Source organism: Camelus dromedarius, chromosome 3, assembly GCF_036321535.1.
Source record: "Camelus dromedarius isolate mCamDro1 chromosome 3, mCamDro1.pat, whole genome shotgun sequence".
NCBI lineage: Eukaryota > Metazoa > Chordata > Mammalia > Artiodactyla > Camelidae > Camelus > Camelus dromedarius.
In genome coordinates this window covers 113,162,778-113,306,956 of record NC_087438.1, presented here as the reverse complement: position 1 = coordinate 113,306,956, position 144,179 = coordinate 113,162,778, and the positions used below count along the sequence as shown (strand labels likewise).

The window sequence follows — 144,179 nt, the reverse complement described above, 5'->3', positions numbered from 1 at the left end:
ATTACATTATTAAGTAGGGGAGGGGATAGATTGGGAATTAGTAGTTGGGCTTGGCTGCAAAGAGATGGGCAGGGAGAAGCAATGATAAGGATCTGAGCTAGGACAGGGATTGTGGTGTAGGGAAGAAGGAACAGGGGAACAGAATAAAGAAAGACTTTAAGTGCATGAGATGCCTAAAGGGCAGGGTGGGAATCAATGAAATAATTGAGATTTCTGGGCTTGATAATGCTTTTAATTGAGATAGAGAATGCAAGAGGAGGACTGTGATTTCAAGAAGGAGCTAGTGTGGTTTAAGGCATGTGAGGTTAAGATTTTAATGGGACACCCAAGTGGAGATGTCCAGTTAATTGTTAGGTATACCAATTTAGGGCTTGAAAAGCAAGATTAAATTGGCAGTAGATGTTTGGGAGTCAGGTTAAATGAAATGAAACCATGAGAGTGGGTAAGTTCACATAGAATGTAAAAACTGCTGAAATGTAACCCTGGGAACACCAACATTTGTGGTCTAGATTAAAGCAAAAGATGCATGAACTCCTTCAACTTGAACTCTCACAGAGATAGAAAAAGAGTAGTTGCAGAGGTAGGAAGAGAAATATAATTGTGTCCTGAGATTACAGAAGATTCCAAGAAAGAAGGAGGGGAAAGTTGCTGGAGTTGTCGGTTTTAGCAATACAAATACAGGATACCCAGTTAAATCTATGTTTCAGATAAATTATATATATGCCCAAATAATGCATATAACTGGGAATTTTGTATTTTATCTGCCAACCCTACAAGTTGACCAAAAGACGGCAAGAAATCCTTGGCTTTGACAATCAGGAAGCTGTTGATGTGCTATGTCTGGGCAGTTTCACCACAGAAGTGTAGGCAGAATCTGAAAAGTGGTGAGCTGATGACAAGGAAACAAAGTTGGTCAGGAAATGAGGGTGGTGAGGAAGTAAGACCAGTGAGGGGGTCAATTCTGTGGAGGATTTTGGTGTCCAAGGAAGGTGAGAAATAGAGAAGTTGAGAAATAGAGAAGAAGTTGAGAAGAAGAGAAGGTCAGGGAAGATGTTTTTTGTTTTGTTTTAGAAAAAAGAGAAAAGCTTCCATGTTTATAGGCTGACAGGAAAAAAAAATGTTAGAGAGGGGAATAAATGAAAGAAACAAGAAAGAGGAGATAATTCGTAAGGAGGATTAGAGAGGTCAGCTTCGAACAGGGGATGGAACAGCTTTTCCATGAGAAAAAAAAGGCCGAGAGGCAAGGAGGAAGGATGAACCATGGTATAAATAAACCTGGGGATGTAGGAGAGAAGTTGAGGGAGTTCATGCATGATCATCTCTCTTTTTCTTCATGATCCAGAAAGGTTTATCACTTGATGAGAGCTGGTGGAAGGGCTTCTGTGAGAGCAGGATTTTGAACCTAAGGAAAATAGTAAAAGGAAATGTCTTGAGTGCTGGAAAGGGTAAGGCTTAAAGGCATGGGTTTGAAAAATCAGTATCTGCTAGTGAGGGAAACAGACTGGAGTGGATAGACGGGGATGTGTGATGGATAAAAGGGCATCAATTTTGGAGGGAGGTAGGCCTGGGTATGGGTCCTGGCTCTCTCTGTATTTGGTAGCTTTCACTAGGTCATGGTGTGTAACATATGAGCCCCGAGGTCTCAATGGCTTACAAAAACATTCCCTTCTTTCTCACGTTACGTGGTAGTCGCTGTAGGTCAGTTGTTATAGCCCTTTCTCTGGACCAGGGTAGGGTTCAAAGCCGTTTTGTATTCCAGGAATTGTATTAGCAGAAAAGCAGCTGTTGAGGCATGACCGCTCACGGCAGAGAACACAGGAGCAAGAAGCCATATTCAACCAAGCAAGCACTTTTAAATTTTTTTCTCAGATGATTGATGTCATGTTCCTTCATGTTCCATTGGCCAAAGCAAGTCAAATGGCCAAGCCCAACACATGTGGTACAGAGAAATATACTTCACTATGGGGAGACGGAATTAATATTTACAAATAGTAACACAATTACTGCATCATCTAAAGATTTTGTAACTCTGGTCAAGTTACTTCAGTTTTCTGGGCTTCAGTTTCCCCGTGTATAATACAGTTATATTAGCATCTGTTTCCTATGACTGTTGGGAGGATGAAATAAGATTAACCTGTGTGTTCAGCCTACTACAGTGCCAGTACATAACAGATCCTTTATACGTATGAGAGTGCCTTGCCTCGGTGCTGAAATCTCACAGCTCCATGATCATAGGAAATTAAATTAAACTTTCTGCCCTACATTTTCCTTCTCCAGACTCACTAGGTGAACTGTAAGACCCTTTCTGGCTCTAAAATCCTCTGTTCCTAAAATCTTATCCTAACTAATCAAACAGTCCCTTAACTCCAAAGAACCCTCTGACTTAAGAGGAAACTACAAATTTATGAGTGATTTCATTTGGTTTATATCTCCTAGGCTCAGCCAACTATCAAGGGCAGGGGAAAGACTTGTTCAAATAAACCTAAGAAATCTACAGGAATCAAGTGTATGGTGGACCATCTCATTATCCACTAGGGACACTGTTTAGGCTTACGGAAAGGGTGATGCTTCGTAGAGAAAGGTTAAGATGTTCTCCCTTCGCCTCGAGGAGTTTAGCCACCTTGAATAATAAGGTCTGCTGGTGAGATGTGAAGTCTGACAGCAAGTGAGGAAACAGTTGAAGAGGCAGCACTGGAAATGCCTCGAGTCTTCCCAGGCGTCACCTTCTGCCTTGGAAATGTGTGAAAGCCTTGAAACTGTCTGGCAGAACCTTGGAAACTGCTCACCATATGTCACTGACTGTTTCACAGAGTGGAAGCAGGTGGAAGCATGTCTGAACAATGTTCTGATGGCCAGTTATATCAACTAGGATCGTGGGCAGCTACATGGTGCAGAGACCACACCACCATGGTTTATGTAAAACAGAGGTTTATTTCCCCGGGTAGCCAACCTTTGGAAGTAGATAGGCCACTGTTTCACCACAGTGTCAATGCCATGGGAATTTCTGATGTGCATCATTCTCAAAGAAGATCAGCATGGAAAATGTTATTAACTGGCAGATTGAAATTTAAGCCTAAACCCAAGGATTTCACAAGTGCATTTCAACTTTAATGCACAGCTTAAGGTGCTTGACCAGATGCCCGATTTAAATATCTAGCTTTAAAACCAAGCAGAGTTAATTGATCAAATATCTAAGTACCTACCACAGGTTCTATTCTGGTTTGGGTTTGTAAATAATAGAACAAAACTTTAGATTCAGTCCAAGTTTAAAAGAAAATAAACTTAACATACAGAGGAAAGAGATTATTACATGCAGAGAAAATCTAGCAAAAAAAAAAAAAAAAAATTCATGGCAATCTTTCTCCGATCTTTGTCCAAATCTCTATCATTTCTAGTGGAAAAGCCCTCACATTCTCCTGTCTCTCCAGTTAACTTAGTTTGGACACATCAGTCAATGTTTATCTTGAATAAATATGCATCAGATATCACTTCTAGACATAAATCCCTCCAGTACCTCAGTTGCATCTAGAGAAAAACCCAAACTCCTCGTCTGGCACAGCTGGTAGGCCAGCCCCTCCTCTCCAGCCCTACCCTGTACCACTGAACTCTGCTCTAGCCACACTGCTCCCAAGCCTATTTTCTGCCTCAGGGCCTTTGCATTTGTGATGTCCTTCACCCAGGCTACTTTCCTCAGAGGTGGGAGTTGGATCTTTTCAACGCAAATGTCACCTTCCTAGAGATCTTTTCCCTCAACACCTTATTGAAGCAGCCTTCCCGATCCTCCTGCCTGTTTACTTTATATTAAAAGTTATTATTATTACTGCCTGACTGTATCTTATTTATTTGTTCGTGGCTTCACTATCCTCAGTAGACTATAAGCTCTCTGAGTGCAGAGCCCGGCACATGTTTACACTCAGCAAGTATGTGCTAATTATTTCCATAATCAAGTATTTCAGGCTCTAAACATTCAGAAAAGAGGGACACTGTCATGAACCCTAAGTCAGGGAACTTTTCATGAAGGAGAAGGGAATGGGTTGGACTTAGAAGAAAGAGAAGGATCTGCATTGGGGGTACCCAGGTGAAGCCACAGGTATGGTTTGCAGGGAGCGAAGGCATGGCCTTAGTCTGTGGCAATTCCATTTCTGAACTGACAGCAAATGGCGTGCGTGTCTCTGCCCCTGGCAGATCAGAGAGGCCAACCTTTCTTATGGAAATACCACCAAGGCCATGCAAGCAAAATACTTTGATGACTTCATCAAAAGAAAACATGTGACTCTTGCAAAATAAATTCCTAGACCGAGGGGGTGTGGCGGAGGGACAGTTCTTGAGCTGAAGAGAAAATTCAGGACCTTCCAAGGCATTCTGTAAAAAATGCTCTTTGGATAAAACTGCAACTTAAAAATAACCTCTGTTGGGTGTGGAGAGAACAACTCAAATATTGGGGCCAGAAACCCAGAGTGAGGGCCAAATTTGGGCTAAGAAAATGCTAGATTCTTGAGATCTTTGGAAAGCAATTCCCTTCCCCACATTTATTTACAACGAAAAGAAGTTTCTTAGAAACAAAATGAGGAAACTGACAATTTGTGATTTTTAAAGTGTCAAACCAGTGTGCTAATAAATAAATCATCTTCCAATGTGATGAAGCAAGAAAAAAATCTGAGAAAGATAGGTTTATGATCCAAGATAAACAAATATGCCACCATTGGAGAAAAAGATGGCATCAGAATAAGGCCATGTGGAGTGGTTTTGACCTTGGGAGCAAGGGGTGTCAGGTAGCCAGAATCAGAGGAAAGTGAAAACTGTCACAAGAAGCAGGCTCACCTGGGGGAGAATTCAACTCTGCCACTCTTTTCTGTGAGACCTTATGTAACTTACTTCACTTCTCTTGCCTTAGTTTATTCACCTGTATAATGGAAAAGTGTCTATCTACCTGCCAAGGATATTGTGGAGATTAAGTGAAGTACTTCATAAAAATTGCCTCACAGAATACCTGAATGTAAGAAGGCTTTAAAAATCTTCTAATTTTATTTCTGTTCTTTCTCTTGAGAGAGTGAGCAAGTCAGAGAGCTTCAGAATTACGCAGGATAAGATATAAGACAAGATTTTTGCTTTCCTAGTTAGGGAACAGAGCACTCATCTTTTGGCATAATAATGATGTGTAACAGACCAATAGAAAATTCAGCGACTTAAAACAGTGAGCATTTATTTAGCTCACAAATCTGCAAGTGGACAGTTTAGACTGGACCCAGTGGGGCCTTTCTTCTGGTTTAGGCATTGACTGACTACTGGCTGGTCTAGGGTGGCCTCTCCAGAGGGTGACTGACTGGCCGACTTGGCTCTCCTCCAGCAGGCTAGCCCGGGCATGCTCTCGTGGTGAAGGCAGAGGAGCAAAAGTGAGCAAGCCCAGTTGTGCAAGTGCTTTTCAAGGCTCCGTTTATGTCACATTTGCTAACATCCTATTGGCCAAAGCAAGTAACACAGTCAAATCCAGAGTCAGAGCTGGAGGGCACTACAAGCTTGCATGATATGAGATGCAGATATGGGAGGGAGAAAGAAAGGAGGCCGTCAGTGCAATTAACCTACCGCAGGGAGACTGGACAGATGCACATATAGATAATTAAATTTCATATAAACACATAACAAAATACATATGTAATTAACAGAAGATGAAAGATAATGATTTGTAATCCCAGAGAGTTCCACTGATTCTGAAGAAATTTTCCTCAAGATCTCCTGGCTTAGCTACCCACTGTGATTAGGGAGCAGCCATCACTGTCCCCATCTTACAGATAGTAAGGTGGGAAGCGTGGACCTGAGCTTCTGATGACGAACCTCCCCTTCACCCACAGCTTTCCAAACCAAGAGCAAAATAAATGGAACACACACAAAAGGGGCAGGGATCTCCATGAACTCTGGGAGCCAAGAAGCCTTTGAAGAGACAAAATTCACTTGGGATGTGGATATATGCACAATAACGAGTTTTCAACCTTTTTTTTCTTTTAATGGAGGTACTGGGGATTGAACCCAGGACCTGGTGCATGCTAAGCATGCACTCTACCATTGAGCTTATAACCCTCTCCTATCAACATTTTTTTGCAGAAAATCTACTCTTTTTGGATAAATTTTTATGTAGAAATTGCCAATTGTATAAACTAATAAAAGAGCTATTTCATTGGCATACATTTACTTTTAGGTTCAAATATATAACATTTACTTATTTTCAAATTAATATATAAGAATAATGAGGTCATTTGGGGACACTCAGGGGTTTGAAATCAGGGACTGGTATCAAAGGGAGGCAGTGCAGTCTTGGGGGAGTTTGCTCAGGCTGCCCAGCAGAGTGGAGTTCTGTTGTTTTGCTACCCAGTCCCTATTCCCCATTTCCCATCTCCCACTTCTGGTCCAGTGGCTCTCAAGTGGCTGGTCCCACTTCTGGCTATAAAATGGGTCTTGGAGGCAGGGTCAGAGAGTGCTGGAAATGGAAGTTCTTCCTGGACACTGGAAAAGTGTCAGCCTGGAGTGACCAGGGACCATTGCACACAGACGACCCTGTCAAAGAAACTAACCCGGGGGAAGCTCTGCCAAGAGAAGGAGGATGTGGTACCACCATCGATGTGTCTGGATACAACTGGAACTTAATCCAGTCTGATCTCTGCGCTTTTCTGTTACATGTGTCAGTAATATCCTTTACTCTTTCAGGCCAGCTTGACTTGGATTTCTGTCTCTTGCAACCAAAACATTTCTGACTATTACCCAGTATTAAGGAAATCTGATTCAAACAGATAAGTAGTTGCAAGTAATAACAGTTTTGAAAACACTTCATCTTGTGATGTTAGGAAATTCTTTCTTAAAATAAATAGAAGCTTTATTCCAAATCTTTGCCCATTCACACATGAATGTTTAATTTGACAGCACAACTCAAAGGGCTAAAATTTAGTATATAGCACATGTGAGGTGATGTTTGTTTACTGCAGATTTTAAAGTTGATTTTATATATATTTGAAAATGAAATTTAATGAAAATTCTTTTAGGACTCTCAAGATGTCCTTTAGACCCCTTCAGTTCCCAGAGTATGGCAGAAAAACTATTGATAGAGCAGAAGAGAGCATATTCTAGGCCTCTGACATTTGCCTTTTAGCACCATAATGAAACTAACAATGCCACATAGGAAACATTAATTCACTGACAAGCCCCATCACGTTGTTCTGTTTGAAGCCAGAGCAGCTCTGTAACCATCCTGTGGACGGGAGGAGGGGCGACGCGGGGCATAACCACGGAACGTGCCCGCATCTTTTTCTCATTTCATTCACTCTCATATCCTGTCCTAGGATGGTACACTCTTTCCTCTCCTAGAGGAACCTTTCTAGCAGCAAGAGCAAGAGACTAACCAGTGTGCCCCTGGCTTAAACACTGTGAATTATCAAATACGGGGTAAAAAGGGCTGAATCTCCAGGGGTGGGAGCAACCTCATGACCTGTGCGATTGTTCAGAAGTGTCCAGTAGGAACTGGGTTTAGGAAACTGGAAGAGAAAGCACCGTGCTATTCTCAGCTTTGGTATGTGATTAAATTCCATCCTACAAAACCTGGAGGCAGGTAGTGAGTCCTCCTCTTCTTCCCAAGGGAAGTCTAGAGCCTGCCCTTCTCTTTCTTTGCCTCTGCTGATCTCTCCACACTCTCCCATGGACACGTTCTGGCTTCTCTGTTCCTCCTGATCAGTGCTCCTCCTCATACCACTTTCCTGCTACTCAGTGTCCTTACCCTGCCCAGATCCGCCTGCCATCCCGACCCCCGATCCTTGCTTACTGCTTTTTCTTCACCAAACTTACCTCCCCTCCATCCTATGCCCTCCAGGTCTTACTAGATGAGGGAACCTAGTTCACAGTGCTTTCATTTACATCATGACATTTAATCAGTACCTCAATCCTAAGGGCAGGTAAGACAGTTATAAAGGTTTTTCACCCTGTCCCACAGGTGAGGAAATACAAATTTAGACTTAAAAGCCACAGAGCAAGGAAGTGACAGAGATGACGCAAATCCCCAGTGTTATGACCTTTCCCTACCATTAGTACAGATAACAAGACACTCAGTACAAATAACTTGTTAATAACCTATGCTTTCAGGATAGCTTTATAGTGAAAATGTGGTATGTTGCATAGTTGGTAGTCAATAAATATTTCTTGACTGATTCTAAAGATCAGCCACACCCTTAACTCATTAATTCAGTCACCTAGCAAACTTTTATGGAACATTTATAATATCCTAGGTATTATAATAAGCACTGGGGAACCCGAAACCTGACCCATCTTCACCAGCTTTAAGGAGGCACTAATCTGGTTGGGGGATAGATGGGAGTGAGCCCCTTAAAAAAGGAGGAAGTATGGAGCTTCCAGGAGAGAGGAATAAATCCACCTCATTCCCCTACCTCTAGGGATGGCACTGGAGACAAGGACCCAGGGGAAGAGTTCATGGAAAAGGTAACTTGTGAGTTATGATTGGAAGGATTTTCTGGAAGCAGAAAGGAAAATTCCTGCCAGAGGGCACAACTTGAAAAAGGCACGGAGGTGTGAAAGCACACGTATGCTTTTGTTGCAGAAAAACGTGTTACAGCTCAATGTTACAGCTCAGTTGTGACAGCAACCCAGATTCGGGCGAGAAACCAAGCAGCATTTGGAGAGTTGGAGAACTCAGGTTTATTACGCCAGCGGGCCCAGATGAGTTAGCACTCCAAGCTCTGGACCCAGTCCGTAGGTTTACACAGGCTGCCAGTTTACACTTTGCAACATCATATGAAAATAAGGTATAACAAAAGTTAACTAATTAGGAACAAGCTTTGTAGAAATGGACCAATCAGGAGAGAGAGAAATGAACAATCAGGAGTGAGCTCCATGCAAATAAAGTACTACAAATGGACCAATCAGAAGTTAGGGAAATGGACCAATCAGGAGTGAAGGAAATGACCAATCAAGATTGAGCTCAGGGAACCAATAGAATTTTAGGGGTAAGTTCCACTTTTCTGGAAGTAATCAGTTTCAGAGGCAAAAAGTGAGACAGAGCCACTGGGCCAGGGAACTGGATGGTGCTGGCAGGAGAATAGTGGCCCTGCCTGGGGGTTCTGCTGGTCTTTTTTAATGGGGCTTCCCACCTCACTTTAGGGAGGCAAGCAGCTCAAGAATGGCTACAGCACAGTGTATATAGAGATGGAGGGTGTGGGAGTGGCAGGAAAGGAAGCTGAACATGTAAAGGGGGCCTGAATAAGAGGATATTTGAATATCATGCTGATGATAAGAGACATGACCTCTTAGGCAATGAGACCATTAGTTTGCTCATGGTCTGCTTTTTAGAAAAACATGGACATGGTTCTATCTGCCCTTCAAAAGACAAAAATTGTTCAGGCAGCAATCCGAAGGCTATATGAAATACATGGTGAGTGGGAAGGAGGCACGTGCAGGGAGAGAGAAACAGTATGTCCCAAGTCATGTATGCAGTTACTTTCTTTGTCCACCAACCAGACAGCAAAGTAACTGAGGCTGTAAGTAACTGTGGTTAGAGGTGCTGTTAGCATCAGACCAGAGGCTCAGCAATGCCGCTCCTCCTACACGCATGGGTCTAGATTAAATGGGAAACTCATGTACTATTTGGTCCCTGACAGCCCTGTGGACACTTTTTGACAAACTGGACTGGAACATTGAACTTAAGCTCAAGACTAAAGCTTTCCAGCACACACACAAAGACTTTGTCTACTGTTATTGAGACCCAGTTAGCATCCTCAAGGAGGGATCCATCAAATAACTCTTTTCTCCTGGAAAAAGGTAGACAGGGAGGTGCTGGGAGAGAAAGGCTAAGACTTTCTCCTTCCCTTCTCCCCTGACTCCAGTAACACCACTGTTCTAAAAAGGTTTGATGTTTTATTTTTGCAAAATAAAACTGGAAGAGGTGTCTGGAATAGAAACAAAACCACTTTGTTGTACAAGCTTTTCTTTCTCTTTTTAAAATAGAGATACACAAGCTTCTCTCCATTAATGTGAACATCCAAAAAAATGAGAAATTGCCTCCTTGAGGCAGATATTATTTGGGGGTTCCTAAAGAATATGAAATAAAATAAATATCAAATCATGACAACCCATGCTGTTGACTCAGACTACGAGTTCATGGAAAGAAGGAACAATGCTTTCCACCTTGGATGGTGTCTAATGCAGTCAAGCAAAAAAATGGAACTTCTTTTATAAAAGCATTTGCATGCCTATAATTATAAAAATGTGAGTAGAGGATTCCAGTTTTGTTCTGGTGACCTCTGGATATCTCAAATTCAAAGGCATGGAGGTCCAAACGCCATGGATGCTTACTGCTATCTCAAGATAAGATTAATTAAAAGAAGCTGGGAGTGCTTGGGGAGTTCTTCCTGAACTGTCAGATCTCAAGACCCTAGAAATGGAAGGGATTTTAAATCTGTAGTCCAACTTCCTCCCACTGCAGGGTTCTTTGACTTTGTCTCAGCTCTGTTCATTGCTAAGTGTTTTAAAATGATTTCTTATGTTGAGGTAAACCCTGTTGTGAAGAAATACAGGCTTGTCTTGCCAGAACATGCAGACTATTTCCCTGCTAGAGACAGAAAGTGGGGTTGGGTGGATCATGAGACAGGCATTTGTGGGATATATTTGGTGATCTTCCATGCACAAGGGAGAAGCCAGTTCTGGACAGCGTCCTATGGTCAAAGGAGGACTCAAGAGTTAGGGGATTTTGGAAGATAAGAGTGGACAGAATCATTTTGAATTTACCCCAGTCTCCACACAAAAATAAACAGAGCAAATGCATAACAAAATCAGATGGTATCCCCATGAATACCCAAATATAACTATATATAGTTGGTGGGCTTCTGGGATCTGGTGGTTTTCTCTACCTGTGTTTTATTTTACCATAAACAAGTAATAAAAGGAGAGAAGGATCAAGGGGACCTCAGGTCCCAACTAATTCTGTATACTCATACTGAAGCTGATAAAATTCTATCTCACGTCTATTGACTATGTGTCCTATGCAAGGTGCTGTGCTAAGTACTTCACCACAGTGCTTATGTGTGCTGAGTCTAGAATCAAGTAGCCTGGTTAGTTTCCTTTACTAGCTGTGTGACTTTGGGCAAGTACCTAATTCTCTTTGAACCTCTGTATCCTCATCTGTAAAATGGGATAACAGTAGTTCATCTCTCATAAGGCTGTTGGGATGAGTGAGTTTTGCTAGTAAAGCCCTTAACACGGTGCCTAACTCACAGAACATGCTCAGCCAGTCGTAACCATTGCTCCATTCCAGTGAGGTTGCTGTTATTACTCTCATGTTATGGGTGAAAAAAAGTTAAAGCTCAGAGAGGTTAATCATAGAATTATTCAGCGTTAAAGCTAGGCTCTCAGCATTTTCCTTCTGCTTTCCCAACTCATTAACTCCCTTCAAAATAAAGATTGTGAAATGGCAAATGACAGTGACCTGGCCTGGTTCCACAGCTTTGTTTTGAAGGATATCTGGGGTCTCGTTCCCTCCCCTGCCCTAACACATGATGTTGCAATTTCATTACAAGACAGAGAATCCAGCAGTGCGGTCTGAAGCACGTCTTTCTGAAGCAATCCTGGAAGAGGGAGGAAGGGTAAGAAGGCAGCATGACTGTGCGTCCTCTTCAGCAGAGGCATAAACAAGCCCCCATGCCCAGAGGGGGCCAGGAACCCAGCGAGGCAGCTGGCTGGATGCGTCACACACAGCGTGCTGAGAGAGAAAGTGTAAGTGGCATTCCTCTGTGCTGAAGTTTCAGCGTAAACAAGGAGCAAGTAGTTTTCATGATAATTACCAAATATTTGAAATGTATTGTTCCTTCCCCACTCCCAAGACACTTCTCGAAGCTCCAGCTGTGCTAATAATGTCACGTGCACCACTTCCAGGGCCACAAGTATCGTTCCAAGACAAAGGATCCTCATCTGTGTTTGTTCTTGTTTTCCATCAACACTTGAAGCCTAGTTCACCTAGACTTTCTTGGGGCTCTGTGTTTTGTTTGGGGGGGGGGGAAAAAACAAGCCTTTGGAGTTAAGATCTTAATTTAGAGGTAAGGTCTCAATTTCTCTGATGCCCACCCATCAGAAGAGGAAGTAATACTTGTGCCATGATAGAGCTGACGTGAAGGTGACTAAGGAAACAGAAGTAAAGAGCCCGGTATAGAGCTTGCACACAGTAGGCCCCATAAATGGAGGTGCGCCCCCAACTCCCATGCCAGCACACTTGAAAGTGAGAGCCAGTATGGCAGATAGGTAGCACATGGCTTCTTTCCCCTACGGTACCGACGGCAGACATCATTAATTGATCGCAATATTTTTCCCTGCTTGGATGAGTTTGCTATTGCTGTGGTAACAAATTACCACACACTTGATGGATTAAAACAGCACAACTTTATTATCTTACAGTTCTGTAGGTCTCAAGTCCAGCAGTTCTCACTGGACTCAACTCATTTTGGCAGGGTTGCTTTCCTTTTTTGGAAACTCAAGGGGAGAATTACTCATTTCCTTGCCTTTTCCAGCTTCTAGAGGCCTCTCTCCGGTTCATGAACATAGCCTCTACATATCAGAACCAGCAGCAGGGCATCAAATCCGTTTCATGTTGCTATTAGTTTCTGACCATAGTCAGGAAATGGTCTCCAGTTGTAAGGACCCATGTGATTAGATTGGGCCCACCAGATTATCCAGGGTTACCACCCCATCTCAAGATCCACAACCTCCATCAGTCTGCAAAGTCCCTTTTGCATATTCACATGTTCCTGGGATGAGGATGTGGACATCTTTGGGGGCTGTTGTTCTACCCACCACACTTCTCAACGCAGTGCAGCCACTACCTGTGGATTAGACTTGGACCAGTGAGGTCAAATTTATTTGGCCTGGAAGACCAAAGCTGCCCCTACTTTGGAGATTCATTAGGACAGAAGTCAAAAAGAAAAAAAAAAAAAAAAAGCAAGGAAGAAGGGTATATCTCAAGTGGTAGCACTGCATGCTTAGCATGTGTGAGGTCCTGGATTCAATCCCCAGTACCTCCTCTAAAAAAAAAAAATAAACAAACCTAATTACCTCCCCCTACCAAAATAAAATAAATAATACAATTAAAAAAAAAAGCAAGCTAGTCAGGGGATAATTAGAATCAAAAGAAAGTAATAACTACCATGTGCTAAACTCTTTTTTTTTTTTTTTTTTTTTAAATCTGTCTGCCAGGATTCTCTTACTGCCACAGTCAGGAGCAGAAGCAGTCCGGTCCTCAGTAGCTGTAGAAGGGGGGACATCCTTTCTACCAGTGGGTCCCAGAGTCCCACCTCCAGGCCTCTCAACTTGGGGCCCCTTCACCTGGAAAAACACCTGGTCCCACGTCAGCCTATACACTTTTAAAAAAACAGTTTCACTGAGGTATAATTGACTAGCAACAATCTGTACACGTTGAAAGTGTGCAACATAATATTATCACACTCAAGATCACAAACACAGCCATCCTCACCAAAAGTCTACTTGTTCCCCTTGGTAATCCCTCCCTATTCTCCCACCGTTTGCTGATAACCTCTAATCTACAATTGTCACTGTAGTTTCCATTTTCTAACATTTTATATAAATTATGCACTAAGTACCCCTTGTTTTGGTTTCTTTCCATTGGCGTAATGATTTTGACATTCATCCGTGTTGTGTGTATCGATAGTTCATTGTTTTTCCTGCTGAGTATCATTTCAACATAAACCACAATTTTGTTTATCTTTTCAGTGGCTGACAGAAATTCTCAGTTTTGGGCTATTACAAATAAACTCTTATGAATATTCATGTACAAGTCTTTGTATGGGCACATGCTTTCATTTTTCTTGGGTAAATGTCTAGGAGTCTGACGGCTGGGCCATATACTAGGTGTATGTTTAACTTTTTAAGAAACTGCCAAACTGTTTTCCAAAGTGGTTGCACCATTTCACATCCTCATCAGCAGTGTATGAGAACTTCAGTACCTCCATGTTCTTGGCAATACTGAGTATGGTTAGTCTTTAATTTTGGCCATTCTAACAGGTATATGGTAGTATCTCACTGTTTCATCTGCATTTACTTAACGATAATAATGTTGAGTATCTTTGTAATTTGCTTATTTGCCATGCATGTTCTCTTCCCTGGTGAAGTGTAAGTTCAAATCTTCCATCCATGTTTTAAATTAAGTTGTTTTCTTATTGGGTTTTAAAGTTCTTTATATATTCTGAATACAGTTCTCTTGACAGATACATGATTTGCAAATATTTTCTCTCATTTTGTGGTTTGTCTTTCCATTCCCTTAACAGTGCAATGAGAAAGCAGAAGTTCTTAATTTTGATATAGTACAAGATACTGATTTTTCTTTCATGAATTGTGCTTTTGTGCTATGCTTAAGAAATGTGTTATATTTAAGAAATCTTTTCCCAAACTAGGATCATAAAAATTTTCTTCTATGTTTTCTTCTAGGAATTTTACAGTTTCAGGTTTTACATTTAGATCTATGATCCATTTTGAGTTAATTTTTGTATATGATATGAGGTATGAATTAATGTTCTGTCTCCCAAGAAAACATCTGCAAATGATGTGACTGACAAAGGCTTAATTTCCAAAATATACAAACAGCTCATACAGCTCCATAACAAAGAAATAAACAACCCAATCCAAAAATGGGCAGAAGACCTAAACAAACATTTCTCCAGTGAAGACATACGAATGGCCAATAGACATATGAAAAAAGGTCAATATCACTAATTATGAGAGAAATGCAAATCAAAACTGCAATGAGGTATCACCTCATACCAGTCAGAATGGCCATCATTAAAAAGTCCACAAACGATAAATGCTGGAGAGGCTGTGGAGAAAAGGGAACCCTCTTACACTGCTGGTGGGAATGTAGTAGTTTGGTGCAGCCACTCCAGAAAACAGTATGGAGATTCCTCAAAAACTAAAAATAGACTTACAATACGATGCAGCAATCCCATTTCTGGGCATATATCCAGAGGGAACCTTAATTCAAAATGACACATGCCCCTCAATGTGCATAGCAGCCCTATTTACAATAGTCAAGACATGGAAACACCTAAATGTCCATGGGCAGATGACTGGATAAAGAAGATGTAGTGTATACACACACACACACACACACATATATGTACACACACACACACATATACATACAATGGAATACTACTCAGCCATAAAAAGAATAAAATAATGCAATTTGCAGCAACATGGATGAGTCACCTTATGTGAAGTAAGCCAAAAAGAGAAAGAAAAATACCAAATGGTATTATTTATATGTGGAATCCAAAAAAATGATACAAATGAACTTATTTACAAAACAAAAACAGACTCATAGACATAGAAAAACTTAATGGTTACCAAGAGGGAAAGGTGGGGAGGGTGGAGGGATAAATTGGGAGTGTCGGATTTGCAGATAGGAAAAGGAATATATATATATATATATGTGTGTGTGTGTAACTGTATCACTATGCTGTACACCAGAAATTAATAAAATATTGTAAACTGACTATAATGAAAAAAAAACCAGCAAAAAAAGAAAATCTGAAAAATAATAAAGTTCTGTTTCCCCAGTCCCTATACAGACATCCAACTGTTTAGTACTGTTTGTTGAAATGACTTTCTTTTCTCCACTGAACTATGAAAAACAGTTATCCATATGTCTGTGGATCTATTTCTGGACTCTCTATGCTGATTTATTTATTTATCTATCACACTGATGATTACTGTATCTTTATGATAAGTCTTGAAATCAGGCAGTGAATCATCTGTAATGATGGGCTCACAGAATGAATTGGTAAGTATTCCTTCATCTTCAAATTCTTCAGCGTTTGTGTAGTATTTCTTTCTGAAGTAGTTGACAGAATTCCCCAATGAAACTGCCTAGTCCTTGAGTTTCATCTTGTTTTTTCTGAAAAAATTTGTCAACTACAAATCCAGGTTATTTCTTCTTGAATGAACTATGGTAGATTATGTCTTTCAAGGAATTTGTCCATTTAAGTTGTCAAATTTATAGGCACTTATTATTTTATGGGCATAGAATTGTTCATAATATCCTCTTACTATTGCTTTAATACTCAGAGTCCATAGAGTTGTCACTTTTCTCGTTCCAGATATTTAGCAATGCAGGTCTTCTCTCTTTTATCCTATTCGGTTTGGTTAGAGGTTTATGAATTTAACTGATCTCAAAGAATCAGCTTTGATTTCAATGCTTTTCTCCATTTTTTTTCTATTTCCAATTTCATTGACATGTTCATTGATTTTTACTTATTATTTCCTTTTTTCTGTTTACCTTGGCTTTAATTTACTCTTCTTTTTCTAGTTTCTTAAGATGGGAGCTCTTGTCATTGACTTGAGACCTTTCTTCTTTTTCAGCATAGGCATTTTACTGTTATAATTCCCCCCCCCCCCCCCGGCATTGCTTTAGCTGCTTCCTGTAAGTTCTGATATGTATGTGTTTATTTTCATTCAGAAAAAGTTAAAAATAATTTATTTCCCTTTTGATTTCTTCTTTAACCCAAGGGTTATGAAGAAGTGTTTTATATAATTTCCAAATATCTGGGGATTTTATAGTAATTGTCTGCTATTGAGCTCTAATTTAATTCCATTTCGTTCAGAAAATATATTTTTTATGACTTGAATCTTTTTAAATGTATTAAGATTTGTTTTATGTCCCAGAACATGGTCTATCTTGGTGAATGTTCCAATAATATTAAGCACTTAATTTTTTTCATATTTAATCTTCACAACGGTGTGCACTGTTATATCTCCATTTTAATAAAGAGGAAATAGGTGATACTGGATCGCCATTTTAAAGAGAAAAAGCTGAGGGTCAATCCATTTAAATAATGATTCAGTGCCAGGCAGCTATTAAGTAGCAGAACTAAGATATGGTCCCAGGTGTGACATCAAAGCCAAGCTATTAACCACTCTTCCACAGTTCCTCCGTATCCATCCCTCATCCTGATAAGCAGGGAGGACCACTGGCACTCAAGGGGCTGAGTTTAGAGGTTAATTTCCTCTTTCTGAAAGTGCTGGGATCTATCTCCCAAATTGCTCCTTCCTAGCATAAACACAATCGCTTCAACTGTTGATGCAAACGTGAAGGTGAGGTATGCCTGATGGTAAGAGACGCCACAACCCAGGTGCTAATCTGAGTCAGAACCTTGCTACTGAGCCCCGCTGCTGACCGAGACTCAGTCACTAGGTCATTCTGATAACACTCCAAAGCAAAGACTGACATCAGGCCTTTTTGCCTCTTCCTAGCAGGTAGCAGGGGACAGCTAAGTGCCCTTCAGAGCCCAGCGATACTTAGGAAGCCTCTGGACTAGCAGACTCTGTTTATGTGATCCTTGAATTTAAATAATAGCCTTCAAGTCAGCCTGGATGGAAATGACTATTTCCTTACTAATTTCTTGAATTTAACTGTCAGTTATTAAAGGCACGATCTTATTGCTAGTAAATGTGGTTATAGTTCTTACTCACTGGGACTGATGCCCATTTGGGACCTATTCAGTTCAACAAAAGTTTTTGATCATCTGCCTCTCCAATTATCTAAGTGATCCAGTCTCTGTCTTACTCCTGTCACCACAGTCATTTGACTAGCCTGTTAATGATCTTTCTGGCTGCATCCATGGCCCTGCACAATGGGGTTCTTTGAATGGTCTTCCAGGAGCATGCTCCTCTTATATACAAAGTCAATTTAACTTCTTCAGTTATTTGCAGGATCCCAAATTGGCCATAATTGACTGCTTCCTAATGCCACTTAGCCTAAAAATCTGAAAGGAAACGAGTGTGCTACCTGAATGAGCTATTCATTCCTAGAGCCATCTCTTCACCACTTGAAATGCTAAATAGTCAGTTGCTGAAAGAAAGAAAAGAACTCCTGGGGATCTTCTTTGAGCACCTAATCATCTAATCTTTTACTGAAGTAGACTGGCTTCTACACGCTAATTATTAACCTGCAGATTACTAAGGAGTTAAAACTCTTTGCTAAGAGTATGCAGTTCCCAGAAGTTAATCTGTGAAATGTAGTATCCAGATTTTTAAATTTCTTCTGAGGAATGATGTAAAGGACGTAGAATGAAGAAGCTCTGCAGCAACCTCAAGGCCTAGAGTAGCCACTATTCCAGTTGACACATAAGTGCTTCAGTCCACTTTCTCCTAAATGTGTGAAAGAAATCTTTCCTTAAAGTTCTGCAAACTTTTGACAAACTGCTAGTGAGAAATGGCCAATCAGTTTCAGCTTATGTGTCAATTGACTGGCTGGCATTAGATACTGGGATTCTGTGGTGAGAATGATTCTGAGACCACACTCTTGTTAAAATTGAAATATAGTTGATTTACACTATTCTATTAGTTTCAGGTGTATAGCATAGTGATTCAGTATTTTTATAGATGATACTCCATTAAAATAATGGCTATAGTTCCCCGTGCTATACAATATATTCTTGTTGCTTATCTATTTTATACGTAGTAGTTTGTATCTCTTAATCCTATACCTGTATCATGTTCCTCCCCCATCCCTTTCCCCACGGATAACCTCTAGTGTTTTCTGTGTCTGTGAGTCTGTTTCTGTTTTGCTATATGCATTTGTTTGTTTTATTTTGTAGATTCCACATATAAGTGATTTCATACAGTATTTGTCTTTCTCTAATTTCACTATGCGTAATATTCTCTAGGTCCATCCATGTTGCTGCAAATGGCAGAATTTCATTCTTTTTATAGCTCTGTAATATTCCATTGATACATACACCACATTTTCTTTATCCATTTGTCTGTTGATGGACACTTGGGTTGCTTTCATAGTTTGTCTATTGTAAATAGCGCTGCTATGAACACTCCTCTTCCAATATGGATGCCTTTTATTTCTTTTTCTTGTCTGACGGCTGTGGCTACGGCTTCCAATACTATGTTAAATAGAAGCAGCAAAACTGGGCATCCTTGTATTATTCTTGAATTTAGAGGAAAGGTTTTCAGCTTTCCACTGTTGAGTATGATGTTAGCTGTGGGTTTGTCACAAACGGCCTCTATTATGTTGAGATATGTATACCAACTTTACTGAGAGTTTTTATTGTGAATGGATGCTGAATTATGTCAAATGCTTTTTTGGGGTCTGTTTAGATGATCATGTGGTTTTTATCCTTCCTTTTATTAATTTTGTATACTACATGGATTGATTTGTGAATATTGAACCACCCTTGTGTCCTTGAAATAAATCCCACTTGATCATTGTGTATGATCCTTTTTATATATTGTTGGATTTGGCTTGCTAATATTTTGTTAAGGATTTTTACATCCATATTTATCAGAGATACTGGCTTGTAATTTTCTTTTTTTGTAGTGTCCTTGTCTGGTTTTGGTATCAGGGTGATGGCCTTGCAGAGTGAATTTGGGAGTGCTTCGTCCTCTTTAATTTTTTGGGAATAGTTTGAGGAGGATAGGTATTAGCTCTTCTTTTTTTGTTCGGTACAATTTCCCCTGAGAAGCTGTCCAGTCCTGGACTTTTGTTTGTTGGGAGTTTTTAAATTACAAATTCAATTTCACTACTAGTGATCCATCTGTTCAAATTGTTTCTTCTCGATTCAGTCTTGGCAAGTTCTATGTTTCTAAAATGTTTTCCATTTCTTCTGGGTTGTCCAATTTGTTGGCATGTAATTGTTCATAGTATTCTCTTACGAATTTTTGTATCTTGGTATTGGTTGTTATTTCTCCTCTTTCATTTCTTACTTTGCTTATTTGGGTCCTCTCTCCTTCTTGGTGAGCTTGGCTAAAGGTTTATCAATTTTGTTTATGTTTTCAAAAAAACAGCTCCTGATTTTATTGATCTTTTCTACTGTTTTTTTTTTTTTTTTTGGTCTTTATTTTATTTATTTCCTCTCTGACCTTTATAATTTCCTTCTTTCTGCTAACTTTTGGGCTTTGTTTTTTCTTCTTTTTCTAATTCCTTTAGGTGGTAGTTTAGGTTGTTTATTCTGAGACTATAATCTTGATCAACAGAAAAAGTAAGGTGATTGATTAGTGATGCCTGTCAAAAACACAGTAATAAGCAATTGTGGCACACCCGGAGTGCCAGACACTATTCCAGGCACTGGGAATACACTAATGAACAGGACAGTTTCAGCTGATGAACTCACAAAGCTTACAGGTGGGAGTGATTAATAAAGTCACTTTTTATTTTGTTATTCTAAAATTTGATGGTTCTTGTTCTGCCCATAACTCTATTAATGGATTATTTTACATAGCCACGATGTTTTTTCTTTAGCTTCTTCTTTTATTTTTTATTTTTTAATATATATGTTTTTATTGACGTATAGTCAGTTTACAATGTTGTGTCAATTTCTGGTGTACAGCACAATACTTCAGTCATATAGGGATATACTCATTTTCATATTCTTTTTCATCACAAGTTACTACAAGATATTGATATAGTTCCCTGTGTGATACAGTATAAACTTGTTGTTTATTATATATATATTAGTATCTGCAAATCTCGAACTCCCAATTTATTCCTTCCCACCCCCTTTCCCCACTAGTAACCATAAATTTGTTGTCTATGTCTTTGAGTCTGTTTCTGTTTTGTAAATCTGTTTTTTTTTTTAAGATTCCATATATAAGTGATACCATATAGCTGGCTTACAATGCATCAATTTCTGGTGTACAGCATAATGTTTCAGTCATCCATATCACAATGTTAATTAAGACCTCTAGCAGGAAAACCCAACAAGAGGAAAGGTGTTTATCACAGTGAGTAAGATGTATCTTTCAGTTGTATTTTCTTTCTCTTCAAGAGCACATGGCCAAGAAGACCTTCACCTTGATGAAGATGCTCCTTGCCAAAACAGTGTATTTCGCCATGATGACAGGTAGCTGCAATCCTGGCCAGGGTTACTCTTGTTTATGGGAAATAGAAAACAATGGACAAGATCAAGCATGGGGGGTGGATTGGTGGATTACTGTCTTTTCTGGGGCCACAGGAGAAGGTAATTCCAGAGACAGAGCCATCAGACTGGGACAAAGAGCACTAACTTTCTTGCTAACTGCCATCAGCTGCTATTCCCAAATGTTCCCCATGCTGGTTATGTACATTGTGTTTACTCACATGCAAAGTTCCTCTCCCCACAGTCAGCAGATGCCATCAATGGCTTTTCAGTCTGGTGGGGACAGGATCTCTTTGTGAGGGCCTTATAAGTGCAAATCTGAAATGCCAGCACCAAAGTCAGAGTCCGGAGTTTGCTGCAAAAGGCCCCTCTCCATCCACAGATGATGCAACGGATTGGTATCCTTTTCACCATGGCGACAGCAGTTGACATGGAAACAGCTGTTCCTGCTTCTACACATAATCATTGTCCCTTACTCAGGCTTGCCAAATGTCAAAAAATATTTGCCTGCCCAGTACCCATTTCTTCTATCTCTGGGAACTACATCAAGATTATCTTTTGGGAAATCACCCTTTTTGAACATCCAAACCAGTAGTGTTGGATAATACCTGTCTGCCAAGTTCAGCAGGTAACAGACACCTGATCAAGCTGAGTCACAGGAATTGGTTTAGGTATAGACAAGTGGCCCACTCTGAGTCCATGAGTGTCAGGTCCAGATTCTGTTAAAATGATTGGGAAAGTGACAGGGTTTTGCCTGCTCTTGTCAAGTTGATGGAATATAAGCCTGAAGCTGTTGGCGGATCTTTGGCACCAGCTGTGTGGAACATGCTTGAAAATTTAGAGGAAAAACAGTTGAGGGTCTGAGAGAGACACATTCCTGCTGATAAAATTTGAGCACCTGGATCCAGACTTACCTGAACCTAAGTACACCTTTGGACTTTTCAGTTATATAAATCAATTTTTGCTTAAGGAAGTTTGAGTTAGGTTTCTGCCACTTACTCCCACAAAAGTCTTGATGAATATATAGGTTTTCTCCATTCTTAGAGATTTTCATAGAGACATACCTCTTAAATCTCCAGCATTTGAACAACCTATATCTTTCTATAAGCATTGCTGATGGAATCCAGAAGCTGTTAAGCCTGGTATCAGTTCATCAGCATACAACTAGTTAACAACAGCCACATGCCAACCACTACTTTGGCTGTCATGGTAGGGAGGGAAAAAGCCACCCAGGGTCCTTGTCTTTAGGGAGATTATATTCTAGCCAGGAAGGTAGAACTCACAGAGCAGAAGTTCTCACCTTCAGGGCCACAGTGCACTGATGAGTCACCATATATTATGAGGTCTGCCACAAGGAATGTGTGACTCACGAAGCTAAAGTACCAATGTTGGCAGATGATTAAAAAATAAACATGAATTAGAGTGGATTCAAGGTTATCGCAATAATAATGTCACATTCGTTCACTTGGTTCTCCCGCATGTTTTCCTGAGGGGGAGAGAAAGGTTTGGCGTAACAGCTAACGCCCACGTACCCACATCCCCAGCCACGTGTTGTTCCCAAGGATGCCGTCCACTGTGTGACCCCAAGCAACACAGTAATGTCGATGTGAAGGAGGAGCAGCAGCCGCAGGAGAGCTGCCTACACTTGCTGTGCACTGATTGGGCACCAGGTACGGTACCCAGAGCATTGTAAGTGCTGTTTCATTTACTCTGCATGAGAAATCTCCAAATAGCCACCCTTCCTGTCTGGTAGATTAAAGAACAGCTCCAAGGTTAAACAGTTTGAGTCTGTCTTAAGCACAACTAGAGTTCGGACAAGGAACTCATCAGCACAGGCTGGAGTTGCTGGGAAAAGGTTCCAAGCAGGGTGTGAGCTTGAACAGGGCTGTGGAGGACAAACAGACTCTGCACAGGCAGGGGAGGAGGGAGGGCATGCAGGCTCTGGGCACCTCTGGAGTGGGGACCAGGACGGTGCAAGACAAGCGCAACTGTCCAGTGCCCGCTTGGCCGTTTCACGCATTGCATACACCTCCAGGCTCTTGTCTGTGTTGTTTGCTCCACTCTTGCCCTCTCTGGTTAAGTAGCACCCAAGAGGTATTCTGGATGTTCTGAGATCCTCTCTAACATCTCTTGAAAAGAGAAGCTGCTTCTCTGGGTCAACTAACGCAAACTGTCCCTCCCTTGGCTGCCCACAGAGCTTCCCTTCAGGCTCCCCACTGCAGTACTGCCCATGGGCCCAACCCCAGCTGCAGACTTGTCCCCATCCTTCCCCTCAGCTTGCCCCAAATTCTGGACCAGCCCCTCCTAAAGCCAAAATGCAGCTGCCCTGCCCTCCACTCCTCCAGTTTCCCTCACTCGACCAAGCAGCTTGTCTGGGTAGCCACGAGCTGGCATCCTGAAAAAAACCAACCAAGCAACCAACCACACCTCAGTCTAGTAACTCCCCTTGCCAAAACCTTTACGGTGAATAACGAGCATTTAATAACTGCTTAGTGTTTGTCTGGCACAGTTCTAAGCAGTTGCATACATTACTTTATGGAATCTCCATAAGGAGGCTGTGAAATAGGACTAGTGCCACGTACATTTTATAGACCAGGAGATGTGGTTCTGAGAAGCAACTTCTGTGATGCTCAGAGCAAGGGCAGCAGCATGATGCCAGGCAGACCACTGCTCCCCTGCACCAGCTGTGGCCATCGGGATCAACCCCCTCAGCCTCAGCCTCAGCCTGGCAGTCCAGGCCCTCCACCACCAAGACTGGGTTCAGTTTTCTAGTCTTAATTTCCCACCTGGCCTCACGGCACATTCCGAGCACCAGACCAGATTCCATGCAGCTGCTGGGCGTACTCTGCCCTCCTCCATTGCCATGCCTCTGCTTAGGCTGGGTCCTCTACCTGGAATGCCATCCCTCGCCACCTCTGTTTTTTGATTCACCCTTTAAAATCTGCCTGTTCCTTGAGGTTTTCCAATTTATCCTCTCATCTCACTGGCATCAGAATTAATCTCTGCCTTTCCCATGTACCTTCTTTGTATCTCCTTCATAACGCATCTCCCTTTATGTTGTTGGTGTGCAGTTACTTTATCATGAATCCCGAAGAGGCAGGGATTTCTCTTAGTGAGTTCCACTTGGGCGTTTAGATCAATGCCCTGCGTGTGGGAGCTGCTTAAGAATTGCTAGAAGGGTTAAACTGAATGGCCACAAATTCTACCTTTTTCCAAATACCTTCCCCCAACAGCCCACCAAAGTGCCTAGAAGTTTCACCATTAGAGTCAATGCCTTGATTCAAACCTGGTCTCCAGCAGGTCTCTGCTGAAATGTGTATATAGCTAGAAGTGTAACGGATTGACTCATGAATGCTTCGGGTTACTAGTTACACAACCCTTGGAGTTAAATCACCACTGGTCTGGAAAGGATGGGCTCATTCTCCAAGGTGAGTGACGCCTCATTTCCTGGTGGTGGACACACATGAGCAAAGGCTCAAACCTGCCTCCTTCATCAGCGAAATGATCCCCAAGTAGTTGTAGGCTTCTAGCCCATTCCCTGTGATGATTCAGTCGCTCTTTACAGAGAAACAGCATGATTTTTCTGGTTCTGGAAGTGACACAGGTCAAACAGGGGGTCCACAATACTCCCCAGGTCCTGACCATGGAGACTGCTGTATCCCACTCAAAAGTCTTGCTCAGAAACCCTGCAATGGGTGAGATGGGTTAGAAAGAAACTGTAGTGAGTTGAATAGTGTCTCCTTGCCACTCAAATTCAAGTCCACCTCAATCTCAGAATATGACCTTATTTGAAAATAGGGTCCTAGCCAACATAATTAAGATAAGATGAGCCCATACTGGATCAGGGTGGGATCTAAATCCAGTGACTGATGTCCTTATAAGAAGAGGAGAGGACACGCAGACCCATGGAGCAGAACAGGTGAAACCGGGGGCAGAGACTGGAGGGGTGCAACCAGAAGCCAAAGAACGCCAAGGATTGCCTACAACTAGCTCTGGTCAGAAGCTAGAGCCAGAGGCAGGGAACAGATTCTCCCTCTGAGCCTCCAGAAGGAACCAGTTCTACCAATGCCTTGATTTTGGCCTTCCAGCCTTCAGAACGGTGAGAGAACACATTTCTGCTGTCCTAAGCCACCAAGTTTGCTGTGGCAGGAAACTAATACAGTAACCAACATGCAGAGACAGCCTAACACGTACCAGGCACTTTACTTCTTGTACCAGGCACAACCCTCAAGGAGGGAACCGTTACCTAATTTTACAGATGAAGAAGGCTGACACTCAGGTTAAGAACTTGTCCAATGTCACAAAGCTGGGAAAATGGCAAATCTGGGTTTTGAGTCTATGAAACTGTATTAGATTGTAAGTGGTCTTCTTCTGCCTTCTACACCCTTAATTTCTTTCCCCGAGTACCAGGATCTGCTCCAAAAGGTCTACATGTTGGCTCCTAGGGCAGGCATCTCTGCCTATTTTGCTCCCAGACATATCCCAAGTGCACTGGGTGGCTCCTGGCATATAACAGTTGCTTAATAAGCCTTCACTGAATACATGAAGCCTCTCCTAAGTCTCACGGGATTTAATTATTATACTCCTTTTGATGAAGATGAAAATAAGGCAAAGAGGGAGTCAGGGACTTGCCCAGAGTCCTGATTCTAGGTAGTAGATCACATGGTCCAATTCATTCCCTCACCCATATGCAAAGTGCCACTGACGTTTGTAAACCCAGTTCCTCAGAATGAACTGCACTTCATCATCTTCACTGTATTATCTATGGAGCATTGCTCAGTTCCAGCACTGAACTAGGTGTTTTGCAAACAGTCTCACCTTTAACCCTTATTATACTCCTATGGGCTGGCATCCTGCTTAACCCGCTTGGATCTGAGGCAGAGAGAAATGAAGTAATGTTTTTGGTGTCCCACAATGGGTAAGTGAGAGGATCAGGGTTCAAGGTCAAGTCTCTTTGGTTCCAAAGGCGGTACTCATAGCCACTAAGTAGACTGCCTCTCTTAGCGGGAGCCCCACCCAATATGAACAAGGTCGAAAGAATGGAAGCTGATGGCTGGTGATAATCTGCTGCCCTACCCTCCTGGCCTCTTCTAGGCTCCCTCCTCCAGGCCTGTGGACCTCCGTCTCTATGCAACTTGAAATTGTCTGTGCTCATTCAACTTATCTTGGGTTGGTTCTGTTCACCCTCTTCCAGAAAGCATAAGGCTCTTCCCAGGACCTCTCTCCACCTTCCCTCATCCAAAACTGAGGGTTGTTCATTCACTTGTCCGTCAAATAGAGATGGACTTTAAGATAGAAAAGGGCCGTGGATATACCAGGAATGCAGCAATGAAAAGACAAATGCTGTTTTTCCTCCCAAGAGACTTCATTTGATGTTTTCTCCCTGCTAGTTCCCAAAAGTCCTATCTTATTTATTTCCCTTGGCAACTGCTGGCTTCACACCCTAGTGAAAGTTTTTAATGCAATTCCAAGATGCATTTCCTTTCAGAGCTAAGGATACTTGAAGCTAAGATTCTGTAATAATACTGCATTTTAACAGGAGTTCATTCTTCCCAAATGATTATAATTTGGGAGAGTTTCTATCATCAGAAAGGTGGAAGGGCTTCCCACTCCTGGAATTACACCATGGATGTGTGGGTGCACCCTGCTTGTGAGGAAGCCTGGCTTTGCCCAGAATGACCCTACATCCCCTTCCATCTGTCTTGAGTGTCTAAGAAGACCCTCTGAATATGCTAGTGAGAACGGTAGGGAAATCCAGAGAACACCCTGACCAGCCTTCCCAGTTCACTCATGGAGAAAACGGGACTCCCCGAAGGGAAGTCACTTTCCCAGCTGACAAGCACCAACTGGCCTGAATCCCAGCATCTTCCCATATACACCACTGGGCCACCACATCACTGGTCTTTCTGGATGTCCTTGAAATGCCCCAGAGTAGGAGGAAAGGGTTTGTCCTGTCAGAAAGGAAGGGAAGCAGATTCATCCATGGTCTTTCTTGGAATTTAACATTCATAACCATGTCCAGGTGACCTATCACGGACTTGGCCCTGGAGCCCAGGAATAGGGATGTGAGGAGGAAGGAGAGTCTGGGAGGGGGCTCAGGCAAAGGCAGTAAACGTGGTGTTGAGTGACACAAGGGCTTGAGAATTTACCGTTCATCACAGACAGACAACACACTGAGCAGAGGGCCTCAGCAGTCCTGCAAAACGTGGGGGCCCTCAGGGGGAGCTCTTTCTACTGAACTGTGCATGCTCTGGAAAGAACCACCCAGCTTAAGAACAAGGCCAAGCAGTGTGCCTAGTTTAGGCCCATGTGGTAGGAGGAGGTGGCCCTCCCCCTCTGCCTGTCATGACCCCACTTTGGACTGAGTCCTGGAAATTCTAGGACCCCCTACATGCCCCCCACCGCATCTAGGGTGCAACAGTGGATGTTCAATCAGTATTTATTGAGTGAATGAGCCCCCTGGGAAGGTAATATATTAACATATTATCTGCTGCTAATAGCTTTGTGCAAATTAGTTTAAAATTAAAATGAACACTTCTTTGGTACTTTGCATCTTATTAATGTAGCACATGCAGAATCCCGTTTAGTTTTTACAGTATTCTTGGGAAAGGTGTATTTGTGACCTTGGGTAAATTATTTAACCTTTAAAATGGAATTAATAGTACCTACCTCACAGAGGTAAACTTAATAGATAATACATGTAAAGCATTAGAGTCTTCCCACAGAGACTGTTACCTCTAGAAATTGTGGCCTGTTTCTCCACCCCTGGGATACAGACTATTAAATGGCACCTTGGGATGTGGGGGCAGAGCCCTGCCTGATGTCAAGTCCTTCTCAAGGTCACTGTCTTGGACCCTGGCCGCTGGCAGTTCCCCCCCCCCAAGACAGAACGTTGGCTGGTGTCCACTCTGGCCTCACAACCTTAGCCCAGAATTTTGCTTTGGAAGGCATCAGACATTCTCTCTTTGGTTGTTTACTTATTGTTCTCAGATCATGTGGAAAGCCCGCTGGAAACTTCAGACACTGTTATCATGAGACTAGAGAACTGGTGAGGGAGAAGCCGAAAGGAAGATAAGAGAAAAGCAGAGTCTGCTGGGGCTCTTGCCTTGGCGTTTGTTCTCCACATTTTTCTAAGTGGATCCTCATAAGCACCCAGGGGCTGGGGCCAAGTCACGGGCTGCGGCCAAGTCAGGAGCCGTGACTCCACTCTGTGCCCTTTTGCCACAGGTCCCCAGCCTGTGCCTGGTAAATGAGTCCCCATTCTTCCTGGCCCCACCTTTCTTCTCTCTGCTAACTCTGCCTTGCGAGGGAACACGACCCTATAAACACCAGAGCACAGAGAGAGCGAGAGAGGGAGAAAATATACTTTTTTATAAAGAAAGGAGTCCACGCTGGGCAGTGGGGGGAGGGTGCGAAGAAGGGAGGGGGAGAACATGACAGGAAGATGAGGTCCCAGGAGGTGGAGTGGGTTCAGCCACGGATAGGGGCTCTGAGCCAAAGACATTTAACATCAGGTTTGCAAATAGCCACCCTATGGGCTAAATCCAGCCAAACACTAATTTGGGGGCCCATACACGGTTTTAAAATTTGGAAATTTTCCCCTAAAAATGCAAATATCCAGCTTGAAAATACGGTCATGCTGGCTTCATACTTAATGGCAACAATGAATTGGAGCTGTGTAGCACCTGCCTCCTCTAGATGGGGCACAGGCCATTCTCATTTGCCATAGTCCCCACCACTCTGTATTGTGTGTCCCTCAGCCTGGTTCACTTACTTGAATTACTGAAGTCCCTGGCCATACCTGAGTTTGGGAGCCTTAGTTTACATGTATCATTTTTAGCATCAGTTAGTGAAACCACCTTCTTTTCTAGCTACTCAAAGATACAGATCTGAGAGCAAAGGCAGTAACTGAGAGATGGTTTTGAGAGGATGAGTAGAGAAAGATGGAGGTGGGGAGTAGAGGTGAAAGGGAGAGAATATCTGCAAGTGAGAAAGGAAAAAGTCCAGGGCAAGGGAGAGGGAGGTGTGACAAGCAGGGAGAGAGGGAGGGGTCAGTATCTTCCTTTCCCATCTGTCCGCACTGGCTCCCTGAATTTCCTTAAACAAGGCATGTAATCTTTGTTGGTCAGTAACTTTCCTCATTAGTACAAAGTTGCATCAATGTGTTCATCACCAAATAATGAAATTTCCATGGGGCTCCTCTGAGAGGAAATCAGAAGGAGATTTTTAAATAAATTAATCAATGACAATGCACTGTTTATATTGGCTTCTCTGGGTGACTGATTTCATATTTATCAAGCCAAGAATTTGTGCAACCATACGAATGACACCATTACTACCTTTTTCCAGCTTGTATTAATTTCACAAAACAAGACATTTGGTCTCAAGCATTTCTAGGTTAAGCTTCCAAAAAAGGGTGCTAGAGTTTCGTGGGCAGAGTAAGGAGAGAGAGAGAAAGGTGAGGTTTACTGTAGGTTGTTTCATTAAAAAATCAGTCAATCTTAACCACCCTTTAAACAGCTCTCATCTCCCTGACTACTGGTGTTTGCCAATATTTGCAGCTGATTTGCTGTACAAATGTTGAAACTGTATGCTACTCCTGAAAGAGCGAGCTCTCATGCTAAAGAGACTTATGGACCTTCTGTTTATTTGTTTGCACCTATCAGGATTAACTCTTTGATGGGCTTTTCCTAACCTAGTCACTGCCCATTTCTTTCATTCAGTGAATAATTCCTGAGCACCTACTACATACCAGGCTCTGTTCCAGGCACTGGGACGAAACAAGAGAGGTTTCTCCTCTAGTGAAGACCCAGCCTGGAGGGTGGAGACAGGCCTTAAATAAACCTGCATGGATGCAGATTAATTCCCACTGGAGGCTGGGAATGAAGTAATTTAAACCAAGCCGAAGTGAGGTCATGTGAGGGGGAGAGGGCTCTCTGCAAGGTGTGTAACAAGAAGCAAATGTGCCCTGGCTCCTGAGTGATCAGAAGGAAACTTCTCTGCGAGGATCTAGGGGAGGGTGCTCCCGGCAGAGGCAGCAGCAAGTGCAAAGGTTTGAAGGCTCAGAGGAGCGTGCTCTGTGCAAAGAGGTGGCAGCTTCGAAGCTGGAGACAGGGGCTCGCTGGAGCTAGTGAGAAGATCAATTACGATAAATTTTAAAGGACGTGCAGTTTTGTTACTTTTCAGCACCAGTGCTAATTGGAAGCAGGCTAATACATAACTGTACTGTGAAACCCCTTAGGGAACCTACTTTAATGAATAGAGAAGAAGTATTCGTAATTATCATAACAGGATTGTCTGTAAATAAATGCTTCTAAAAATGCCTAATTTGACACTTTTAAAACAATTTGTCCTTTTAAGCTGTTTAAACACACTGTCTTCCAAGTGTTGTTCCGACCTTCCATTTGCATTCTAAATTTTTCGTCTCTTCTTCCCCTCAGATAGGTTCTGAGCAGCTCTTAAGAACTCAGAGTTCTTCAAATATTCTGAAAAGGCCAACACCAGCCAAGTTCTTACCTGAATTACCACAAATTTTTAATTAATAAAGTCTAGGTTTTTTTGAGACATTCCTAAAGTAATAATAGTTGATAGTTATTATGCTAGTTATGTTGATTTACGATGTGGATACATTATTATCCCCATTTTACAAATGAGGAAAATGAGGTTTAAAGAAGTCATGTAACTTGGTCAAGCTTACATGACAAGGAAACGAAGGAGTCAAGATGAAAACCTAGCTCCTCTGAACTATCTATTTGTGCATGAAGTAAGTATGCTGTACTAGAAGTCAAGTGGCCCAGTTTCTAGTGTCTGCTCTGGCGTTAACTAGCTTATGACCTTGGATAAGGTGCTAAACCTCCCTAAGGGCTTAGTTTCCTCACTGGGGAAAATGCTCCTGCTGACACCTGCTGAGTCTAACAGACCGCGTTCATTTCAGGGGTGTCTCCTACGTGCTCTGGAGTGTGCTGGGGGGCTGCAGATACCAGGGAAACAGGATGCGGAAGCTGGCTTCATGGAGGTCACCATCACGTAAAAGGAATAGATATTATTCAAATGATCCCACAATTAAGAATAGAATTACAGTCAAAGCAGGTGGTCTAAGTCCTCACACAGCTGGGACGTGCCTGGCCCAAAAGTCCCGGCAAGGCAACCTGAGCCTGTGGCTTTGGAACTAAGGGCTGAGTGTTGAGTGAAATTAGCTAGATGAAGAGGAGGAGGTAGCGGTGATGCCATGAGGGATGTTCCAGGAGCGAGGACAGCCCATGCAGTAGGCCCTGTGGAGGGAGGGAACTTGGTCCTGAAATAAGGCCAGTGTGTCCAGGGCACAGGGTGTGAGAGGGTGTGAAGGGAGAGGAAGATGAAGAATTAGAGGTCAACCATGCAGGGCCTTGAAGGCCATGTCAGTGTCCTGAGGGGTCTAACACTTCCCAGATTTTATGACTTCTTTATGGTGACTTCTGCCTTTCTCCTATCCCAAGACCCTTTTCCCCTAACCCTGCTATCCTCGTTTCTTTCAAAAGAACAGGAAGACCTGGCTAAGGGAGTACCATGCTGAGGGCCTTAGCATTGCCCCTGGCCGGTATTCACTGCAGTTAGCAAATAAGGCGCCGACCTGACGTCTGGGATCCCAGGAACCTGCTGCAGGCCAGTGAGACAGCACATTCTCTTCTAAGACAAGAAAGACCCTGACATTTTTTCTTTGACATAAAAAAGAAAAAAAAAAAAAAAAAAAGCCAGACCTGCCAGGAAGGCCCCGTGGCTGGAGCTTCAAATGCTGGAAAGGAAATTAGTTTCTGCAAAAACACAAGGCTGAACATTAGGCCCTTCCACTCCCTGCCTCAGATGCTAATCTGGTTGTCAACAGTGGTCTACAGGAGACAGAAGGTCGCGTAGGGACTCTGTACTTATGCCCCTCCCCCCAACACTTTCAAAATTTCAGATGGTGTGATGAAGGATTCGGGCTGCTGGGCACCTGCCTTAATCAGATTCATTCCACTCTGTCAGGGAGGGCTGTTCTCTGGTGTCTCTGAGGAAATAAAGATGATAAATAGAAAGTCTCGTACTTTATTAGCATGGATGGGCGGACGGATCCCAGCAGTAATTAATCCCAGGATGTTTACACATTTTTTCTTCTTTGTCAACCAAGAGGGGTGGTTTGCAGTTGTTGCCATAAAGGAAGAATGGAAGCTGAACAACTATGCCCCCCTCATGCAGGTGGAAAGAGAGACGGCGGAATGCTGGTTAATCATCCCACGATGCTTAACAAACAGCAATGTCCAAAAAGTCAAGACTCTAGGTCCCTAAGGGAAAAACAAGTTGCAGGCATGCAGGACCCTCTTAGAACAGCTTAGAAAATCCTGTGGCTTAAGCCTGAATTAGTACAGATCTTTTTTTTTTCTCTTTTTTTTTTCCTTGGATAGGGAAAAAGGGGATATGGAGAATGTAAGCCTCCTCCCCCCAAAAAACAATACAAAACGGCTATGAATGCTTATGAAAACTGCATTGTTTCAGAACTATTTTGAGTAATTAAGGGTCAGCAGAAAATCCTTTTGTTCCAATCCTAGGATTGTTCCACATCTTTCCAGAACATCCACATTCTCCCTTGCCTAGTAAGGACTGCAGAATGGCTGAAGGTTCGTCATTCCAGGACAGATATTCTGGGATGATTTGGGTTGCTGTGAGGCCTTGGGGACACTATTATGAGCATCAATCCTTTTTATGCTGTCACCCGAGAACAGGAAATTCAGGCTTGGGTTCTGGCTCCACAAAATATGAATCATGTGACCTTGGGTAAATCACTTTGCCTCTCTGAACCTCAGTTCACTCATCTGCAAAATCAAGGGATTATGGCCCTGGATAGCTTGAAATTTCTGTGTTCCTGGATTTAAAAGGCTGCATTGGCAGCAATTTTAGGATATTGGGCTGAGTATGTAATCAAACGAGGGTAGACACTTCCTACACTTTTTAGATACATTTTAGGTGTGAGAGGTCTATTTGTGGAGCGGTGGTGGTGGGAGGCGATTTATCTATTTCTTCTTTTAAGATTTTTGGGAAACATTAAAAATAAACAACTAAGAGCTATTTGCAATTTGCACGCTGAATATATAGGTGTTTCTAAAGAGTTCTACAGTGTTTAAAATAGTTTGTCCTCTCGGACACTTTGATTTTACTTCTCAAAGATTTTTTGTTGTTGTTTTTTGGGTTTCTTTCTGCACACATTCTCACTGTTTTCAGACATTTTATTCTTAAAACATGGAAAGATCAACCTCAGCCAACAGACTGAAAATATGTACTATCTGAATTAAGGAAAGCTTCTTACGCTTTCTGGAGCTCTGAGCATCTCATCTTCAATCTTTTGAGTTCTGGGAAACTCCAAATCTATTTGCTGAGGCAAGAAGGGAAAAAAAAATTCTTGGAGGGTATCCAGAATAGAATTAGACTGTGTTTCCAAGGTCTTCTGTTCAACCCTAGCCTCTTTGACTTGCCATAGGTCCTGCCCATCACACTCTATTCATGAGAAAATAGCCATGAAACACCCACATGTTTTAAGCAAACAAACTCTACTTCACTGGAGATGTGTTATTACGCATTAGCCCACTGGTCAAAGCTAATATTGCCAAATAATAAATAAGGAAAGGGAAACACAAGGTTTGTTTTAAGATGCAAAGTAAGAAAGAACATCATTTTCTCTCCCTTGGTACTCAACCTACTGTGAACCAAAAGCCAGAGTTCACCACCCTAATATCCTAAACCTATTGAACCAGATCAAAATCTCTGTATCTAAACATGCTGCCAGCTGAAACTGAACAGAGCCAGTATTTCGTATGGTTCGAATTTGTGTCCTTTTTTCTGCTCACAGAATTCCCTAAGTGATTTTAGTAGCCAGCATTTCTCCCTTGAAGAGAAATGGTACGTGTGTGCATGTGTGTATGTGATGTGGCGGTGGTGATCAAGATTAGTGCTTTATTATTTCTTTTTTACGTGAAATATCTATTTCCAAAGCTGTAGTCCAGGTTCCTCATATCTTTGGTATTTGGTAGAACAAAATTTTGTGGATTTGACAGTTTTCTTTCACTTTTTTTCTTTTTCTCTCTTTTCCTTTTTTGTTACAAAACCAGCACAGCTTCGAGGACTTTCACATACAACAAGCCGAGATAGTTCCTGTTTGCCCAGTTCCCAGATGAAAGAAAAACAAAGCGAGTGTGGGGTGGTTCATCATTTTTTGAAACAAGATACATGTTTCCCATGTTCAGATCTGAAAATACGCAACTGTAATTTAATCTACCTTTATTAGATTACAGAGTTATGTCCACAAAATTGTGGAAGCCATCCTAAATTAGTAAGGCCAGGGAAGAAGCAGGCTGGGTGTGAGAATTTCCGCTGCTCTTGCCTGCCATGTCTTCTGAACAGAGAGACAAGCTGTGGGTGAAGCACTCGGTTCACTAGGGACAGGGGAGCTTAGCACCCCTGCAGGGTCCTCAGCGTGAAATCCACCCTCTACTTCTTCCACAGTGACTTCAGAGTAACCCCAGTGCTCAAGGAGTATGTTGGTACAAGCTGTACAACAGGCCAGAAATGGCCAGGTCACCCAAAAGTTATCCTTTACTGGTCCAAATATGCTTGATGCTTACAGAGCCCTCCATAGTGTTGTCTGATAAAATATAGGACACCCAATTAAATTTGTATTTCAGATAAATAAAGAATAATTTTTAAACTCAAAGTGGATTAAAGACCTAAATGTAAGACCAGATACTATAAAACTCCTAGTGGAAAACATAGGCAGAACACTCATGGACATAAATCACAGCAATATATTTTTTGAACCAGCTCCTGGAGTAATGGAAATAAAAGCAAAAATAAACAAATGGGATCTAACTAAACTTAAAAGCTTTTGCACAACAACAACAATGAAAAGACAACCTACAGAACGGAAGAAAATATTTGCAAATGATGTGACTGACAAGGGACTAATTTCCAAAATATACAAACGGCTCATACACCTTAACATCAAAGAAACAAGCAACCCAATCCCAAAATGGGCAGGAGACCTAAACAAGCAATTCTCCAATGAAGACATACAAATGGCCAATAGGACACATGAAAAAACGCTCAGCATCGCTAATTGTCAGAGCAATGCAGATCAAAACTACAATGAGATATCACCTCACACCAGCCAGAATGGCCATCATTGAAAAGTCTACAAGTGATAGATGCTGGAGAGGGTGTGCAGAAAAGGGAACCCTCCCACACTGTTGGTGGGAGTGTAGATTGGTGCAGCCACTATGGAGGACACTATGGAGGTTCCTTAAAAAACTAAAAATAGACTTATGTGATCCAGCAATCCCACTCGAGGGCATATATCCAGAGGGAATCTTAATTCAAAAAGACACATGCACCCCAGTGTTCATAGCAGCCCTATTTACAATAGCCAAGACATGGGAACAACCCAAATGTCCATCAACAGATGACTGGATAAAGAAGATATGGTACATATATACAATGGAACACTACTCAGCCATAAAAAAGAATAAAATAATGCCATTTGCAACAATATGGGTGGACCTGAAGATTGTCATTCTAAGTGAAGTGGGCCAGAAAGAGAAAGAAAAATGCCATATGACATCATTTATATGAGGAATTTTAAAAATAATAACAATAATAATGAGGACACGAATGAACTACTTATTATTTATAACTAAGATGATTGATTTCTTAAATATGTGTAAGCACATTTGACTGTCCTTTATGATTGGATTACTGCATCCTGCTGATTCTTATTTTGTAGTTGGCTTTATTCCTTTGATAACTATGTAAGTTTACAAAGCTAAAGCTCTAATCTGTTCTTAGAAACAATGACCAGTACATATATATAAACTAAAAATATGTGCAGTATACTGTATATGTGCATTTACATGCAATACAATGTGTATGTGCAGTCGAACTGTAATAATTCTACCTAATAAAACTGAAAAAGGAAAAAAAAAGAATAATTTTTAAAGTATGTCCCAAATATTGCCTAGGATATACTAATACAAAAAAATGTTATCTGTTGTTCATCTGAAGTACAAATTTAATTGTGTCTATATTTTGATTTGCTAAATCTGGAAACAAACTTCAAATCACCCCAAAAGTTCACAACATCATTTACAATACCAGAAATGAAATAACCCATGTGGGAGGTATGAATCTAAGGCTGTAAATACAGATGTACAAATTATATCACTTTTTTCATTTTTTGAAGAATAACTTCATCTTCTGAGTGCCCAAGATAGCAGGAAATTCAGCCTCAGTCATCATGGGACACTGCACCTTCCTGGGGCCCTGTTTCAATCAGAATTTTAGGGGTGGAGTTCCAAACTCCAAGCTATCATGGTGGCCAGTGGTACCTTCATGGCTTGGGGCTCAGTGGTCATGTTAGATATGGGGGCTTTATTTTGAGTTCCCGGTGGGGCCAGGGGAACTTTTTCTTTTGGATACACATCAGCTCTATATTTAGAAGCCATGTTTTAGCCAATGAGCTCTCCATCCTCACTGACATCTTTTTAAATTCTGTGAACTTTCTTCCTGTTTCTTCTGGTTAACTTCAAAGGCATTCTCTCACTTCTGGTTGACCTCAAACATACAGTTGCTTCAGAGATTTTTAGGCTTTTATGACAAACATAAAAAGTTTCTGTACTCAAGTGTTTCTAACCTTCCACTGCCTCTCATACACAAAATAATCCCTGCGGAAGTAATTCCTTATGGGTCTGAATACCTGCTTGGAATGGAAGAAGGTAAAAATATGGAGATTGCAGAAGATGAGTTATTTCTGAATGAGTATTCTCTTCCCCTACCCCTTCCAGCTCCATGAGAGGGGCCTTCTTCCTTCCCTTACCTATTGATGTTGGGATTTGTCATGTGATGGCTTTGTCCAGGGGGATGTTAATGGACATGACCAAGCTAGGGCTTGAAATGTGCTTGTACGATTAGGTGTGCCCTTCTGTACTCTGCCACTATCACTGCCACGTGCCAGGAGGATAAGACACATGTAGAGCAGACCCGGAACAACTCATAGCTTAGAGCCAAACCCAGCCACGTCCAACCCAGATCAGCTGCACCCCAGCCAATCTTCAGACACATGAACAAGAAAACAATATTGATTACTGTATGTTACTGAGTTTTGGAGTAGTTTGTTATACAGAATAAACAGATACAGATACAAATGAAAAATTCATATTTCAGTAGATTAGTAAATTGTATAGATGCTTACTGCTCAACTGTGATATTAAAATATTTATTGCATCCAAAAGTCACAGGTAAAAACCTATGATCCTATGGCTTGCTTCCTCTCCCTCTCCGAATATCTGACAGCATTCTCTAAGTTATTTATTCCTTCTAATAGCTAATATTCATGTAATGCCTTGCAGTTTACAAAGTGCCCTCACATCCATTATCCTATTAGATCTTTTGAACAATCCAATCATGAGATGAGGTCAATATTACTAGCCCCATCTGAGAGACAAGGAGATTGATTCAGAATGAGGTCAAGGGTTTGGACATGGGAACAAAGCCAGTTCTGAGTTCCAGATCAGAGCTGAGGCTCCAACCAGGTCTCCTCGCTCCCCCTACGGGGCTCTTCCCACCGTACTGTGGCCGCCCCTAGAACACCTAGCGCAGGGCTGGGCACATTACTGTTATCAGTAAACACCCAAGAAGTGATGGAGAGACCAGATCTCTTTACCAGAGAGGTGTGAGTGTAAATCAAAGCTCCAGGGAAACACGTCACTAGCAGTTCTCTCCCCATCGCCCCAAATAGGTGTGAATAGGTGTTTCGGGGGTGGGTAGAGGGATGGAAGTGGAGAAGATTAGATGTCATTTAACATGTTTTAGAAATTCTAGTTTAGCAAATTAAATGTCTTTACCATAGGTAAAGGGAGTCTGAAGGGCTTATTTTCAGGACTTTCTGTGTGAGGGATAGAGAATACTGCATTACTCTCACTTATTTGACCATGGAATCTTTTTGATCAGAAATCATCTTGCTGGATTAGTGTTCCATGGAACGCACTTTGGGAAACACCAGCTTACAGCCTTGGCCTGCCCTGGTTCTATACTTTGTCATCTTCATTCTGCATCATCCAGCGGGCACGCTTCAGGCCCTTCGAGCTTTTGTTAATGATTCAGTTCTAATTCCAAGAAGCTTTTAACTTAATGGGATGATAACTTGGTGGATTAATGAAAGTTTTTTTAGTTACAAACACAAAAAGCAACCCTGTCTAACTTCCTTGACGATATCAGGGAGATTCACAGCATCATGAGTTGCCAAATAATTAGGACTTGGAAAGAGCAGGAACCAGGGCAAAGGTAGGGATTTCAGCTCAGGGAGTCACTGGAGCTGCCACTCTGATAACTCTGTCTGCATCTCTTCACTCAGTTCAGGTTTCTGGGATGGAGAATCTGATTGCCCTGGCTTAGGTCGTGGCTCTGTGCCAGGATCTTTCAACCAGGCAAGACAAGACAGTAGGTGCTTTTGAGGAAAGTGGGCAGCCACCCTGATTCATGTCTCCCGCACCTGGCTTGCAGCAGAGTCCCATCTTTTGTGGGGGTTGGTTTGAAGTTGATGCATAAAGCTGTAACTACCCTTCAAAGTCCATTATGGTTCTCTCTAGGGGTAGATGACATTTGCCTTTTCTTCCCTTGATCACCAAATAAAGAAGTTTTAAGGCCATGCTATAAAAAATTTGAGTTTTCAGCACTAAACTCACACTTGGCTGGAGAAGCACTTCTGTAATTAGTGCATCCCCTGAAACTAACAAACATTTCCTCCGGGGCAAGTGGAACGGTGGGTGGACTAGCCCACACTTTTCAAATCCTCCTTACCTCTCTCCTTTCTATCAAATGCAGGCAGTTGAATTCACAGAGCTTAATATGTATATAATGCAGCTCCACTATACACAGAGATGGATTAATACAATGCCCTAAACAATACAGTAGCCCTGAACAAACATTACAAGTAAGAGGTTAGTCTCCTCCTGTTTGCTACTAAAAATAGTGACATAATCATCAAGAATGGAGTACTGGAGGAGAGCTTTGAGGAGGCAATTTTTGGTCGTGATTCAGAAGCAATCTAAACTAATTTTTAAACAAGTCAAAACTAAGGTGTTCTTCTGCCTTCTGAAATTTCAAATTCAGAAGCAAATGAGGCATTTGAAAAAAAAAATTAAGCCTCCAAGGACTTCACCACCCACTACTATGCTACACTGTGGGACTTTATTTTGCTTTCATTGCTTTGTTCTTTTTCCTCTCTGTGATTTGCAGAGGAGTGTGGGAAAATGGTTAACACAGAATGAAAGTTAAAATTAAAACCATTTTTTCCACTATGGTGCTGTCTCCTTCCCACCCCCCTCATCCCTGGGGGCCTATCAACTGAGTTAAGTAGCATTACAAAGGCTACTGAGTTCCAGAACTATAGCCATAATCTACCTAAAATGGACTGATTTCCTAGCTCCAGGACAAGATAAATGATTAGTTGACTGTGCTTGATAATATGGAGAGAATTGACAGATAATGAAACAAGCTCATTTTAAGATGCCTGTGGAAGTGTGGAAATTTGTGGCATTTATTAAACAATTCAGGTTGCTCAAATAACTTAATGTTTTGGGCTCGAAGAGCTTCCAAGGAGAGCTACTGTTCGCAGCCCTCTGACATCAGACTTGCTAGATTGAACAGGAAAAGCTTGTTTCTCTCTGCCAACCTGAGGAATAACACCTAAATCTTTTCACCCTGAGGAGAAGGACCTGTCAGAGAGACATACTCCATCCCAACCAGTGACCCAGCCCAGGCTCTGACAATACCCAAGTCTCTGTCGAACACTTACGTGCCAAGCACACGTGGTGACCACTTTAACATCCACTTTTTGGTTTAACACACACAGGGTTTTACAGAACATGTTAAAACCCCATTTTACATATGAGACTATCGAGACTCACAATGATTAAGAATCTTTCCTTGGTGAGACAGGTCTACTCCCTATAATAATAGTAATCCAAGTAGATAGAAAAGAGAACATGCTCAGAACATGGGGTAAATGTGGAAGACTGAATTGGGGTCCACATGATGAGTTAAATACAATAGAAACAGTGTGTCTGAGGCATGGTGCTAAGTGTCTTTCGGCACTATCTTTAGCCTAATCATCACGTCAAGGATATGAAGTAGGTAGTAAAATAGACCCTATTTTAGAGGTGGGAAAATGGAGCTCTGAGGGAGGTTAGGAAAACTGCCAGTAATTGAGCATTGCATGGGAACTCCTACAGTCACGGCTTGTACAATAAAAGAGATGTTGGTGCAAAGGATGCTGAGATAAGTCAGGGCAGCTTCAGACTGCACACAATGACAATGAGGACTCCAAGTGGGACAAAAGACCTTCCACTTAAGCAAGTATATAGGCTGTAACACAACGCAACCCAAGTGCTTGGGAACGTGAGTAGATCGTTATCTCTGAGCCACAGCTTGGTAGGAAGTCAAAAAGGAGAGGCTGACTGGTTGCCTAGGTCAGGAAGCTCCTGTAAGTGGAATGACGTACCCCCTTCTCTGCTCTGCGGCACTGGGGCACTCAGCTAGGGCTTCTAGTGCCAACCACACTGCAGTGTTTTCGTGGGGAAGTCAGGCTCCAAGGAGGGTCTGAGGATGAATAAGTCACCATTATACCTGATCTTGCTCTCCACCACTACCAACCAGCAAGCAAAGGATTCTATTTTTAAGTCACACTGTGCACTGGGTAACTCTGCAGAACACACGTTGTGTGGAATTATTAAAGGGATCAAAGCCTTACAATAAAGGAATGAACTTTAATGAGTCAGTTAGCAGAGTGCAGAGTGGCAGGGATCAGAGAAAGGGACGGTGAGATCTGGACAACAGTGTCTCCCCACGGTGCTAGAAAATACTGAACAGACAGGTAAAATGATTAGACACCCAGGATTTGCTGCAAAACATTATTGGAGGTAGGGGAAGGTGATGAATGAGAATTGTTGGGAGTACAGATAAAATTAGATAGTCCATAGGCTGATAAATGTTGAATCTCTGTGATGAGTATGTTAGGGTTCATTATGCTCTATTAGTTTATGTATGTTTGAAATTTTCTACAATAATTTAAAAAAATAGCATAGATATGGTCTAGTCTATTAGATAGAAAATTGTATCCCACTGAGAACGTAAGTGTGACCAGGGGGATGGCCTGGATTCTCTGCACAAAGCTGTGAGTTTCCCCTACATCCAAACAACCTCCAAGTCCAGTACCTTCAAACTCCAAAATTTATCTCAAATCCATCCACTTTTCTCCATTTTCACTGCCTCTACCCTAGTCCTGGCACCATCAGCGCCAGCATCGCTTGTCTAGACAGCAGCTGAGCCCCCCTAATTGGCCTCCCTATTTCCAGTAGGACTGTCTCTTTCCAATCTCTTCTTCCTACAAAAGATGGGAGTGATCTTTTCAAAATGCTGATCTGATATTCTCGTGAGGAAAAAAGCAAGATGCAGAATAGTATACATAACTTTGTGTAAGAAAGGGGAGACCACATGCATACACATGCACACTCACGTGTATATATTATTTGCTTACAATTGCAAAAGAAACTCCAGAAAGATAAACCAAAAACTTATGTAATTAAAAGAGGAGGGAGTGTACAATTGAGGATACAGATGTCAGCCAAACTTCTCTCAATGTGTCCTCTTATAAATCTTGACTTTGGAGCCATGCAAATATTTATATATTCAAAAAATAACACTAAGGAAAAGTGAAAATAAAACTAAGGTATTTCTAAAAATTGAAACCAAACTGAAATGAAAAAGGAAGCAGAGAGCCTTGTAGAAATGGCAGGAAATAGAAAAGTTGAGTTGGGAATATGTTATTGTGTAAGGAAGAAAGGACACTATCAAAGATGAATGAGGTCCGGTTAAAAAAAACAAAGATCTGACATAAGGGACTTCCCATTGGCGAAACACAGGACAATTTATGCATCAATAGAATAATGACTAAAATTGTTAAAAACACATTGAATATATAGAAACCATTAAGTTCATAATGACACCAAAAAAGAGAAAGTGGAAAAAAAAGGGAAGGAGAAAATTACATCTTCGGACACTATTAGAAGTAACTAGCCCACCAACAGCTTGCTCTGCAAACTTGCCATCAAAGGAAAAGAATAAAATACACAGTGCCTTTCCTGGGTCAGCTATATTCCAGAGTCGCACACCAGCCCAAACTGATGAGGGAAATTTTTATCTTTTACAGAGGGATTCTAAGTCATAAATGCAGCAGGAAGGATGGCATTCGAAACTCATCATCCTGCGATTCTTAATGGAATAGCTGATTCAGATAATGATCGTCAGTGGATGGAGTCATTAGATGAGAGACTTGCTGGGGAGTTTGCAGTGGGGGAGTTAGGCTTTCATCCCCTGAATGTTAAGCCCATTTTGCTTCCCTGGGGTAATTCTCACTTGATTATCTGATCTAATCTTTTTATGACAGTGGATCTAGTTCGCTGATACTTTGTTGAGGATTTTTATGTATTTATTGGGGATATTGGTCTGTATTTGTCGTTTGTGTTATATCTTTGGCTTCGGTTTCATTAATACTGGTCTCATGAAATGAGTTGGAAGCATTCCTTCCTCCTGTATGTTCTGGGAGAATTTGTGAAGAATTGCTATTACATCTTTAAACATTTGAGAGAATTCACCAGTGAAGCCGTCGAGGCTTAGCATATTTTTGTGGGAAGATTTTTAATTAGTGATCTATTCAGATTTTCTATTTCCTCTTGGGTCAGTTTTGATAATTTGATAATTGCTAGGAATTTTAAAGATTTTCATCTAAGTTGTCTATTTGTTGGTATAAATGTATTTGTGGTTTTCCCGTATCTTTTTAATTTCTGTAGAGTTATTCCTGATTTTATTTTTATTCCTGATTTTGATGATAGATGTCTTTTATTTACTTAGTCTAGCTAAGGGTTTGTCCATTTTGCTGATCTTTTCAATCATTCAACTTATGATTTCATTGATTTAAAAAATTTTTTGTTATATATTTCATTGATTTTCACTCTAAGCTTTATTATTTCCTTTCTTCTCCTTACCTTGTGTTTACGTTGCTCTTCACCTTCTAGATTCTTCAGGTCGAAGATCTGGTTATTGATTTGAGATTTTTTTGTTTAACACAGGCATTTAAGGCTATATATTTCCCTCTTAGCACTGCTTTACGTACATCCCATACATTTTGACATGTTTTCATTATAATTCCGCTCAAATTTCTCTTGTGGTTTTTTTCTTTGACCCATGAGTTATTTACACATGTGCTGCTTAATTATCAAGTACTTGTGATTTCTCGAATTTCTTTCTACTGTTGATTTCCAATTTAATTCTGTTGTGGTTGGAGAACATACTTTGTGTTATTTCAATTCTTTTAAATTTACTGAGAATGATTTTATAGCCTAGTTACATGATCTGTCCTGGAGAATGTTTCATGTGTGCTTGCGATGGGTGAATATACCAACCAATCTTAGCGTTACTGCAAGTGGAACAGCTAGACATTATGCGCCTTGTGATCTGATGTAATAGGTGAGTCACAGTATCACATATATTAGTCAAAATGGACAAGATTATGCTGCATTAAAAAAATACCTAAATTCCAGTGGCTACTTACCTACTAAGGGGCCAGGCTGATAGAAGTGCATCTCAACGTGCCCTCCATGATCACACTGAAAGGAAAAGGAGACAAGGCAAATCATGCACTGGGTCGTAGAGCTACTACCAAAAACTGACTCATTTTGCTCTCACTCTTATGTAACTAACCAAAGCAAGTCACTTAATCACAGTTAATTTTACAGGGGCAGGGAAGTGCTATTCCACCATACACCTGGAAGAGACCTGAAAATTCTTAGTGAAAAGCACTTAATAATTGACATACTACTGTGAAATAGTCTCGCCAAAATTTGATGAACTCAAATCTAATCAAAATTTTAGGGTTAACTTCCAGTTTATAGGAACACTGTGGTATTGAAGAACAAGTTAAGTGATACCATAAATAAGCAAGAAGACAAATCTAATTCTTTAAAAAAAAAAAAAACCAACCTGTGGTATGAAAAAAAAGGGGGGTTAAAAAGACCAAGAGTCTTAACAATTGAATGTAAGATATAGGCACTGTTTAATAGACCCTGAGTTCAACCAGCTAATGAAGACATTTGAGACAACTACAGAAATTTGAATATAGAGTGAGTATTAGATAACACCAAGGAATTAGTAATGTTAAAAATGATAATGGCATGGTAGTCTTGTAAGAAAATATCTATTTTTACAAGATGCATTCATAGGTAGGTAAGGATGACAGTATGTCTGTGGGTTGCTTTATAATACTTTAAAATTCTTTAGCAGAGGACAAATTGATAGATGAAGCAAATGTGATAAAGTCTAGGTAACTGTGGAATCTGACTGGTGTGCTTATGAGAGTGTATTAGAGTATGCTCTCTGTGTTTGTGTATATTCAAATTTTATTTAATAAAGACATTTAAACAATTGAATCTGATCCTGTCACTTCTTCGATCAAAACCTTTTACCGACTGCAGTGGCTGAAGAGGAAGTCCAAATTCATTACACGGCTCCTCAGGTTCAGCGTCTGCTTGTCGTCATCTTCCTCACTGGTCACACTTTGATTGAGCACTTACCATGTGCCCAGGACTAAACTGAGCCCTCCATATAAAATTATTTATTTCAGATCTACTAGCAAGGAGAGAGAGACTGAGATTATTGATCTAGTTTCCAGGACAAATAAAAGCACCTTAAGCCTGAAACAAGACAAGAAAATACAGTTTCTTGCCAAGGAAGGTGCTAGCTATGACTGCGTAACAGATGACAGCCCTGTGGGCTTTCTTTGACACTGACAGTCAAGCTTCACTTTAGCTTAATCTGATGGTTACGACTCCAGAGAACTCGTCTAGAAGTTGGGGAGGGTCAACGAACCATCCTCATGGCCCCTACAGTTGTGTGGATACAGTCCAGGTTGCCTGAAATCTAACACATCGCGAAGAAGCCAAAGTTTTGAGGCAGCTGTGTCACATGAGTGCTCCCATTTTCCAAAAGGGGGTGAGAACACCTAGAAGCCCCCAAACACAGAACGCTGGAGCGGCAGGGACTAGGCAATCCTCTGTTTACAAATCAAAGCCCCAAAGTCAGGAACTTGCCCAAGGTCCCCTATCTAGTTAAACTTTTAAACATCTTTCAGTATTTTTTTCTGCTGGAATCAGGAGGAAATTTGAGCCCAGGATGGCAAATAGATCTCAGCTGACATTCCAACTCCAAATAGTTGTTGGTGTTTGGAGCCACACTGTAGTGTGAAAGAGTCCCAGTCTGGCTTTAGAAGAAAATAGTGCTGTAATCAATTAGCAATGTCTGCCATGGACAACAGTCAGGAGAAGAAGGCATCTCTTCTACAAGTTTGCTGACCTTGAAGATTGGGCCAGCAAGGTTGTTGCAGCAGGGGTGAGGGTGGGACGGTCCAACGTTAAGTGGCCTGTTGTACACTCCCTCCTTCTTCCTAGACAGGCCCTGTATTACTATTTATCTCATCATGTATTTGATTTTGCATATGGTCAGAATGCCTATGAATCATTGCTCCGGGTTACTCCCCATCCTACTTGAGATGAGAAGATAAGTTGCAAAGTCAGGTCCTGGGCCAGCCTGATAACAGCATTTTGTTTGTTCTTCCTCTTACAGAAGGGTGATCCCCTAGCCAGCGGAGATCTCCTGAGTGCACAGACCAGCCTGCTGCAGAAGCCTGTTGTTGCCTTTTCTTTGACTTCTTTGAGATAAAGATATAGACTCTGGAACATAGGAGAGGCTTCTGGGATCATCTAGTGACATCTGATTTTACAGATGAGGAAATTGAGGCCCAAAGGAGGGAACTAGCTTGTCTAAAGTTACAGAGGGAAACGTAGGCTGCCAGTCTTCCCACATGCCATATTTATTTGCTTTATTCTTCCTCCAACTTTATCTCCCCAACTGTGGCCATTGAACTTCCCACATGAGAATCTTTTGAAAAAGAACAAATAAATTAATGGCATGTGTCATAATGCAACCTTAGCAGAGAAGCAGCAACATAAACACGAAGTGACAATGACTAGCTTATATCTCGAAAGCAAGTAACAGAAAGTGACAGAATACTTGAAATGGTGGTGATATTATTATTCTACTAAAGAGTGTGTCTCATTTCCTAAGTCACACTAGGAGTCACATCAGAAATTTTTTCCCAATACCCAGAACGTAACACATTTCTTTATTTGTAATATCTGCTGAAGACAACAGATGAATACATTGATTGGGCATTTTGATAATTTTGAAAGTTTTGATAGTTTTGCAGTGGAACAAAAATGTATTGAGCCTCTACCTCTATTCTGGGCCAGAAATGTTGCTAGGTGTTAGTAAGACAGAGATGAATAAAACATAGTCCCAGATTTGCAAAGCTCACAGTTTGGATGGGAAGACAGGTGGGAAGGAAAAAACTGCAGTGCAATATAAATGAAATTATAAATGTGTATGGAAGGTACAATACTGGCACAGAGGAGGGACAGATTGACTTTGGAAGGCAGCAGGATGTTTTTACAGAAACAACATCTGAGCTACGCTTTGAAGGATAAACAGGAGTTCTCTAATGCACTGATCCACTCAACAAACTTCACAGTACACCCGAGGCATGCCAATTCCTGGGTTAGGTACTGGAAGCTGAGATACATTAAGATAGAGTCCCTGGCCTCTTAGAACTCATAGACTAGATACGAGACAAATATATAAACAAAGAATTATAATATGTTGAGAGTAACAGCCAGTGAGAGAACCCGGGGCAATCATAAGGAAAGGCTGTGTTGAGGGAAGGACCTGGTTGGGCGTTTTCCCTCTGTGTTTACATGGCGCATTTTCAGCAATTACTTATGGGTCTTTATGACAGCACTAGAATATCAACAGGAAAATGACTCTTTACAAGAGAATTAGTGATAAGATAAGAAACTGTGAAAAAGTGATGGAAATCTATCAATATCCATTTAACAAAAAATTTTAAGCCCCTATCATGGCACTCTACTATTTTGTGGACAGATAAATATCAAGTGGCCATAAAATCAAGGGGTTAATGACATGGGTTGGTGGAGTCAGCCTGCCTAGGTTCAAATCCCAGTTTCCCAGCCCACTAGCTATGAGATGTTGAACTAATTGTTCAACCTCTCCGTACTTTAGTTTCCTAAGTGGACGGCAAAACAACTTTGGTTATTGTCATCTTCGAAAAGAACGTTGTTCATATGTCGCTAGTAAGAATAAGCTTTCAGTAGGGGTTTTGGCAGGCATCTTTTATTTGGTTAAGGAAATTCCTCCCTTCTATCTCTTCTATGCTAAAAGTTTTTATTATGAATGGGGTCATTTTTCTCCTGAAAGATATCAGAATTTCTATGATGAGGATGTGTTGGAGGTGAACTCCCCCAGTTTATCTGTAAGTACTTTTTATTTTGCCCTCAGTCTTCAAAGACAGTGCTTACTACTAGCACATGACTTCAGTTTGACAGTATTTCCTTTGAGCACTTTGAAGATGGTTTTCCTCTGTCACTTGATACCCACTGTTACTACTGAGACATCAACAACAATCTTTATGGGGGGGGCATGTATTTTCTCTCTGGCTACTTTTAAGGTTTTTTTCTTTGTCTTTGCTGTTTCTTCAGCTTCCTCACTGTAGTGTGTGTAGACATGGGCTTCTTTTTATTTATCCTACTTATTATACATTTGTGCTCCTGTATGTATAGATTCAGGTTGGTTATCAGTTCTGGGAAGTTCTCAGCCCTATCTCTATGAACTCCTCTTCCATTCTCTTCTACAGGGTCTCTATTAGACAATGGAAGCAATGATACTTCCTCATTCTATTCTCTATGTCTTTTTTAAAATTATTTTTTAATGTTTTATTTATATTTTGGGGGGAAGGTAATTAGGTCTATTTATTTTTAGAGGACGTGCTGGGGATTGAACCCAGGACCTTGTGCATGCTATGCATGCGCTCTACCACTTGAGCTATCCTCTCCCTGCCTCTCTATGTCTTTTAATCACTCATATTTTCCATCTCCTTGTCTCTCTGTGGTGTATTCTAGGTTATTTCTTCAGCCTCATCCTCCAGTTTACTTATTGTCTTTCAAGCTATACTTACTATGATATTTAGCCCTAACATTAGCTTAATAGCAATAATTATAATTTCTAAGATACTTACTTTTTTCACATTGGCTGCATCATGTTGATAGCTAACTCATTAAATAAAAATATTTCATTTAAAATATACTTTATACCTAGTTGTTTTATATCCTACGTATAGTAATTTCAAAATCTGAAGTCCTTGGGGATTTAACTAAAATTAAATTTGATGATATTTACTATTTTTTACTCATGGTGGCTTATTTCTTGTGTTTTTGGTGATTTTTTAAAATTGTGAGCTCATACTTAGTTCAATTTAATGAGACACTTGATGGAGTATACAGAGATTGCTTTCCTCCAGAAAGGCTTGTATCTTGCTTCTTCAGGGATCCAGGAGGCACGCCTGACTTGGGACCACTTGGGTTCCCTCTGAAGGGCCCAGCTTAAAGAAAATGTCGCAGGTTCAGCTCCCCAACCTCGTAGGCTCAAAGCTCACAAATGGACTCCAACAGTTCCTCCCAACCACATACATGCAGGCTGCTTGTTCCATTAAGAGGTGGACTGTCTTTCTGCTTCCCTTAGATCTGGACTGACCTGTGATTTGCTTTAGCCAATGGAATACTCAGAACTGACACTGTCAGCTCGAGGCCTGATCTCTAAGAGGGCTGAAGCTTCTGCTTTTGATCTCTTGGAAGCCCAGACCCATCATCTAAGAAATTCAGACTAAACTGCTGGAGGGGCCACACAGTCAAAGAAAGAGGCCACTGCAGAAGTCTCAGATCCAGCTGAGCTTCCAGCTAAATGCAGCTATTTGAGTTGCCATGTAGCTCAGAACTTCGCAGCTGAACCCAGCCAACCCACAGAATTATGACAAATAATAAATCACTGTTGTTTAAAGCTGCAAATCTTGGAGTGGGATATTATGAAACAATAGGTTACTGAGACAGGGGCCCTTCAGAGTATATTGTCCAAAATATTGCTGGAAGCAAAAGTCCTACCTGTAGTTTCATTCCATTTATCTGCCTAAACTTCTGTCCTTCAGGGCAGAATTGCATGGTGGTAAAGAGCATGGATGGGGTTCCTCTCTTAGATTGACATTCACAAGTTGTATGACTTTACTTACACTCCTTAATTTCTCTGGGCTTCAAAATTCCATCTATAAAATGTGGATATTAGCAGTATTTGCATCATAAGGTTGTTAGGTGGGTTTTATAACAATATATTTAAAGCAGTTATCCAGAGCCCAGCCCATAGTTACACTACTAAAGTCTAAAAGTTTGTGTCCCCTCCCTCCCAGATTCATATACTAAAGCCCCATCCCCGATGTGACGGCATCTAGAAGTGGGACCTTTAGAAGGTAATGAGGTTTAGATGAGGGATGGTAAGGGTGGGGCCCCCATGATGGGATTAGTAAAACGAGAAAGAGATACAAGATCTCCTATAAAAAGAGGGGGGAGACACAAGATCTTTCTCTGAGTGCACGCACCAAGGAAAGGCCAGGTGAGGACACACGAGGAAGAGAGCCTTCACCATGAACCTCGTCACGCTGGTGCCCTCATCTCAGACCAAAACCAGGAGAAGCAAATGCTGTCTAAGCCACTCACTTTATGGTATTCCATCACAGCAGCCCAAACTGACCAAGACACACGTGCTCAGAATGTGTTTTCTGTTGTTCTTATCATCTATCTTGTTACTTTAAGTAATGTCAGACCTACTAGGTGCTAAATAATCATTTTAAAAAAATCAATCAATGAAAGACTTTGTAGATGGAACTCTGAGTCCTCCTTGCCTGGTTCTGCTTCAGCAATGATTAACTGTTACCTCCTCCTGCTCTGGGCCTTGCCTCTTCCCAGTCAAGCTCCAGCATTCGGGATCAAGCCATCATTCATCTCTTTTCACTGATCTCTGCTAATTTCAGAGTTGAACATATTTTAATCAGGGATCAGATCAGCTCCTAGGATCAATTCCTATCCTCTTCTTTCAACTGTACGGCAAGGGCAGAGTTCACAAGAAGACCCAGGCCAGAAACGTTCCTCTGGCTGCCTCCCAGGTCAGGAAGCTCATTCTGGGAAGAATCTCTCATAAATTTGAAACCTGATGCTACTTGTCAAAAACTGGCATTTGAATCTAGTGCTGTTTTAGCATGAGGCCTGCTGAACTGCTGATTATGTTGGCTGCCTGAATACGAGCTTTTACAGCAGAGTCAGGGAAGAACCAGCAAGAGAGAATGTTCTCACGGGTGATGTTAACGGGGCCCAGCTACTTTGAGGGTGTCTAGCAGTGGTGGTGGTGGTCCTCCTGCAGCTTTGAATGGGTGTGCTCCAGCACTGTCCTGAAAGAAGGAAGCAAGACACTAGGGCCAAACTGCTTTCCTGTGGTGGATACCAAACAGATGCTTTCTTAGGACAGCCAGCAAGGGGCAGACGAATCAATGAGATGTTGGCATTTCGTTTTCATCCTAGAAGCTCCAGCTGTGATATTTCCTTGGAGTCCTCAGACAGATTCCTCTTTATCCTCAACCCAACCCTATGTTAACAGAACTCTGACCTGATTGTACCAAGCAGTGAGAACTTGCTTCTTCCTAGCTTTGTTTTCTTGCCCGGCAAGCAATTTGCAGGATGTGGCTAAGGTTCCCGGTGTGCCCTCTGGAGTCTGAGCTCCAGAGTTCACGGGCTCAGTGGTGCTGAGTCTCTGTTCATTTCAAGCATCTCGGGTGAGGGGAAATGAGAGGGATGTGTGTCCAGCTGGGAATGACATCTCATCACCTGGGAAAGAGGGAGGAGGATGAAGGAAGGAGCCAACAGAGACAGAAAAGTACGTAAAAGCCCCAGGGCCATGGTGGGGCTGGGAAAGAGGATTGTGGTGAAGGTGAGCTAAACCTCACTCGGATCCCAGCATTGCTGCTTGTAGCCTGTGAGACTTGGAGGGAGCAGTGTAACATCTCTGAGCCTCAACTTCCTCGTCTATGAAATAATATAAAATATCATTCTGTTGCAAGAAAAGGGCAGCGCGTACCACACAGCAATCTCTCAGTAAATGATCGTCTGCTGCTGTTATGATTATCCCCTCCTCTTGATTGCATCTTCCTGTTTTTCTAAGACTGAGTGCTGGCCACTCATCAGAGACAGCACTATTGCTATAGGTGGTAATCTGGTATAGTTTGAGGAACCAGAAAGACCATCACCCCAACCAAATAGCCCCCTGACCAGCCAGGTGAAGAGGGTCCGAAATTCCCATTGTTGGAGTTAATCCAATGGGCAGGAAGCTTCCTCCCGTACCTGATCCTCATTTGGTGTAAATATATTATCCAAGAATCCTCCGGCCAAGAATCTCAGGTCCTGCATCACACAGTCATGTTTTATTCTCCCAATTTCTTTTTCTTTTGTTGGGGAAGGGGTGATTTTCTGGTTACTCTTAGACAACACTCGGGGCTCTGATCACTTTAACTTCTGAAGAGCAGTCTCACTTGGTCCTAAGGTTAAAAGGTAAAAGCTTCAATCTTCACTCGTATTTGTCACTGACCTCAACTAGGTAGGGGGTGTGGGAAGGGCACCAGTGTCTTTCTTTCTCCATCCTCCCCCACTGACCACCTGCTTTTTCTCACTTATGACCGATGTCTGGTCCACAGGGATTCCTGGCTCTGGAAAATTCTGGGAGTTCTGGCTGATCCCAGCAAAGCCACCTCTCCTCAGCCAGCCCATGGCTCTAACCACTCCTCCTCTCACCCCTCTGATTCAGTCCCTGTGTGCCGTCAAGCCCCCTGGCTACCTGTAAAGCTCCAGGTAGAGGCCCCAGGTTAGAGGGAAGTGGAGTAAAGAGGAGGGTTAGACTCACAGCACAGCTTTCTCCAAAAAGATGCTCACCACAGATCCTCTCTCCCAATACTCTCATACCCTCATTGCGGGATTTAAGAGTCACCTAATCAAATCTCAAAGAAAATTTCTGCATCGGGGTCTATCTCAACTGACTTTCACGACTGAGACCTCAGTTAAAACTTCTCGTTTAACACACTGTTACATAAACCTGTTCCCAAGGACACCGTGGTAAACGTGGAGCATCTTCATGGAGCAGGAACGTAAGTCACAGATTCGTGGTGGGAAGGGTGGGCACTGGGGCAGGGACAGGCCAGGGGTTTGACTACATTATCTGGTAAGAAATACAAATTAAAAATTAAACCAGATTATACTGTAGAGTAGAAAGCAAAACTGAATGCATGTTAAATTATAACATGAGACTTCAGAGAAATGTCTTCCTTGTGGTGGCTTTTGCAAGCAAAGCCTCTGGTCCACACCCACTCTTCACCACCTCCAGGAGTGAATGTTCACACTTCTCTCCCATTAGGAGGGTGCTGGGTGTGGACAGGAGCAGGCACTCCTTGCAGCTCTGCATGAAGACATTATCAGCTATTTATTAATTGCAGTAGAGAGAGTAATCAAGTCACCCAGGAGCTGCACTGACCTACCGACATTCATTGTCACATTTTTTGCAGACTTGTATATTAAATTATCAGGGACGAGGAAATTGAACAATACTGCATTGCTCTGTGGGTTTTGGCAGAAGGTGGGGAATAGGTGCAAAGTAGAAAGACCCTCTTAGAACTGTGTGGTAGTTTGTAGCCACATGAGCCCATGCAACATGGCCAGTCCAACTGAGATGTGTGGGCATGTACAAGGCAGCCTAGATTTGGAAGACCTAGTATAAAAAAAGAGGGGAAACTATCTCATGGATAAATTTCCACATTGATTACATGTTGAAATGGTCATGTGGACATATTGAGTTTAATAAAATCTTTTTATTGTATTGATATTAATTTTATTTCTTAAAAAAACTTCAAAAAACAGTGACTGACAGAAAATAAAAAATCATATCTGACTCACAGTTGCAGCTTGCACTCTAGTGCTGTTGCATAGCTCTGTCTTTTGATCATCAAATCCAATGGTCAACAAACTATGGCCCATGGGCCAAATCCAGCCCACTGTCTGCTTTTGTCAATGAAATTACACTGCAACACAGTCACACCCATTTCTTTGCGTTATGTGTTTTCACACTATAATGTCAGCTTTGAGTTGTTGCAGAAGAGACCGCATGAGTTGCAAAGCCTAGAATATCTACTATCCGGACTTCTATAGGAAAAGTTCGCAGAATCCAGATAATCCAATTCTCTATGTTTTCCAAGTGAGAAAGCAAAGCCCAGAGAGCAAATGACTTATCCAAGGGCATGTGAACATGTGAGGCAGAGGCAGGGCTGCCCCATCCCTTCATGTTTTACACTGTGCCTCAGTTCACTTGACGGGGCTGAGGTGGAGGAAGTTATTCCACGTAGGAGGGCAGACTCAGCCTCCACCGCGTAGTGAGAGCCTCAGATCCATCGTAGGGCACAGGAGGGCCCTGAACAGACAGCAAGGCACAGGTAAAAGGCTCACAGAGAAGGCTGAAGCCCGCCTTGGGGTTGGGGTGGGTGGGTGGCAGGAGTTTCAGGGCTAACCTCCTACCATACTACTTTGCTTCGTATTATTCCAGAAATATCTTCCCTGGGCCATGATTTAATGCTATTTCCACTACATCTTAGAGAGTTAACACAGAAAGCTACATTTAAAAAATATTGCTGAACCATTTGCAAAACTCTTATCAAAGCTCTGGCCATTATGCTAATCAATGGTCCTCAGTAAGAATAAGCCACATGACCTATTTCTCCTAGGATGTAGTGACAGGAAAAATGTCCCTCCACATGGACTTGCATAGGTTTTTAAATTACAGAATAAGAACCCTATAACCCAACATGTTGCTCATTTTGTGTTGGCTGCCAGGATGACTGGAGTTAAAATCTGCTTAATTTCATTTACTAGCTCATTCAAGGGGTCTTCTGATGGTTAATTTTATGTGTCAAATTGACAGGGTCACAGAGTGTCTAGATATTTGACTAAACATAATTTCTGATTTGTCTGTGAGTGTTTCCAGATGAGATCAGCATTTGAACTGGCAGAGTGAGTAAAGCGGACTGCCCTCCCCTAATGTGGGCAGGTGTCATCCAGTCTACTGAGAGTAACAGGTGGAGGAAAGAGGAATGGAGAGTTTGTTCCTTCTCCGCTGTAACGTGGGTCTCCTGCCCTCGGACTGAGACTCACACCATCAGCTTCCCCAATTCTCAGGCGTTCAGACTTGGCCTGAACTATACCAGTGGCTTTCCTGAGTCTCCAGCTTAAAGACAGCAGATCTTGGGGCTTCTCAGCTTCCATAATTGTATGAGTCAATTCTTCATGATAAACAGAAACAATAGGATAAATAGAGATAAATTAAATATATATACTTATACTATTATATATATATATATATAGTATACTATTATACTTTTATATATAAAGACACTATTATACTTTCATATATAAATACGTATATATGTATATTTAATCTCTCTCTATATATCCTATTGCTTCTGTTTTCCTGGAGAACCCTGACTACTACAAGTCTGTTACATTATTACCCTTCCTTCAGTCTCACCCAGCTTCAAACTTTTATTTTGTAGCACACTTCTTTCCATGTTTCCTGTTACCTCCTTTGTGCTTTTTAAAAAATAAATATTTAGGGAAGACTAAGAGACATACCCTTGAGATACAAAAAGAAATAGTTTCTATTCTCAAGGAATTTGCAATATAAATGCTAAAATGAAGAAAAACACTTACCCACTGGATATATAACCTAGAGCGGCAGCAAACCTTTTGAGTGGAATAGGTGAGACTCTTTACAACGTGATTTCATGAACCCTGAAGAGGTCTCCCTGCTACACCAGATAATACTGCTCTCTCCTACAAGATATAACCAGGATCGTAGATACATGATTTATATATGACTACTCCCAATTTCTGTGCCCATGGTAGATATCACAATGTCTCACAGCATTATTTTTCACAAACCTATTGTATATAGGCTGTAACAATTAATTAGGAAAAAATATATGCCATCTGCTAAAATCCACAAATAGAGGATCAGTCATTGTGATACAATTTCAGCATCTCATTAAAGAGTGAATAATTGTAGGAGGAGTAAAGCTAGATGGAAGTGATATCAGTCATTAACAATTTAGTATAAGTACCTCTCTCTCTCTCTTTGTTTTTTTTCCCTGACAGCATGTTCACAGTAGTTTGACCTTAAAGATACTGGCTTCCAGGGGTTGGTAAAGAGGAAAAAGTTAGAGACTTGAGAAGGGCTAGGAATAAATACTGCTTACTCCATCGTTTTGCAAATTAATGATATTCTATCTGAATAATAAAGGATCCTCAAACTTTCTCCCTGGGTCTCAAGGGCAGGATTTTTGCCTTGAATCTCTACCTTGTTATTTCCTCTTTGCTTTCTGTCTGTTTTCTCATGATACACTCTTCCTAACTGTAAAATTCCTGAACACATGTGTATTTAAAGGAGATTAATCATTCAAATACCATAATTAGTTCAAGAATTGTGTCTTTTTGAGATGGAATGAGCTAATTAATTTTTTTTTCCTCCCAGGGAATCTGCTCTCAGATGTGAGCTAATTAGTGAGCTGCACATCAAAAGAAGTGAAGTGTTTCTTGTAAATAGGATTTCATTTAAAACAGATCAAAGGAAGATTTACCCAAATCACTCCCCCATCCTCTGATTTCTGCAAGCATCAGGCAGGCAGCAAAGAGAACAAGTCATCTCATGATAAACGTAACTCCGAAAGAACAACTGTGATGCCCAAGTCAAATATTAACGAGAAGGGAGAACCAAGTATGTCTGGGGATGGAATTTCACTTCTTGGAACTTTTACAGTTGGGTTTCTGATGTAGACCAGCAGAGCAGCAATCCACCCATGTTTGCGATTCAGCCTACATGTAAAACTAGAGGGTTGGAAATATGGTCTCCAGACTTGGTACTCTCTGACTGGAAGGCTGTGTGACCTTGGGCAAGTTGCTTAGCCTCTCTGGGATTCACTTTCCTCATCTGTAATGTATGAATCCCAATCCCTTCTCTACCTACCTCTCAAGAGACTTGTGAAGATCAAATGAGATGATTAATATGACAAGGGTTTGGAAAACATCTAAAATGGCTTTACAAATGTGAAGCATTTTTGGCATGGCTAACAAGGTCTCCACAGGCAGAGTAAATCAGAAGAAGAGGAAACTTTCCCAGATGATTTTGGCCAAAATTACAGCTCCTGAGGAAAACAGCATCCCAGTGGGCTGCCTCTGCAGATCAGATGCACAGCATAATTGCTCAGACCTCCTTTCTCCTGTGATTACACTTAGAAATTAGCTTCCAAACAAGAAACAACTCCAACTAAGGAAGGGGATGAAAAGATCTTTTTGTTTCCCTTTGACCTTCCAGATTTCTGAACATGACAGATTTCGCAAGAACAGGCTTACTTGTCCATCTAAATGTATAGTCACGTGTCCGTTGGCGTGGAAGGGTAAACAAAACGGAAGCAGTTGGTGATTGACTGCGGAAAGAGCCCTTTGCCTTGAATTTAAAATGCAAACTGATGTAAAGGAAATCAATAACTAGATTCTTCACTACACAAACAGCTTCATGTCACTTTTTGGTGGCTGTTGTTGAACACTGAGTTTCAAGGTGGATGACAAAGTGGGTAAGATGTTCCCTAAAGAAAAGTCTTTTTCCCAGAGAAACGGGGCCAATGTATTCCTGCAAACAAAAGCATGAACACAGGTGGAGTGCTACACTTTGATCTGGTGATGGGTGGTGACTCAGGAGCAGGTGATGAGGAAGGAGGTAGCTCTGGGTGGTTCTGGGCAACACTGTGAAGGTCTCTGGTCCCTTTGTGTATATGCAGTAAAACTGGTAACAGTATAAACCCAGAGCTGCTAACTAGGTCTGTGGATGACCTCACGACAAAGACATGAGAGGGTTTACTTTCTTTCCTCAGCCTCACCAACCTGGGAAGGCACATCTCTTCTCACAGGGAAGAGAAAATAAAAGAGAAGGTCTGGAAGCCATCTTCTCAATGCTGTAGACGAAGCAGAAGGTCCTGTAAGGGATTCAGGTGGGAAAAGGGGCTGGGAGGGAGATGGTGGTAGAGGGTGGTTAGTCCTGCTCTGTGCAATAGCACTGAGGCACTGTGGTACCTGGCAGAGACAATATATATATGTATGAGTATGTATATGTATATATGTTTCTTCATTTTTTTCCTTTATTATTTTTATGAAGTGGAGGTAATTAGGTTTCTTCATTGATTTCCGCTTGGAAGGGGTACTGGGGATTGAACTCCTGACCTCTTGTGTGTGGAGCATGTGCTCTTTCCACTTGAGCTATACCCTTCCTCCTCTTCTTTATTATTTTTATAGAGGTGAAATTCATCATTTTAAGTGGCATTTAGTACATTTTCCATGTTGCATAATCATCAGCTTGATCTAGTTCCAAACGATTCTATCACCCCAAAGGAGACTCTGCACCCCTTAAATAGTCACTTCCCTTTCCACCCTCCCCAGAGGCAACACTTTTAATACAGGCCTTCTGTTGAATACCCACCCTCCCTTCCCAAATAATACTCAGGGCTCACTGACATCGTCTTCAAGCCTAGTTGCAAACCCTCAACCATGTGCCTGTGTAGACACAGTCCTTGCACCTCTGGACGTGGCTCAGGCAACCAGAGGCACCCCCAAGGCCCTGCACCTAGTGCTGTCACTGTGCCTTTGGCTGAAGGATCACATCTCCAACAGAAACACATCAGGCCTTTGGAGAGGACTTTGTAGGTTCTGTGATGACCAGCTTTCATAGCTCCTCTAAGGTCAGCCCTGCATCCAGCTCAGGAGTGGGAGCGTTGCTTTCGACCATGAACAAATCACCAGTTGGCTATGAGCCCCTTGCTCTGGATCAGTGCTTGAGGTGATGATAAGCAGCTTCTTGAGGGACTCGACAGAGTCGCATCTCTCGTGATGTCCCCACAAGGCCAGCAGGATGCAGCAAGAGCTCAGTCAGCAGGAGCTCAGCCAGTTACCCACCAGGAGGAAAGCGGGACGAGTGCTTGGGTACCACTTATCTTGGTGGTAAGGCCTGGCTCAGGCTCTTGCTTCTGCTCCCGTGCACCCATCGCTTGGTATTTTTGAGCTTCAATGTCCTTGTTCACAAAATAAGTTTATGATACTGCTTCTTTCTTAGGGCCCGAGTATTACATAAGCTATAATAGGTGTAAAGTGCTTAATACAGCTTCTCCGATATTGGAGGCCTCTGCACATTACAGGAAAGAATGGTTTCAGTGGTACAAGTGAGGGAGAGCACTAGAAAGTACGTGACATTGTTGGAAAGGTAAGGAAGGGTCTTAGCCTAAGAAACAAGACTACTATAGGATCTAGTTGACTACAGCTGGAAGATATAGGGATGGTTTCAGGCCAACTAACACAAAGTGATGTCACTTCTGCTTTTGGCTTCCCGAGTCCCAGGAATGATACTCTGAGAGACCTCTTCAAGCAGCTGGGGGCCAAAGAAAAAGGCTGATGGTGTCTGTGCAAAAAACCAGCCCATCCCTTGGTCCCATGTGTTCTTGCACTACCGAAACACACCACACACACACACACGCAATGACCTTTCTTGGTTAACCTTCTGCACTAGGAATCAAATGTCCCATGGAGGCCTTGTCCCTTGGCATCCCAAATGACAGATGAAACTTCCAGGCTGGGGTGTGAGAAAACAGTCAATGTCAAGCAGCAAGAGGCAGATTCCCAAATACCAGGAGGAGTTTGTATTCTGATATGGGGTTCTATTCCCACCCCGCATATCTGGACTCCCATGGGAGGCACAGCTCTCCCACTCCGTGTGTGCCCCTAAATTCTTCCTACACCAAGCTAAACAAACTGCTGACATGAGCCAAACTGTTTCTGCTTCACCCAAGCACATTGTCTTCTAGGGCCATGGTGCTTCCTGCAACTTGCCATGTTGGGAAAAGAAAAACATTTTTATTTTGGAGCTATGATGGGTTTATTTAAGACAGATCAAAATTCTTTCTCTTCTTCGTTAGAGAATTGCCTTTTGTCCTCATTGAACCCTGACTGATCAATTTAGGTATGATCGATTTATTTTACTAAGTCAAGCAAAAACAGAAAGAAAAATATATATGTGTGTGTGACTGTATTGCACTCCATGTTTTCTCATTCTAGACTAACAACCAATTTTGTTGTTCATAATCTAACTGTAATTAACTAGAAAGTGATGTTTCGGGATGTATGAGGAACTCAGTTCTTGGCCCTTATGGATGGCATGAAGCTTGAAGTATAACAGAAACCTGAATGAGAGACAAGGACTGAAGAAGATTCCAAAAGACCAGGATAATAGGCAAAATGTGGCAAGATAAAATGTAGTCAGTAAAAATATCATGTTCTGAAGTCAACTAGAATGCATGAGGAAGTAATAACATGGTTCAGCAGTTCACCTGCAAAGGACCTAGAGAGAGAAAATAGTTTCATCTTTCATGGAAACTGCTGTCAATTTGTGCAAGTGTCCAGGAGCACTGTGTTCAGTAGGATTCTGAGGTATATTCTGAGCTCAGTGGACAAGAGGGCTATGACTGATTACCATTGTTGGCTGTGGGCCAAGGATGAGAGGGCACTGATACAGATTGCTGTTTCAAAATAGATGTGTACCCATATGTGTAAAGTTACCTGCTGTTTCTCCTTGCCTAATATCCATTCACCCTCCTTCCAATATGTGAAGCCTGTGTTTGTCTGGGTGCACACCCCTCCACCACCCTCAGAGCAAATGATTCCAGTGTTGCTGTTTCTACTCCCAGTTCTTGTGTAGAGAGTACCAGGCTTGCCCATCAGTGTGTCACATCCCCACGGCCACAATGACTATTTCCAGGATAATCATACGTCCCAGCAGAATGAACGAAAGGCAATTCTGAGATTTTTATTAAAAATGTTGGGCAAAAAGAAGTCTCTCTGCTCAACATGGTTACTGAGAGAATAAGAAGTGACCCCGAAGCTGTTTGGCAGTCTTTTCATCACCATGAGGGGGAAGGAAGCCTGATAATAGAACCAAAAAAGAAGAAAATAAAGAAAGCTGATAGGGAGCTCTGGTGATACTATTTAAGCACCTGGATTCAACTGTGCCTGAAGCCTACTATCCCTGAACTTTCAGTCATATGAGCTGGCTTTTTGTTTCTTTTTGCCTTAAGACATTTTGAGTTCCTGACACTTTTAACAAAAGAATCCCTAATATTGTGATTTTCTAGATATAAATACACCACATTCAAAAAGATGATGGTCCCACTGTTTTCTGTGCTAGTCACAAAGGCTAAGAAAGGGGTTCCTGGTTGTGGGAAGAGATGAGCTTTATATTAGGAGCCAGTATTTACTGACTGCTTCCTGTATGCCAGGTACCATCTTTATTAGATCTTCATTACAACTCTAGGTAGAAATAGGAATTATTATTTCTTGTACGACAGATTAGGAAACTGAGGCTTAGGGATGCTAAGAAATTTCCTTTAAGTCACACAGTTGGTAAGTGAAGGAGACAAATTTACATCCATGACTGTCTGGCTGCAGAATGTCCCATGATCTTGACTTCGAAGCTGAACACCTTGTTCCTCTCAAGACTTTTCTACTGTAAAATTCAGAGATAGAACCACACTATCAATAAATTTGTATTTAAAAAAATACTTTTTTTCTTTTACTGCCTCCATTCATACACACACCCTTCTGAGGAAGATGGGATCTGATCATATGAGATCCATTTATTAGCTGAGGCCAGTAGTGGATTTGATGTGAACATTTTAGAGAATAACAGTGTATGCCACGGTGGAATTGCTCTTCCTGGTAAAAAGATTGGGGGATTTAGAAGCCAGGGAATGATCTGGAAGGAAACAGAAGCCAGGGAGACCGAGTGCTGCGAATAAGAAATGGAAAGAAAAAGGATCCCTTCCACTTCTCTGATTTCCCCTTGTTCCCCAGTCCCCACTTGGGAAGAACACAGACGGAAGGACCTCAGAGATGAAGACTATCTAAGTAGCAGTGACGATCATTGCTGCGGTCCACCAAACATCTCTGGCTCTCCTCCCAGCCACGTGCAGTGTTACATTTCCCTGCCACCTTTAAAGTTAGGTGTGACATGTGACTGACTTCAGCCAACAGAATGTGAACAGACGTGAGGAGACGAGACACCAGTAACTTGGGGGCATTGTTTTCCTCCCCTTGCTGGAGTGATTATGGAAGCACATATCGAGTTGGAGTCTCTATCAGACTCTTTCCCGGAGTAAGCACATGGAGCAGAATCTTCCTGTTGACCCATGTTGGGCATTTAGTGTGAGCGAGAAATAAACAGTGGCTGTGCTAAGACCTGAGATGCGGGGATGGTTTGTTACTGCAACATCACCTAAACACTGCTGCCTGGTGTGGAATATGTCATGGTGCTTACTGTGATAAACTCTCATCTCTCCTGGGAGACCCTCGGTTAATCCAACATTGTTCACTGATCCTTTGTTGTGAGGGGATTCCTTTGGGGAAGCCCTAGAAAGATGAAGGGACTGTTTCTGTCTGGGTTTCTACTCATCTACTTTTGCCTGTAATTTCAGTTTGACACTTTTTCTTTTCTACCTACTGTAACTTAGTGTAACTAGTGTAACTTACCCAGTGTAATGTATTGAACATTTTGTTCAATAGGCTCTCTAAATATCTGAGGACCCTGAGGGATATTGTATTACTTCTGAAGAAAAGCTGCCATTGAATGTAAAATGTTTTGTAGAAAAGAGAAAAAAAAAAAAAAAAAGCCAAACAAGAAAATCCAACAATTTACCATAAATACCAAAGAGAATTACTTAAAGGAGATTTACTATCATGTTTGAAGGACTTCAGTTCCACAATTTACAGAATTATTTCCTAATTTCCTTTCAATTAACATTTCAACTGTTTCCCCCTTGCTCGTTTAATAATACCATTTTACATAAGTTCCTTCACATTTATCATTCTATTTGCTCTTGTAGATAATTCCTTTTTGAGGTCACTTGGTTTGACCATATGACAACTTTGTTGCATGTGACAATATTTGTTGCAGCAAAGTGGTGGAGAAAGGACTAAAAACTAAATCTCCTGCCTCAGAAAATTAATAGAAAAAACAAGAAGAGCAAGATTACCATTTTTTAAAATTACCCGACATTTGGGAAAAGACTGGAAAGGAAAGTGAAAAATGAAATGAGTTGGGTAAAAGGGCTGTGATTATGGGTAAGTGCTTATAGTTCAAAACATTTTCTTTAATGTTTTTATAATGGTAGTTTAAATATAAGTGAATAAAAATTGGAAAAAGGAAATAGTAAACTTGCTGAAGTTGAATGTAAAGTGGTCTTGTCTTCTGTGTTCCTGAGAGAGAGGGAACCAATTTCCACTCAAGTATTTCTGGAGTTCAAGACACAGCCCCTGGTTAATTTTATACTGATAAATCTGTCAATTCTGAAAAAAAAAATGAGTAACTAATATTTACCAATCACCTACTGTGAACTAGGCACTGGCCTAGGTGCTTTACATGGTATATTTTATTGTGTCTTCTGCAAAAATCTGATGAGTTAGATACTGAGGCTCAGCGAGGCTAAGTAACTTGCTCACAACCACATGGCTGGAAGACTGTAAAACTGGGACTGCAACCCAGCCAGCTTGACAACCAGGGTTCACGTTCATAATCATGGTGCTGTGTAGTCTCTAAGCTGTTCTATCTGTCATTGCTGGGGAAGTGTGAAGACATAAAGTTCACAACATTTCCTTGGAATATAGATTCGTCCTTTCCTCCTTATGTCTAGTTATATTACTCCTTTCTCACATCTGTTCAGTTTTTTTCATGCTCAGGATGAAAAGTAAGTGTCATCTCTAATGCCACCTCCTATCGATTAGCAGTGTCTGTCTGGAGTGTGGTATTGACAAGGATTCTAAGGCTACAAGAAAAACTGCCATGATTGATTTGCAATGTCTGCAGTGGGCACAGGAGGGGGATGCGCTGGGCAAGTGCAAGCAATTTGCCTGCCAGCATCTGAAGGTGGTGAAAGGAAGCCTTTGGATGGTGGGCTCAGGACCACTGCTTCTGATGCCCCATAAGTCATTCAAGGGCAGTAGAACTGATTTTGACTCCAAGCCACTTTAAAGTGCATAAGGAAAACCATGATTTCCAGGTGAAGTGACAGGAGCCTGGCCCAGAGCAGGACTTCAGTGCTCTTGCCTCTGACTAGTGGCAGAATACTGCTCTTTTTCCCTCTTGTGTTCACCCATTTAGTTGGCAAATATCGAGGGTATACCACACGCCAAATATTATTCTACCTACTAAGGAAAGAGCAGAGAACAAGATGGACACAATCTCTGCTCTCCTGAAGCTTACGTTCTAGTGGGAAGAAAGGCAATAAGCTGGTAAAGAAGCAAACAATTTCATATAATATTTCAGTCTTCAGTGCTGTGAAAAAGTCAGGCATATAAGGGGATCTAGTAACAGGGCTGGGATGGAGGGTGAGAAGTGAAGACTTAGATGGGGCATGGGTTTGGGGAGGGCCTGGCTGTGCAGATGTCAGCTTCACAATGGCACTGATACATTTGCACCCTCAGGCACTCAGCTGCAATAAATTGTATGTCAACATGCACAGCTTAGTACAAGAGATGCCTTGGTTCCCAAATCCTCTCCCTTGTGCTGTGTGGTCTTTGAATCACCTGCCCTAGCCATACTCCTCACGTCATTTAGAAAATTTTATTTTCTATGTGGATTTGTGTGTGTATGTATGTATTTTTCATATTTCTGCAATCTTTTAATGTATATGTTTTATTATTGTCTTTGCCTGTGCTGTTTCCCCCAACCTGGAGTATGTGCCCTCTTCTCTATCTCATGAACATGACTCATTCTTCAAGACCCAGGTTGACTTATCCCAAATCCACCCAAGAGGAGTTAGGTATCTCTTCCTGAGGTCTCCATGACCCTCTGGACATTGTTTTTTGGGTGTTCCAGTGACAGCCTCTGAGACCACCAGCCTTCTGACTCCAAGGCTTCTAATCAATTCTAGCTTCACCTACCCCAGGAACCAGTGTTGTAGGGCCATGTTGAAGGTTCCTTTGTAGCCCCAGTGCCTAATCCGAAGCTTGATACATGGTAGGAACTCGGGAGCTACAATGTGGAGGAGAGGATGGCTGGATTGGTGAGTCTGGGTCTGACACATGCTCTCTGCTTGACCTTATTCCACCGGTCACTTAAGCTCTCTTAGCTGGCCTTCTCATCAATTTGAGGTAAAGATAAAAGCCCATTTCAAAGGATGGTCTTGAGGACTAAATGAGATGTTTCATGTACAACACTTTGTACAATACTTAACATAAAGTTAGCCCTCACTAAATGATAGCAATTAGCAGTAAGTCCAAAATTGAGTAATTGGTAGTTGTGAGAGCAGTAGCGTAGCTGATGGACACAATGAAAGCGGATGAATGGAGGGGTGAGAGGACGCTTTTGCTTTTGTGATTATACTTGACTCGGAATGACTGCCCTGTCCTGAAATCCTCCGGCTTCACGTTCTCCTTGGCTGCAGACTACCTAGCACCCCTTCTGTCTCTAGTCTTTGCCTTCAGTACCTTTTTTAGGGGCTTAAAGCCTATCTTCTTAGTCCACCATTGCTCCTGGCTTGGGGTCACATCCAGAGGTTTATCAAATAGGAGATGAACATCTGCTTTCTACATAGTTGCACTGTTTTACTCCTTCATTCACCTTCTCTTTTTCTCATCTTCACATCAATAACTCATCATTTACATGGCATTTAATGCTTCATAAATGTTATGAGCCTTTATACAGCCCTAATTGGGAAGGATATGGTGAAAAGAGTTTATCCGGTATTTTAAATCTAGCATCTCAACGTTATCCTTGTGTTTCCCCCCTGGTGAACTGCATCTTTAGGTCCAGCACCTGGGGCTTTGCCAAGCAAATTGCTATTGATGTGTGGAGTTAAAAAGGCAGGAACGAGAGGTTTCTTACTGTGCTAACTGGTAACTCTGCATGCGTTAGAATAAATCAAGCCTGGAACTGCTGAGTTATCCCAGCTTCTGCCTGCTGATCTGTGAAGAGGCTTGGACATTTTCCTGAGGGTGTCTTATTCCCAGCCTGCTGACTGCAGAGCTCTCCTGGCTCGTGGGCAGAAGGACGGGCAGCAGCAAGATGGCCTCTGCTTCCAACATCTCTGACATGGTCTCCTTCCTGGCTGGGAGGCCAAGGTGTAGCAGGGGCTGGTGTTGGGTGTCGGGCTGGTGACCAGAGCCTGGAGCTCTGAGACACAGGCCAAGGAATACAGGCCGGAGTCAAACCTGAGCCCACAGCCCTTGGTCTCCTTCCTGGTTCCAGAGCAGAAGGTTAAATCAGGAAAGAGGTCAAGCACTAGGAGGCACAAAGAAGTCAGCAGAAAGACATACTCCTGCACACAGGCGCGTTTTGCCACCGTTAAGATTATTGTTTCAAAAATATATAATGTGGGGTAATGCATGTGATGAGGTATTAAGAGAAAAAGGAAAGATAAAAAACATATACACAACCTTTTATGTGTGTGTGTGTGTATATATATATATAATGTATATGTAAATGATTAGAAAAAAAGACTGGAAGAAAACAAAAATGATAATGATCTTGAATTGGTTATGTCACACACAAATTTTACAACATCTTTATTTAAGATATCTTCATGATATCTTTTTGTATCCTCTAAATTTTTACCATGTTCTAATTTTTTTTTTTAAGTTCTTATTGTTTAAAGCAAGCAATATCCTCTGTCTCAGGACAAGAGACAGGCAGAATGAGGAACGATGGGAGGCAGAGTATTTCAGGCAAGCTGCAAGGGATAGAAACCTAATGCAAACTGGCTTAAGTTAAAGAAGAAAAGGTATTGGGTTACCACTAGGAATCCAGGAGCCCTGGGTTCAGGATCCAAGGACTTAAGCAATGTCCTAGGGGCCCTTGAGTCTTCCCTCCACCTTCCTCCTCCTCCTACTCCTCCCCCTCCCCCTTTTCCTCCTCTTCAGTTAATGCTGCTAAAGGCAGCAGAGTAAAATGGTTGAGAGCACAGGAACAAATTTTTTAACCTGGAGTTATTTAATCCCTAAATGTCACAGTTTTCTCACCTGACAGCAATAATAATTATAATAATGATAATAATAATCATAAGAATAAGGTCTATAAAGATTAAATGAGTTAATACACGTAAAGCACTTAGAACAGTTCTTGACCTACTGGGGATACTCAGTAAACGTCACCACCACCACCATCAGCATCACTCTGATGGACAAGTGCCTGTATTCTTCCCAGGTGTTTGAAGGGCCACGTGCCCATCTACCTACTGGTTAACTACATTTTGCAGATAAGATCATATCAGTGGCAAAATGGCTACCAGCAACTATTTCCCTACACCCTTCAAGCTTAGCATCCTCAAAGGAAAGAGGATTTCTCTTTGTCTGAATTATCAATCTCAGGAGACTCTAAATGGCCCGGCCTGGTTCCATGCCCAGATATGAGCCAGTCACTGTGGCCCAGGAGATCGGGGAAATGTAGATTGGCCAATCTGGGTCACAGGTATGTCCTATGGTAGGATTGAGACACTGTAACTGACAGCCTCACCAGGGCCTCAGAGAATGAAAGAAGAGTCCCCTGGAGGAAAGAAAAAGACTGGGAATAGGCAATTAAAAAATTATTGCTATCAGAGAGGGACTTTCAAATTGAGCCCCCTAAACCTCTTGCTGTTCAATCAGAAACCAGTGACTGAATCATTAGGGTATGTCCTCAACTTCCACAGGCCTATAGCTTGTAGCAGAGGAGAGGACTCTATCCCAGATGGATTGTAAAATGCAGGCTAGGGTGAAATGGACGAATACGGGAAATACTACCCATTCCATTCTATGCCCAGTAGGTAGATGGGCACATGGCCCCTTAAACACCTGGAAAGAATATAGGCCCTTGTCCATCAGAGTTAAGGTGTTGCAGCTTGGAGAGGGGGAGACCAGTCAGGAAGCCACTGCAGTCATCCAGACAAGAGATTTTGGTGTTCTGAACCAAAGGAAGTTGACAGATATGAGAAGACAGGGAGTAAGCTCAATAGGACTTAGGAGTCGGTAATGAGGAGACAGAGGAGTCCAGATGGTGTCCATGATTTCCTTTCTGGTTGAGCAGGTGAATGAGCATCATTTAATGAGATGGAAATACATGGGGAAGAATAGGTTGAGGACAGTGGGTGATGGAGGAGAGAAGACGACACCAAGGCCATTCACCACCAGGTGGTATGACCGTCCTTTTCCCAGCAGACCCTGATGGCCGCACCACTCACAAAACGTTAAGTGAACGCTGGTAATTCCTACGTCTTGACATGGAAGACTGAAGACAACTGTTCTGCAAGCACAACACACTTGCTCTGGCTTTAAGGCCACCAGGCATTTCTTAAGGTTCATTTGCATGCTGGTGCATAACAAAGGCCCCAGGCTCACACTGCATTTGCAACATTTCCAAACTCAGGAGAAAATCTGCAGTGTTTTAGTGATCAACATGATCAGCTCAAACAACCAATTTGTCACGAAGTAATCTGTGTAAATTACCATAGCAAGAATATTTTCTATCATCTGCATGGTTTCATAGAAAGCATTTTCTGCTGTTATTTAATCCCTTGGGCTTCAGAGAATTGTTTTACAGTGATCTAATACAGCAGAAGCCGGCCTTATTTATAGGACTTGTAAAGAAATGATTCTGCCTTCTCTCTCCTTGGCCTTGAGGCAAAAATAATGGGTGAATAGAGCAAGTCTGGAGACTCTTGAGAAGACTGAAGGACAAGGGAGTCAACATATAAGATAGAAATCATTCACATTCTGAAAGTCGTTCAAGATTTATGTGCTAATTTTAAAGAAGGGCATTAAAAAAGAAAGGCACAAAAACATTCTCTACGTTGGTGGGTCTTAACTCTCGTGGGTCTCAGGCAACTTTGAGAATCTTATAAAACTGTGTACCCAATGCTCAGAAGAATCGACATGCATGTACACACATGTCATATACAATATAACAAGGACTTGTGGACTGCCTTAAGCCCATTGGTGGACTCTAGGTTAGGGACACCTACTACTATCCATGAATTTTCATGGCCTCTCATCTGCAGTGTTAATTTTCAGTATGAAGATGATGAAAAGCACGTTATGTGTACATAATACACACTTTTTGATTGTCCAAAGATTAATATGTGGCAGACTAAATTACCAGAGCACAACTGGGAACCCAGAAGGAAGTAAGATACAAGACTACAGGAAGACCATGCACTAAATCTGTTAACTCTCGTTTTTCACAAAATTCTAATAAGCTCAGCTACCTGCTCTATTAGTCACAAGCAAATCAGAAGATGGAAGATGGGCTGCTACAGACAGACACACCGATTACCTCAAGAACTCAGCTTATAAGAACCTGACAGCAAGGAAAGAGGAAAGAAAAATTCTCAATGCGTTACTAACAGCCCACTTTAAGTCTAGCTTTGCTATGGATAGAAAGATGAATAATTTTAGTTCAGTGAAGGAACTGGGGATGGGTGAGAAAGAAAGAATCAATGCAACATGATAAATATTTCAGCAAATATATGTACAAATTGCTGCTCTGGGAACAAAAGAGAAAATGCCAGGCTCTGCCTTTGGAGCCTAGGAAGACTTTAAAGTGAAGGTAATATCAGAGTTGGATCTGCAAGAACGAGTAAGAGCTGACCAGGTAGTTACAGGAATGAATGAATTTCAGATCAAGACAAGACAAGAGTTGTGCTTGGACAGATGTGCATGAGCAGGTGTGGAGAGGCAGGTGAAGAGGGGCAGAGGTGGCTGAGCAGACGTGAGGGGCAGATGCACACAGGCAGGTATAGATGGTAACTGTGATGGGCAGGAGTGAATTGGTTTCAGGAATGGAGAAAGACTTGATGACAAAGGATATCAGTGTCATTCTGTAGCAGTCACTGAACACTATGCCAAGGCGTCTGGACTTTCCCCAGTAGGCAATGAGGAGCCGATGGAGGGTTTTCTCACAGGGTAGGACCTGGAATCAGATTTATGAATGATAACTCCAGCAGCAATTAGGAGAATGAACTAGAGCTGGTGTTGACTGGACTCGCAAAAACAAGCAGTTAGGAAATTATTACAACAGCCTGATTGCAAGATGATGAGGACCTGAACAAAGGCAGTGTTGGCAAAGATAGAGAGGAGTGTGTGTGCACATGGGTGTGCATATGCACAACAGGAAGAGAGAAGGAAAGAGGAGGAGACATATTATGTGTGTGAGTGCTGGATACATGTGTGTTGGTGAAAATATTTTTATGAACTAAGATCTTCAGGCCTTGGTAAGGTGTTGAAACAGGAAGGAAGAGGAAGGAACTCAATAATTCCATTGTATGTATATGCACAATATTTATACCTTAACCTCACAGATTCAGATCCTTGTCAGTTTAGAATACGGTTATTTGGGTGGCACAATCTCAAGTATGCCTTTGAAATATCCATGAAAACCGTGGTTATCAAATGCCAAACCTTGGGTTTGCATATCAGAATCTCCTGGGGTCTTCATTAAAAACAGATTCCTGAGAACTTGCCACTGACCTACTAAATCACTCTGGGTGGAGACCCAGGGGCTTCATATTTTTAACCAGCTGGCCAGATGATTCTGCTGGGAAGCTGTGACAGGGAACGACCACGTTAAACGACTGTAGTAAGTCAGCATAAAGAAGAGCAAATCACCCATGCTCTGTTCAAGAACGCATACGCTACCAATATTTTCATTATATAAACAGACACGAGGTCCTCCATTTGATACCACTTTGTGTGTGTGTAGGGGGGGTCATCATAGAGTAATTGCATAAACTTTGGAATAATTCATTGCATTTCTTTCAGCATATTCCTTAATTAAGTCTCTTCAGTAATTTACCCTGAGCCTAATGCTTTGATAAATATCAGTGAGTAACAGGCCAAGCTGAAGCTAAGCAGGCTGCAGAAAATCACCAGCCATAGGTCCTATTTCTTTTTCTCTTTACCTCCCACCCTAGGTGAGCTCATCCAGTCCTGTTGCTTAAATAACGTCTATGTGCCGATGACTCACACATTTTAATTTTCATCCTGAGCCTCTCATCTGCACTTTAGGGTCATATATCCAGCTGTCTCCTTGTCATCTGTAGCTGATGTCTCATACGAATCTCAATTTTAAGAAAGCTGGAAAGTACTAAACTCTTAAATCATTCCACCTAATCTTTTCCTCCCCAACCCCAGTCTTCTCAACCTCAGCAAGTGGTACCACCATTCACCCAGTCATTCCAGCCAGAATCCTAGGGGAGATCAGTCTTGATCCCTCCCTCTTCCTAACCACCTCCTTCCATATTTAATTTATTTTTAAATCTTGGCAATTTTACCCCCCAAATATATTCCACATCTGCCCATGACTCTTCACCTCTACTGCTATGACCTTGATTCAACTCACTACCATCTTTTGCTTTACCTGATAGGAGCTGGGACTGTTTCTTCTCCAAGCCACTGACCACTGGGGCTAGAGGGTTCTTTAGAAATTACAGCACCTCACGCCCCTGCTTAGAACCCCAGTGGTGTTCCACTGCACCCAGAGTCATATCCAAATCCCTTCCCAGGGTTTCCTTTCTCTTCTGTCTCATCCAGGCCCTGTGTCTTTCCGTCACTACCCTCCAATCAAACAGACACTTCCTCCAGGTCCTTGAACACACTCAACTCCTCCCCACTGCAGGGCCATCACTCCTGTTCCTCCCAGCGTTTGCAGCTCCTCACCAGCCTAAATTCTTCTCCTCTAGTCTCAGCTACGTCTCTTTTCCAAGAAGTTTGCCCTGCTCATCTAAGCTAAGATTCAGCACAAATTTTCTGTAAGGAGCCATAGCAAATATCTTAGGCCCCTTGGGCCATGAGATCTCTTGTCAGGACTACTCAATGCTACTTTTGTAGCCAAAGCATCCACAGACTGTATGCAAAGGATATGTGTGACTGTGTTTCAGTAAAACTTCATTTACAAAAACAGGCAACAGGCAGATTGGCCCTCTCCACCGTGGCTTGCTAACTCCTGACCTAAACCAAAGTGTGACTCCTCTATCACTCCTTCTCAGAGCTGCTCCTAAGTTCTAAACATGTGCCCACTCTCTGTTTCTCCCACTAGTCTGTTAGCTTCATGACTGCAGAGAGCTCAGACTCTTATGCATTCCCCATTAAATAAACAGTTCCTGGTAGAGTGCTTTCTGCAGCGAGGTCTTGGCTGGCACTGGTTGGATAAAGGAAGAAAAGCAGAGATGAGGAAGGAAGGGAGAACTTCACTTTGGAGCCCAGGCACTTTTTGTAAAAAGGCAGCAGCGATGGCTGACCCATACGTGGTAACTCCTCTTTCTCATCAGCGTTCCAGGGTGACTCACTTATTCATTTATTGCTTTGTTCATTCCTTCAGCAATACAGTGTCTATTAACATCCAAACCGACAAACTGAGCGCTCCTCTCATATCTCTGCTCCTAGAAGCCTTCTTTCTGGTTTTCCTTCTGGGAGGCCAAGATTCAAGTTTTGTGAAGTGAAATTGAGAGGTAGGAAGCCATTAGTTTAAAAAAAAAAAAAAAAAAAAAAGGCCAGCAGAGACACCTCTCAGCTGGCAGGGAGTTCTGCCCTCTTTGCCCTGACTCATTACCCTAGACATCCCTCAACGTCACTCTTCACCATTTCTCCTCTTTGACATGAAAAATGAGTAATTGGGTACCCTGAAAGATTAGCGCCAGCGCCACTTTGAAAGAGGCATCTCCAGTCGGTTGCATCTCCCACTCCTCCCTCCCTGCCCCCAGTCCACACGCCCTTCCCCATCTTCCGCATCCTCCTCCAGACTGACTGGAACACCAGCGAGGAAGGGGAGAGCTGGGCAGTCATTAAAGATCATCAACTGAAGAGCTCTTCGCCAGGCGGGATTATGTGTAATAGACAGCAAGAGTGTCCCTGCCGGCTCCCGTTGAGTTTCATCAAAACCGTGCCTAATTAAAATCTTCAACTTAATTATGCTCTTCTGCATGACAATTTTTATCAAATTGATTTAATTTGGTGCAAGGAGAGATGTCCCTTCACATGCAAAATGAACCCATCCTGAGGCTATGTTCTGTGTCCAGAAGCTCCCTGGGACCCTCTCGTACAATCTGGATTGCCCCCACCCCTCTCCCACCCTGGGACCTGGTGAATCGTCTGCAGCTCAGGGAAGCTGGCACATCTGCACGAGCTGTCCTGAAGCCACACTGATGCTGACAGCTGTCTTCCCCCACCCGCCTCCCCCCTCCCAGCCTCCCTTTCCTCCTCTACTTTTGAAACATGTCCATCTCAGGAAAAATCGCACCCAATCTGTCAGTGAAATATGCTGTGAGATGGAAGTTCTGGCAATCTGCTTCCATTCCAGAGAGAAATCTCAGCTTGTTAGTGGCCCTACAGAGAACTTTATAGAGAGTCCTTGGTTCACAGAGCCCCAAAGAGAACAGTGCCCTGACCACCCAGCCCAAGGCATTCCCCTCTCCTTCCACACATGGTCAACAGCACTGCCAAGACTCGGCTTCCCAATCCTTCTTTCTCCCTTCCAGAGTCCTTCACTCCATCCCATAAGGCCCTAAGACTTGAAACCACCCAGGCAAACCCTCCACCATATACCTACTCAGCAACCAGACTCTTCCTGATGGTCTCGTCCTCATCAAAACTTCCCTGTCTGGGGTCCCCTTCAATCCCTAGGTCTCCTCCTGTTAAATGGCTAGCTAATCTGATGACCAAATTTCCACCAAAACAACAGCAACAACAACAAATTAAAACAAACAAACAAACAAAAAATGCTCCTTACTGCTTAAGCTGAAGTGTGAGCTCCCTTCCATGTGAGCGTGCCCAGGATAATTTGTCCTCTGTGAAGCCACAGGCCAAATGCTCCCTGTCATCCTGCAGAGTCCGTTTTACTCAGAAATAACCTTAAGTCTTATTTGTATATTGCAGAGTAAACTGGAAAATTCACATGCTGTTTTAAGACAGAAGAGGAGACTTGAAAGGTAAGCCCGCTGGGGGCTGCAGCCTCACGCCCCTGGAGTCTCAGTCAGTTTGCTCCATCCTGAACAAAGAAGTCCACATAGCCCAGCGAATGAATATGTGCCCCTTCACTGGGACTTCTGACACCAGAAGACTTTCATCTAAAATGTGACCATCCTCCCCGGAAAGGATGCCTAAATCCACTTCTGCCTCGTCCTCTCCCTTCAAGTCCATTCCCAAACTGTCAACTGCTTGACTGGACATTTTCACTTGCATGGCTTACCATGGCCTTGAAATTAACTTGTCTACAACTCTAAACCTACCACTTCCCACCAGTACCATCAACCCTGCTCTCCCTTGCCATTCCCCAGCTTCTCCTAATGGTGCCCCAATTTTCTCGGGCACTGGGTTGGAAAACAGCAGACATCCCCATCCTTATCTATCAAATAAGTAAATAAATAAATAAGAGTTGCTTTTAGTGTTGTTATTTCAAAACCATCACATGACAAATCCTCACTTATTCTTCAATGGGTAAACCGACTAGCTCTTAGTGGGTTTTTTTTTAAACAAACATGCTTTTGGTTACTGATTCTATTTGAGCATGCACTCCATAATGGTTTGGGACTAGATGTTTCAATTTAACTTAATAATCCTCTATGCCCGAAGTAAGGCCATTGCCAAGTCAGCACATAGTATGGGCTCAACAAATGTTAGATGCTAATAGAAATCATAATAAATAAAAACATATCATAACACGGTAAAAGCTATCAGTGGATGATAGGCAATTAGAAGCCAAGTGAGCGAGGACAGAAGGCTAAGAAAGCAGAGACAGAGCTGAGATCAGGAGAGAGTGGTCCTGCTCACCCCAACACTGTGGTAAGACATTCCATCCAGGGAGATTTAGGAAGATGCCCGGGAGACTTTTGAGGCTTGCTTGTGAGACAGACAGACCAGCTTCCCCAGAACTTGTGGTTTATGCTTCCCTGGCAAGGCGATGCTAACTTGAGAGCAGAATCCAACAGAAGGAGAGGAGTCAGGCGCTGCGGTGATGGCTGGTGTGGCAGGAAGCCAGAGGCCTGAAATGAAAAGCACAAAAGGCATGACAGAGGAAGCACTCAAGTATTTGTGCACGGAATTAATTATAACAATGTCTTAATGGCTGAAACATTTATTGAGAGAGCAGCATGCTAAGTGCTGCACAGGCATTCCCTGTTTAATCCTCCACGGTCCTGAAAGGGACCTTTTGTTGTTCCAATTTGATAGATGTAAACTGAACCTCAGAAAGGTTAAGTAACCTGTGCAAGGTTGCACAGCTAGAAAGTGCTGGAGTTAGGGTCTGAATCCAGAGCTTGAGTGTTTCATCCTCAAATTTTTCCTCCTTCTACTTAAATGTCTGAATTTTTATTTAAATTTTCTTTCTTCGTCTGAGAGTATTTCAACTCTATACTCAGCAAACTCTTTGAAAGTAGAAGCAGGGTCTCGGAATTCTTCAAACTCTTATCAAGGCCTTCCTTAGTAAATACTGATTTATTGACAGAAATATTTGTTATGGCTCGATGTTGAAAAAAAAACAGATGCTGTACAAACATGGGAGCATCTTTCAGAAAGGATGGCTCAATGCTTGTCTGGTGAAGCCAGTATGCTATCAATAGGCTGTATGTCTCTCCTGGCCCACACAGCAGTGCTGGTTCTTTGTCTGGGACCCTCTTGTCTCACCTCCTCCTCTTCCTGGTTTATTCCCTCCTGTGCCACAGGCTTTGGCATAGATACTGCTTCCTCCATGAAGCCGTCCCTGATTCCCCCTAAATTTGGATTAGAAGTTCCCACAGAATCCTGTACTTCTCCCATCACATTGCTTATCCCACTGCACTGTGATGATCGGTTCGTTCTGCAGCCTTTCCCAAGTAGATTGTAAGCTTGTTAAGATGAAGGGTTGTTCTCAGCACCCAGCACATGGTATGTATTTTTGAATATCTATACACACACACTTACACACCGAATGTATAATATACTTGTTGAGTATGTATTTGTTGAAAGAGATGCTATGAGAGCTCTCCTACCTCACCCCAAATCAATGTCAAAATGCCCCAAATCTCCAAGGCACAGAGGAGGAGCAGTGAACACGAATTCCCCTACTTCACAGTTTTGCCTAAACCAGGACTGCTGTTCTCTCAGGACACACCAAGGAGGACAAGAGCCAGAGGGAAGCTGGAAAAGGTCAATGAGGTTTCTGCCTTCATCTACAAGACAGCCCCAGTTACCCAGGTTTTGTGACTTTGCCAAGTTCCACATCCTCTCAAAGTATAGGTGAGGAAGTGGCAAACCATTCCACCTCCCTCCGGGGATTGCTGTAAAGATTCGCTAAGCTGTGAAACAGTCAGCTTAAGGGAGAGGGTATAGCTTGGTGGTGGAGTGCATGCCGAGCACGCACGAGGTCCTGGGTTCAATCCCCAGGGTCTCCACTTAAATAAATAACCAAATTACCTCCCCCCAACAAAAAATAAAATAAAATTTTAAAAAGACAGAATTTAAAAATAAACAAACAAACAAAAAAAAACAGTCAGCTTAGTGCCTGGCACATAGAGGCTGCCTGGTAAGTGTCAGATGCCATCATTTTATTAGTAACGGCTGGCATTTGGAGTATGAGATTTTCCATTTCTACTTGTACGGAGTAACTCTGCCTGAACACTTTAATGTTGTTGGTACATTATTATGCAATTAATATAGAGAAGCAATATTGCCAGTAATAGCAATTCATTAAATGAGATTACAGAGATACTGATGTCTTGGAAGCACAGTCAGATCAGCTGGCCAACCCCAGCTGGTCTAACTGACCACAAGTGCGGCATGAAGCAGCCAGGCTTTGGCCGGACCAGGGGATCCATCTAAAGCCTCAGATCTCTGGCTCAGCAACAGTTCTCCCTCCTCAGCACCTTTCCAATTCAGTTCACACAGTCGAAAATTAAAACAAGTTAACAAGAACCATAAAATTTCAATACCAACAAAATGTTCTTAAATTGTACTCAGCCATAAAGCTGTTTACGACAGGAGGGCAGAAAGTTTCCCTCTAATTTTTTAAGCTGTGAGCAACAACATGCACAAACAATGCAAGCTGTACGTTCAAGAACAAAGTTTGGAATTGTGATAAAAAAAAAAACAATGACAAAGTGAACCTGACATATTTAATGATATATCTTTTTTATTGTGCTGTGTGGTAACTGGACAAAATGAGACGTTCACATAATGGCTGTAATCATTTAGTCATATTACCTTCATGCTGTCAAACCAAACTTTCATGGATTTTCTCTTTCTATTTTGTTTGTTCTTCTGAATTTATAAAAACCCTCCATGTTGACTATTTTCCCTGACACTGCTGAAGATTTCAGCGGACTCCCCATTGCACAAAGGCATAATTAACCACAAGCACATACACATATGTAGGAAGACAGAGATCTGAGACACGAGTCTCTTGTGTCCTGAGCTCCTGCATCTGTTGATGCTCCTTCTCTGGCTCAGGGAAATAGCTCCTAGGACCACCTGCTTTCCCACCTGTGAGGTCTAAACCTTCCCCTGTTCTTCCCATTCTCTCCTGAGATAAGAGGTTCCGGATAAGACTGACACAGTCCCTTTTCCATAGAAGGATCGTTAACCTCATTTGGTGATGTTGGCTGGTCTAACAAGTAGATCCCCAATTCTACAAAGGCTCGAACATGAGAGAAGTGCATTTCTGCTCCCCTAGCAACCCCAGGCAGGTGTCCCTGGCTGGCATGAGACTCTGTTCCATCCAGTGATTGGAGGACCCAAGGCTCCTGTCATGTGGTGTCACTGTTTCCTAGAGCTTTGCCTTCACTCTCTGTACTCAGCTGGCAGAAGGGAAGAGCATGGACGAGATTTCCCTACTCCTTAAAAACCTTGGCCCTGACACTGCACCATCACTGTCATTAGAACTTGGTCACAGAATCATACACCCAACCTCATGGCAGGGCTCAGAAATCAGGTCAAGCTGTTTACTCAGGAAAAGAAACAGGCTTTGATGTACAGTTTACCCTTCCTGAAATCAGTGTGGAAATGGGGAGGTAGAGTCAGCAAACCAGATGCAGAATGCAGGGATGGGGTTGGGGGAACGAGATGGCACAGGAAGGGAAACCAAACAAAACAAGAAGCTAGAAGGCTCATACTGGGACAACTGGGAAAATTGGAATTTTGTCTGTATAATAGTATTGTATTAATGCTAAATTTCCCAACGGTGACACTTACGTTGTGATTATGGAGGAGAATGACCTTATTCTTAGGTGACAGCTGCCGAAATACTCAGGGGTGAAGTACCATTGATGGCTTCAACTTATTCTCAGATGCTCCTTCAAGTGCACATAGACATACAGGGAGAGAGAAAGAGAGAGAGAAAAGAGAGGAAATGTGCTTAAATGTTAACGATCCATGAATCCTGATGAAGCCTATTCAAGGAGCAAAGGCCCGTAGGTATGACGTAGCCCAGGTAGGACACAGAATGCTGAAAACAGGACGCGTTGCTGGAGTATAAACTGCCCAGCAGCGAGGGCAGGAGATGAGCCCAGAGATAGGTCAAGATCATGACAGGGCCTGTATGGAGTGAGTCTTGACTCTATCCTGCAGCCAATAAGGACCCATTTAAGGGCAAGCACGGATAGATCTGGTGGGTCTTTTAGGTAGAATGTGCTCAAGGAAGATTTAAGGGGAACAATTCTGGATGAAAAGAGATGCAACTTCATTCACTTAACAATTTTAGGTGCCAGCCCTGTGTTAGAGGTTATAGATATGCAGCACTGGGGTACACTGGATACGTGGAACGGCAAAATCAGACTTGGTTCCTGCCTTCTTGGAGGGTAGGGTCTAGTGAGTGGAGATATACGTCACGTAATTACAAGAACAAATGTAACATTACAGCTGTGACAGGAGTTAGGAAGAAGACACTCGAGATCCCCAAGGGATTTGTGATGGCTGCATTTGCTTTGGTCAGGGACGGCAGCATCTCTGAGAAAGTGGTGTTCAAGCTAAGACTCATAGGATGAAAGGGAGTTATTTAGGGAAGACCATATCTAGCAGAGGAAATAGCATGAATAAAGGCTTTTTGGTCAAAAGGAGCATGACATAGTTGACTAAAAGAAGACCAGCATGGCCAGGAGGCAGTGCGTGAAAAAACTATGCATGATGAGGTTGGATGGACAAACAGGGACCAGTCACTGCAGTGCCTTCTAAGCTGTGTTAATGGACTGTGGCCTTTATCCCATGTGCACTAGGAAGCCATTCAGAGCACAGAAGTGTGTGTGCTCGGGGCAGGGGGAGTGACATGATCCCTGAAGCTGCACAGTGGAGAATGGGTTATGCTATAAACTTCAGGAGGCCAGTTAGGAGACTGCTGCCCCATCCCAAGAAAGATGATAAGAGATGGAGAAGGAATGAGGTCAAGAAATCCTTAGATCACAAAATGGGTATAATTTGGTGTCTGGTGTTTGGTGTTTGATTTGCAGTGCCAAGGTCATGAGGATGAAGTTGACAAGAACTGGCCAGGTGATGGTGTCATCAAGGGAGAGAGGAAACCGAAGAGGAAGCAGTTCATGAGGACCACAGGGCATTCAGACAGGTTGAGTTTGGGGTGCCAGGGGGAGCTGTCTAGCAGAGGATTAGATAAATGAGTCTGGAATTTACGAAGCAGTGACTTGTGAGCATTCAACACTTAGATTTAGATTGAGGAGATGTCAGAGCTAAAAACACATTATCACTTAAGGTTTGAGGAAATGGAGCCCATTTCAGAGACAGGGAAGCAAAGATCAGAGAGAGGCAAAAATAACCAGGAGATTATGGTGTAACAAGAAGCCGAGGGGTAGGAAGGTTCTGAAATTGTCAGATGTCCAGCGGGTACCTGGAAAGCAGGAACTGGAGAACACCCAGGACTGTGGTAGTTAAGAATATCACTGGGCACCTCACCCTCAATGACAACAGCTTCAACAGAGTGATGGGGCTGAAGACAGAAACCAGCAACATGAGGGAACCGGAAAGAGACAGTGGACATAAATCACAGACAGAGAGCTACGGAGATTTGACAGTGGCCCTGGGAATTTGGGGTCTTGACTGGGGGCACTTCATTTTATTACTCATCCATCATACTTATGTTGAATGCATTTGACGTGTCAATCATGAATTAGATACACAAAAAACTAAGGCAGTACCCTGCCCTCAAGAAGCATGTATACTGAGTGATTTTCCAACTCTTCCACAGAACTCTGGGTTTTGAGGACACCAGCGGTGGAGGGCACCAGAGAAAAGGCTGAGCTGGTGGACTCCGTGACTCTCATCCCTCCCCATATCACCCGGTATCTTTTTCATGGGAACCTACATTTAAACCATTCTTTATAAAAATGTGCTCTTTTGCTAAGGGGAAAAGTTTATAAAGCTGTGCCCTAGGGGATACAGCATTCCAGACCAGGGGTTAGCAAACATTCTCTGCTGGTGCAGAGTGAAAACAGCTATAGACAGTAGGAATGGGCATGGCTCTGTTCCAATAAAACTTTATTTACAAAACAGCAGGCACATGGCAGTTTGTTGATCCCTGTTCAAGATGTTGATGAAATGCAGCAGTACTTTTTTGCCTATAAGACATAGGCTGTCATAAAAGGGTGACTATGTTCTGGCTTCTCTCAGTTTTGCTAGTTTCTGGCATTCTCTGACTTTGCTGTTTGACCAACTGGAGGTCATCCCCCCACTGAAGACTGCTAAAATTAGTCTTTTTCGCAAAGCTGCACCCCCTGCCCCATATTTATCTTCTTGATCCACTGTCCATTTTATTTTTCCTCTCAATTTAAAAGAAGGAAGTCAAAAAATATATGTATCATCCCTCAAACCAAGCAAAAACAATCTTTAAAAATGTTGGCTGAAGACACACTGCCCCCATCAAAACACAATACTCATGGAATGAGTTTTCATTAATGGTACTTTGGGGAAACATCAGCCTTGAGAATTCTGATACGATCAGCCCCACATCACACAAGAAATCAGTAAACAGCAAAACAGGGCTCGGCGGGCCGGGCCCTGCCTGGAAGAGAGGCTGCCAGCTGCCTGGAAAAGGAGTTGGCGGCATTTAGGAAATCTCAGATCAGAGCCCAGTTGGATGCTCTCTGGAACCCAGTAATCAAATGACAAAAGGCCAGGGAAAGGGGACCTTCCACATGCAGGGCGGAAACACTCTGTTGCCTTGACCGGGAAAGTAGAAGAAGGGAGAGCACAGGGGAGAGATGGAAACCAGGAATGAGGCTGACCAGCATGAAGGCCTGCCGGCCTGGCTTAGACAGCTGCACAGGCTGGGGGACGGGGACCCTTGTCCCCCGCATCATCCTGGCTGACCTGGTGTTGATGACTCATATTCCTCAGGCGGAATTTCTCTAGGAATGCCTTGACAGAATGCTTTGATAAAGTGATAAATGCAAACAAACAAACAAACAAAAAACAATCCAATCTGTTTAAAAACAAAAGCTGAGTGATGAGAGTGCCAGACGTGTACCACACACGGTCACGGTCACGGGGACTGCACTGGGGGCAGGTAGCTTGAGAACTGGCAGGAGGGGAGGGAGTATTGATACAGGGAGATAATCTTGGAGCAGAGGTCAAAGGCTGCAGTAGTGTGTAGCTGGACCAGCCAGGGGACAGGTAAACAGTGGACGGGATGGAGGAGAAGGATGGGCGACAGAAGAGATGATCGGGCGCAGAGACACTTTTTGTTCCCTCTGGGCCACAGAGAGCAGGGAAGAGGCCTGCGAAGTCACACTCAACTCAGGCCCCATTACCACCATGCCCAGTGACTCCCCTACTTTCAATACGACACGAACTATCTCCGGTATTATTAAAATGGCAGATTCCCACCCACACTCCCAGAGGCTGATTCAGGATGGAGCCCCAGAATCTTCCCTCTTTACGCATACCACTGGCGATTCTGGAAAACCACTGCCTTTCAGAGTGTGACAACAGTGTTCGGCATCAGTCCTTACATCACATGAGATTTTCTTTGGTTCACTGAGCAAAGGTGCTCGGGTCTGGGGGTGCGGCATGTGAGGATGCCATCGTTAGACTGAAGGGGGAAAACACTGCCTCTGTACAAAAATCTTGTGACTTCTAACACGTAATGTTTATTATAAAGTTATTTCTCATTTGATCCTCCTGATCCAATGAGGTAAGCAGGGCATGAATCATGGGCCCCATTCTACAGACAAGGCACTGAACCTCCCAGTGACATTTGCCCAAGGTCACATGGCTAATAAATGACAGGGCAAGGACGGGAAACTGAACCTTCTGATCCCTTATGTTATCTTTTCTCTCCACCCCACTACTTCTCACTGCCCCACCCAGCATCCTCATGATTGGCAGGTAGAGGCCACAGTTAGCTGACTCGGGTTGCAATAGGTCCCATGACTTATAAACTTACTAATACCATATTTTAATGCAGCAGTAGGAGATTAGAATCACCAAGGCTTCTTGTTCAAAATAATGATGCCCTGGCTCCAGTCTAAATATGCTCAATCAGGACCTCTTGAGGGGCCTGGGAATCTGCAGTCTTACAAAAAGCACCCACCCCAGGTGATTCTGATGCTGAAATGTCTGTGACCCAACGCACTGAACTAAGCAAAGCAAGTTCAGAATCAACTCTCAACTGGGCTCACTACTTAGGGAATAGATTCCTCGGCATTTAGATTCTGCCCCTGCTTCCACCCCCATCCTCAGTTCACATTTTCCCATTGTTTTGTTCATTAGCAGCATCTCTTAAGGGAAGAGAGAGGTAACATAATTTGAGTTCGTCTTTCCATTTGGAAGTGCCTCTGACGGTTTTTATACAAGAAGATCGAAATTCTCTCCCCCACTCCCCGAATCATGGACAGTCTGTCAGAAACCTTAGAGGGTTAAGGATATGGTTTTGAAGGCCGATTAAAAAAAAAAAAAAAAAAAACACCTTGGCTCTGACAAACTGCAGTAGATGCTTCACATACACACCTGGCGTGATTGCTCATTCTGTGAGTGTTCTGCATGGAAAAGATCAACCCGCTCTCAAAATAGAACCGAGTGATACAAAGGAATCTGCAATAGCCTCACGTATTTGTACACAATGCAGTGTAGCTTCTGGTATTTTTATTACCAATCAAAAGAAGCTTGTCACAGTCAGCCATCTGCTTGAGTCACTGCCCGGCTGCACTGGCCGTGGCTTTGCAGAAGGAACACTGAAATCAAAGCCCAGACTCGTGGAAGAGTCACAGAGCAGGCAGCCAACAGGGCTCCGCAAGTGACACTCTTTGGTGTCCTGAAGGACCCAGACGCATTCTACGTCAGGAAAACTCACCTACACGCTTGGATTCTTACAGAGAACAAGCGGTTATGACATCAGGTGGAAGCCATTATATTTGTTCTCATGGAAATGCTCAATATTTCCAAGTGGTCTCTGCCATCCCATTAAAATTAAAAACCTTTCTCCCTAATACCAGCTTCCGAAAGAGAAAACCTGAGTGAGCTGGCATGGCATTTTTCTCCAGAGAGCCCAAGAAATACTGACTCTGATTACTGGCCTTACATCCAAGAAATCACCTTATTTTTTTTTCCTTTTTTTTTTTTTTAAATCAAGGTACAAAATCTTTTTATGCCAACAGAAAATTTTCTGAGTCTGAGATTATTGTTGGACTACAAGGTTAATAAAATGTTTCAAACTCTTTGTGCCACACCTGACCCTGACCCTGGAGGTTTAGGGAACAGAAAGCAAAGACTTGCCAAGCCAAGGGCTCGCCTCTTACACTCTGCACCAATGGAAGATCTACAGCCTAAAATAAAGGCTGTAAGAAAACAGGATATTTTAAAAATTGTAATTCAACTAGCAACAAGGCTAAAGGTATTTGGAGTTGGGGATACTTGGAGAAAATAGATTAGGAAAAATTATTTTGATACCTAGCAACAAAGATGAGTGGGTACCCCCCTGACCCCCACCAGTGCCCCAGTCTGTAAGGGGTGTGGTTTTGATGGGTAAAGAGAAAGAATAAATGGCTGACTGGGGATAAGAATGTAGTCAAGCTTTTGCAAAATACCCAGTCTGCCACGGAGTACAGTGATGATCTCAGAGTGTCCTTAATCCATCCTGTAAATGTTACGTGGCATTCGTGCTAGGTAAATCAAGGGCAAAATAGGTGGGGAGTGGGGGGTGTAACAGCTACTTCTCTAGAAAACGATCCCAGATTTGTGGGAGGAGGTCAAGGACTAAGCAGAGGGTCGGCCTACATCAGGGAAGTGGCCAGCCCTGCGTGTGAAAACACACCACTCTGACAGAACCTATTTCCGATCTAACCTGGAGCCGGCCACAGAGCACAAACTGGTGGCCAGGCCAAGACCAGCAACGGTAGCTGCTGCTTCCTGTGCATCTCTGGACACCACAGCTGGGAGTGCTTCACGTCTGTGTGGCCGTGTCCCTGAAACCTTCGTACAGCCAGAGAAGTTTCCTATTTGTCTCTTTTCCTTTTGCAAAAGGACTCCAAAGTCTGCTTCAAGCTAACAGCCAGATTTAATCATTTATTATTATCATCAGCACGATGATGATTTCTTTGCGGTAATCATCAAGATGCAAAAGGTGAGAAGTGCAGAACATCAATTGTGTAATTTTAATTGTTTTCAAAGGACAAGGAAATAAATGTCAGGTCCAGCAAGGTCATGTGTTCCTGCAGCAAACAGTTGTCTCCACAAGCCTCCTTTGATGTACTGAAACTGAAGTAGCTTGTTAAGGCCTTTCATTTACAGAAGGGAACTCAGCATTAGATAGTTTAGAGTCTAAAGCAAGCCCCCTAGGCATTAGTCACTCTTCCTGGGTAATCATCTAAAAATGGGGATGGCCTTTCCAGCTACTCTTTGTAGTTGAAAATGTGATGAGAGAGGTGCCTCCTAATGTTCATTTCATAGGCTTTCTCTGGCACTATTTCTTTTCTCCTCCGAACTCTCCTGTTTTGACGGAATCGTATTAAAGGTTAAGAAAATTGGACTATGTAATCTGACTTGCAGCTTAGTCAAGATTTTCAGGTACTGTGTAAACAGAAGACAAAAATAAAGACTCAGACAAACATAAAAGAGGGAGTTTATTATAGACGTACAGGGATGAAACCTCAAGAAAGAAAAGTGCAAAAGGAATGCTTATGGGCTTAAGCGGAACCAGCGAGTGGAAAGCCATTAGACACGAGGGTTACTGTCTCTGGAATGTCACATTCTCTGATGTCTGTACCCATCTGCAATGGATTCTTCCTTTTCCCTTGATCAGATTGTTTTCCACAGGCCGTAGCCGAGATGGCTGCTCCATAGCCCTCTAGTTTAAGGAGCCAGCAGAGACTGACTAGTGCCTCTCAGGACCAATTCCCCAGAGAGGAAATGCGATGGGCTGGGGTGGAGGCTCACAACACCCCGCCTGTTTCAATAACTAGGACAAAGGAGCAGAGTCGTGGAGTACAAACATGGCCTTCCAGAACCAACAAATTAATACATAGCAATGCTTAAGAATGCAGGGCCACGTGCTACATAGGTACCCCCAAATGAACCTACTACAATCTATCTGTAACTTCTTTCTTTCAGTAGTTGATGTTGAGACCTGCCTGTGACCCATACATTCGGAGAAGTCCTGATTTCTAGTCAGATGGTTGACAGCTGAATGAGGGACCCAGCCTTTTCCCCAGCTTCACTTGTACCTAGGGGTGGCTGTCAGACCCAGTTTTGTCCAATAATATATATGTGGAAGTCTGCTGGGAAACTTTGGGAAAGAATTTGGTTTCCATAGAAGATACATGAAGAGAGTTTGCTGGTACTAACCCTTCTTTTTTCCTGCCTTGAGCACAGATGTGATGTCTAGAGTTATAGCTGCCATTTTGTGACAGTGAGGCAACAGGCCTGAGGACACAATGCTAATGGTTAAGGATAATGAAATAAACAGAAAGAGTCTAAATCTTCAAGGATACTACTGAGCCGGTAAACTAGCTGAGGGACCATCTACCAGTGGGCTGCTAGTTAGGTGAGGCAATAAATGTTTGTTTTGCCTCAGCCACTGTTGATCTTGTGTTCTGTTACCTATGGACGAAAGCATCCTACCTGATACAACACCAAAGTGAGAGCTAATTATTATCACTTTGCTCTAGGAATTCTTATTAAGCCAGCGTTGTGAGAGTCTGCAAAGTACGGCTGGACGATTTTGCATTCTGGACAGAGGGTTTGGGAAATCCTAGGAATACTTAACATGTATAGATGTCAGAGGAAAGAATATTCTGTCTTCTAAGAAAGTCTCAAAAGCCAAGCAAAGTGAATTTTCTCTATGACTTTCTGAGGCCAGAGCCCGCTGTACAAAGTGACATACGCAGTGGGCTTCTCAAGCTGCATTCACACTGGCAGAGGGGGGCTTCTTCCCCAGGAGGTGTATATAAATCAGAGATGGAGGAAAACTGCACAGAAAATAGAAGTTTTACTCGTTTTGACTATAAAATTGGATCTCTTGTATTTCACATGTTGTGAGATTCAGTCTTCTAGTGTTTTGTTGAAGATTTTTATACCCATATTTGTAGAAGATGTTAGTCTCTTGTTTTCTTTTCCTGTGATGTCTTTGGTATCAGGGTAACTCTGGCCTTATAAAATGAGTTGGGAGGTGTTCCCTTCTCTTCTGTCTTTTGGAAGAGTTTGTGAAGAGTTAGTATTAATTCTTCCTTAAATGTTTGATAGAGTTCAGAAGCAAAACCATCTGGGCATGGGTTTGTCTTTGTGGGTAGCTTTTTAATTATTAACTTAATCTCTTCCCTTGTTACAGTTCTATTGAGAGTGTCTATTTCTTCTTGAGTCCTTCTTAATCATTTGTCTCTTTCCAGGAATTTGTCCATTTTTTGAGTTATCAAATTTATCGGTATGCAATTGTTCATAGCGTTCCTTTATAATCCTTTTTATTTCTGTAAGCTTGGTAGTAATTTCTTCTTATTTCTGATTCTAGTAATCTTTGTTTTTGTTTTTTCCTGGGTCGATCTAGCTAAAAGTGTATCAATTTTGTCATTGTTTTTGAAGAACCAGCTTTTAGTTTCGTTGATTTTCTGTATTGTTTTTCTACTCTCTATTTTGTTCTATTGTTTAAGTTTTCCTTCCTTCTGCTTTCTTGAGGTTTGCTCTTCTTTCTTGCAGTGTCCTAGGTTAAAAAATGAGGTTATTGATTTGAGATTTTTCTTCTCTCAGTATAGGATAGGCATTTATAGCTGTAACTTTCCCTCTAAGCAATGCTTTACCTGCAGCTCATAAATTTTTTGGTATGGTATGTCTTCATTTTCATTCATCTCAAAGTATTTTTTGATTTTTCCATTTAACTTTTTTCTTTGACCCACTGGTTAGGAGTGTGTTGTTAAATTTCCACATATTTATGAGTTTTCCATATTTTTTCTATTTGAGTTCTATTTTCATATGGCATATGGTCTATCCTGAAAATGTTCCCTGTACACTTGAGAAGAATATATACTCTGTTGTTGCTGGGTGCAGTGTTCTGTTGTGCCTGTTATGTCTAGATGGCTCACTGTGTTTTTCAAGTCTTCTATTTCCTTCTTGATCTTCTGCATAACTGTTCTATTCATTATTGAAAGTGAAACATTTCTGTATATTATTAACCAGCAATACACTAGATACACAGTAGGTTGTACAACTGTCTTTTGTGGAGGAGAGGTTAACCACAAAAGTTTACATTTTTACTTTGAGAAGACAGAGTAGAAAAGAAAGCAGCCCCTATAACAGGTCCTAGTCAGTGGCAGCTTCTTGTTCCATGAGGTTAAAGAAGACTTTGAAGAAAAAAAAAAGTTGTTTGGAAAAATTCAGATGTATTTGCTTTGTATGTTGTGATGGGCAGAAGGGATGAAGTGAAGTGTGTAGATCCCCCAGAGCCTCTATCTTGTCTCAGACTGTGGCCTGGAATCCTGGGGCAAAGAAAGCACCACTTTTATTCCTGTGTCTTGGATCTGTTCATGGCCATGAAGTGACGGAGAACAACGAGCAGGAAGAGCAACATGTCTAGCATATTGGCAAAGATGGTAAGCTGCACATCTGTAATCATGCTGATCAGCTGGGCGTGGCTCCGAAGCTGTCTGCACATTAGCTCGAGGTTGGAGATACAATTGCTTTTTATATTGTTGGGGAAGCAGCCATTGCTTGATGTGTTGCCCTTCCCTGGGATAATCCAATCAGTGCCCTGAGCCTAGAGCATTTCCTTAGATGGTGGCCAGGTGCCAAGGGCTGCCTCAGATCCTTCCTCCTTATTAGGAGAAATCCTTCTCCTATTCTGATTATACAGTGAACATCCGTGTATTGCTTAAATGAGTGCATCATATAGAAACTGGTCAGCCCCACTAGTATGTCTTCCCCCCAGGGGGGAGAACAGATCTTTACCTGCAGTATGAGAGGGATGCATACAGCCCACCAATCTATATTGACTACTGAGAGAGGCCCACAGGCCATGGGCGATCAGGGCTTACCAGAGATGCTGATCTTGCTGCGTCTTTTCACCCTTCTGTGGGTAAAGTGTTGTTTCAACCAGAACCTCTGTTGAGTCTTCCTTGGTGACTGCAAACCTGTAGAAGATTTGTGGGCTCCAACTACTGGTGACTGGCATTGTTAATGTCTTTCTTTGTCATCCTTCACACAGTGGGAATCTTAGTTGGGATTGGTATCTGGATCTTCCTGCTGAATACGCATCAGTTAACAGAAGGAAGGAGAAAATATGCATTTATACTGTCTCTTATAATTATATCATTACCTTTTTGGTGCTCTTTGTTCTTTTGTGTGCATTTTTAAATTACCACTTGGGGTCACTTGCTCTCAGCCTGAAGAACCTCCTCTAATATTTCTTATAATGTGGATCCACTAGCTACAAATTTCTCTCCATTTTGTTTATCTGGGATGGTATTTTGCCTTCAACTTTATGAGAGAGAGTTTTGTTGAGTCTAGGATTCTTGTTTGACAGTTTTTTTCTTTAAGCATTCTAAATGTTATCCCGATACATTCTGACTTCTTTTGTTTCTGAGAAGTCAGCTGTTCATCTTACTGTGGTTCCCTTGTAAGTAATGAGTCATTTTGCTTTTGCTGCTTTCAACACTTTCTCCTTGCCTTTGACCATTAGCATTTTCACTATGATGTGTCTGCTTGTGGCTGTCTTTGTGTTTATCCTGTTAGAGTTCACTGACATTCCTGGATAGGTAGGTTAGTGTTTTTCAATAAATTTGGAAAGTTTTCAGCCTTTATTCTTCAAAAAATTTTTTTCTACTTCTTTCTCTCTCCTTTCATTCTATTTCCATTATTTATATATAGGTTCATGTAGTGGTGGTCCACATTCCTCTGAGATTCTGTTCTTTTTTTTCCCATTCTTTTTTCCCCCCTATTATTGGGGTTGCATAATCTTTATTGATTTATATTCAAGTTTTCTAATTATTACTTCAGCCAATTCAAATCTACTGTTGGTTCCTCTAGTGAATTTTTCATTTCAGGTATTATACTTTTCAGCTCCAGAATTTCCATTAACTCTTTCTTATAATTTCTAACTCTTTATTGATATTCTGTACTTGGTGCAACATCGCCATCATTTCTTCCTTTACTTCTTTAATGATGGTTTCCTTTGGTTCTTTGAACACATCTATAATGGCTACTTTGAAGTCTTTTTCAATTAAATCCAACATTTGGTCACTTTTCTGGGTAGTTTCTGTTGCCTGCTTTCTCTTCCAGAGAATGGATTATAGTCCCTTGTTCCTTTGCACATCTCATAGTTTTTTCTTGGAAACTGGACATTTTAGATAATTTATTGTAGTAATTCTGGATACTTCCTTACCCCCTGGTGTTATTATTGTTATTTGCTTCTTTATTTACTTAGTGATTGCCTGGATTGTTTTAGCGAAGTCCACCCTCCTGCACCTCCGTTCCCTCATAGTGTGAAGACTCTGATGCTGCAACTCAGGGAGGCACAGGTTGGGGTACACCCACAGTTACCCTAGATGACAGTGGTTTGTCAGAGTGCTCTTCATCTCTTTCTCTGACCACACCCAGCTGTTAGGCTCTAATGATTGCTGGCTAAATGCTCTGTTCTTTTCAAGAATGTTCCTGAGAATAAATTGCTTTGAAGACTAATCCAGTCAGGTTTGGGTGCCCTTGAAGGAACAGTTCCTGAGGTCAGTTTTTGATGTTTGTTCTGACTGCAGGAGGGCTCCTCCCAGCTGTCTCCTTTCCTAGATCTCTTCCACGAGGTAATCAGCCTGAAGTTTAGTCTGTATCTTCTTTGAATCTAGGGATCTCCTCCCAGTTGCTTTTAACCACTACCTCCACTGTTTTTGAGGGTACTCATTGTCTTGAACTGCAGCTTTGTTGCAAACAAAGTTGATTCCTCTCAGAAGGGACTAGGTGCTGTCTGCTTTATGGCTTGTTTCTCCCCCACACAGAATCTTGGAACCTGGGCTCTGAAGCTGAGAGTGAAGACAATGGCGGGCTTCTTTCAGAGGAACCCCCACTTTACAGTGGAGGGATGCAGTAGTCCGAGGTCTTCTCAGTCTGCTTCTCTTAGCATGAAACCCCCGATTTATGAACCAGGGCAAGGGCAACCAGGGTGCCAGTGTTCTCACCACACCACGACCAAGCTAGACTTCATTCCATGAATGGGGAATGGGCAGAAGGAGGAGCTTCCACCTCCAGAGCACACTCGGCTGGGACTTAGCCTCAGCAGCAGGTCACTGGCGACAGGACGAGAAATGTTGGGTCCTGCTCCTGCTGGGAAGAAATCCCTCCAACTGGAAGCTGAGGGTAGAAGAGTCCTGTGCTTTTGGCTGCATCAGTCTGGGGTGAAGTCTCACTGAGCTTGGAATGGGAATACAGAGGGACCATTTTTTTTTTTTTCAATCCCATAGATTCTCACTTTTCTTACAAACGTTTCATAAATTTCCTTGAACAGATGTTTCTTCATTTGCTATAAACTCTCAGGACCATTTCCAGAGATTAAAAAAAATTTTTTTTTGATAATTTTCACCAGTTTCACTGGAGAGTGGGTTCACGGAGCCCCTCACACTGTCATTCAAGAAGTCAATTTCAGTGTCTGCATTTCAGATCTTTGTTTTTGCTGGGTTTATTTCAGAAACATACGGTACTCTTAGCCATTACAGAAGACTTAGGCTGGTTTTCAAAAAAAGGCGGATTCTATTCTGTTTTAAAACTGGTGTTTATTAGTAGCAATGAGGAGTCTGAAAATTCTTCGCATAGTTAGTAAGACATCTGGTTCTACTGGCAGTTTATTCATTCATTCAGCAAGCACATGCCCCACATCCAGCAATCCCCAGCACTGTTCTAGGTGCTAACGACACCAAGTTTTAACAAAGCCCAAGTTCTTCTCACCCCTGGAGCTTGAAATCTAGTGGGTGAGGACGGGTAATAAACAAGTAAATAGGTAATTAGAGATTATGGTAAGCGCTTTGAAGGAAGTAGGATCCACCTGACAAATACGAGGCTCTCTAAGGTGGTGAGTAGGAGCTGAGACTGGAAAGATGAGAAGGAGCCAGTGATGCAAAAGGTAAGAAAGGGAATTTCAGATAGAGGAGCTAGTGAATGCAAAGGACCTGAGTCAGGCATGAATGCAGCATGTTCAAAGGACAAAAGCCAGACCAGTGTGGCTGGAGGAACAGAGAGGAGGGTGGAAAGAGAAGGGCTGGGAAGGCAGAGAGGAGCCAGATCAGGCACAGATTTGTAGGCTATGGGATGGAGTTTGAGTTTTATCTAACTGCAGTGGGAGACCACTGGCAGGTTGTAGGCAGAGAAGTGGGGGCAGCGACACGAGGGGTGCTGTGGGAAGATGACCTCAAATGTTTAAAATCAAAAATTTCAACACTGACCTCCACCCTCAGCCAAAATTCCACATAAATTTCTATGTTTTTGACTCTGTCTCCTAAACATCCTTCTTTCTAATGTAAGTGATCCATTTCTGTATTCCAGCAGCAGGAGCAAGATCTATATTTGAATCCTCCCTGTAGAACCTCTCACCTTATTTCTGCCATAGGCTCCACTCTATTCACGGAAAAGAATGGCAGGCATACCTCCGTTGTCGTGAAGAAGCCCTCTTGAATTCATCCTGTGTAATGCAATTCTCTCCCCACTACCTTTTACACCCATAGCTATTTTCTGACTGTGAAGCAGCTCCAAAATCTGTGATTACACAGTGTCGCCTTGCCCCGCTTCTGATGAAGAGATGCTTTATCTTAATTTCCCAGTGATCACTGGAGGCTAGAAGCTGCCTAACACTCCAGTTGAGTTTCTCCGACTCTGCCAAACCCCTAAGTCAAGTAGTAAATTCTGTGAAAACAAACAGTTTAAGTGCTCCCGGTGGAGCGCTGGATTTTTAACAACACTGCATTTCTTCTGCAAAGGAATACATCTGCTTTACAGCTTCAGATTTTCCTTTATATGGTTTTCTTAAAGAAAGCTACGCCCTGAGCAGCATTTTCTCCCTACTCAGTCCCACGGTAATGGTTCACAGTAATGGGGACTCTAGAGTCACGGTTGAGTATGTGGCCTTGAATCCTTCAGTCCAGGTCCTGGCTCAACCATTTCACAGTGGGTCTTTGGACAAGGTGACTTCCATAAAATTCCCATGCTCCATTTGTAAAATAGGGATAAAATAGAGCTGGCCTCACAGGGCTGTTGTGAGCATTAAGTGGTGTGATGCCTGTTACACAGCATGCACTTAATACATGTCAGTGCTCTCCTTATGTGAGTAGAAATTACTAGATCAGTTTATTGACATAAAAAGACAAACAACGTAGGGAGACAGAGAGGGTCGAAAGCACAGTCACCACACTGCATCCTGATTGATGTCATGGCCCTGTCTGGGAATTAGGACACAGAGTCTGAGGGCAGATGCCACGGCTGATGAGAAATGAGGATTAGGGAGGCTTCCAGAAGCTTTGAAATGCAATCTCATCTCAATCCCTGGGTAGGCGACAAGGTTGAGGAATGTGGCTCATCCATTCCATCTAGAAATCCTCACCCTGGTTGTCCTCACCACCCAAAGAGATGGGCTCGCAGTCCAAACACTGGCTGGTATGTATTTTTTAACTCTCTCCAAAGAGTACCCTCAACTGTCAGGTTTGGTAGCGAAACTTGGAAATTATAATGAAGAAACAGCACAGCGAGGCAGAAAAATCAGTGGATTCATGATCAGGGGGCTTGAGTCCTAGTTCTGCCTCAGGCACTGGCCAGCTGAAGATTCTGGAAAACCTATCTCCCCCTGAACAGTTAGTTTCTCATCTGTATAATGAGGAAGTGAGATAGGTGGTCTTAAAAGGCACCTCTTCAGTTCCAATATTCTGTAACGGTGAAAACAGAGTTGTCCTTATGTCCCCAAATTCCCTAGCAAAGGGAGCAGAGGAGAGGACACAGCCACCTACAACAGGAAGTGACCAGGAAAATGCCATGCAGAAACTTGAAATGAGTACCTCACTACTGTGTTCACCCCAGAAACCAGGCAACTAAAATCCTAACATAAACTAGAACAACTCAAATGAAAAAGAATCAGTACATGTGTTGGGAAGGATGTGGAGAGACTGGCACTCTTGAACACTTCTAGTGGGAGTATAATTACTACAACCAGCCTGGAAAACTGTTTGGCAGTGTCTATGAAAATGGAACCATACACATACTCTAGGACCCAGCAATTCCTCTCCTCAGATTGTCCCCAACAGAAATGTCTACCTATGTGTACCAAAAGATAGGTACATGAGTGTTCATAGCAGCATCACATGCAATGGCTTAAAATTGAAGACAGCCCAAATGTCTGCCTAGAGAAGAATGCATACATAGATCCTGGGATAGTCACACAATGAAATACCTTACAGTCATAGGATGAAACCAGCTACAGCTACATGTGGCACGATGGATGAACCTCACAAACGTGTTCAGCAAAAGAAGTCAGGCACACAGATGCCTGGATAAAGAAGTTGTGGTATATTTACACAATGGAATACTACTCCGCCATAAAAAAGAATAAAATAATGCCATTTGCAGCAACATGGATGGACCTACAGATTGTCATTCTAAGTGAAGTAAGCCAGAAAGAGAAAGAAAAATACTGTATGTTATCATTTACATGTGGGAAAAAAAAGACAAACAAACTTATTTATAAAACAGAAACAGACTCACAAACATAGAAAACAAATTTATGGTTACCAGAGGGGAAGGGAGTGGGAAGGGATAAATTGGGAATTTGAGATTTGCAGATACTAACTAATATATATAAAATAAATAAACAACAAGTTCATACTGTATAGCACAGGGAACTATATTCAGTCTCTTGTAGTAACTGATGGTTAAAAAGAATATGAAAATGAATATATGTTTGTTCCTATATGACTGAAGTATTGTGCTATACACCAGAAATTGGCACAACATTGTAAACTGACTATACTTCAATAAAAATATTTCAGAAAAAAGAAGTCAGACACAGAAGAGTACCTTTGGATTGATTCCATTTATATAAAGTCTAAAAATAGTCTAAACAATTGTTTGAAGTCAGGAGGGTGGTTACCCTCTGGGGGGGGTTAGTGTGATTGGAAACGGGTATGTGAAGGCTTCTGCAGTGCTAGTAATGTTCTGTAATGTGGGTGCTGGTTACACAAGAGTTTACTTTGTGATTATTAATTAAGCTGTATACTTTTGATTTGGATGTATATTATACTTCAACAAATTTATCAAAAAAATAATAAATAAAAGCTCAAGTATGGAAATCATGTCTGAGCTTACTTCCCATCTGGGGAAAGAAGAGAGCCACGATCTTGTGGTAGGTATGTATCTCATTGGTCAATGTTGGACTGTAGGAAAAAAAGTCACTTTGGGTTTTCTAGACTGAACTTCGTTTGTATTCTGGGTCCTTCTTCTCACCCTGCTCCCTAATATACATCTCATTCTGCTGGTGATGGAAGCAGTATCAGTCAAGCCTGCCTCTCTCACCTCCCGTGGTCTCCTCCGGATTGTGTCTGAGCATCAGGGGTCTTGCACAGGCCAGAGGAGGGCTGAGGAGGGCTGGTCCTAGTGCCACACCCAGTTGGCGGCCACAGAGAGGGCCCTGGTCTCATCTGTCTCTTGTTACTTAACCACACAGATCATTGCTCTGTTCTTTTCCTCCCATCACAAGGTCTCTCTGCTACATTTTGCAAACTCAAAACCAAGACCCAGTCATACACGCATCCAAAGCAATAAGAACTGGCACTCAGCTGTCCAAATATGAAGGGTGGCACAGGGGGAAGAAGTGGTGGTTATAGAAAACACCAGGGAAAACCATACGTCAACATTTTAAAGGTACCATCTCCTCACATTTTCATCTACTAAACATGGTGTTCATCTTGGTAGCCTGAACAATCTATTTTGTGAGTAGATTTCCCAAAGGAGGAGGAACAAGAGGTGGGATGGAGTGGAAGGAGAGGGCAAGGCAAAGGGTCAGTGTGTCAGATCCTAAAACCTCTGTAACAAATCACAATGAAGTAGGTGGCTTAAATTGTATTCTCTTACAGTTCTGGAGGCTTGACGTCTGAAGTCAAGATGTTGGCCAAGGTTGGTTCCTTCTAGAGGGCTCTGAAGGACAACTGGTTCTGTGCCTGTCTCCTGGATTCAGTGGTTGCTAGCGATCACTGGCATTCCTTGGTTTGTAGGTGCATCACTGTGATCTCTCCCTCCCTTGTCACAAGATGTTCTTCCCTGTGTGTGTGTGGTGTCTCCCTGTGTCTCTCAAGTTTCCTCTTCTTATAAATACACCAGTCATGGATGAGGGCTCACCGTAATCCAGTATGACCTCATCTTGACTTAGTTATATCTGTGTATCAGTTAGCGAAGGCTGCATAACAAAGTATCACAAACCGTGTGGCCTGAACAAGAAAATTGCACTGTCCTCCAGTTCTGGAGACTAGAAGTCCAAAAGCAAGCTGTTGGTAGGGTTGGTTCCTTTTGACGGCCATGAGAGAAGGATCTATTCCAGGTCTCCCTTTGGCTTCTAGATGGCCATCTTCTCACTGTGTTTCCTCACATCATCTTCCCTCTATGCATGTCTGTCTCTGTGTCCAGATTTTTATATGGACATCAGTCACTGGATTAGGGCCCACCCCAGTGATGTCATTTTAACTGAGTTATCTCTATAAAACCTTATCTTCAAATAGGGTTATGTTCTGAGGTACTGGGGGTTTGGACTCCAACATAATCTTTTTTGGTGGGTTGTGTAACAATTCAACTCATAACAATCTACAAAGACCCTATTTCCCAGTAAGGTCACATTCATAGGTACCAGGAGTCAGGATTTCAACACATCTTTTTTGAGAGACACAATTCAACCTACAGCTGTCAGCTTCAGTGAGTCCCTGAGAACTGCCAGAGTGTGGACTTCATCACCCCTCAGGTCAGTGTACAATTCTAGGAAACTTTTGATCAAGTGCCCTGAGCTGCCCCAACACTCCCCGTGTACCTCTAATGTAGTACTTCCTGCCTCACGTTGAAACCTATATGAAATCTACCACCCAGGACTGTGAGCTCCTCCAGGATAGGGACGAAAACTTATTTCAGGGCCTGTCACAAATGAGGTGCTCAGTGAATGCTGGACTGAACTGAATTGTTTGTCCATCATTTACAAAAATCATCTTGTTTCATATTTTGCCATCAATTACAAGCAAATAAGCAAGCCAAATGCGTTCTTGGGTGATTATGTAAATCACGGAACCACAGGCTGTCAGGATTGGGGAGGGGGAGCCCTGGAGATTTTCTAATCTAGGAATAGCAGATGGCCAGCACGCATCTCACCATTTCTAGCTCTGTCCCTGTGCAGACATCACTAATCTATTACAGCATTCTTCCCCACACTAAGCTAAGATACACCTTCAGAGCTGTTCTCAATATGTAACTCCAGAAGATGAAACCAATGCGCTATGTCTTGGGAGGTTCAACTCTATTCCTCCCAATAGATGGGAAAACTGAGACCCACAATAAAGGAATGTGTCCAAGGTGATAGTGGCAGAGGCAGAACTGGAAGCCTCATCCCCTAATCCCTGGGGCCCTATTGGCTCTGCCCCCTCCTTCATGGTTTTCTGAAATGTTCCAGTGAAACGTGAATCACTGCTGCATTAAACACCACTGATTCACACAGGGAGATAAATCATTCCTTTCTCAAATTTTCTGATCATATTAAAGAGGTCACAGTATGATGCTGTTATGTCTGTAACACTCTTAATTCCTTTTTTTTTTTTTTTTTTAGGAAGAGGATGTCCAAGCCCAGAGTCTTCAAGAGGCAATAGCATCCAGTTAGAATTTAACATCACCAAATTGTCTTCTTTTTACTTATGATTAAGATCACCATCTAATTATTAAAAAAACTTTTCACACTGTGGCTGTGATGACATTTTTCTTTTCAAATAAATGTATTTAAGCTTTTCCAGAGTCAGTATAAAGACAAACTTTAACAAAATATAGGAAGCCCACAAATGTAGCAAAATTTAAAAAGCTTGGAAATTATTGTGTAGCCATGTGAGCATCCTTACTCAGGACTCCTAAGACAAATACTTTTCCCCTTTCTCTACTAGACTTTTCAGAAAATATTTCCTTTTGCTTTGTCTCCTGCCTCTCTCTTAGCTTTTCCTCTGCTCCCAGTCAGCCTCCTCCCAGGTTCTCACCTACCAGTCTCCTTGTCTCCCAGTTGCTAGACTCTGTCATTTTCAGCATAGCTCCCTCCATCTGCTAAAACCAGTCTGAGGCTGCCTCTCTGCAAACCATGTGGCCTGGCAGACAAGGCAGCCTCAATGTTGATTCAAGAGTTGAAAGCAAATCCAGCTTAACCCTCATCCTCCTTTCTTAGCAGGAGAGGAGGCAAACTTTGTCTCCTGTCTCTCCTGTCCTCAGCCAAGGAAGGTGGGTCCCAGCTAGTTCCATGGTGCCCAGTCCTGTCTGACCTGGGTCTTCCTGCCTCCCTCCTCCACAGGAGCTATTTGTAGACCTTCCTATGCCCACTCTTAGAAAGAAGCATTTTGTGCCCTTCATTGGATGGACTTCAAGCTGACACACCTTCCTTGGGTCAGGAGGGATGGGCCAGTTAGCCTTCCTCGTGGTTCAGGGCAGTTAAGTTCCACAAAGTCTTGCAGCAGGTGGAACAGGGCCTTGGGTCAGGCAAGGCAGCCTTAGGGGTCTGTGCACTTATGCTCTGATGGTGCTCTCCCGGAAAGTCCTAAAGCTAGGTAGGCCTGGACGTCAGCATCACCACATGTCCTCTCCCAATGGACAAAGTGAGGTAAAGTCAAATTACCCATTGGAGAAATGGAAAAAAGAAAGAGAAGAGGAATGAAGGAGAAAAGAAGGAGAGGAAGGGAAAAGAGGAAGGTGGAGAGGACCCTCCCAAGACTAGCTGTAGGGTTTTCTGAGAGCAGATAAAAGGTATCATGAAAGGGCATCCCAAACCACAGTGGGTATGACTTGCCCATGCACAAAGGTCCTGTGATGGCAGGAAAAAGTGCTGACTGAGCCCCACTGTGCACTGTCTGGCTTTCATTCCATGTGCAACACAGAGTGCCTGCTATGCGCGAGGAGCTGGAGCTCCAGCAGTGCTCAAGACAGACCAGGTCCTTGCTCTCTTGGAGCCGACACTGGAGTGGGATAACAATGTCCCAGCAGCATGTCAACAGTGGAACCAGACTGCTGCATTTTAAGCCTGCAGCCCTGCATCTTAGCTATGTGACCCCGCGTCTCCACTTAACACAAGTCAGTATCCTTATCTGTAAAATGGGAATAATAACAGCCTCACTTAAAAGGGTCTTGGTAAATTTTCAAAGATATAATTAATATATGGCATAGTGAACTGTGGTGATATCTCACTGTGGCTTTAATTGTGTTTCCCTAATGTCCAATGATGTCTAATCATCTTCCCATGCACTTATGTGCTATTTCAATATCTTTTTTGATAATGTGTCCATTCAAATATTTTGCCATTTTTCATTGGGTTGTTGGTCTTATTACTAAGCTATGAGAATTTATCTTACTGTCTGGATACAAGTCCTTAATCAGATACATATTTTACAAATATTTTCCCCAGATTGTGACTTTTCTTTTTGTCTCCTTTAATGGTCTTTTTCTAAAAGCAAAAGTTCTTAATTTTTATGAAGCCTAGTTTGTCAATTTCTTTCTTTTGTAGATTTTGCTTTTGATAGCACATCTAAAACATCTTCACCTAACTTAGGTTTTATAATTTTATTTCTTACATTTAGGACTTTAATCCATTTTAAGCTAATTTTTGTGCATGTTGTGAGGTAAAGGTCAAGGTTCATTGTTTTGCATATAGATAATGAAATTATTTATGATTCCCTTTTTACAGACTGAAAAAAAAGAGAGACCCAAAGAGGCCAAGTAAGGAACCCCAAATCACAGATTATAACAGATTGAGCTGCACTTGAACCAGACATCCTGATTCCAAATAAAGTACTCTTTGCAGGCTGCCTCCACTTACTTGGTGCCTACAGTTTCTTTAAGGCTGTGGTAAGAGCAGGCTTGGAAGGCAGAATAACCTCATTTCTAGTCTTGGCTCATTACTTAGCCCGAGCAAGTTGCTTAGACCTTCTAAGCCTCCATTTTTTTCATCTGTAAAATGGGACTAATAAGAGTGCGTCCCTCATAAGGTTGTGATGACCATTTTAAAGAATGCATTTAAAGTGCTTCGCACAAGCTGGCATTTAGCAGCTGCTTCATGCAAGTCTTTGTGTTGGGATGACTTCTCTTACCCCCTCAGCCCTCGCCTTGACTGGAGCCCATACCCAGCCTCTTCTGAGCCTTGGCACACTCCAAACCGCCATGGCAGAAGCTGTGGGTTAAACTGAGAAAGGAGGCAGACACCTTCTACCACAGTAACTCACCAGGGTGTACTGCATGAGCTGTTTGGACAATAGGAGAGTATATTTGTCTAACAGACATTCCACCTTCAAGCTGTTTCAGCAACTTTCCACATCCGCCCCCTCAAATGTCCTCCGAACCATTTGTGCCTTCTGGTATTCACGCCCTGTATAATCCCTCCAGCGACCTGCTTCCAACCAATAGGAACCGTGGTAAAGGTAATGGAATGTCAAGCGTGCAATCACATTACAAAAGCTTGTAACACCATTCTCCCCAAAAAAGACTGTCCTGCAGGCTTTGGTGAAGCAAGTGGCTGTGATCAGAAGGCTCATGCAGCAAAGAATTGAGGACAGTCTTCTTCAAACAACCAGCTAGGACCTGAGGGCAGCTTTCATCTATTGGTCAGCAAGAAACTGTGGCCTTTACTTAGTCCAACAGTCCTCAAGGAACTGAATTCTGCCAACAGCTGCATGAGCTTTAAAGCCAGTCTTTCTCTAGTGGAGCCTTGAGACGAGATCACAGTCCCAGCCGACATCTCAGTTTAAGCCTCGTGAGAGGCAGGCACCCACTGAAGCCAGGCCTAGACTCCTGACCCACAGAAATGATGAGATAATAAGTGTGTGATTTTATTAAGTCACTAACTTTGAAGAAATTTGTTATACAGCAATAGATACCTGATCTAGAAATCAAGATAAACAATAAAGAGAAGGCAATAAAGTGAAGAGCAAAGGAGGCGAAAGACCTGGGAAAGGAATAGGAGAGGACATCCTTTATGCCATCTGAGGAGTCTCCCTCTATCCTCTTAAGTATGTGCAGTGACCAGACGGACACTCCAGCAGGCCTGTGACTTTGGGGATCACCCTCGGTAAATACAAGTCCTTCCACCAGATTAACTAGCACACGTGGTCTCCTTTGGGTGCTTCTGATATCTACTCCCTCATGATAATCAAAAGTGGACTGTAAGTGAGACATACGGCTTCTCCATCTCCTTCCCTTCAGGTAGGGCCAGCCACAGGCCAGCCTCCTGCCTCCTTTCCTCAGACTGCTTGGCTTCGGTTCTCCCCAGTGTGGAAAGGGATGGGAGGACGTGGATGGAAGAGAAGGAGGTAATTTGCTCTTTTGAGGCAAGATTCTTCCTTAGATAGCCCCATGTTAGCACTCTTACCATGGATTCTACATCTGGTCCCCAGTGTTCATGTCCCTTTCACCTGCCAGTGGTGGAGAGAGCAGTTACTCCTAAACACAACAGCAACCTCTGTTGCATTTCAGTAACCTCTGGTGGTTAGATACAGGAGGAAGTGAAAGAGCCCTATTCCTGCAACCTTGTTCCAAGGGGGTTTCTTCAAGCAAAAGCAAGTCTCAGGTGAAATGCACCAAACACAGAGATGCTTATCAGCACGCAGGCAACCAACCACTCTGTGTCTAAGGAGAGACTCCTCCCTCCTCTGCCCTCAGGTTACGTGGCAAGCCCCTTGCAGGAGCAACTCCTTCAGAAACAGATGCCCTTAAAGCATAATCAGAGGCCTCGTTGCCAGACCAGGTGGTGGGCTCATCCCCAGGAGAATGCAGGCCGAGGGGCTCCAGAACTCCCACCTCTGGGATCGACAGCTGAACATGCTCATTTCTTCCACCTTATTCACACACAGGTTGTGGGTCTTGCTACCCTAGTCCTAACCGAACTTTAACACAACTCGTTTCACCAATAAAAAAGCTATTTCTAACATTCCTTATGCTAATGAACGAACCCAAAGGCAATCATTCAGATAAGGACTCTTCATATACTAATTAACCACTCACTCCTAGAGTGTTGATCAGTATTAACTTGCACACATACACATCACGGCACTTACACTGAAGTATTTTAAAGTAAATTACCACACACAATCTAGCACTTACTGAACCCTGATTTGTTTGGGTTGCCGAGTGCACAGCCGTGGGAGATGAATCATGACTGTGTCTGCTAATTCAGCCATGACAAACTCAGCCTCTCTCTGCCAGATACCCTCCAGCCTCTCCTTGTGGCCAGGGGAGGACACGTGATAGAGTACCGGTCTATAAAACTGAAGGGGAGGTACGCTGAGAAATCCTTTCCTCTCTAATAGGACACAGACACACACAGGCAATTTCTCAGCATCTTGGCTGTCTTTGTTTCTGTCTTTGCATGGGGTAAGAAGAAAATGCGATGCTTGTAGCCCTCTTATAATCATGAGGCCTCCAGTATGAGGGTAAAAAACTAAAAGGAAGAGGATGGCAGAATGGAAAGGCCTGGGTTCTGATGATCTTGTTAAGTTACACACCATCACTAGGACTCCAATCTCTTTTCAGTAAAAAATAAATCTACCTATGGTTTTACTTGCTGTTAGCTAGGTTTTCTGTTATTTTCAGTGCTAAGTATCCCAACTGATACCTTTGGCCTGGAATAAAGATATAAAGGAGGGACCTTTCCTGAACAACTAATGCCCTAAGGTCACACAGACACACACACACTGCCCTCCCACCCCCAAGGCTGAAGACCTATCCTCAAAAAATTAGTGCAAGTCCATCATTTCAGAGTGTCTGGCCAGTTCTGGCTTCAGTTTCTTCACTTCTAAAATGAGAAGAGTAACATCTTCCCTAAAAAATTCCATGGGTTTAGGATAAGAATTTTAAGATAGTTTCAATGAGAGATGACTTAGGACAGTGCTTAAATGCATGTACCCTGGAGCTAGACTGCCTGGGTGAAAATCCCACTTCCACCACTTGTAAACTGAATGAGCAAATTACTTCTCTGAGTCTTAGTTTCCTTATCTGTAAAGTAAGGATAAAAATTCCTGTTTCAAAAGGTTTTATTAGGCTTTAAGGAGTTAATACTTGTTAATAAGCACTTACAACAGCAACCAACAAAAGTAACCACTGTACAAGGATTAGCTATGATCATGATGATTATTATCATGATATCTGAAAGGGCTTTGAAAACCTTAAGTTCACTCTGTGACAACATAACAAGATAATGGTAACACTGATCACCCCAACTTAGTAATAAAGGAGTATCAGTGAACCAACAGGACTTACGATTTGTAGGGAAGGAAGGAAAAGAAAGAAGAGATAAGGAAACAAAAGAAGGGAGGGGTTGGGAAGTGAGAGGAGAAGGAAGAAGAGAGAAACGTATGGTCAGTGAAGCCGCACAGAGTGGGAATGAGGGCTAAGTGACAAGAACAGGAAGAAGCTGCTCTTTTTCTTTTCAGCAGGCAACCCTGTAACTTTGGGAGAACATCATTCAGAACGTACCATTTCCCACAGAGAATAATGCAGCTTACCCACAATTTCATCAGTGGTGCCCAAGCGGCATTAAAAGCATCGAAGCCGGCCCTTCACCTTAGGGCACTGCCATGCGGCGTCATTATTTCCATGGCAAACAAAATCTTTCCCAGGAAACAGAATAGAGAAAGTAACTGAAATGTCCGTGATGCAGTGAGAAATTCAGGGTCACTAACCATTCCACATTTGTGAGATTGCCCTGTGTTTGAGATTCCCACCCTGGTGGCGCCTATGGGGTCCTATTTTTGAACGAAGAACCAAGCATCAGCGTTGGAGCTTCCCTGAGGGGTCCAGATGCCTCATTTCCTGGCTCCTGGTACACACTAAATCAGGAACAAGTAAATTTGTTCCCAAGTCCAACACAACTCAGCGGCTCCCCTCCCCCCTCAGAAAGACCTATTCCTCATCTCTCTCCGTGTCCCCTGTCTGGGATCTTAACCCCATGGTTCCCACGCAACCGCCAGCTCTACTGCTTCCCCCTACCCCACTGTAAATGCCCAATAAACATTTTTGCATTAAAAAAATTAAACTGATAAATATATATATATATATATATATATATATATATATATATATGTATAAAGGGTGAAGCAAGACTCTCAGGGACATACATACTTAGGAATATTAATTATCCTTCACTTCCCTTCTATAAATTATGCCTTTTATATCATCTCTATGTCAACTTCACAAGGGGGCAGGAAAGTACAGTCTTAAAAGTTAGCTTACTTTGGGCACTACAGTTGGGAAAAATCATCTGCAAGTGGATTATAATTTCATAAATTATTAATCACCTTATTTTAACTTTTTTTCTATTTTTTAAATTGTATTTATTTTTTATTGAAGTATGGTCAGTTTATAATGTTGTGTCAATTTCTGGTGTACAGCACAATGTCCCAGTCATACATATATATACATATATTCGTTTTCATATTTTTTTCAGTATAGGATACTACAAGATATTGAATACAGTTCCCTGTGCTCTACAGAAGGAACTTGTTATTTACCTATCTTGATTATCTTATCTTTAAACTAAAACAGGTAATGGAATCTACTGTTCAACTCAACAGAATCAAATTCAAGAGTTTTACTATCAGTTAGGGTTACTGGGGTTCATAAAAGGCCATCACTCCATTAAAAGCATCGACAAAAAAAAGCCTAGGTAAACTTAAAAACTTAAAAAACAAAACAAAACAAAACAAAAAAACCCCAAAAAACAAAAAAAAGAAACAAAAAGAAAACAAAGTCAAAAAAATCTTGCTTCTCTTTAAAGCCTGTGAAGTCTGTAAATGAAAAAAAAAAATCTAAATAAACTGAAATCCAGACAGGGAGAAGATCTTTTTTTAGATAAGCACAGACAGGAGACCATTTCAATCTCTGGGGGAGTTGCTGTGGCTGGCATGGAAGCGGGCCTGCTGGAGGCAGAGCAACTTTGTGGGAACGAGGAGAAATCAGCCAGGCTTTTCAAGGCTGTGCATAGGCTGGCACGGCAGACTGGAATCTGGAAGAGCCCCAAACTCAGTTAGCCCTCCCCATCCACCAGTTTTCCCCCATGGGCATTTCATTCAATAGGTGGAATAATCAGAAAGCCGACAATAAGGTGTGGAAAGCAGAGAGAGATCTCACAGCCTTGTGGTACTTACATCCCAAAACCCTGCTGGAGTGTCAGAGGAAGGGTGCTGATCTCCCTCAAGACATTTAATACCAGAGGTGAACTAAAACTCACTCTGCTGGCATCCAGCCCCAATTCAGCTCCACTGCTAATTAGACTGACAGCTCAGCCACTAATAATAGCTGCATGTGAGACAAAAGGGCCAAACATTTCTGGAGGAAATGACAATCTATCTACTTGAGTCTCTCTTGGTCTTTTACTTACTATGTCTGACCTATGATTTAAAAAAAACAACTATGATGCGAAAAAGCAGGAAAAGGTGACCCACAGTTAAAAGATACAAAAACATATCAATAGACTCAGGCCCACAGAAGAGCCACATGATGAAATTTTCAGAGAAGGGCTTATAATTATCCCAAATACGTTAAAGAATTTGGAGGAAAAGAAGGATTCAAAGGGGTTAGGGGCTGAGAATGTCATCAAATAAGTGAAACTCGACAAAAGAACCAAATGGAAATTCTATAACTAAAATAAACTATTTTCTTAGAAGAAAGAAATTGTTGGATGAGCTTAACAGCAGGCTGGACAGAGCAGAACAAAGGATTGGTGAACTGCAGGTGACTCAGTAGAGATTACCTAACCGAAGCACAGAGAGAAAAATGAAGTGAACAACGTAACTATATCAAAGACTTGTAGAACAGTATCAATTCAAATAACACAAGTGTAATTGGAGTCTCAGGAGTGGAGAAGAGAGAGGACAGAGAAGAAAAAATATTTGAATTGATGATCACCCCCCAAATTTCCAAAACAGATGAAATCCTTCAACCCACACATCTTTAAAAAGTGTAACAGACATAGAACAGAACAAATGCAAAGAAAAACCACACCTAGGTACATTATAGTCAAACTGCTAAAAGTCTGAGATAAGGAGGAAATCTTAAAATCAGTCAGAGGAAAAGAATCATTACATTTATGGGAATGTCAATGCCAATTACAACTGATTTCTCATTGAAAACAATCGAATAACACTTTCAATGTTATTCAAGAAAAAGAAAACTGTCAATCTAAAATCTTCTCAGTGAAGATATCCTTCAAAAATGAAGGCAGAATTCAACCATTCTCAGGCAATCCAAAACTGAGAGAATTTATGACCAGCAGACCTGCACTACAAAAATGCTTCAGGCTGAAAGAGGAGCAATCCAGTTTGAAGTCCTCAGCTGCAGGGAGAAATAAAAAGCACTTAAAAGGATAAATATGTGAATAAATACAAAGGAAGACTTAAAATCTTCTCTTTATAAGACTATTTGTTTAAAGCATATTTAACAATATAGCCTCAGATGTATAATATATTTTAAGTAAAATATATGACAAAAGGCAGAAGATGGTTAAGTGGAATGATGTTTTTGTAAGGTTCTAACATTGTTTATAGATTATATAGTAAGAATTTAAGTGGACTGTGATAAATTAAAGGGTAAATATTATCATCTCTAGATGAGTAAGTACTAAAAATAACACCATGATGTGTAGGTAAAAGCCACTAGAGAAGGTGAAATAGAAACGTAGAAAATACTTGACCAATATGAGAGAAGGTGGGAAAAGTGGATGAACAAATAGCAAGATAGTAAATTACTGGTAATCACGTTAAATGTAAATATATTAAACATTCCAACAAATGAACAACTTAAAAATAAACCCACAGATTTTTTAAATAGGCAAAAAGAAAATACCTGAGTGGCCAATAAGCATATGAAAGGGTGATCAGTGATATTAGACATCAAGGAAATGCACATGGAAACCACTGAGATACTGGCACCGGAACGACTAAACCTAAAAAGACTAGTGGTACCAAATGCTGGTAAAGACGAGGAGCAACAGGAATGCCCGTAAATTGCTGATGGGAGCATAAATAAGCAACAGCACTTTGGAAAACTGTCAGTTTCTAATAGGGTTAAACAGACACCCCCTCTATGACTTGGCAGTTTCCCATGTACCCAAGAGAAACGAGTAGATATAAAAATATATGTGAAAAATGTTCATAGTCATTTATTCATCAATGCCCCAAACTTCCCTTAACAGGAGAAGAGATAAGTAATGTTGCATATTCTTACAGTGGACTGCTATTCAGCAAAAGGAGTGAACTATTGATACCTGCAACCAAATGAATGATTTTTTTTAAGGTAGGAGCCAAAGAAGTGAAATACAAAGGAGTAGACACTATTTGAATCCACTTACTTGAAGCTCAAGAACACAGGAAACTGGTCTTCACAGACAGAAGTGAGAATACTGTCGACTGCTTTGGGTAGTGCAGGGGACTGTATATTAACTAGAAAAGGGCATGAAATTTTCTGGGGAGATGATAATATCCTATATCTTGATCTTGGTGGTGGTTACATGGGTATATACCTGATAAAAAGACATGGAGCTATATATGCAAGGTGTGTGTATTTTACTGTATATAAATTATATCTTAGTAAAACTACTGGAAAAAACTAAGTCCAGGTGATGTAGGTAAACTGTTCCCTTGGCATCTGGGATAGCACACTTTCTGGATTGCCTCCTGCCTCTAACCCCAGACATTTATTTCTCCATTCTCCCTTTCATGGGTTCTTCTTCTCTGATTGATTGCCTTTCTAAGTGTGTGTGTGTGTGTGTGTGTGTGTGTGTGTGTGATGTTTTTATTTTATGCTTGTTTTCTTTAAAAGAAATCTCTGCTTATTATAACCAATAAAACAATATGGTTATATAAAAAGAAAATTTAATCTCACCTACCACTCATTAGGCTCTCTGTAAAGAGGGGTTCAGACTACTCTCAGCCCTACTCAATTACTCAGTTCTAGAGAACACCATCCATCTCCATCAGCTTCCACTGCAGGGCAGGAGAAACACCAGACTATTTGACTGGGCTTGACCATTTACTAAACTTCGCCAGACCACAGAGCCTGAGCCCCAAACCAAATGTCCTAATTTGGACCCAGAGTTAGAAAATGTAACAACTGCCTTAAAAAAGTAGTAAAGAGTAAAGCTACCCTCTGAAGACATCTGGTATTACGTTCATGCATTTCTGTCGCCTGTGTCTGTCTCAGTTTTTACTTTCTCTCCTCCCCATGCCTCTTTCTTCCCCTCTCTTTTCCTTTTACTCTTTACTCTCTCCCCTACTTCTTTTCCATGAGATGTGCTTACCATATGTATTTTTCTTATTTATTGAATAATAGTATATATATCCTGTTGTTTTCTTCTTGTAGAAGTGAACCGTCTTATATTTTCTTTTAGAAAAATAAAGTGGATTTTCACTGTGACTCCTTGTTAATTTTTCATGTGAGTCATATTGATCTTTGCTCTAGGACTACACATTAAATTGTTTCTTTTCTGAGTGAACTTGAGAGTGTGTGTGTGTGTGTGTATAAATATAAATATATATAAATATATATTTTTTAATGGGAGCAAGTCCCAAGCTCTGTATTTCAGAAAATAAATTTGTAAATTTCCCTAGCTTCACTTCTGAGTTCAATGCATTTTGAAGTGGCTGGGACAAAATAAATGGTCTCAGAAAAAGAATGCCTGGGTGATGGGGAAAATACTGTATTTCTCCAGGGAAAGAATTTGAGACATACTTCAGATGGCTGTTTCATATAATTCATAAGTTACAATTGCTTGCTCATTTCAAACAAGAGGTACCCGTAATATACATGCACACACACACACACACACACGCAAACACGCGCGCGCGCGCACACACACACAGCAGGATCTTTAAAGGTAATTTTTTATAATCAAATATGTCATAATAAATCCTTCTTGTAAATCTGAACCATTATCAACTTGCAGTTTCTGAAGAAAAACAACTTTCCTTGGCAACCATATTTTCCATAAACCCAAGGCTGTCCACCCTGGTGTTCCCTGCAGTCAGAAAAAAAGTAGACCTGAGAATGAGGTGACCTGCCATTTGGGTAACACATTAGCTGTTGGAATGTTCTTCTTATCTTCCTGGCAAATTCACTGGAGAAACCTCTCACCCCGGCGGCTCCACAGCACACTTGCTGTCACTCTAGCACGGTATGTGTGGAGGGATCCAAGCACACTCCATGTTTGCCTGGAAACTCGCCCACAGTTCATTACCAGAGAGCTCAGTCTATTTTGATCTCAACCAAATGAAAGTTCCGGAAGTGTTCATTTTGTGGTGAGTTCAAGTTTTCTGTGTCATTGACCCTTATTCCTCTCAGAGAACCAAAGTAGAGAAAGCTTAGCTGTTCATAAACACAGCATATAAATTAATCATGATTTGGGTCCTGAGTTTTTATTTTCCAATTGTAAAAAGGTCAAAGCAAATGCCATGACACAGCCTGTCTTTCTATAATGAACAGTTGCTTTCCTAAGAAAAATTGCACTAACAAAATTCTCCCTATAATAATTTCTATCATTTATTGACTGTTTGTTGTCTGTGAGGCACAGGGCTAAACCTCACAAGATTATTTCACTGACTCTTCATAATCCCAAAATAAGCACTATCAATATCCTCTTTTTACAAATGAAGAAACTGAGTCTAAGAGCTTAAGTCCTTCTTACACTATTCTTAATGGGGAGTGGATTCAAGTCTAACTCAAAGAAGTCTAATTTATAGGGATTTTTCATAACTACTAGCCTTGACTGCTCCTCCTGCTTCCTGTTTAAAACAAAAACACAAGAAAGTTGTAGCAGTGAAGAAAAAGAGATTAGGAATTAAAGAGTTTATTTTACCCAATTTTATCCCCTGTGCTGTCCATCGTTAGCACAAACTGAAATGAACTGTAGCAGAATTCACAAATATGAATTGCCAACAAAAGAAAATCCACACTGAGAAACTCAACACCCTGACAGGTAGCAATGTGCTTCCCTGCCTTGGGAGACCAGCTTTTCTCATTCAAGCAGTGCCAATTCCCGTGTGGTTATAGCAGAACCCTAATGGCCTACACGGTTAAAATTACATGCTCTAATTGATCAATGCCACCATGACTAGTTTGTGTTATGAAAACCTAAGCTTTGGGAGACATATCTGTAAATATAAGACAGATTTTCCAGTATGAATAGGTCAGATACTTTTTGGGAGCCCCGTGTTTAAGTCTTTCCATGTCTGGATCCCCCGTTTCATGGTGTATGGAATAAAGCATTGAGCTCACTGCATTAACTTTTTCTTTAATAGTCTGCAACCAGAAGAGAAGTGGGAGGATTTTGTGTCCTGGAAAATAGCTACAGCCATGTGGCCTTTCCCTTATGTCTCATGCTCCCACCAAAGTCATTAGATGGATACTCAGTCCTTTAGTCATATTTCTACTGTGACAATGCTCTGTAACAAACACGCCCCCTCCCTCCAATCTCACTGGCTTATAAAAGGAAGTATCTATGGGAACGTAGGCTGCCTGTGGTTGCTTGGCTCAGCTGGGCTAGGCTAACGTCCAACCTTTCATTTAAGTTCAAGTCTGCTCCAGGTATCTTTATTCCAGGACTCAGGCTAAGAGAGCAATGACTACTTACTCTTCATGGGAAAAAGTTTGAACTGCCTGACAAAAACTTAGTAGTTTCTTAAAGTGTCTGCTCAGAACTGGCACATTGTCATTTTATTTCTGCTTAAACTAATTGGTCAAAGCAAGTCACATAGCTAGGTCCCAAGTGAATGGGGTGAGAATATATATTCTGCCTACGCTTGAGATAGATGCTGGAAAGTATGTGGCAGAGGGCATGGGAATAATAATCCAATCTACCACACTCTGTATTTCCCACAGGACTTTTCTCATATCTTTTTTATAGAACCTATCATATTTTATTGCAATTATGTTTATATACATATGATCCTCCCAGTAGACCGACTGAGTCACCACTTAACCCCAGCCCCACAGACCAGGGCACTGCCTGTCCCATTAGCAGATATTTAATAAATAGCCAAGAAATAAATGTATGAATGAAGACACGTATAAGCCAGGTATCATGAACATACATAAATTTACTTAATTCTCAAAATAAGATTACACCAGAGCATCACCTGTAAGAAAGCTGGTAATCACCAGCGTAGAAAATAATTATATAGAAGTCTTACTTTGAAATGTTCAAATTGTGGATCATCTCATTCACTCATTCAGAATATATTTATTGAATGCCAGATGCAAGAATACAGAAGTGAATAAGGCAGATACAATTAATGCCCTTGCCAAGCTAGTGGGCAGGAAAGACAAACAGGAAATTATACTGAGTGATAACTGGCATGGTTATGAAAGTGTGGGAGCATCTAATCATCTTGGGGGACCAGCAAAGGCTTTCTGGGCACCATGACTTTTAAGCTGAGCTCTAAATAATGAGTAGGAAGAGAAGGGGAGACAGGGAATTGACACTCAAAGCTGAGGAAGCAGTATAGTATGTGAGCTAGAAAAATTAAGGGAAAAACCCAGGTTTCAGTTTTGGGCAGCTGGGTGGATGGTGACATGATGATATTTACTAACAGGAAATACAAGAGAGAGAGTGTATCTGTTGGATAGGGTGGTGGGAGGGGGACGGGGTTCATTTTTGGACACTGATGGATTAGAAGTATGGTGATATCGCCTTAAAAAGACCCAGGTGGCAGCTGGATCTGAGAGTCTCAATTTCAAAGGAGAGATTGAGCTGAGATAACAAATTTGTGATTCATCTGTATATATGTGTCTGATATAATAAAAAATATATCTGGGCTTCGTCCTCAGTTCTTGGAACAAAGCTTCAAAAAACTTTGAATTACCTGAGTGACAGGAGTGTCTTTGTTATCCCAATAAGATGACTCTTGGTGGGCTCTCGATGGCTTCAGGATGGGAGCTGGCCACCAGAAAGACAAACTACATGATTAGAGGGTTGGAACTCTGGGCCAGCCCAACCTCAGCGAGGGAAGGGGGATGGAGGCTGAGTTCAGTCACATGACCAGTGGCTGAATCAATCCTGTCTGCATAATAAAACTTCAGTAAAATCTCTGGACACCAAGACTCGGAGGAGCTTCTTGACTGGCAAGCACACTACTGTGATGGAAGGGTGATGTGCCTGGATTCCACAGGAGAGAAAACAGAAGCCCTTTGTCTCTCCCCCTCCTCAGATCTTTCCTTATGCATCTTTTGGCTGTTCCTGAGTTGTATCCTTAATAATAAAACTGTAATTTTAAGTGCAGCATTTTCAGTGTATTCTGTGAGATGTTTTAGCTAATTATTAAACCTGAAGGGGTCATGGGATCCCCTAAATTTATAGCCAGTCAGAAGTGTGAGTGGTCTCTGAAACCTGTGGCTGGTGTCTAAGGTGGGGGGCAACCTGTGAAGGACTTTGCCCTTAACTTTCAGGGTCTGCACTAACTCCAGGTAGTGAGGGGTCATAGTGAAATAAATTGTAGGACACCCAGTTGGTACCAGAGAATTGCTGTCTGAACAATGTGGAGAATGAGACCATTTGTTGCTGATGATTTTGCCCATGGAGAGTATATAGAAAAGGCCACTCAGGACAGAACCTCAAGAAATACGGGCATTTAATGCAGTGTTTCCCAAAACATTATTTCAATACCATGGGAGCTAAATTGAGTTTGGGTTATAGAGAAACAAACTTCTGTTTATTTAATAGCTATGCATTTATTATAAATGTGTTGTGGTGTACTTTTTATTTACACAAAATGATACTGGTTTTTCCACTAATAACAGTGATATAAAGTTTCCTTGTAAGAAAATTAATTTGAACTTAAAAATTAAAATATTGGCAAAAACTGTATTAAATTCATTCATTCAATGAACTCACTGAATGAATGGAGTCCCCACTATGTGTCAGGTCTAGGAAGACAAAAAAAGGAAAAAAAAATCCCTGCCCTCATGTGGCTTATATTCCAGTGGGACAGAGAGAGGGAATAAACATAAATAAGTGAAAAATATTTAGTACAGCAGATAGCAAAAAGTACCAAAGAGATAAAAAGGCAGGAATGTGGCTAAGATTGGGGAAGGAGAGTAGAAATTTTAGATTTCAAGGCCAAGGAAGTTTTCATCAAGAAGATGACAACTGAATAACATCTTGAAAGAAGAAAAGAAGCTTATGAATATTGGGGAGAAAACCATTCCAGCAAGAAGCAGCACTAAGTGCAAGGGGCCCTGGAGCAGGAAGGAGGGAGCGAGGAGGCCAGCGAGGCTGGAGGCAAGAAAATGAACAAGAGGATGGGTGATGGGTGAGAAGAGCCTCTGCATCTTTCATGCACATGGAAGATACCAGGGGAGGGGGAGAGGCTGAAAGTAAACAAGAGACGTGAACATTACTCGCAGTCAATTGATCCAAGATGAGGAGGGGAGGCAGGTGCTCAGGACACAAGTGGGGAAGGGTGCCTTAGACAAGACGGGCGTGGCTTCCATTGGAACAGGTGGGAAAAACAACCTGGCACGAAGTAGGTGTAGCTGAGCCTTCCAAGGGAGAAGATCTTCAAGTTTCCAAACTGATTCTTTCTCCACTGAAAAAATAAAGCAACCCACAGGCCTCCCACCTCCACTGACCTCATCCCAGCTAATTCCATTCTCTCTCTAGTCTCTTTTACTCGTTTGAGGCCAAGTGCCCTTCAACCTAATCCCTCTAATTAGCAAAATAACTCTACTCATTTGCATTACTTAAGCAGCATGTACCTGAAAGTCCTGAAGATGATATGCAAATCACAAGGACAGTCTGGAGATCCCAGAACTGAGGCTGTGGAACTATAAACAAATTAAATCTCATCTGGCTTGTGGTGCTACTGCTAAAATCCTGCTTCCCAAAGTAAAACAACAACAACAAAACCCAAAATCTACATAGAATGCTGTCACCAAGGGAGTTCAAGGATCTTCCTCTGTCTATAGCCTGTCTCTTCCCTCACCATCAAATTCAAATTCTTTTAGCCCAGAGGAGCTACTATGTCCTCCAAGGCCACATAAATTCTTGACAAGTAATGTTCAAGAACTCCCACTTACCCTCTAGACTTTTTAAAACTTCTTCACCAAAGTTTCATTAACACAGTAGCGTGTGAACTTGCACTGGGAAGAGGACTGGCACCCCAGGTCAAAAAGCCTGCATTTCTTCATCTTTTAAATTGTACTTTTATTAGTCATACACATTTTGCATTGCCCTTTATAATGTATCTGTTATCTGTTGTGATGGTATTTGGAGATGGAGCCTTTGGGAGGTAATCAGAGTTAGATGAAGTCATGAGGGTGGGGCCCTCATGATGGGATTAGGGTTCTTACTCAGAAGAGACACCCGAGAGCTCCTGCTCTTTCTCCTCTCCTGTGCTCTCACACAAAGAAAAAGTCACGTGAGGACAGAGAGGTGGTGGCTGTGTGCAAGTAAATAAGGAAGTCCTCACCTGAACCCAACCATGCCAGTGGCCTGATCTCAGCCTTCTAGCCTCCAGAACTGTGAGAAATAAATGTCTGCTGTTTAAGCCACCCAGTTTACAGTATTTCAATACGGCAACCCCAGCAGATTAAGACAGTCTTCCAAGGCTTCCCCTCCCTCCTTTTCCCAGGACTGCGCTCTCCACTCTCACCCTCTTCCACAGGGGGAAGTCGTCTTCTTAGTACAACAGGAGCTATCCAGGTCACAGCTGACTGCTCCACATTGGATGAGTGCCTCCCTCCTTCCACACCCAGGCCATGGCTGATGGGTTCGGGGGCAGGCACCTGGACTAGGCTAGTCCAAACAGAGAATTTTCATAAGCTTTGGTGAACTCACAATAAGGAAGTCATTCCCAAGTGACAGAAACAGAAAGTGTAAAATTAGGAAACGCTGGTGGACATTTTTCTACCATGTTGAGAATGAGGCCAACACACAGGGCATAGTAGATGTGAGAACTGAACACAGCCGTGGTATCACTGAGTCTCTGCTTCTAGTTTTCTCAAGGCCCAGCTGTGGCCTGCCCTTCCCATGACTTGATAGTCATGCTTGTATTTCTGGGGCTAACAAATTCCCCCTTTACTTAAGCAACATTGACAGAGATGTAGGACACTTGCTCTGAGAGCAATTAAATGTAATACTTCAGAAAGCAGAATAAAGATCAGGGGACTAATAAGTACTTGTTAATCATCTATTTGCCACTTACAGGCTTCAGTCTTACTGAGAGATAACATCCTGGGAAAATGTTGACTGCCATGGACTCCAGCTGGGAGATGCAACCAGGGCAACTCACATTTGCAGTACTTGTGAAATTCAAGATCACTGACTAGTGAGGGGGTGAAAATATCTTAAGAGGCCTCCACTGGGAAGGGGGAGAAACAGACTTCACCCCAGCGTAGCACACTCAAAATGATGACAGGGGAAAAAGGAACAGGAAATAGTCAGGGCCAAGGATCAGAAGACCTGGTTCTCCATCTTGGATCTACCACTACTAAGTGCAGCTCTTTGGAATAATCACAGAACTTCTTTGGGCTTATGTTTTCATATCTATAAGCAATAAGTTTATACTGTAGAACACAGGGAACTATATTCAATATCGAACAGTAACCCATAATGAAAAAGAATATGAAAAGGAATGTAGGTATGTGTATGTATGACTGAAACACTGTGCTGTACAACAGAAATTGACACAACATTGTCAAGTGACTATACTTCAACTAAAAAAAAAAGGTTAAAAAAATAATAATAATTTTAAAATTAAAAACAACAACAAAAATAAACGTTGTCAGGGCAAAAACTATACAGCAACAAAAAACTATGCCTGCAGACACAATATGAACCATAGCCTTTGCACAGTATGATGTAGGGGTTAAATTATGACTCTGAGTCATGTAATACCTTATCATACCAACATACGAGAGCTGCCAATTTCAGCAGGAGGGCCACCGCATACTACCAGGATTTACACATTAGAGTTGCCTGATTTGCATAAATGTAAAGTCTATGGCTTTGCAGCCTGACAGGTGGAGCGAGGAGAGCCAGCGTGTATACTATTCAAACTAGTAGAGCGTCCCAAGAATGAGAACCCTGAGCTTCTGTGGCGCCATGACACTTGCTCCCGCTGCAGGGCTCATGCTGTCTTGCTGCTCTCCTGGTGCACAAGGGTCCCATCTCTGGCTGGGGTTGCTAGACTTCACTCTAGAGCCAATCCCCAGGCTAGGCTGGGTGTCTTCTGGGAAGAGAGAGCACCCAGGGCTTCAGTCCACATTCACATGGAAAGGTTAGGGTACTGTGGCCTCCCCCATCCCAAAGGAATGTGCATGTGCCTATGGGGAGGCGAATCTTAATAGGAATTCGCTTAAACAGGTCAGATAGTTTCATATTGGATAACCTTTTGTTATGTTCAATAATTTTACAATGAATAGGAGTCATTTGGAAAGCCCATCTCTACTGGTTTTCCACTTATCATACCAAAGCCATGGAGCAAATGTAATATTACTCATTAAAGGCCTTAGACTTCCAAACCTAAGTAGCAAGCCCCCCAAAAATGACAAAGAGAAGTGAGGCTGGATTATGTGTCTCAATGGACACTCTGATTCCCAGTTTCTTGTTCTTTTCTTCTTTCTCTCCCTCTATCCTGAGCCCAACTCTATTTTCTAGCTCTCCAAGGTTAGAAGACCCAAAGGAGTGTTGGGAAGATCCAAAGTCATTAGCCAAAATCTTTCTTGTGCAGAGAAAGTGGTAAACTCATAAAGACACCAAAGAGAGAGAAAAAAAGAAAGAAATAGAAGAGGTAGAAAGTTGGTGGGGGTGGGGTAGGCATACTAACATTAAGTCACTCATCTGTATTTAATTCTGTTGGCCCTTTGTGCTGTTCGACATTTACTTTCCCTTTCTGTTTGTCTTGCTGATTAGGCAGCAAAATTCAGGCATGTTTTCATGCACAGAAGGGGAGGATATTCCAGCCACCCTTGTGGCTAAGCCCCTTGGACATGCAGACATGTATCTGAACCTCGGTTCAGTGGAAACAGACTGGAAATTTTCACCACCTAAGTCCTCAGTGTTAGAGTCTGTCTGCTGTTGTTTTCTATCTTGTTGAGTATCCAGGCATTTTGTTTTTTGCTTCATCCTGCTTACTGCCTGAATTGACACAATGTCATATTATCAGTTTGGGGAATGAGGGAGCATGGGAGAGGGGACTGAAGGGAAAGAGCAGAAACACAGCCCTCCAGCATGTTGGAAGGAACCCTCTGAAAGCTCACTGCTGATTCCTAAGGCAGAGCGACTTGTGTTCTCTCCCCTGTAGTCAGGTGGCACCTGGGACTCTGGCCTAGGCAGATGGTAAGCAGTATGACCAGTGGTTCCAACATCCCACCCAGAGTTCTAGACTCTTCTGTTCCATTCATGGTGGAAAGTCACCTAAGAGATGTAGACATACATTAGATGAAGAAATAAGGAAAAGGGCTTTCCGCTTGGAAGACCAAAGAGTCATCCAGACAGCATGGAAAGTGGAAGGAAGCCCTGTTCATAGTTGTGCGAGGACATCTGTTATAAACTGGCCCCGTCTCGTGTGCTCACCCTTCCTCTGAATCACGGAGAAAGCACTTCCAACCCGGTTTTGATCATGGGTCCCTTTGACAATGAGATGAAATCTATGAACTTTATCTCTGCACCAACGAATGTTATTTTGCATAGACATTCTAGAGTTCCAGAAGCCTCCTTCATCCCATCCATTGAACCCAAGCTAGGAAACTTTTATAGAAAAGGTAATAATCATGGCCTATAAAAGCACCCATTCCCCAGCCTCTACTAACTATCACAGGGATAAATAAAGAGCCCAAGAATTCTGTGTGCTCCTAAAAGATCCCTGCCCCCGTCCCTCCCCCTAAATACTCTCTGCCCCGAAACTGTCAGGCCAGCACTAATCTCTATGCCTGGAGAAAGCTGCCCAGGGCTCTAAGCCAACCCTCATATCCCACAGTGCAGTCCTCACCCAGCTCCCAAGTGGGAGGTCAGGAAAACAGGCCGAGCCCACCCGCCGTTCTGCAGCACCCTCCCCTGCTTTGTGTTTGCTGTAGCCCTCATTATCATCTCATTACCATTTACTTGTCTGACCCCTTTAGGCACAAAGGCAGAGATTCCTATCAGTTCAGTGCTTTAGCCTCAGTATGGAAAAATAGTGCTTGGTGCCTAAAAGGCATTCCATAAATGTTTCCTGAATGAAAACCGGATGAATAGAAAGCTAACATTTACTGAGCCCCTACTTCATGCCAGGTATGAAAGCACTTTTACAAACATTATTTCATTTCTTCTTTTCAACAACACAAGAAGGGACATATTTCTATTACTTTCACTACAGACCAGGAAACTGAGACTTAGAAAGGTTATAGAAGGTTGCCAAAGCCACAGACCAGTAAGAAGTGAAGTCAAGATTCACTCCAGCATCTGTGCTCCTAGGTCCTATGACTTAGCAGTTGTTACAGGAAATACCCTAAGCAATGGGTTATTCTGTGTCACAGGTGAGACATCTCGACCTCTGTTTTCTGTTTTTGCCTGAGCCATTTTTTGTCATTCTAACAGATGAGGAGATAAACCTGATTTGATCTATCTTACACACACACACACACACATCATTTCTTCCCATAGCACATATCTTAATATGACTTGGAACACTAGATCCTGACTTATTTGATTAGAACAAGTGTCTTCATGAAACTACATGACATTAGTCACTTTCCAGCACCCCCACACGAACAATATCCAATAGATGAGAAGTCAGGTTGGAGAAAGCCAGTGGTCCCAACTGAGCATTCATGGCATGCTTGAAGGGGAAGCAGAGGAGCCCTGCACGCACTCAGAATGATGCATTGCACCTGCAAGACTGCAAAGGCGCACTCATTCCTCATTCATGGGGAGAGTGGGACACCTCTGGAAAGAATGGGTCTGGAGCAGACAACTGGGGATTGACCAAAAAGCAAGCAAGTTGTCAATGTGAAAGGACAGGACCACTTTACAAAATAGAGCTCTTACTGCCTCCCACGCAGTAGCTAAGATGCTGCTGCAAAGATAGACGTGAGTGCCTAAGTCACTGAGCAGGAAAAATCATTTGTGTAAGACCTGCATTGACCTCCACATTCCCATAAATGCCAAACCCTCTGTGTATTAAGCAGAGGCATCCCTTACTTATTTGTATGAGTGATATTATAGAAGGTTCAAATGCAGATGATCCTCTCTTCCCCCCCCCCAAAGCCCCAGGGGGCTAGAGAGGTACAGATTAAGGGATTTAAGGTTTCTGATAAAATTAACTCATTTGGTATGCATGGACATGCCAGGAATTGGGCTGGAGAACACAGGAATGGGAAAACAAAAAACAGACCTTCCATCGCTTGTCCTTCTAGGGCTAGACTTCAAGTGGAACACTTATGCTAAGGTGTAATGTAATATTAGGTCATTATCAGCAGAGTATCAGCAAAAATTGTGGTACCACTGGGCCATTTAGCAGGATCAGAGGCCCAGAGATGGGCAGTTCAGAGCGTCTTAGTTACAGCCTTCCGACTGCAGGGATTTCCAGCAGGATCTCAGCAGTTGTGATGTTTGCCACTGGACCTAGGATACCGTCAGTGCTGGTCTAAATGCAGATTCCTGAGCCCTATCCTGTGTCTATGAAGTCAGCATCTCTGAGGGCCCAACCAAGGAACGTGAGTGCATGTTAACAGTCTCCCCTGGAGAGTCTGATGCTCACCTTTCGTGTGACCACTAGCCTACTGATCATGACGCTAGACCCCTAGGCCTACAGTTGGAATCAAGAGATTCAACCTGCTATTTTATGTTCTTTTTCACTTTGGTGATTTTTCTCATTGCACTTGAATCAAACCATCTATTTGGAGCTAGTAGAGAATTATTAAGAGCTTGGGATTTATAAATCAGGAAAGCCAGGTCCAAATCTGTCACTGAGTAGTTGCAGTAACCTTGGACAAGTTACTTAGCTCTCTAAGCCTCAGTCCACTCATCTGTTACATGAGGAGGGACACCTACCTCTCGGTACAGTCAAAGGAACCGATGTGAAAATGCTCTCAGGGTGATTAGTACAGTGCGTGGCAGGAGTAGAATAATGACAGTGGTGGTGGTGGTGATGGTGACACTGAGGCCCAGAGGCGGAAGGAACGGTTGCTGACAGAGCCATGAGGAATCCTAGGTTTGGAATCTGAGAACTTGGTGAAAGGAGATAAGAAAAGGGATGATGGGGAAATATGTGTGAGGGTGTTTGTTGGGGACAAAGGGAGCACCCTAATTCCAAGGTTCTGCAAACTATATCCCTTAGGTCAAATGCAGCTTGCCATCTGCATGTAAATCAAGTTTTACTAGAACACAGCCACACACTGTGTTTACCTTCTGTCTATGGCTTTCAAACCACAACGGCAGAGACGACTATTTGTGACAGACCATATGGCCCACAGGGCCTAAAATATTTTATTATCTGGTCCTTTTCAGAAGAAGTTTGCCAATCCCTGCCTCATGGGTTGCAAATGGGACTTTCATGGTGGACGAGGGGGCCAAGAGAAGACACTGAATAATGAGGAGAACAAAAGTGCCAGCTGAACTGACTTGCACTGCCCACCAACACTCCACACACACACACAGGTGTGAGCACATACATGCATAACCCCCACACTTACTACACATGACACACACAAACCCACGACACAATCCCCATACCTGCAAACACTCCCTGCCTCCCCAGAGACTCCTACACATCCCACACACCCCCACACCCTCAACACAGATCTCATGTCTCATGCACATACCACACAAAACACGCCCCCACCCCCAACCCAGATGTGAGCGCGTTCCTCTGACTCCATACATAATCCCCTCGCCAAACACACAAGACACCACCACCTACCCCCTTGCAGGAGATTGTTCGGTGTTCTCCTTCTAAGGGTTCCTCAGGACACCCATCTCCCAGCCTGGTCAAAGGGAAGAAGCACAAAGCCGGGAGCCAGAACACTTTGACTCAATCCTGGCCCCACCATTAACCAGCTCTATGACCTTGGGCAGGTCATTTTATCTTCCTGAGCCTCAGGGTCCTCATCTGTAACATGAGGAGGTTGGAACTGTGGGCTATTTACTAAGGCAAAGCATACCCTAAGAACAGGCATTCCACGCAAGGGTTAGCTGTCTTTATGTGTCTCTCAGGGACCAAGGACTTGAGAGCCAAGGAGGTGAGTAGATACTGGATATCCCTTTGGTTCGTTTCAGAATCAAGATTCAAGCTCATGTTCTGGGAATGGCATTATTAACCTCTACTTATGAACAGAATGGTCGATAAAGAAGTGTTGATTAGTGTTATAAAATAAATTATGTCCTCCACACCTCCCACCCCTCCACCAAATTCACATGAAGCCCTAACCCCAGTGTGATGTACTGGAAACAGGGCCTTTATGGGAGTAATTAATCTAAAGTGATGGGGTTGATGTCCTTATAAGAAAAGGAGAACTTCTCTCTCCATGCTTGTGCCCAGGAAAGGCCATGTGAGGACACAGAGAGAAGGTGGCTGTCTGTAAGTCAGGAAGAGAGACCTCACAGAAACCAATCACGGTGGCACCTGGCTCTTGGAATTACAGCCTCCAAAAACGTGAGAAGACAGATTTCTGTTGTTGAAGCCACCTAGTCTGTGGCATTTTGTTACGGCAGTTCGAGCGGACTAATAAAGTTAGATTCCAGGCTTGGTGACTTTGTAAGGAATAACTATGATACAGTCCTTGGCTCAAAGGGCTTTTCCTGTAGATGAGGATTAGGAAGGAGCAGAGGCAGACACTGAGGAGTGCTGTGGTTTACCCCCAGTCTTGTTCACTTTCATCTCAACTTTCTTTTGCCTATGAGTTGATGAACCTGGTGGTTGTTTTTGCGACAAACAGGGGGAAAAAATGGGCCCTGAAGTCAAGAGGTCTGCACTCCAATCTCAGCTCCATAGTATTATACAAATTAAATCTATCTTGGGGTTTGGGGTTCATTAGATCTGGGGTCAAAAACCTGTTCTACCTTTAGCTATTTGACCTTGGACAAATTACCCAACCCTTCTGATGGATAGTTGCTTTTAACTATAAAATGAGAGTAACATCAGTAACTTAACCAGGTCACTATGAAGATTAAACGCAATGGAGCATATAAAGAACTTAGCTCATGGTAGGTAAGGCTATGCAATTTAACAAATCCAGTGTATGAGAAGTAGGTTGCGTTCCTTATCTTTTGCTATGGAACAAGTTACCCTAAAACTTAGTGGCTTAATACAACATTTTAAAATGTTTTCTAAACTGTCTTAGCTTCCCGCCTCTGATTCTCAGATTTCTTTTTTTTTTTAATTTATCAAATTTTTTTATTATGGATATTGTTATAGCAGAATATAAAAATTAAGTGATAAACGTTTCTTCAAAGAATACAATTTAACTTCATCTTTAAAAACGTTTACTTTCTAAAAACCATACATACTCAGGTAGAAAGAGGCTGTTTGACTTAAACTTACGACTTCAGAATTAAACTCTAGAAATAAATGCTATGGCCATCTAAAAGTTTATATTGACAAACTGCATACATTTTCAAATTATAATGCAATTTTTGTACACAGAATAACTATATATACACTTCACTTACATTGCTGATATATAACAATATATAAACTGTCTTGAGAAGTGAGGCTTAATTAATATAGATTCAAACTAAGCAGAAGATCAGTCTCAATTACTACATTTCTTTCTCAACTAATAAGAGATAATCCAAACATTTGTGGAATATATAAAAAGTCCCATGCTTCGAGGTGTTGTTCTGGGAATTCCAATGTATTTTATATAAAAGATGTTGACCACGAAGGAGTTCACTGCTGTGCTCACTGGTAAAGTTGGAGGAACTCTGGTCCGAAGGAGGGGACTGCCCTCCATCCACTGGCCTCAGTGCAAATCAGGTGGTTATCTGACTAAGTGACTGAATGCAGCCTGGCAGCTTTGGAGGCCTGAGTAGAGGGGAGGGAACAGCACGGCTTTAATATGAGGGCCCACTCCTGGGAAAGGGGCCATCAGGACTTGGTGCTTGGTCCCCTGGCTGGTTTGTAAAAGCCCCTTGTGATGTGCTGATTCTCGTGACCTCCTCCAGGAACTGGAGCACCTTTAGCATCTCTGCCATCTCTTCTCGTATAGACTGCAGGGGTCTCTCTCTCTTCAGTTCTTGGACAAGAAAACTGATTTCCTTCCTTGAACTCAGGTTGCCCATCATCAACTTCCTGTAGGTGTCAGCGAGGCTGGGTATGTTTACTGGCTCCTTCTCTAGCCTGGTGTTCTTTAGAGTTGTCTCCACCCTGGCACACTCCTGTTTAGCCACATAAAGCTTGTCGATGAGGTGGCACTTCTCTTCAGTCTTTTCAGCCAGTGTTTTTGCCAGTTGCTTTTCATGTCTTCCATTAAGTTTACTTCTAACAGACTGAATAAGTCTACAAGTAAATAACATGCCCACCAAAAAGGGGAGGACAGGCAGACTCAACACTGTCTCCCAGTGGGGGCTCTGGAACATGAGCTGAGAACACAGACCATTGGGCAACCACAAAACCAGGACCGCACTCAGCTTCCTAAGGATCAGCCCAAGGCCAAGCTCCACGGAGGACAGCAGCCCCTCCATGGCACTGACCCACCCAGGGCTCTGCCCAGTTACCATGGAGCCACCAGCCACAACAAGCCCCAGGGGACACCCCAACATTCCACCTGGAACCCAGCCAGCATTGACATCCTGGATTGGTCAGTTATCTGGTCAGTGCTGGCAGGGAGGAGGCATGGCTGTCAGAGGACAGGGTTGTAACTAAAATGTCATTTTCTCCATTATTGCCTCATGGTAATTTTTTCTTATCTCTTTCTTTTTGTGTTTATATCTGTATACATAAAACTATAGTGAAATGTGTCAACGTAAAGTTTATGATTTCACAAACCTTTCAAATTCCTAACCCTCGACAGTATTGGAAAAGTCAGTGTATGAACCGTATGTTTGAATCACATCCATTAACACAGAATATATACCCTTTGTCACATTTCAGTTGAAATACACACACTCTTACGACATGCATCCATCAGTCTGATGGTGGCCGAACTTGATAAAAATGAAAAAAAAATCAAAATGTATACTTTAATGTCTGTCTCTTTTGCTCTAAGTAATGTTTTCAGAGCTACGTGTTTTTATTTGAATATGCCATTCATTCTGTTTGTAGGGCTGAATAATTTGACCCTGTAAGATTATATCACAAAATATTAATCCATTCTCTTAATAATGGGCATTTGGGTTAGTTCAAGTGTGGGGTATTATGAATAAATACTTTTGTATATATATGCATGCATCTTTTTTCTAAATATCTGTTCTCATTTACCCTGTGAGGAGAACACCTGGGAGCAGCTCTGTTGGGTAGATGTGTGCTAAATACTTCATTTTGAAACATTTCTTGAGGTATAATTTACATGCCACAAATTCACTCATTTAAATACAGAATTCTTTGGTTTGTGTGTGTGTAAATGTGCAGAGTTGTGTCTCCCTCACAGTACCAGTTTAGAACAATTCTATCACAGGAAAAAAAGATTTCTCAGTCCACACTTTTCTTTATCAGCTTCATTTGACACAGTCAGTCTCTCTTTCTCTTTGAAATGCTTCCATGATATAGATTCCACTTCAATACATTTACCATTTTTATAATTGTCTTTGTTCTTGGTTTCTGTTTTTTATGAACTCACTGGCCTTTCCTTCTGTGACTCCGCGGATGGTTTGTACTTTTCTTCCAAACCCTTTAGCACTAGTTTGACTCAGGAATTTGTTCTTTTTTTTTTTTCTCCCATAGTTTATATTAGGGTTTACTCTTGATGTTGTACATTCTATGGGTTTTGACAAATGCATAATGACATGTAGTCACTATAGTATCATACAGAATAATTTCATTGCCCTAAAAATCCCTTGTGCTCCATCTACTCATTCCTCCCCAACTTCCTTTCCCCAAACCCCTGGAAACCACCATCTTTTTATTGTTTCTGTAGCTGTGCCTTTTCCAGAATGTCGTTTGGTTGGAATCGTACAGTCTGTAGCCTTTTCAGACTGGCTTCTTCCATTTAGTAATATGTCTTTTAAGTTTCTTCTACATCTTTCATGGCTTGATAGATTTTTGTTTTTTTTTTTTTTACTGTGTATGTATCTTTTAATTTACATGTATGTACTGTCCATTGTTCCAAAGAGTGTTTATAGAGATTCAGCTATTTAAACTTACATAGTTATCAAAGGAATAAAGCCAACCACAAAATAAGAATTAACTCAAAAAGACATATACACCCTGCTATGAACAACATTATTTATAACTGCCAAGATACAGAAACATCCTAAGTGCACATCAGTATTTTAACAGAGAATGGAGATGCAGGGTGTGTGTGTGTGTGTGTGTGTGTGTGTGTGTGTGTAATGGAATATATGTAAGTCACCCATAAAAAAGGATATTTTACCACTTGGAAACCTTCATTCACTTTTTTTTTCACTTCAAAAACCAGAATTTTATAACTGGCAGAGACATTTCCATTACATCGAAAACAACAAAATATCTAGAAATAAACTTAACCAAGGAGGTTACCCATACTCTGAAAACCGAAATGACAAAGAAATGGAAAGATTTCTTGTGCTCTTGGATTGGAAGAATCAACACTATCGAAACGGCCACACTACCCAAAGCAATCCACAGATCCAACGCAACCCCCGTCAAAATACTCAAGACATTCCTCACAGATCTAGAACAAACAATTCCACAATTTATAAGGAACCACAAAAGTCCCCAAACAGCCAAAGTAATATTTTGTAGGTCTCTTTTTCCCCCTCTTTCTTCTTTTTGTTCTTTTCTTATGGTTTGATGACTAGAGGAGATCCTTTAACATTTGTTGTAAAGCTTGGTTTGGTGGTGCTGAAATCTTTTAGCTTTTGTTTATCTGTGAAGCTTTTGATTTCTCCATCAAGTCTGAACGAGAGCCTTGCTGGATAGAGTATTCTTGGTTTTAAGTTACCCCCTTGCATCACTTTAAATGTATCATGCCACTCCCTTCTGGCCTGTAGAGTTTCTGCTGAGAAATCAGGTGATAACGTTATGGGAGTACTGTTGTATGTTATTCATTGCTTTTCTCTTGCTATTTTTAATATTTTCTCCTTATCCTTAACTGATGTCAATTTGATGACTGTGTGCCTTTGTGTTTTCCTCTTTGGGTTGATTCTGTGTGGTACTCTCTGTGCTTCCAGGACTTGGGTGACTGTTTCCTTTCCCAAGTTGGGGAAGTTTTAGGTTATTATCTCTCCAAAAATTTTCTCAGGTCCTTCCTCTCTCTCTTCTCTTTCTGGGACCCCTATAATGCGAATATTAGAGCACTTCTCAGATTTTTTACAAGGCTACAACTAACATGTTGTAGCCAGGCCTGCAGTCTCATCTGAAGCTTGACTGGAGAGGAGTCTGCTCACTCAGGGATTGGTTCCTTGCTGTATAAAAGGCCACATTTCCTTGCTGGCTCTATCATTTTGCTTGCCATGTTGGCGTTGCCATAAGGCAGCTCATACCATGGTATCTGGCTGCCCACAGAGCAAACGAGTGAAATAGAGTGTCCAAGATGGAAGCCATAGTCTTTTGGTAATTGAATCTTGAAAGTGACACCTCATTACCTTAAGCCACACTCTATTTATTAGAAATCCATCACTAGATCTAGGACATTCTCAGGGTAGGGGATTACCAAAGGCTTGAAGGCCAGGAGGTGGAAATCACTGGGGGTTATTTTAGAGGCTGCGAATCCCAGCAGTATGAAGAAGAGCAGAAAGATGCTCTGGAATAAGATTACAGCCAGCTAACAGATTCCATATTTTTGAATATGCCTGCTTGCTAAAATGTATTTGTTACTCCACAATGAATACTCATGGCTCTTTTGTGGTCATTTGCAGACATGCACAAAGCAGTGAACAATTTGAGTCACCCAACACACACATTTAAAGCTGCTGTGGGACCTAACCCTGTATTTCCCCTAAAAGCAACAGTTTGGTATTCACTAAGTTCATTGTTCATGAACTTATAAAGTATATGAACTATAAAGTGAACTTTATAGAACTTAACTACCATGAATAACAAGAATCAGTTGTACTTTGGTTGGACATCCAACTCCACCACTTGCCCACCTGTGCCGTCCTGGGCCAGCTTTTTAACCTCTCTGTGTTTTATTTGCATTAAGAGTAAAATGGGAATGACAACAGGACATACAACCGAGGGCTTTGGGGAGGATGAACTGTAATGTTCCTGGCACAGTGGACAGCACACAGCAAGTGCTTCACAAATAGGAGACATTATAATTACCACTGTCTGTGCTCAGTTTCACCTGAATTATACCAAATTTTCTGGAGACTTCCTTTCTTATATTCTGGGACAGTGCTGGGCACAGAGTAGGCACTCATAAACTACTTATTGAATGAAATAAAGATTCTCTGACTCCATAAGGCAGAAGATCTAGAGCTGGAGGAGATGAGGACTTCTGTGTCTGGTCTCTGGGTCTGATGTCATAATTGTGGCTGGTAGGGGTGGGAGTGTGTAAAGAATTATAAAAACTCTCACACTAGAACACATCAAGACACTAAATCCATAGTATCGACAGACTGTTGACTCACTTCCCCCAGGAACTGAGAGAATGCCCAGCAGATGGAAATGTACCCAAGACACAGCAGCCGTGGTATTTTCCCCACATTACCAGGCGTGAGGCCAGAAGTGGATCTGGCTGTGGTACACAATGGGATCAATCATCTGTAAATAAGTCGCCTACGTAGTTTCAGAGACGATTTTTCATCTCTAAATGCCGAGTCATCGCCATAGGAGCTGAGATGTAAAATCTCTATGGCCTCTGGGTTTTGGATCTGACCTTGATTTTGCAGTTTGTTCTGTAAGCCAAGGGCCCTGTCTTCCTCCAAAAGGGAGAGCATTTGGAAGCTCTCCAATACAGATGGCTTGGGAGGGGGTCCAGGTGGACTTCAAGGACTACCACCACTAGCCCTCTCTTGGGAAGGCAGAAGTTATTTAGAAGGGTTATTACGATCACAGCTGAAGGGAGGTGGGCACTACATCCTGTTTCTTGAGGGCATCCTGAGGAAGCTATGTGACTCGGGTCCAATTAATCTCTCTGAGACTTGGTTGCCCTCATAGGTGAAACAGCAGTGGTAAACAGTACCTATTTTGTAAAGCCTATGCAGACTGACCTACATGAAGGAGAAAGCAACTTAAATTTATTCCCAGTGGAGTCATATCACTACCTACCTCTTCTTCTCAGGGTTTAGTAATAACTGCAAAAAATAGCTAACTTTTACTGAGCATTTGTGTCCCAGGCATTATCCTCTCCTCCCCAGACCCCATGATTATTCTCATTGTTGCAGGTGCTGGAACTGAGGCACAGAGACGTGAAGTAACTTGTCCAAGGTCACACAGCTAATAAGTGGCAGAGCTTACCCTCAGGTCATCTTGCATCTCCCCTAAAAGATATCTGTATTTTAACCAGGTAACATTTTAACCTAGATACAGCTAGGAATTTTAGGTGGTACATCTAGCTGGTGAGAAAGACAGGTCCTGAGCTGCACTTTATTCATGAGTATCTTACCTGTTAGAGAGCTGACCAGGGATTGGAAAATTAACCTCACTTATCATTTCTCCCTTCTCAGACATCCTTCTTCAGTCTTAAATAAGGACCTGTGATTAATCTGATATGTTAAGAGACTTAGGGCCTCAGAGTTCAGGGAGCTGAGGTATGAAAGGCAGCAGGCCCCTCAAACTCCACAGACATCATCACTCCTGATTTATTTTTTAATAAAGTATCATTTATCCTGCACCTATTCAGCGCCAGGGACTAGACTCAGTACCTCACAGCCTTCATTGCTACCCCTCACAAAAACTCATGAGCTGGTTACTTAAAGTCCCATTTTACAGATGAGAAAGTGAAGTCAGAAGAGTCATGTGGCTTCTCAAGACAGACAAGTAGTAATAGATGGATCTGGGGTTCTTGTCCAGGGCTACCTAGCAAAGCCAGACCTCCCACTTCACTACCCTGGGAACCCAGAAAGCTTTCTTGACGCTACAAACCTGATCCTTGTGCTCAAAGGTTTCATTAGTCCAACTGCTACTGGGTGGCAGCTGAAATTGCTAGGCTGGATAGAGTCTGTTGAGCTTGGCAGGAGATGGATATGCCACATAAAACAAAAGCCTCTCTGGAGACAGAGAGGAGATGTGGCCCGGAACACCAGCTAACATGTATTAGGAGTATAACGTGACTCAGGTTGTAAGGTAACTTTTATCACAACAAGGAGAGGTGGAATAGGAGAGGCTCACAGGTCAGGATGCCCTTGGATGTCAGCCCCAGTTCTGAAGGATGCTCTTATTCCACCACAGAAAGGTCAACTTACAGGCCAGCACCAGAAAAATCCCTTCAAAATGGAAAATTTTTCAAGAAGTAATACCTTGAGCTGAAAGCAATGGAAATTTAAAAAAAAAAAAAAAAGTCATAGGACAGATTCTGACACCCAACTTTGGGCAATTTGGTGCCTACTGAACCAAAATTGGCCTCAGCCACACAGACGGGTAGAAGTATAAATTGAAACGACATTTCTGGAGGGCAAATTGGCAAATTAGTAATACAGATCAAAGAGCTTTAAAATGTGCATAAGCTTTTTATCCAACCAGTCTGCTTATAGGATTGTATCCTAAGGAAATAATCAGACATATGCAAAAATGAGGTTATCACAACATTATTTTTTAAAGAAAAATAATGCAAGTAATCTACATGTCCAATAATAGGGATGGGTTATATTCACCCACTGTGGTTAAACTAAGCAGGTGCTAGTTTAAAACTCAGGCCTTTCCCTCTTAATCCTGCTTCTCCTCTGATGCTCCACATCCAGGTGATGACACTCTCATCCATTCAGTTGCTCCAGGCAGAAATCTGAGACTGGTCTTGAATGCCTCTCTCCTTATCTCCCCTATCCAAGTCAGTGACCAAGCCGTGTCCCACACAATTCCTAAAGGGATCTCAAATCCATCTACAGGCATGCTTCATTTTATGGTGATTCAATTTAATACTTTTTTTTTTTTTTTTTTTTTTTTTTACAAATTGAAAGTTTGTAGCAACCCTCCATAGAGCAAGTCTATCAGTGCCAGTTTTTCAAAGGCATTCACTCACTTCATGTCCCCATATCACATTTTGGTAACTTTGGAAATATTTCACACTTTTTCATTATTATTACATTTGTTATGGTACTCTGAGAGCAGTGATCTTTGATGTTACTGTTTTAATTGTTTTGGGGTACCACAAACCACACCCATATGAGACCACAAACTTGATAAATGCTGTGTGTGTTCTGACTGCTCCACCAACTGGCTGTTCCCCCATCTCTCTTCCTCTCCTTGGGTCTCCCTATTCTCTGAGATACAATAGTATTGAAATTAGGCCAGTTAATAACCCTAAAATGGCCTCTAAGTGTTCAAGTGAAAAGAAGTGTCACATGTCTCACTTTAAATCAAAAACTAGAAATGATTAAGTTTAGTGAGGAAGGCGTGTTGAAAGCTGAGATAGGCCAAAAGCTAGGCCTCTTGTGCCAAACACTAAGCTCAGCTGTGAATGCAAAAGAAATGATCTTGAAGGAAATTAAAGATGCAACTCCAGGGGACACATAAATGTTTAGAAAGTGAACCAGCCTCATTGCTGATACTTAGTAGTGTGGCTAGAAGACCAAACCATTCACAACATTCCCTTAAGTCAGTGCCTAATCCAGAGCAAAACCCTAATTCTCTTCAATTCTGTGAAGGCTGAGAGAGGTGAGGAAGCTACAGGAGAAAAGTTGGAAGTTAGCAGAAGTTGGTTCACTAGGTTTAAGGAAAGAAGTCATCTCCATAATATCAGAGTGTATGGTGAAGCAGCAAGCGCTGTTGTAAAAGCTTCAGCAAGTTACCCAGAAGATCCAGCTAAGATAAGAAATGAAAGTGTCTACACTGAACTATAGATTTTCAGTGTAGATAAAAACAACCTTATATTGGATGTTGGAAGAAGACGCCATCTAGGACTTTCAAAGCTCGAGAGGCAAAGTCAATGCCTGGCTCCAAAGTTTCCAAGTACAGGATGACTCTCTTAAGGGCTATTGCAGCTGGTGACTTTAACTTGAAGCCATTGTTCATTGACTATTACAAAAATCCTAGGACCCTTAAGAATTATGCTAAATGTACTCTGCCTGTGTTCTATAAATGAAACAACAAAGCCTGCTTACAACATGGTTTTCTGACTATTTTGGCTACTGTTGAGAACTACTGCTCAGAAAAAGATTCCTTTCAAAATATTCCTGCTCACTGACAATGTACCTGGTTATCCAAGAGCTCTGATGGAGATGGACAACAAGATTTATGTTGTTTCATGCCTGCTAATACAACATCCACTCTTCAGTCCATGGATCAAGGAGTAATTTCAAATTTCAAGTCTTATTATTTAAGAAATACATTTCATGAACAACTGTATGGCAACAAATTGGACAACCTAGAAGAAATGGACAAGTTTCTAGAAACATACAGTCCACCAAAACTGAATCAAGAAGAAATAGATAATTTGAACAGATCAATCACTAGAAGTGAAATAGAATCAGCAATAAAAAACCTCCCTGTGAACAAAAATCCAGGAACAGGCGACTTCACTGGGGAATTCTACCAAATATACAAAGAAGAACTCATACTGATCCTTCTCAAACTCCTCCAAAAGACTGAAGAGGACGGAACACTCCCAAAGTCTTTGGAACACTCCCAAAGCCACTATTACCTTGATACCAAAGCCAGACAAACATACTACCAAAAAAGAAAATTATAGGCCAGTATCACTGATGAACATAGATGCAAAAATCCTCAACAAAGTATCAGCAAACAGAATTCAACAATACCTAAAAAAGGTCATACACCATGATCAAGTTGGATTCATGCCAGGGAAATATGATGGTTCAACATATACAAATCAACCAAGGGGATACCCAACATCATCAAAAGAAATGAGAAAAATCATATGATCTTCTCAATAGATGCAGAAAAAGCATTTGATAAAATTCAGCACCAATCTATGATAAAAAGTCTTACTAAGTGGGTAGAGGGAACATATCTCAACATAATAAAAGCTACTTACGACAAACCCACAGCCAGCATAACACTCAACAGTGAAAACCCGAAAGCCTTCCCACTAAAATCTGGAACAAGCCAAGGATGCCCACTCTCACCACTTGTACTCAACCTAATACTGGAAGTCTTAACCATAGCAATCAGACCAGAAAAATAAATTAAAGGGATCCAAATTGGAAGAGAAGAGGTAAAACTGTCACTATTTGAGGATGACATGGTAATATATATGGAAAACCCAAAAGGCTCCACTCAGAAACTACTAGAGCTGATAAAAGAATTCAGCAAGGTAGCAGGATACAAGATTAACAAACATAGCACAGGGAAATATATTCAATTATCTTGTATTAGCTCACAGTGAAAAAGAATATGAAAATGAATTATTTGTATATTCATGTATGACTGAAGAATTGTGCTGTACACCAGAAACTGACACAACATTGTAAACTGACTATACCTCAAGAAAAAAATTTTTTAAATTTTTTAATTAAAAAAAAAGATTAACATACAGAAATCAGTTGCATTTCTTTACACTAACAATGAAATACCAGAAAAGGAAAGTGAAAAAACAATCCCTTTTAAAAGCTCACCAGAAAAATAAAATAAAATACTTAGGAATAAATCTGACCAAGGAAGTGAAAGACTTATATGCGCAGAACTATGAAACACTGACTAAGGAAATGAAAGATGACTTAAAGAAATGGAAACATATTCCATGCTCTTGGACTGGAATAAGTAATATTGTTAAAATGGCCACACTATCCAAACCAATCTACAGATTTAATGCAATTCCTATCAAATTACCCAGAACATTTTTCACAGAGCTAGAACAAATAATCCTAAAATTTATATGGAATCACAACAGACCTATAATTGCCAAAGCATTGCTGAGGAAAAAGAATGAAGCTGAAGGAATAACCCTCCATACGGACAGTACTACAGAAGTACAGTAATAAAAACAGACATATGGATCAATGGAACAGAATAGAGAGCCCAGAAATAAATCCACACACTGACAGTCAATTAACTGCCAAAGAAGGCAAGATTATACAACAGAGAAAAGACAGTTTCTTCATCAAGTGGTGTTGGGAAAGCTGGACAGCCACATGTAAATCAATGAAGTTAGAATGCTCCCTCACACTATACACAAAAATACACTCAAAATGGTTTAAAGACTTAAACATAAGACAAGACACTATACACCTCCTAGAAGAAAACATTGGCAAAACGTTTTTTGAAATAAATCTTGGCAATCTCCTAGAACAGTCTACTGAGGCAACAGAATATAAGCAAAAATAAACAAATGGGGCCTAATTATACTTATAAGCATTTGCACAGCAAAGGAAACTATAAACAAAATGAAAAGACAACCTAAGGAATAGGAGAAAATATTTGCAAGTGATGTGACTGACAAGGACTTAATTTCCAGAATATACAAACGGCTTATACAACTTAATAACAAAAAACAACCCAATCCAAAAATGGACAGAAGACATAAACAAGCAATTCTCCAATGAAGACATACAAATGGCCAATAAGCACATGAAAAGATGCTCAATGTCGCTAATTATCAGAGAAATGCAAATCAAAACTACAATGAGGTATCACCTCACACCAGTCAGAATGGTCATCATTCAAAGGGCCACAAACAATAAATGCTGTAAAGGGTGTGGAGAAAAAGGAACCCTCCTACATTGTTGGTGAGAATGTAGATTAGTGCAGCCATTATGGAAAGTAGTATGGAGATTCCTCAAAAAACTAAAAATAGATTTATCATATGATCCAGCAATCCCACTCTTAGGTATATATATGGAGGAAACTCCAATTCAAAAAGATACATGAACCCCAATGTTCATTGCAGCACTATTTACAAAAGCCAGGACATGGAAACCACCTAAATGTACACTGACAGATGACTGGATAAAGCAGTTGTGGTATATTTACACAATGGAATACTACTGAGCCATACAAAAGAATAAAATAATGTCATTTGCAGCATCATGGATGGACCTGGAGAAGTTATACTTAGTGAAGTAAGCCAGAAAAAGAAAGAAAAATACCGTATGATATCACCTATATGTGGAATCTAAAAAAAAAAAAACAGACACAAATGAACTTATTTACAAAACAGCAATAGACTCACAGATATAGAAAACAAACTTACGGTCACCAGAGGGGAAAGAGGGGTGGGAAGGGATAAGTTGGGAGTTGGAGATTTGCAGATACTAACTACTATATACAAAATAGATAAACAGCAAGTTTCTACTGTATAGCACAGGGAATATATTTAATATCTTGCAGTAATCTGTAGTGAAAATGAAAAAGAATATGAAAATAAATATATGTATGTATATGTATGACTGAAACATTAAGCTGTACACCAGAAATTGACACAACATTGTAAACTGAACACACTTCACTAAAAAAAAATTAGTAACTCTGAAGAAATACATCTCATAAGGCTATGCTGCCAAAGATAGTAATTCCTCTGATAGATCTGGACAAAATAAATTGAAAACCTTCTGGAAAGAGTTAGCATTCTAGATGCCATTAAGAACATTCATGATTCATGGGGAGAGGTCAAAATGTCAACATTAACAGGAGTTTGGAAGAAGTTGATTCCAGCGCTCATGGATGACTGTGAGGGGTTCAAGTCTCAGTGAAGGAAGTAACTGCAGATGTAGAAACAGCAAGAGAACTGGAATTTGAAGAGGAGCCTGAAGATGTGCCTGAGTTACTGCAATCTCATGATAAAATTTTAATGGATGAGGAGTTTCTTCTAATGGATGAACAGAGAAAGTGGTTTCTTGAGATGGAATCTACTTCTGGTGGAGATGCTGTGAAGATTGTTGAAATGACAACAAAGGATTTAGAATATTACATAAACTTAGTTGATAAAGCAGCAACACATGTTTGTTTTGAGAGGACTGACTCCAGTTTTGAAAGACATTCTACTACGGGTAAAATGCTATCAAACAGCATTACACACTGTACAGAAATTGTTCATGAAGTAGCCGATCAATGTGGAAAACTTCATTGTTGTCTTATTTTAAGTAACTGCCACGGTCACCCCAACCTTCTTCAACCTGCACCCTGATCAGTCAGCAACCATTGACACTGAGGCAAGACCCACCACCTGGTGAAGGCTCATATGATAGTTAGCAATTGTTAGCAGTAAATTATTTTCAATTAGGGAATGTACATTGTTTTTTAGACACAATGTTACTGCACACTTAGACTACAGTATAAATATAACTTTTATATGTACTTGAAAACCAAAAAAATCACATGACTCTCTTTATTGCCATAGTCCCTTTATTGTGGTGTACTTGAACCAAACTCGCAATGTCTCCAAGAAGCACACCTGCACTTCTGTGTCCAGCTGGCAAAACCCTAGTCTAAACCACCAGCCCTTCTCTCCTGGACACACTCAGGCTCCCTACATATGCACCGGGTCCCCATTTCTAGTCTGTCCTCCCCACTGTGCCTGGAGCTCTCCTTTAAAAGGAAATCTGATTAGGCTCCTTCTGTGCTTTCCTCTCAAAGCCTTCCCATCGTATTTATGATTTAAAAATTTCACCACGTGCCCATCTGCAAGACCTTAAAGCAGGGGTCAGCAAAGTTTCTGTAAGAGCCAGACAGTAAACATTTTACACTCTGCAGGCCATTCAGTCTTTATAGGAACTATACATTTCCGACATGATAGCATGAAAACAACCACAGACATGACATGAGTAAACAGACATGGCTCTGTTCCAATAAAACTTTATTTTAAAAAAGCGGTTGTGCTGGATTTGGCCCAGGGGCCGTAATTTGCTGGTACTTACCCTACAGATTCTGACTCTTATTTCCCTCTCCAGCTGACACAAATCCCCCTTCTAGTCACTGTCTCCTCATCAGGATCCCAGACAAGCTGGTCACTGCAAGAGTTTTCCTGCTCCTTTCTGCCCCCTATCTTTTCTCTTTGGCCCCACACATACCTGCTTTTTCTGGCTAGCAATTTCTCACTATTCTTGTCTCAGTTTAAGGGTCTTTTCCTTAGGTGACCCCCTGATGAACTTGGGGTAGTTTAGGACCCCCATTCTCTCAAAAGACTCAGTGTTTGTCCTCTGTCAAGTTCGCCAAATATGAGATTAAATACTTCTCACTACAATTGTATGTCTGTGTCACTTCTGCTAGGCTCCAAATTTCATGAGATAAAAGATTACACATATTATTGATCGTTACTATATTCCCAGGGCCTAGCAAGGTGCCTGATACCCACAGAAGCATTAAACATGTGTGGAAATTTTGACTGAATAAACAATCCCACAACTAGGGGAAAAACTCAAAAGGATATCGAGGTAAGTGTAGGGGATACTTTTATTTTCTTCTTATATAGTCCCCCATTTCTCAAATTTTTCATGAAGAATGTATATTACTAGTATATTCAAAAGAACAATCAATGTCCAAAGAAAGAGAAAGAGAGAGACCGTGCTTCTGCCTTCAAGTAAGTTGTAAGATGCACCCCATGCATTTCAGACCCTCATCTTTCCTCTGCTTGTTCAGAGCTTCCTAAAAAACCCCTCTACTTCCCTTCTTGTTGCCTTTACCTGGCCATTCCTCATGTTCTACAGGTGATGCTATCAGATCCAGGAGCACCTGTATACCTGGGCAGCGATTCGAGTTGAGCCATCAGCTCCAGAAGTGCCTGTAACAGATAGGCACTAGTGCACCCACACCCATGAGGTCTAACTGGCCTTACAGGATCTCCAGCTCCTAGTTTAGGAAGAGGCTAAGTGAACAGTTGCTGCCATGTGACATTATCGGCACCAGTGGCTTTGCAATGCAGAAACTGTCCATGCAAATGGGAAGTATGACAGCTATCATTTCTTCCACTCACCAGTGGCTCAGCTTCAAACATCTGGTGATTTCCATGCCAGGCTGGTCTCCAAATAGTACTCAGGGGCAACAGGCCTCATGGCTGCCACGTTCCTATTCTTTCATCCAGTAATTCCCTCCACATTCAAGAGGAAGCCAAAAAAATGAGACTAATTATTATCTCCAAATAGAGATAACATTTTAGTCACCTTCTGAAAGAAACTGTGTGGGTGGAATAAATGAGCAAAAATGTGTGGATTATATAAAGGGTCGTCGGTCTACAAAGAAGTAAAAGTTTATCTCTGTCCTTGATACAAAAAGTTTCTAGACTATCGGTTATTCAAAACTACCAGAAAGACAACAATACAAGCTAAAGTAAATAGCAGAAATAGTTGTCAAACAAGTGATAGGGACAGGAAGTGACATGCAGGTCACACTTCCCCCAGTTCTCATAAAATCAAGGCCATTATTTCACATTCTTAAGTTTTACATGCTTAAGTATATCAGAGCACTATTAGTCATTCTGTTATTGCTAATGGAAAATTCCAAGTCAAAAGGACTTAAGCAATAAAGCAAGTATCTCTTCACATTTGATGAAGCCCAGAGGTAGGGCAGGGATTGGTTATTTAGCAGCTGACAGAGTTATCCAGAATCCTGCTTTTTTCCATCTCTCCATGCTGCCATCAATGACTGAAACAGCCTCAGACTTGGAACTGAAACGGTTGCAGCAATTATAAGCATGACATCAAGACATGGCAGTTCTTTTGGTTTTCTGCTAGGAATGAGAAAACTTTCCTTGGAAATCCTACAAGAGATTCCCCTAATGTGCCATTGGCTAGGGTATGGTCATGTGCCCTGTGAAACAATTCCTGGCAAAAAGACAGAGGTGACCCTTAGATCAACCAGACCCACTAGTGGAGCTAGGGGTGGGATTAGCTTCTCTCGAAGCATGCGGTTACATGGGAATGGCTTTTGTTAGGAAGGAGGGGAAACGAATGCTAACAAGTTCCCAATAACATCTACATTCAGGGTTACTTCTAAAGGTAAGAGACATTTTACACCTGCAGAACCTGACACTGCAATTACCTTTCCAGCTTCATCTCTCACTACATTACCTTCCCCTTCACACACACACACACACACACACACACACACACACACCCTAGACTAGCCGGATTGTAGTTCTCACAGTTCTTCAAAAGCAATGTGCTTTCTAATATCACTCTGGAATTCCTCCTGTATCTCAGATCTTGGCTAATCACAAATCCTGTTTGCCTAGATGATGTCTGGTTTACACTGTTGTCCTGGCTTAACTGCTAATAGTGCCCCCTTCATTCTTAAAGTATTCCATCTTAAATAAGAATATAAAAATTAAGGAAAGAGAAAAAGGGGCTTGGGGGATTGGGTGTGGAGAGTCGAGGACACGGAGGAGTCTAGGATGACTTTTAGACATCTGGAATTGAGAGGCTGGGTAAGAGCCAGACATCAGGGAATCAAAGAGGGGAGATGTTAACAAGTGAAGCATGGGACTTGGGAGATAGCTGAGTGCAGATGACCATGTAAAAGCTAACTAAGTTTAGAATTCAAGAGAAAAAGACATCATCCAGAGATAGAAATGTGCGAGTCAACTGTATCCAGATAACCTGAAGTCATAAATACAAAGGAGATAGCCTGAAAGAGATGCAGAACTAGAAAATGGCCATAGCAAGAACTGTGGTGAGTCAACATTCAGGAGCTGCACCAAGGGAGAGAAGGCAGCGATGGAGACTGAGAAAAATTAGCCAGAGAGAAAACTGGAGAATCAGGAAGTGAAGGCATTGCAGCCTCAGAAGATGAGAGAGTTTCAAGAAAAAAAAGGAGTGATTCATGAAATTTATAGCATTAAAGAGAACTCAAATAAGGTAAAGACCAAAGAGTTTATTGACGTCAGGAATTCACTGGCCACCTTTCCTGGGGTATTTAGAGCACAGCACAGAATCATAATTTTAGGGTAGAAGACCATTGATGACTTAGTTTTTAATGGGAAAACAGGTTTTAATGGGAAATCACAAGATTAGTTAAGTCTTAGTGGCAGAGCTTGGGGGAAAAATTCTGACCCTTGCCTCATTAGTCATGAAACTGTCTACCATATTATGCTGTCCCTTTCTTTGTGATGAAACTACTGTAGAGATGAGTAGAAGTGGAAGCACACAGGATAAACACAAATCAGTCACTATTAGTCTACAAACAATTCTAAAAGCAAAAGAAGTCAAGAGACTCCTTTCTATCTTCACTACTGCTGCCTTGGTTGTGACCACTATCATATCAAGTCTGGACTGCTGCACTAGCCTCCTCACTGACCTCCCCACTGCTTCCAATCTATTTTCCTCACACTGGCAAATACATCACATTCCTTCTCTGCTTAACAGCTGTCAAGGAATCACCAAAGCAGTTCAAAAAGAGAAAGAACTGGCACTGGAATGACTGGAAAAACATCTGGAAGAAAAGAAACAAACCCTTATATGTTAAAAAATATATAATTCAGAGTGAATCATAGATCTAAACACAAGAAATAAAACTCTGCTTCTAGAAGAAAACTTAGGAAAATAATTCACAAAGGCAAAGACTTTTTAGATACAAAACATAAAGCATGATTAGTAAAAGAAAAAAGATCAAATGAATTTCATCAAAGTTAAAAACTTAACACTCATCAAAAAACACAATTAAGAAAATGACAAAACAAGTCAAAGACTGTGAGAAGATGGATTAGTGTGTGTGCGTGTGTATAAAACAAATCAATAGTACAAAAATAAAAATCTCAATTAAAGAAACTTCACAAAAGACGACCAAAAAACAAATGGCCAAAAAGCAAATGAAAAGTGCTCCAAATCATTAGTTATCAAGGGAAGGCAAATTAAAGTTACAATGAGATATCACTTCATACCCATTAGAATCCTGAAATCAGAAAGGACAAATGTTGACAAGTTTATGGAGAAACTGGAACTCTAATACACTGCTGTTTGGAGGATAAAATCCACAACTACTTTGAAATATTATAGGCAGTTCCTTATAGAGTTAAATATACACCTATTCAAAGAGGAAGAAAATTAGAGGACTTAAACCATATGATTTCAAGACTTATTATAACACAATAGTAACCAAACAGTATGATGATGATGTAGAGAAAAAGAGACATATAAAACAGTGGAACAGAATAAATAATCCATAAATAGACTCATAACATACAGTAAATTGATTTTTTAACATTTTTTATTGAGTTATAGTCATTTTACAATGTTGTGTCAAATTCCAGTAGTAAATTGATTTTTTGACAAAGCTGTCAAGGTAATTCAATGAGAGTCAGGATAGCCATTCAAAACATGGTGCCAGAACAAGGGCTATATGTATACAAAACATGAACTCAAAATGGGTAACTTGAAACCTAACACTAAAATTCTAAGACTTTTAGAATAAAACTTTGTGACCTTGGGTTAAGGAGGAATTTCTTAGAAAGAACACAAAACATGAACCATAAAATTAAAAAAAAAAAGGTTTATAAATGTAAATTCATCAAAAAAAATTTAACTGCTTTTTGAAAGACACCATTTAAAAATTGAAAATATATGCTGCAGACTGGGAGAAAACGCTAAATAGATGTCTGATAAAGGCTCTATACAAAATATATAAAAATTTTTAGAATTCACTAATAAGAAGACAAATAACCTAATTTGTAAAAATTGAAAAAATCTTTGGGTAGACATTTCATTAAAAAATATAAGAGTGGCACGTAAACACATGAAAAGATTCTAAGCAGCATTAGTCGTGATGGAAATGCAAATTAAAACCAAATGGGAAAAGGACAGAGTAGGGGGTCTCTGAAAATTCTCTCCTCCATTGAAGCAATGAAAAACTGGCCAAAAAATGGTTAGAATCAACTTTTACATAACTCTGGAAATTAAACAGTCTTGCAACAATCTGGTCAGCATTTACTTAAGAAAAACAGATGATTTTCAATAAGAACACAAGCTTTGAGGTATTTTAACTTGCCTGAGTCCCATCCCTACTCTCCAGCTTCAGAGTAGCCTTGAAAGCTAATGTTTCCAAATCATGGTGAAAACCAACAGCCTGGCACTCATTGGAGGAGGTATTATGGGGTTAGAGCTACTTCAAAGCCCTATTCCTAAAGAACTGTCATTATTTCATGTGTCAGATAGTTCTCTGGAAGATCTCAATCGCAAGGCTGTATTTATCTGACCTGAGTCAAGAGTTCACCCAGTGTCTCTTTATGGGCATTTATCAAAAACAGTTACAAGCAATTGCTTAATTTCATGGTTGTCTGAGGTGGTGGATAACACAACGAACTAACAATAAGCTTAAAAGGAAAAGCTGGGGAGTGAGATATCCATATGGGGCTTTGAAAAGCTCTGACATATTCCTGAGTATCTAAAAAGCCATGTGCATGCATGGGACTGTGTTTAGGCACAGGACAGATCCGAGAAAGCCCAATGCTCTCACCTCTGGCTGACCTTGAAGTTCTGTGCAAGCAGGAACTGAGAGATAAGGCAGAGTTGTCTACTGCCTGGCGGAGTGTTCAAGGCATGCGCAAACATTCATACAGAGCTCCTTTGCAAAGACTGGGAGTCATACTGCTTCTTGATATTATGAGCTATTTAAAGAAACAAGGAAGCATGACCCATACACCGGAACAGAAATAAAAAGCAATCAGACAATTGCTACCACATAATTCAGCAACTCTACTCTTAAGTACATACAAAGAGAAAAGAAAACATATGGCTTCATGAAGACTTACCTTTAAATATTTACAGCATTTTTTGGCATATCAACCAAAGACTGTAAACAGCCTAAATATTTATCAACTGATGACTTAACAAATTGTGGCATATGCATACGAAAGAATACTACTCAGCAACACAGGAATGAATATAGCATCATCCCCATCCTCCAGGCACACCAGCTTCTTTCAGGATCTTAAGCACACTCAGGTAATCCAGGCTTTTGCACATGCTGCATCCTTTGCTGGATACACTCCCATGCATCTTCATGTGACTAGGTCATTCTCATGCTTCAGGTCTCAAATAAATGCCATCTCCTCCAAGAGGTCCTCCTTGACCACCCCCAAAGTAGCTCTCCTTGGTTCTTTGCCCCTGTCCCTAGTTTGTTTCACTTATACTGCTTATTAACATTTCTTTCTTTTTTTTAAACTTTTTTTTAATTGAGTTATAGTCATTCTACAATGTTGGGTCAAATTCCAATGTTGAGCACAATTTTTCAGTTATACATGAACATACATACATTCATTGTCACATTCTCTTTTGCTGTGAGCCGCCACAAGATCCTGTATATATTTCCCTGTGCTACACAGTATAATCTTGTTTATCTAGTCTACATTTTGAAATCCCAGTCTGTCACTTCCCACCCCCGTCCCTCTGGCAATCACAAGTTTGTATTCTATGTCTATGAGTCTGTTTCTGTTTTGTATTTTTTTTTTTCAGATTCCACAAATGAGCAATCTCATATGGTATTTTTCTTTCTTTCTGGCTTACTTCACTTAGAATGACTTTCCCAGTAACATCCATGTTGCTGCAAATGGTGTTATGTTGTCAGTTTTTATGGCTGAATAGTATTCCATTGTATAAATATACCACTTCTTCTTTATCCAGTCATCCGTTGATGGACATTTAGGCTGTTTTCATGTCTTGGCTATTGTAAATAGTGCTGCTATGAGCATTGGGGTGCAGGTGTCATTTTGAAGTAAGGTTCCTTCTGGATATATGCCCAGGAGTGGGATTCCTGGGTCATATGGTAAGTCTATTCTTAGTCTTTTGAGGAATCTCCATACTGTTTTCCGTAGTGGCCGCACCAAACTGCATTCCCACCAGCAGTGTAGGAAGGTTCCCTTTTCTCCACAGCCTCTCCAGCGTTTGTCATTTGTGGGCTTTTCAGTGATGGCCATTCTGACTGGTGTGAGGTGATACCTCAATGTAGTTTTGATTTGCATTTCTCTGATAATTAGTGATATTGAGCATTTTTTCCTGTGCCTATTGATCATTTGTATTTCTTCCTTGGAGAATTGCTTGTTTAGGTCTTCTGCCCATTTTTGGATTGGGTTGTTTGTTTGTTTCTTACTAAGTTCTATGAGCTGCTTATATATTCTAGAGATTAAGCCCTTGTCGGTTTCATTTGCAAAAATTTTCTCCCATTCCGTAGGTTGTCGTTTTGTTTTACTTACGGTTTCCTTTGCTGTGCATATGCTTGTAAGTTTCACTAGGTCCCATTTGTTTATTCTTGCTTTTATTTCTATTGCTTGGGTAGACTGCTCTAGGAGAGCATTTTTGAGATGTATGACAGATAATGTTTTGCTTATATTTTCTTCTAGGAGGCTTATTGTATCTTGTCTTATGTTTAAGTCTTTGATCCATTTTGAGTTTATTTTTGTGTATGGTGTAAGGGAGTGTTCTAGCTTCATTGCTTTACATGCTGCTGTCCAGTTTTCCCAACACCATTTGCTGAAGAGACTGTCTTTATTCCATTGTATATTCTTGCCTCCTTTGTCGAAGATTAGTTGACCAAAAGTTTGTGGGTTCATTTCTGGACTCTCTATTCTGTTCCACTGGTCCATATGTCTGTTTTTGTACCAATACCATGCTGTCTTGATTACTGTAGCTCTGTAGTGTTGTCTGAAATCTGGGAGAGTTATTCCTCCAGCCTCTTTGTTTTTCTTCAGTAATACTTTGGCAATTCTAGGTCTTATGTGGTTCCATATAAATTTTATTATGATTTGTTGCTTATTAACATTTCTTCATACTTTGGGGTCTAGTTACTTCTTTTTGCCTGCCCACAGGAAAAAAAAAAAGTTGCCAGTTGTAGCAATAGTAGTTCAGTGTTTTATTTTTCATTGTTGGGAGGTATGGGGGTGAAGCATAAAAATTTGTTTTTATTAAAAAATAACACACATCATGTTTTTCCTCTAAACCTGTCTCAAGCACTTTTTCATCCCCACTGGTCCTGACTTTCCAAATTAAATGAAAAGTTTCTAAGGGTAGGTGTCATATTTATTTATTTCCAAATGGGACTCCCTAGACACTCACTTGCTTTAATTTGAGCTGGTACAAAAGCCCTACCTGCCCTCAGACTGTTCATATCACTTGCCACTATGTCCGAGTATCAGAATCCCCAGCCTTAGAGAACTTTGTTGGGTCAAGATATAAATATCACTAAAAGTACAAACTGCTAGACATAAAATGAATAAGATATGGGGATGTAATGCACACCACAGGAAACACAGCCAATATTTTATAACCTTAAATGGAGTGTAATCCATAAAAATGTTGAATCACTATGTTACACACCTGAAAGTATACCTGTATAACATTATAAATCAACTATACTTTAATTTTTTAAAAATTGCTAGCAGACCACTCTGGAAATACAAATACATTCTCTGAGTGGATAAAATATTGTCATGTAGGTATGATTATTAAGAGCACTCTTTTACTCTTAAAAAATATCCTGATTTTCAATAACAAAACAAAAAAAGAACGTATGGAAAAGGAGAAAAATATTTACCAACGATGTGACTGATAAGGGGTTAATATCCAAAATATACAAACAGCTCATATAACTCAGTATCAAAAAAACCAAACAATTCAATCAAAAAATGTGCAGAAGACCTAAATAGATATTTTTCCAAAGAAGACATACAGATGGTCACAGGTACATGAAAAGATGCTTAACATTGCTAACTATTAGAGAAATGCAAATCAAAACCACAATGAGGTATCACCTCACACTGTTCAGAATGGCTATCATCAGAAAGTCTACAAATAATAAATGATGGAGAGGGTGTGGAGAAAAGGGAACTCTCCTACACTGTTGGTGGGAATGTAAATTGGTGCAGCCACTATGGAGAACAGTATGCAGGGTCCTTAAAGAACTAAAAACAGAACTACCATATGATCCAGCAATCCCACTCCTGGGCATATATCCAGAAAAAAAGAAAACTCTAATTTGAAAGATACATGAACCCCCAATGTTTATAGCAGCATTATTTACAATAGCCAAGACATGGAAGTAACCTAAGTGTTCATCAACAGATGACTGGATAAAGAAGATGTGATATATATACGGAGATATAGATATCTATATATAGAAAATGGAATACTACTCAGCCATAAAAAGAATGAAATATTGCCATTTGCAGCAACATGGATGGACCTAGAAAATATCATACTTGATGAAGTCAGACGGAGAAAGACAAATATTATATGATATCACTTATATGTGGAATCTAAAAATAATACAAATGAACCTATATACAAAACAGAAACAGATTCACAGACATAGCAAAT

General features: G+C 41.7%; 1 protein-coding gene across 1 annotated transcript; it reads right to left on the bottom strand.

Moving 5' to 3' along the window:
• Positions 1–87,057: 87,057 nt before the first annotated feature.
• Positions 87,058–87,176, bottom strand: LOC116149545 (dolichyl-diphosphooligosaccharide--protein glycosyltransferase subunit 4-like). The gene has a single exon (XM_031441220.2). It carries the CDS (start codon positions 87,174–87,176, stop codon positions 87,063–87,065), a length of 114 nt encoding a protein of 37 aa, XP_031297080.1. The 3' UTR covers positions 87,058–87,062.
• Between the last annotated feature and the right edge of the window lie 57,003 nt (positions 87,177–144,179).

Excerpts from the sequence above, each read along its gene's own strand:
- LOC116149545 (XM_031441220.2), bottom strand. The coding sequence starts at position 87,176 with ATGATTACAGATGTGCAGCTTACCATCTTTGCCAATATGCTAGACATG.